The sequence below is a fragment of the Canis lupus genome, chromosome 22, assembly GCF_048164855.1.
Source record: "Canis lupus baileyi chromosome 22, mCanLup2.hap1, whole genome shotgun sequence".
Taxonomy (NCBI): Eukaryota; Metazoa; Chordata; class Mammalia; order Carnivora; family Canidae; genus Canis; species Canis lupus.
The window spans coordinates 3,912,641-4,032,777 of record NC_132859.1 but is presented as its reverse complement, the minus strand read 5'-3'; the positions used below and the strand labels follow the sequence as shown (position 1 = coordinate 4,032,777).

The window sequence follows — 120,137 nt, the reverse complement described above, 5'->3', positions numbered from 1 at the left end:
CCCGCTGAGCAGTAGCCAGAGGCAGGGCTCATCCCAGGACCCTGAGATCACGACCTGAGCCAAAGTCAGACGCTTAACCAACTGAGCCACCCAGGCGCCCTGGAGCACATTTTCTTTATCTAGTCATCTGCCAAGGCACATTTAGGTTGTTTCCACCTCTTGGCTGTCATGAATGTTGCTTCAATGAACATGGAAGTGCAGATGTCTCTTCAAAATGGCTAACAGCAATGTATTGTAAATAATGAACACATTGGATCCTAAGGAGTAAGAAAAATGGGATTGGGATATAGAAATAAAAGACAAAAAAGAAAAAGAATTTACTTCATTTGGGTTTTCAAATATATTTGCATAGAGTTGAGTAAATCATTCTCCAATGATTTTCATGATTTATGATTTTCTCATATCTTGGCTATTTCTCTCCAAGTTTCATTTTGAATATTTTTTGCTTTGGCACTTTGCTTTCTTGACTAGATTGTAGTAGGTAATCTATTTTATTGCTCTATTTAAATCCATTTAAAACAATGGATTTATTTACAAATTCACTGTTTTACTTCTTTTACTCATTAAATTAAAAAAATTTATTATTGTTTTTTAACTTCTTGGATTGCATAATTAATTAATTCCATTTGTTTTTGCATAGCAATGGGAATGCTTGAAAAAATATACATAATAAAATTATTTTTTAAAATCTATACTTTGTGATAGCTAAGTCTCAGGTTTTAGTTTGGAGTGAGAACAGAAGTATTAGTCTGTATGTACTGGAACCAGATGATATTTTCCAATTGTGAATATTTTGCTGTCTATGGGAGAATAATTCTAGAGTAAAGTAGCGTCTTCTCTTTGAAGCTCAAATTAATATTGTTCCTTAATTTCCAACCTATGGATATGTTTATTTTATTGAATGACCACCAAATTAAATTCTTATTCTGATTTCAACAAGAAGCCCTACTAATCACAATAGGATTTATCTGCTGATTGAAAACAAATAGCTTTCTATTTTGGGTTTTGACTGTTTCCTTGGGCTTTTCCTGGCTGTGGTGAACACTAGAGTCTTCTTCAATGCCTCCTCATTGAATGGGCAACAGATATGCATAGAATGAGCAGCACAGGAGAGGAGATGAAGGAGAATGTAGAGATTCATATTACTTTCATTATTATCATTTAAAAAATTATATGCAATTTGGGCTGTTTTTCACTTAGATCTAAAATTATTTGAAAGAGTTTTCATTTTAATTTCCAGATGGGAGAACTTAAAAAAATATTTTCTACATACTTCTAATAGAATTATATTGGATGAGAGACAAATGACCCACATTATTTATAAATTTTGGAATGAATTTAGATTTTCTTGGCTGTATAATATTTAGTTCATTTTTGTGAAAGATCCATGGGCACTTAAAAAGAAGATATATTCTCTGTTTTAAGATATAGCACTTGATAGACTTTTTGTATAACTCTGCTCTAGATTACAGTGTTCAAAGATAAACTGAGGTGTAATAAAATTTTTAAAACTTTTATTTTACCAAAAATTGATTGAATTGAGTAGCCCTTGACTAGAAGTGGTTAGAAGTACTTAACTGAGAGGAGCCAGGGGAACTACTCACAGGGAGACGGTGTGGAAGCAAAGAAAGGAAATGATCCACTCATTATAGCTTAAGCCTAGTTGGCTTTTAGTAACTGGCTGTCCTTAGGTTTCCATTTCCAAACCTGGAGGCATTTACAGGTTTAGATTTTGATTTGCTTATGTAGGCCACCATGGCACTAGAGCCACCTCCACCTAATGGCCTCCTCATGTGATTAGTTTAACAATGGAGACATGTGTTTGCTTTTGTCTTCTTCCCATCACCTTCCGTACGAAACTTACTGATTTGGACACCTTCATTAAAGATGGAGTTTTGTTCACTACTTTCCATTCTCCTTTTTTGCGGGGAGAGGTGTTTAGATTTTTTGGAGAGTTGAGTAGAAAAACGTTTTCACTATAATCTTTGTTTGGAAATCCCCCTAATAAATGTTTTAAAGTAAAATGTGATGATAATAATGATAATGAAGCCCAAATTAAATATATGGAACTCAAGAATTCATTTGCTTCAAGTGAAAACAGAGAACCTATGTTGCACCTATGATTGTTATTAAAAAGTCTTGAAAATATCTCAGAAGACTCCTCCAATTCTCTCTTTACACTAAAATTTTATTGTCTTGAAGATTCTGATTCTTGGAATCTTCTTAGAGGATTGTTAAATTGAGGACTAATGTCTTATTCATTCATTCATTCATTCATTCATTCATTCATTCATGTTTATAGCATTTGGTTATAATGGGATTTGACCAAATAAAAAAACCCAACATTGGCATTTTATAAATACTTAAAATATAATATTCATGTAAATATTATAGTCAAGTTTCTTACATAAAACCAGTTGGTAAAAGAACTGATTAATCTCGAATATAAAAATGGATTTTGGGATGCTTGGGTGGCTCAGTGGTTGAGCGTCTGCCTTCAGCCAAGGGTGTGATCCTGGAGTTCCAGGATCAAGTCTCACATTGGGCTCCCTGCGTGGAGCCTGCTTCTCCCTCGGCCTGTGTCTGCCTCTCTCTTTGTCTCATGAATAAATAAATATTTTTAAAAAATTGATTTTAACATATATTGGTAATGGGTAAACAGTTATATAAATAATAATTATGAAAGAGCAAAGAAAAACCTGCATGATGATTTCTCTTCTTTTAGAATCACCTGCTAGGAAAGACTTCAGATTGTATTGTTTCACTCATAAGAGTAAGCATTCAGTATTTGTCTTATTGAGGTGAACTAAACTGCCTTTGTAAACAAACGAAAAATAGTGAAGAAATAAAGATGAAGGTGGAGTCATAGCATTCCATTATTTTAGGTCAGGTTCTCAACCTCTGAAAAAAAAAAATTGGATGTCCTGAACATGGCTTGATGTTGAGTTTGAGTCTTTGAAATATTCCAAATAAAAGGCTCTTAAAGAAACTGGGTATGAAAAAGTCTGAGAAAGAAACATATTTAGGGTTTTGATGGTAAAAGTGATAATAGCTTGCATTTATTGATTGGATAATGCTTTACTTCCAAATGCTTTACTTATGATAGCCGTCTGAACATTTGTAGGGTTTTCATAAGGAAGTGAGATTAGATTTATTCTTTGATTCTCCATCTGAGGAAATTAAGACCACACTGTGGAAATTAGAAACAGGCAGATTTAAAGTGAGTATATGAATTTTAAAAAGAACCCACCAGAACTCTTTAAAATTGAAATGACGCTCTCCCAAAGTAGTGAGGTTACATGTCATGGGAAGTGTCCAAAAAAGCATCCAGGCCTGGGACATTTTAGAGATATTTCATAATTTTAATTGAAGGTAAGATTGAGTGACATAGAAAGCCTATCCCAGTTCTGAAAATCTGTGATTCTAGGACCTATTTGTCGGATCTCTTTAAAGAAAGTAATGCATTTTTAGAAATAAAAATACAAACTTTCGACATTAAGATGTAAGTTGTCAGTAAATTTAGACTTATCCTAGAAGATTTTGAGATACACATTAAAGTAGTAAATTGCAGGCTAGTTAGTATTTGATTAATAAAACCAACAAAACATACTTGTCTCTAAAACATTAGCCCCAGAAGACAGGTTTACTCTACTGTTAACATAGCCAATAACCAACATCCAGATCCAGTTAATTTGTTGAAAAGACAACAAGCATGCTATGAGACTGTGAAATATTCTTTTTATAGTTCCACTTATCCACAATTAAATACATGCAATATATTAATCTAGCTCTTTAGATTTTCTCTTCCTCCTTCCCTCTCTCTCTCTCTCTCTCAGTCTCTGTTTCTGTCTCTCTCTTCTTGTTTCTCATGTAGTTCTTCCAAACACAGAATTTTCTCTTAGGAACTTGTGGAAACAGAAATGGCATAGAGGCAAAATATAACTAGAACTTTTTGTTTTCTCAGAAGGAATACAGAAATGGACTCGGTAGCTTTTATTACAGTCTGGCATCCTTAAATGATGATGCATCTTGGTGCTTTTCTCTACATTACTTTTAATATTTTTATTTGCAAAGTACTTTATAGTTTACTGAGCAATTTCACCTACATGGTGATCGTCTTTACTCTTCCTATAGTGTAGTTGATTTAAAAAATATTTACCAAAGTTCATTATCATTTGCCTTTTGCATATAACAGACCTTTGACATTTACAGTAGCTATATTTCCAAATTTTCAGTGTATACAAGAAATTACTATGGCATATAATTTCCCTTACAGATTTTTTTCTTTTTTTCTAATCAAGAATGATCTCTTTTTGGGAAGCCTATGACTCTCTGCATTTTAGTCACCGTCATGAATATTTGACTGTCAGAGAACATTTTAAATTAAGAACAATGTTTCTGTGATTACAAATAAATTTCAGCAAGATTTGTAGAGTTTGAGATGCTGGGTGTTCAACTAGATTTACTCACTAGCTAAATGCCACGCTCTTACACAAAAGACTTGTCATGCACAAATTAGGCAGAACTATTGATAAATTAATACATGGCATGAACCTTTTGGATGCTTATAAATACTCAACATGATGAATGTTGCATGCCCCAGCTACGTGTCAAAGAAAGAATTGACTTCCAGTTGCTGGGAACTGCTTTCATGTTTGAAGTGTTTATCCGAAGTCGGTGTTGACAGGAACATCATATTTTATGGAGCTTTAGAGATTTTGATAACACGGAAAATATTCCTTGTGCAGTTAGCAGAATAAAGAACTGGTTTCTTCCTTAACTCTGGTTCTGAGAACATGCGTTTTATGGCTACAATAGTAGCTGGGTTGTGAGTAATTTTTGAAGGAGACTCTAGAGGTTTGTCTGTGCTTTGGAAGTATGGCTTGAGTGCTTTAGAATCTAATGAAGTAAGTGTTTTTCTGAAGCTATCAATATCCCTCGTGTAGTGAAATTTTTTTGCAAACCAAGATTTCATTTAAGAATAATCAGACATAGCACATTGGAGGCATAGTAGGTTTTGTGGTAAAAATCTCAAATAACTGATGACTTTCTACAAAGAGATCGATTCCCGAGAGGTACTGAAACTTTGTAATCTAAGTAAATAGATAAATCAGTTTCCACCATTTAAACTTGAGTTTGACACAAATCCCTAGATGTGCTATGTGCAATTTGTATCTAAGCCTAAATGTCATAGAATCATGACTCATACTTCTTACCTATCCAGAGTTACTGGTTGTAATTTTTTTTTCGTAAGTCTAGAGAGCAACTATAACCTAGATGATGGGTACAGCCTTTTCAGTTTTACCAATAAATTGTTCAAGAACTAAATTGGTATCATGATATTTTCAAGCTAGTTTTCACAAAGGCTCTTTAAAGACTGTTAAGATTTTCGTAGCATTTTGCTATTACAGAGTTGTGATGGGTGACTCAAAGTTAAAAATAAATTTGGTCTAGTGCATTAAGCACTATTTTTTGGTAATTATCTAAATTGGATGTCAGTCCATATCATTATATATAAAAGTCTAAAACACAGAATGAATATATTTTAATAGTAGACAGTATTATTATACCCAGAAAAGAGGTATAGGGTCCCTGCAATAGCCCGATGAATTAAAAAAAAAAAGCATATTATTTTTCCTTGGAAGAGCTTAAATTAGCAATCTGCTATTATAATCAAAGAATTATAGAGCTGAAAAGGACCTTTTGGATCATTAATCAATGCCTTAGTTTGGAGAGTTGGAAACTGAGGCTCAGAGAGGCAAGTGACTCACCCAAGGTCAGAAGCTAGCTAATGGTAGAGCTGGCTCTGATACTAAGTCCATCAAGAATTAAATAATGTTTTAATTTCTTTGGCAGCGTTTTTAAGACTATGAAATTTCCCAGTTCTGCTAGGCCAATGGAAACTGCTTCAGAAATGACTTTCTGGTGCTCTAAGTCTTTTCTTCTTCTTCTTCTTCCAGTCCTAGTGTCTGTCCACCTTCATTTCCTTGCCTCCACTCCTCCCAGCATCTCTAATAGATTTTTCTGCAGGCCCAGATCCACCTGATTTTCTGGCTAGATCTGAATGAGGTAAGATGTGTAAAGTTGTGCTATTTATCTTCTGCCTCCAGCTAGGGACACTTTGGCTTAAACCACCATCCCGAAGCTGTTTGTTTTTAGAAGATATCATTTGAGATCTTATTTTCTATATAAAGTAAAAATTAATGAATGAAATGAATAATCCTTCATTAATTCATTTATTCAACAATCACTTATTGAAAAATTACTGTAGGCCAGACATTGTGCTAGGAAGTGGAGATACAAAAAGGAATAATCCATGATGCATGTCTTCAAGAACTTGGTAGTCTAGTTACAGGGGTTATAATGTTGTATGTGTCTCCTGGAGGCACAGGTGAGGCTCACTTGATGAATTATTTCCCTCCTACTAGGAAGCCTCGAATGTCTCACAGTTCACACAAAATATTCCATACCCATTATTATTATTATTTTTTAATTTAACAAACACACAGCACTTACCCATGTGCCAGGCACTATTCCAGGAACTTCTCAATTGGTAATTCATTTAGTCTTCAGTCAACCCTAAGAGGTAGGTTCTATGGTTATTCCCACTTAAAGATGAGGAAATAGGCACAGAGAAATTAAGCAGATTGCCTAAGCCCACAGAGCTAGTAAGTGGTGAAATTAGGATTTGAACCCAGGTAGCCTGTGTGCTTAACCACTGCATTAAGAACATAGACTAAATGAAGAGGGAGCACTGATGAATTCTTTTTAGTAATAAAAGGGAGTGGAGAACAGAAGGACATTAGAACGTCTGGAAATTAGTTTAAGAAAAATTTCAGAGATTGAAAAGGGTGTTATGAGAACTTTTGAAGATTTGATGTGCTGGTCTGTTTGCCTACAGTAAATCATTAAAAAGCTAGTTGGATAAAGGCCTGGCATGCTTATTTTGAGATTCAACAGAAAACAGCCTGGAAAATGCCATCAGATTTTCATTTAAACCTCCTCCCTTTCCTTGGTGAGTATCAGCATTATCCACTCAGCCTCCCCAACCAGAACCAACAGTCTACCGTAATTGGGCACTCATTGAATTCAACTGGGGCGACCTTTTACAAACCCTGGTAGGTGGGTCAGGGTCTGGACCAATGAAACCAGAATCTCTGAGGTGGGAATTTCTTTTTCTAAGCTTCCCAGGCAATTCTAATGTGCAGCTATGTTTGGAAACCAATAGCTTCAAGTGCTTCTCGAACTTTAGCATTGGAATCCCCTAGAGGCCTTATTAAACATGGATGATGGGACCCCATATCCAGAGTTTCTGGTTTAGTTTCCGGAGTGAGGTCAGAGAATTTCTAGTTCTACAAAGTTCCTAGGAGATGCTTATGCTTCTGTTCCAGGTACCGTTTTAAGAACCACTGGCTTTACGCTTCTCTTATTCCATAACCCCCTTTCTGATCACTCCCAAAGTCTCCTGAATAATACTACCTTCCAAAGATCTTCACATCCAGCTTTCCTCTCCATTCTCTTTGTCCTAATTCTCCCCTCTTAAAATAGCTTTCTCCCAGTGTTCCTGTTTTCAGTCTCACCCGCTCCAATTCATCTCCACATTGCTGCCGGTGTAATCTTTCTAAAAATATGTATATTATGTGACCATGACTCTACAGGTTCAAATTATCTGAAGTGTGAAATCCAGTGACTCTTTTATAGTCAGCCATATTTCTACTACTTATTCTATCTTCTAGCCAACTTTCCTGACCCCCCAGGAAAATCTTAGCGCCTCTTTTCTTGTACAGCATTGATTCTGGACCACTGTCATACTGTTCATTACGTCATACAGTGATTATTTAGATAAAAGTCTTCCCTTCTTCACTGTGTACTGTAGGTGGGGACAGTATTGCATGTGATTCATCATTGTATACCAAGGAGTTAAAACAGTGCTTGGGGAAAGCAAGAGTCTGATAAATATCTGCTGAATTAGTGGGTTGCATTTGTAAACTAATTTACTCCAAGTTTCTCCTATACTTTTTGGACAATTCTTCAGGAAGGCTTTGAGTAAACAGAAATTTACACTTGATCATCGCCAATGTAATTATCACTGTGGTGGTGTTTTCTTTTTCTTTTTTTCAAGTTTATTTATTTTTAGTAATCTGTACACCCAACTTGGAGGTCAATCACGTCCCATTCCTCCGACTGAGCCAGCCCCTGTAGTGATGTTTTTTGATACAGGCTGCCTTCTGAAAGAAATTGAGAGCTTTTGAAATCTTCACCATCTAAAAAAATTAACATTTTTTTTCCCCAGAATGGAATGTCGTAAGTCATTGTATAAATATAATTTAAAATATTTAGGTTTTGGTTTTGTTTATTACAGTCAGATATGTGCAGATATTTTTGTATGTGCATAGCAAAATAAATTATGGCCTTTCAGTAATGGGATGTATTTATGATATTAAGTATACCATGTAAAACATTATCCTACAACTTTGGCAGTGAAATTTTATTCTGTTTATATAAATTGTGAGAAATTGACACCTTCTCAAATTGACATTAGAAGGAATATAATGATGTATATTTTTAAGAGCTCTACTTAAAACTCTAAATTGTGAGATCTGACTAAAATTAATCATAATTACATATACTCTACATCTTTGAGTAGAAATTTAAGGGTTTTTTTGCATGTTGATTTATATTTTATTCAAGTAATTTTCCAAGTTTTATGTGTACCAGAATCAACCAGAGAACTTTATAATAATTCACAAGTTGCTCCACACCCAAACACAACATATCAAAATCTCTTGGGAGTGGCGCACCTATCTATAACAGGTTCTCAGAGTGATTTTGATGCCTACAAAAAAAATTAAAATTGTAAACTTTTCAACTACTCCTAAAGGGGACTTATTCCCTGTAGTTTTTCAACACTTAAAAGAGAGGTAACTGTTTACTAGATCTTTGTTGCAATCTCCTCTGTATTATTGAATAATAATAAAAACCATACAGAAAGATAGGTTATCACTCTACTCTGGAATGAGATTGAAGAAGGCTGTTTGCTCAGATGTGAAGCCAAATGACACCTTTGACTATCATAATCTCAAGAAAATCAGCCACCAACAGGATGGTGGTCATTATAAAGACCAAATTTTGAAAATCTTTTTAATTAGTTTCTTGCTACTAAACTATTCCAGAGTCAGTCTAAATCTAGGTTCCCATACTTCAGGATCAGTAAATAAATTAATATTTAAGTTAATTTGTGACAGAAAGGTACATTTCTCTCTTCTTAAATACATGGATCATATTGAGATCAAAATGTTGGCTCAATATGTTCCTCTCTGTCAATACATAAATAATCCTTATAAACAAGTTTAGTGTAAAAGCCAAAAGGATAGTACTTGATTCAGTGTTCCTTTGGAGGTAGATTTTACACTGTTACAATCAAATCATACACATATATTTACAGGTGATAAAAAGAGAAAGTACGTGAGTGTCTAATTAATGCTTTGCTTTGCAATGCAAAAGACTAAGGCATGGGGGGCCACCTGGGTGGCTCAATGCTTGAGCATCTGCCTTTGGCTCAGGTTGTGATCTCAGGGTCTTGGGATCGAGTCTCACATCAGGATCCCCAGAGGGAGCCTGCTTGTCCCTCTGCCTATGTCTCTGCCTCTCTCTCTGTGTGTCTTTCATGAATAAATAAATAAAATCTTAAAAAAATAAAAGACTATGGCATGGGTAGAAATTTAGCTGTGATTTAGGATGTAACTGAAATTTATAAAGGGCAATGCTACTCTATCTGAATCTTAGTTCATGTAAAATTACATACTAGGCTTAAAAAAAAAGTTTCCTTCTTTCTCCATATAGTAGGATGTTGTTTTTTTACTACCCAGCATTTGTTCTCCTACCTGTGGTGAAACACTCCAATATTCCTTTTTTGAGGCATCACCTCTCTCTTGTGTGCAGTGATGATGCTTCTGGCATAATCTCAATTTACTCCATTTCCAAGAAGATTTTACTTTGTCTTTATAGTAGTGCTAATTTTGGATGCTTCCCAGGTCAAATATATAATAATGATGATGATAACCACTATTTATTGGACAACTCTGATTTGCAAACCATTGTAGATATTTTGGTATGTAACTCTCAAGAATAAAGACTACTTTTAAAAAGAGAGAGAGAGAGATTATTTATTTTAGAGAGAGAGAAAAAGAGTGAGAGAGAGCACAAGTGGGAGGGGCAGAGGGAGAGGGAGAGAGAATCTCAAGAGATTCCACACTGAGTGTGGAGCCGATATCGGGGCTCCATTTCATGACCCTGAGATTGTAACCCAAGCTAAAACCAAGACTCAGAGCCCAACTGACTTCACCACCCAGGTGCCCCTAAAGACTGATTTTTAAAACATAATCCCAGTAGTATTATCACATATAAAATAAGAAATATTAATAAGAAGTTTATTATATCAAGTACATAGACTGGATTTATGTTTTTCCAATTGCCTAATACTTTTTCTCCCCACCCCTACTTTTTCTTTCTTTTTAACAGATTGTTTAATCAGTGCCCAAATAAGATCTATGTATTTAGATTAGTTGCTATATCTCTTAAGTGTTTCTTGATCCATAGATTCTCCGTAAATGTCTTTTTTCTGTCCTTAAAGTCTACTTGTTGAAGAAACACATCATTTTTCTTGTAGATCTTCTTCATAGACTGGATTTTGTATATCAGATTGTCTCATATGCTCTTGATTAACAAGTTTCTCTGTCCTCTGTGAATTGATAGTTATTTAAAGGTTTGGTAAGATTCAGGTTCACCTTTATTCCCCCTAAATACCGCATAGTTGATGTGTATTTCCACCAGGCGATGCATAGTATCTGGGTGTCTCGCTTTTTGTAATACCATTAACCATTGATGTTAACTTCCCAGATCTGTTAATTCACTAGAGGTTACAAAAATCTGTCAGTTTATCTTCATTTATTAGCTGTGATAATTATAAACAGAAACTCTCTCATCAGCTATTGTGTTATCATGAGGAATCATATATTTTAAAGCAGCAGAAAAGGTTCTAGATTCTTTCCCTTTGTTTTCCAGTTTTCAAAATAATGAATTAATATCCTAAGATCTTCCAAACGTGACCAGTTGTTATCTTTGAAATATTACTATGAGTTTTTGGTTTGCATTTTTATTTTTTTTCTATCAATTATAGTTTTCTTTATTGATATTTGAATTTTCCCATCTTTGGCTAGTGAGAGCCTCTTAAAGTTGGCTCTTGAGTTCTTTTCACACAACTCTAGTAGTCTTTGAAAATTTCCTAGCATATTGGTATATGGATAAGAAGTAATATTCTAGGCTTATCTGATATGTGTTCGGCTCCAGATAGAGCAATGAATTATTATTATTTTTTAATAGAGGAAAGTTTTAGTGTCAACTTGAAGTGACTAATGAAGTCACTTAATAGATGATCCTGTCATATAAGTGATTAAGAATATTTGGTGAAGATAGAACTGAAGCCCCCCTTTTAAAACAACATTTGGGAAGTGTGCTTTTGAGGGAGTGATGGTCATTCCTGGTTGTATTCTTTGTTCTGATTTGGTGCCTTTAATGGCTCCATTCATGTGGAAAGATAAGACCACAGACAACTGGAAAGATTAAAAAAAAAAAAAAAGACCCCTGTTTTTACCTACTAGGTCTATATGTCAGGGTCATTTTTTTAATCTATTCTTTTTATATATTCAGCTCTATTTACAGACCTAGTACTCTGAAACCATTTTTTCATCTCTCTGCCTTGGTCCTTTGGGGTTGATTATCTCTGTGGTCTTGGCCACAGTTTATTTGGCCCTCCTCTCTTGCCTCCACTTCTGCCTACACTCCTTGCTATTCAGAGTAGGCTTGGCCCCACCTCATTCCTCATTTAAGCTGGCCCCTCAGAACCCCAGCCTAGTTAGGCTTCTGTTCTCTCTCGTTCTTACAGAGGAATTTTAATTTTTGTTGTCAACGTTATGATATGACAACAAATAGTACACCTGAAAAGATGATATTATATGGTTTTGCCACTTATTTTTTTGTGGGAGAAGAAAGATACTACTTTGGACCAAAAGCCTATAAATAGTTTTCTTTTTTTAAGGATATATTTTTTAAAGATTTTATTTGTTTATTTGAGAGAGAGAGAATGAGCAAGGGGGAGAGAATGGGGAGCAGACTCTACATTGAGTGCAGAGCCCAGCTTGGGGCTCGATCCCACCACCTGGAGATCACAACCTGAGCTGAAACCAAGAGTCAGATGCTCAACTGACTGAGCCACCCAAGTGCCCCAAGAATAATTTTTACTACAGAAAAAAGAAGGTAAATCTCCCAAACTTAAAACCTCTGACTTATTTATCTTTTTTAAAGGGGAGGTGCTACATTTGACTAAATCTGCTGTTGACACTTTGAACAGTATTCCAATGTTTGCATACTCTACTATATGGAAAGAGGTACACAACACTTATCATTGCCTCATATCAGGTAAAAGGAAAACATCTGTGGAAGCATTTCCTAAGTATGTTATTCTTTACTCATTATGGACTCCATTTTTTCCTCAGTGAGCTTGGTTGCCTAAAAGCATTAAGAAGCCCCATGATAATGATATAGTCAGTTATATAAGACATCTCAAAGTTGTGATTAATTCTCTGTAATACAACATATAAGCAATGAGGTGAATCTACAAAGAAATGGTTTCAGAATGTGAAAGATCTTAAGAAAAGGCATGATATCGTATCTAGGAAGATTCACAAATCATGCAATTGCCCCTTATAGCACTTCAAATCCTAAAGGTAGATTCAACAACAACAATGTCTCTCATGTAGTGATTATTTACTATCTGTCAGTCTCCATTGATACCTTATTCACTTACTGCATTTAATTTCCACAGTGGCCCAGAAAGTAAGGAATCTCCCATGATTCAGATAACAATAAAGTCTCATAGAGGTTAATTACTCTATGCTGTATCACTCAGCTAGTTAGTGGTAGTGCAGAAGTTGAAAATCATAGTTCCCTGAATAAAAAGTTCATAGTCTTTCCATTAACACTACATTATCTTGAAATTGCCTTAAGAGGTTAAAAATGTATTTATTTTTCATACACTAATCCCATCGCCTATTCCTTTTTACTTATGTTGCATTAAAATAAAATCTAATTTCTGATATTTTTCTCACTACTTGTTGGATATTAGTACAACATGACCAAATAAAATTAGTATATATATTAATAAATATAGTATATTAATGTAATATACCATGATATATTAATATAATGTACTAATAAAATTAGTATAATATGATTTCAAAATAAGTAATTTAATTTATGTTTGCCATTATGTGTGTGTTCTAGCAGAGAATACATCAATTTTAATATTATTTTTACTTGGCTTGAAGCTTTGTTAACTAAATTAATACATTCACATTTATTACTTGAAAATTTTCAGACTACAATGAATAATGTACTTTTAAAGTATAATGTAGCAAACTATAAAATAGGGCATAATTATGTTGAATGTGTAAAGTATTTAAAATCAAAATCTGTCATAATGTCAAATAGCAAAAAGGAACAAAGCCACATATATGATGCAAAATCATTTATCTTTTATGAATCTGGTGAAAAGAGTACTAATGAGGTCTCTAGAATACCTTGGAAAAGGTAATGTATTATCTTTGGTGCCTCATCAATGAAAATATATTGACAGAAAAAAGAAGTTGGGATAAACCTGAAAAATTAAATGCTAGAAATCTTGAGTTTGAGTCATTGGGAAAATTTTGGTTGAGGATCACTACTTACTACTTCTTAATTTGTGTCACCAACATACTTTCTAAAATAGTCAAAATAAGTCAGTTTTGCATGATGCTAGAATATCTCAATATTGTGGAATAAGATCATTTTTCTTTAAAATTTTTGATTAGATCTGATTTAAGAAGACACAGTGGGGGATCCCTGGCTGGCGCAGCGGTTTGGCACCTGCCTTTGGCCCAGGGCGCGATCCTGGAGACCCGGGATCGAATCCCACGTCGGGCTCCCGGTGCATGGAGCCTGCTTCTCCCTCTGCCTGTGTATCTGCCTCTCTCACTCTCTGTGTGACTATCATAAATAAATTTTAAAAAAATTTAAAAAAAAGAAGACACAGTGGATTATTCCTGTAAAGTACTAAGATATTTTTTAAAATATTCTACTTTTCTGGAAGCATTTGTTATTTATTATAATCAAAAACGTTAAATGAAAGCCATTGTTTTGATGGTTTATTATGAGGTTTTGCTACACCAGTGATAGATACTAAGTTTGAAGGATAAAAGCACCTTTGATTCTTAAATGTGCATAGTAAAGGTCCTTTAAATAGCAATAATCAAGAAGTTTTTATTTTAAAATGATTCATTTGATTAATGGAATTCCTTTTTCCTGGGAACAATTCTTTTAAAATGTGACCAAAAAAAAAAAATAAATAAATAACACAAAAACAAAAACCAAACAAAAATCACATTACCGTTTTGAACTAAATGTTTATATCTTCACAAAAATACCTATGTTGAAATCCTACTCCAAGTGTGACAGTATTGGGAAGTAGATAGAGCCTTTGGGAGGAAATAAGGTCATGAGGTTAGAGGCTGGATGGATGGGATTAGTGCCCTTATATTCCTCAAGGAGCTCTTTACTGTGTGTGCTATGTGAGAATACAAGGTGATATTGGCTGTCTTCAGTTACTGCCTTGGAAAGGGCTCTCACCAGAATCTGGCCATGCTGGCACCGTGATCTTAGACTTCCACCCTTCAGAACTTGAGAAAATAAGTTTCTGTTGTTGATAACCCACCTAGTTTTTGATATTTTTTTTATAGCAGCCCAAGCTATTAACTACATGAATTTCCTAAGGCTGCTATAACAAATTGCTACAAACTTGATTGTTTAAAGCAATTGAGATTTATTCTCACAGTTTTGGAGGCTAGAAATATGAACTCATAATGTTGGCTGGGCTAAAGTTCTAGGAGAGAATCTTTCCTCGTCTCTTCCTAGTGTCCCCAGGCACCTCTTGGTTGGTCACTGCATCACTCCAACTTCTGCCTCTGTCTGTCTTCACATGGCTGCTGCTTCTCCCGGTCTCTCTCCTCCTTGTGTTTCTTTTAAGAACAGTTGTCATTGGATTTGAGACCTACTGGATAATCCAGAATGTCCTCATTTTGAGATTCTTTTTTTTTTTTTTAATTTTATTTATTTATGATAGTCACACACAGAGAGAGAGAGAGAGGCAGAGACACAGGCAGAGGGAGAAGCAGGCTCCATGCACCGGGAGCCTGATGTGGGACTCGATCCCGGGTCTCCAGGATCGCGCCCTGGGCCAAAGGCAGGCGCCAAACCACTGCGCCACCCAGGGATCCCCATTTTGAGATTCTTAAGTACCTCTGCAAAGATGCTTTTTCCAAGTAAGGTAATATTCACAGGTGCCAAGGGTGAGGATGTAGACATCTTATTTTGGGAGCCACCATTACCATTTTAATAACTTTACCCAACCTTTATGTTTAGAGTTCAAAAATGGACTTTGGGATCTCAAAATTTTGGAATCAAGTGTTGTCTCCACTACCCACTAGCTGTGTGATATTTGGCAAGTTACTAGTCTAGTGCATACATTTGGAAACTAATAAAAATAGTGATCACTAATAAAAATAGTGATCATAGGGCACCTGAGTGGCTCAGTCAGTTAAGCATCTGACTCTTGATTTTGGCTCACGTCATGATCTCAGGGCCGTGAGATAGAGCCCTGCATTGAGAATAAATAAGTCTTTTAAAAAGATGATCATAGAGGGTTGATGAACATAAGAATTTTGGTGTGAATTGATCATTGATCTTTTTCTTCTCACCTACTGAGTGGATTTCTTTTGACCATCTGCATTTTACTTGGTCACTCTTATTTGACCTCGAGGTGTCATTTGACATTGTTGACTACTTTCCAATTTTTTAATATATTCACTTTCTTAACTTCTAAGGTGTCATGCTTTCTTGATTGTTCTTTAGCCCTCTGATTATTCTTTTTCTTTCTTGTGCTCCTATCTTGCATCTTAAATATTGTTTCCCTAAGATTCCTAGTACAGGCTTACTCTTTAGTTATTCTATAAATTTCCAGGTGACTTAATCTATTTCTAGGATTTCAATTAACACCTGATTTCTGATGATGCTGAAGTCTACCTCTCCAACTCAGGTATAGCCTCCTTCAGCCAGAAACCTGTATATGAGTGGCTCCTCGACTTCTACACTTAAACATCTCACCTATAAGTCTTCATATTTCACATTCAAAGCTAAACCATAATTCCTTCATCTTGAAAGAATTGTCATCTGGAAATCTATGTTTTCCTTGTTGACTTATTGTTACTCTCCATTCATATTGGCAACTAGTATTTCCCTAAATATGTTATGCTCTTTTACCCCTTCTTATCTTTATCCATACCTTTGTCTTGCCAAGAATGCTCTTTCCCAATTTTGTACACATTTATTTATTGTTCAAGAGTTAAGTTAAGCATCACTTCTTTCCTTAAGATGACCATTTACTCTTTTTTTTTTGGAGCCCCACTGAATTTTATATCTATTTCCATCACATTAATTGGGAGTTTTTCTCCCCCGTTAGACTATGAGCTCCTTGAAAGATTAAGTATCCATGCCTCTTTCATCTTTGTATCTTACTTTTAAAAATAGTGCACAATTTCATGTCTAATTCTGGGGAGATTAAGATATTTAATTTTGGAGTGAGACAAGTTTCTTAACTTTTTTTTTGTCTCTGTTATTTATAAAATGGAGATAGTCTTATTTACTTATTTCATATGATATTCTTAAGATTAAATGAAACGATGCCTATAAGATTCTTAACATAATGACTGGCATGTAAAAAGTTTTTATTTTATTTTATTTTATTTTATTTTATTTTATTTTATTTTATTTATTGTAATAAGTTTTTAAATACCATCAATATCATTATAATCATTACCATTTCTTCTGACCTAATTCTTATTTTACTCTAGATTCTTTTTTTATAAAAGTTCATGTTTTTATTTATTTATTTATTTTAAATTATTTTATTTATTTATTCATGAGAGACAGAGAGAGAGAGAGGCAGAGACATAGGCAGAGGGAGAGTCAGGCTCCATCCAGGGAGCCTGATATGGGACTTGATCCTGGGTCTCCAGGATCATGCCCTGAGCCAAAGGCAGATGCTCAACCACTGAGCCACCCAGGTGTCCCATACTCTAGATTCTTGTAGATTGATATGATACAAAGATTTCTTCTTGATGTCAGTAAGAAGGCAGAAATATTCAGAATAAGAATAATCAAATGGTTATTTACTAGCTGTGGTGACTTTGAATAAACCACTTAGCTTTCTCATCTATGAAATGGAGATAGCAATATGTATCACACAGTTTCTTTGATAAAGTGTGTAAAGGAACAGATACCCATGACATAATTTATATTCAATAGCTTAATTTATTCATCCTGAAAGCTCAGAATATTCCAAGGACCTTGTACACATACTTACAGTAAAAATCTTTATTAAGTGATCCATATTTCTATTCTAACTCAGAGTTTATGAAAATAAGTTTGTAAAAGATGAATTATACAGTTGAGAGTGATTTGAAAGGAATAAGAAAATGAGATGTTTTAAAGTAGTTTTTCTTTTTCATTCCAAACAAGATCTGTAAATCAGAATAGCTACGCAAAATTTTGTAGTTTCTATGTTTCTTAAGGATAACTTAAGTAAACATATATATACTGTTAAAAATAGTCATTTTCTGGGGCACCTGCTGGCTCAGCTGGTTAAGCATCAGACTCCTGATTTTGCTCAGGTCATGATTTCAGGGTTGTGAGATTGAACTCTGTGTCGGGCTCCATGCTGGGCATGGAGCTGGCTTGATTCTCCCTTCCTCTCTGCTCCCTGCCCCATCTAAAAAAATCAATTAGTTAAAAATAGTCACTTTCTTTAATAAATAACTTTTTCTCATTTTCCCTATAGATTTTTTTCTTTTTTTAAAAGATTTTATTTATTTATTAATGAGAGACACAAGAGAGGCAGAGACACAGGCAGAGGGAGAAGCAGGCTCCCAGTGGTGAGCCTGAACAGGACTCAATCCTAGGACCCTGAATCACAACCTGAGCCAAAGGCAGATGCTCAACCACTGAACCACCCAGGTGCCCCTCCCTATAGATTTCTATAGGGAATAAAACATTTTCATTCTGTTTAAAATGAGCTTCTTGGTTTAATATTCACCATGTCTATATCAATTAGTTGTTGTATTTTCAGCACATTCATCTTTATTTTTCATTGAACTTTGTCATATTCCAATCTCAAACATTCGTATAGAAACTCTGGGCTAAAATGCTGAAATGTTCTGTAAATCATTGCATGCTAATTAAATTCAGTATTGTTAGAATCTTAGTTTCTTTTTTTACAGAAAGATATCTAAAGATAATTGATGGAAGGACGTTCTATTTAGAAAAACATGTAGGCCTATCTGCCTTATAAACACAAAAATAAATCAACTTACAAGTTTCAGAACTAAGGCTGATTTTGTGAGAAAAAAGCTCATTGATATTTGGAAACTTTGTGAATTTAAAAGTATTTTATTTCAGTGAAACTATTCATAAAATAGGAATGTCTCAAACAATTTTTGGTACTGTTGATGATATTCTTTTTCATTAGGCAAGTGATCACCTAAGAAGGCAAGATTCTATAGGCTATTGAGTTACACAGTATGGTGGAGTGCCATTCTATGTGTTGGCTAAAAGCCGAGGGTCAGATTGGCTCTGTGTGAACCTGCCACTTGGTACCTCAGTTTCCTCATCCGTAAAATGGGGAGTATAATATCACTTAAAAGGCTTCTGTGAGAAAACAATGAGATCATCTGTATGGAGTGCTGAGGTTTAGTATATTGTAAGTGCTCAAAGTTAACTTTTATTCCATTACTATAATTTATGGTACCATCTTCATAGACAGTTTCTGAAATGCTAAACCATTGCTTTTCTAATGCCTCCCTAATGGCATTTCTTTGAAGAAAACCTTATAATATTTAGTCATTAAATTGAACTGGGGCTGCCAGATCTTAATTCTGATGGAACTTCTCTATGTGGCAATCCTCATTCTAGATGAGCATGAGGAAGGTCTTAGTTGGCCAGAAAAGGGATTTTAAAGCTGTTTCCCCAAAAAAATAAATAAATAAATAAAAAAGCTGTTTCCTTTTAAAAGTTAATGAATCTAAATCTTCCCAAAACCACTCATGAAAAAAATTTTAAAAATATTTTGATAATCATTATATGGAGGCAACTATTGGGTTAAATAGAGCATCTTCTCCATCTTCTACTCTATAGAACTAGATGAACTATATTCAACTTAGACCAAACTCCTATTGTTCCAAAATGCTGCACATCTGTAATAGCTTCTCTTCCACAAGAAAGATTTCTGGCACCCCATTAAGTCCTGTAGTTGTATTCCCATACCTCTGGGAATCACTCCTGGCTCTGCTTTCCACTCTTTGGTCATGTGTTTACTCTGCTATGTCGTTCTACGTTCTTCTGTAACTATCCAGATTTTTTGTACTGGACAGGATAGTCATTCTGATTCTGGTTTTACCCTTAGATAATCTCTCTTTCAGTTCTTTCTCTTGGGTTTTATGTTCTACAGCCTATAGACTGGCACTATTCTACTTCATCCCTAGTCCTGGCCCCCAGAATCTTGGTTCTGGTAAATTATTCTAGAAGGTAATCTTATCTGTCCAGATAGAAGGAGTTAGCAGGTACCCTAAGGGATTTTCCTGAAGAACTTAAAGTTCACGTTCCTTTTTATGTAGCATGAACCAGGGTTGTGAATGAGGGCTTCAGGGTCACCTTAGCCACCAACACCCCTTCACCAAATAAGAGAAAATGAGATGACCCTGAAATGCTGGATACCTTCGATTGATAGTTATAAGATTATAACAAATTCCATAAATGCCTCAAGTGAACGCAGCCACACTTTAGAGCCTTGATTTGGAATTGTACAGGCCTTTTTTTTTTTTATAGTGAAACAAAGTTTTGATTGCTATTTCTGAAGATCAGACTTTTAAGAGTTAAAGAAATATCCAAAAATAATGCCCTTGTTCCAAGTTGATTTTCTCCCGCCAAAACTTTTGATGAGTTTGTTCTGAATCTTATAATACCTCTGACCCAGCCATCTTGCAGCTTAGAGTACTCATGGCTTAGAGGTGTACTTTTTAGAGAATTTCCCAGCCCAATAATAGGAGGTTTCTGTGAAATATGAAACCATGCCCCCAAGACAACACCAGTGCTATACTTAACATCTCTGTGGCCCTAGTCTAAATTATCAACACCAATTACTAAACTAGCACATTCTTTTGGAATGCATTCTTTAACTCCATAAATTTTATTGTTAGATTTTGTAGGAAATGCACGGGTGGATATAGTTCTTATTCCTGAGCAGATTATGACCTATGAAAATGACCTATGAAAATTCACAGAAACACTTAAGTGGTAAAATGTGTTTTTGTGCTCTAAGATATCAGAGAAGGAAGTGATCATTTCAGGTTGGCTGCCCCTGGTTTTATAGAAGGTATAGATTCACACTGGGGTTTGAACAATAGATGATTTGCAGATATGGAAAATATTGGATGGGGAATATTCACATTGACCAAACCAAAGATTCACATTACAGCTAGAACAAAGCTGATTATATCATTTGTATGCTTAAAACCATTCAATGTTTACCAGTTGTGCTTCTCAAACTTAAATAAGCACATTAAATTAAATGATTCAGATTCAGTGGGTATACAGTGGAGTCGACAAGTTTCCTGCTGCTGCTGCTGCTGGACCTCAAATAAAACTTTGAGAAACAAAGTTCAGTATAGAGGGGATGGGGGTGAGGCAAACTACAGCCCATCGATCAAATCTAGCCTACCATTTGCTGTTTAATAAAGTTTTATTGGAACACAGGAACATCCATTGTTTACCCCTTATCTATGACTGCTTTTGTACTCCAGTGATGGCAGTGAATAGTTGAGAGACCATATGGCCCACAAAACTTAAAATTTTTACTCTTACACTTTACAGAAAAGGGTTTGCCAATCTCTTGCCTATATAATTGGATAAAATCTAAATCCTATAGGAAGGTATGCTAGGGCCAGCAAAATTTGCCTTCAACCTATTGCTGTGTACTTTGCCCACATAGAGTACATTACTGCCACATGATCAATTTGATGGTACCCAATTCAACATAGTCTTTCTCATTTCTTTGCATATGCCTTTTGCCTGCAATGTTTCCTGTTATCCCCACCTTGCTCGCTCACTCATCTTTCTTTATTTCTGATGATACTTCTTCTGAGAAGCTTTCTCAAGGCTGGGCTAGATGTTTGCCTATGCTTGCTGTAGAACCCACTATTTCCTTCCATCAGAGCCCCCCTTTTTAAATTTAAATTCAAGTTAGTTAACATATAGTGTAGTATTGGTTTCAGGAGTAGAATTTAGTGATTCATCATTTACATATAACATCCAGTGCTCATCCCAGCAAGTGCCTTCTTTAATCACCCATTTAGCCCAACCCCCTACCCACCTGCCCTCCAACAACCCTCTGTGTGTTCTCTTTGTTATAGAGTCTTTTATGGTTTGCTTCCCTCTCTGTTTTTATATTATTTTCCTTCCCTTACTCTTTATGTTTTGTTTCTTAAATTCCATATATGAGTGAATTATATATTTCTCTTTCTCCGATTGACTTATAATTCAATTAGCATAATACCTTCTAGTTCCATCCATGTTGTTGAAAATGGCAAGATTTCATTCTTTTTGATGGCTTCCAAATAATATTCCATTGTATACATATACCACATCTTCCTTATCCATTCATCAGTTGACAGACATTTGGACTCTTTCCATAATTTGGCTATTATTGGTAGTGCTGCTATAAACATTGGGATGCATGTGCCCCTTTGAATCTCCACTTTTGTGTCCTCTGTATAAATATCTAGTAATACAATTGCCAGGTCATAGAGTAGTTCTATTCTTACCTTTTTGAGGAACCTCCATCCTGTTTTCCAGAGTGGCTGTACCAGTTTGTATTCCCACCAACAGCAGAGCACTCATTTTTATGCACAAATCCTGCCTGTTTCCTTTCTCACTGGAAGGCAGGGATTGTGTTTCATGCTGCATAATATATAAAAGATGTTCAATAAATATTTAGTAAATGAATAAAGCAGTAATAAGTGTAGCACACATGGGATAGAGTAAAGAGGGAGGTTTAATGAAGGACTTATTAAGGAGAGTGTTGGGAAATAAGGCTGAACAAAAGAGAATGCAGCCAAACAATAATGACCTTGAAACCAGGCACAAGAACTTGCTTTTCTTATTTCAAGTAAGCCGTTTTTCAAATGACTTCTAAAGAATGCTGGGACTATGAGATGCTCTTTGATAACTGGTCTCCATTGTCAAACAAATTTCAGAAACTGCACAATATGTCCTCCTCTCATAGATTCATAATTAACAGACTTGACAGTAAAGGGACGAGTTTGACTTTATTTAATCCAGGATAATTCTAACTTTCTTGACTGGAATCTTTTTCTCTGTTGAAATAGCAAGTGCATTTTGAGGAGCTTATACTCCATAGAGTTCACTTTTAGAGATATTGATTTGCTAACACGGAGCCTGAAAGTCTATAATTGAAGTGATATTCTATACAAGATACTCCTGGTAGATACAGAGTGGATGCATTGGAGAGGAAGGGAATTGGGTACAAAGATGTGCTCTGACATTAGGTATGGGATGATGAAGGATGTAAATATATCCATATCATGCGTAACAAGGAGGGTCAACATTTTCTTGACTACTTCCTGTAATGGGTAGCTCTCTAATACAAATAGCAACTCATTTTACATACTGGAGGAAGTTTTGCTTTGATAAATCTTTTTCCACATTTTCCTCATTAGCAGTAATTCTCAGGTTAGAGTAATCTGATACACAATAGTAACATAGGGAATCCAAAAGTCTGTAAGTGCTAGATGAACAATTAGACTCATATCTTTAATTTCAGAAGTATCCCATCTGGAAATATGTTGAACATGATATTTGAAAATCAAACATTGGGGCAGTCCAGGTGGCTCAGCGGTTTAGCACCGCCTTCATTCAGCCCAGGGCGTGATCCTGGAGACCCAGGATGAAGTCCTGCATCCAGCTCTCTGCATGGAGTTTGCTTCTCCCTCTGCCTGTGTCTCTGTCTCTCTGTGTCTCTCATGAATAAATAAATAAACAAAATCTTAAAAAAGAAAAGAAAGTCAAACATTGTTTAACAGTAAGTTTGTCCTATGCTTCCTAATTTTGCAGACATCCTAGAGAGTATTATACATTCATAGGTCTAGCATGCTGGTAAATGGGACATGGGTGAACTAGGGATGATAGCTATAGGCAAAAAACTGTTGAAAAATTTCCATAGTTTTTTTTTTTTAATGGCAAATTTTGAATTGGATTTTAATACCTATCCTGAAGTATTGGGATATTGGTAAAAAAAAAAAATATGAGCGTTGTGTTTCCTAAACTATGTATCATGAGAAATTCACAAAGTGTTATAATGCGCACACACACGTACGTACATACTCACACACATTTGAAAAATTCTAGTTAAACAGAATTATTTGTTGCAGGAATTCTTTGGGCCTCCATATAATAATGTGCACTATAAATCTGCAAGAAGGGATTTTGATATGCAGGGTTTCTTAAGATAATTTGGCCATGGGATCTTTCTGATAAAGAATACCATTCGCCTTCACTAGTGTTTTGTAGGATACCAGTGCTGCACTAGTATATAAATGTGCCATATATGCTTAACAGAATTACTCTATAATTACAATAGGGACAGCTGCAAATCCAGGCTCCCCTGCATGGTATGCTGGCTCTACTACTCAATAAATATGTGGTCTTGGGCAAGTTGCTTAATCTTTTACGAATCATTTTTTCTTCATATATAAAATTGATACAGTAATTCTCTAAGTCTCTATGTTATGGAATTGTTGTTAGGACTAAATAAGATAAAGTAAACAAAGTGCTTAGCCTGGCACCTGATATACTGCAGCTGCTGGCACATACTGTCTTTTAATGTAATACTGTTATTATCATAACTTGCATTTCTGTTTGACTTTAACACTACCAATGTTTGTCATTATCCTTCTGTTTTCCTGCCGTGTGCTATGACTTTCAAACAGCCTATTATTATGTACTGATATAGATCACTGTGCTAAAATCAGTGATTAAAATCAGCTTTAATGTTAAATGAGATAACATTGTATCCTATAATTTCAAAATATTATGTTTCGGTAAATTTTAGAAATATTTCTCGTTTAATTACGGTGTGTAGTAGCTGAACTTACAATTGTAGTCCTCCAAACTCTGTGAGACAAAGAAAGAATTTCTCATCTCATGAAAAGATGACAAGGATATTTCTTAAATTTATTCCCTGAAATTTATCATTGTAAAATGACAAAGAGAACTACACATTTCTAGAATAGATAGAAAAAAATCTTCTTGTTATTTATACTGTTGATGTCAGAATCCTCAGGGAACAAGAGAATCCTCAGAAAAATAGTCTTCCCTGTGATATAGGCCTCTAGGAATTGAAGAAAGGTTTACCATCTTCAATGATAGAGTATAGTAGTTGATATGTTTCAAAACTTTTTTAAATTTCATGATCTCATTTGATCAGATATATTCTTGCCCTGATAACCCTAGATTTGGAAATTGTACATGGATTTATTCTGAAAATCCATACATGTAAGGAAAATATGTAAGGTCAAAATGTAGCCGAACTTTATGTAGATTATATCTTTGTTTTTTAAAATCTTATTAAATCTCTCAGTATCCAGTACATTATATTTAAAGTATCTATTGTTTAAATTAGAAGGAAGTGCGAATTAAGGTAGTTTTTTAAGATTTTATTTATTTATTTGCGAGAGAGTGAGAGAGAGAGAGCACACGCAGAGGGAGAGGAAGAAGCATACGCCCCTCTAAGCAAGGAGCCTGTTGTCGGGCTCTATCCCAGAAGCCTGTGATCATGACCTGAGCCCAAGGCAGTTGCTTAACCTACTGAGCTACCTGGGCACCCCAAAATTAAGGCAGTTTAAGAGAGAACTATCACCCCTCAAACCTAGATTACCAAAACTAAAACCCTTAAATGAAAAATAAAGAGCAATTAAAAACTATAGCTTAGAAATTACAGGTGAATTGCCTATCTTTCATCTTTTACAAATAACTGAAACCTAAATGTAATTTTGTTCTTGTTTCCTATCCTCTATGTGACATTGGTGTTACTCAGCTTGAGAATATTCATTTTCTCTGGAATCACAGTAGCAACAAACTGGGTCAGGAAGGAAAGCCTGCCAAGGACCATCTACTGATCCTGACTTTGGAAAGCCCTTAGACCTCTCTGAAACCTGGTTTCTCACCTGCAAAATAGGCCACATAATATCAACTGTAGATTGTCTACAGTATTATCGTGAGGATAAAAAAAACCAAATCAATGTAGGTGAAACAGAAGGGAAAGCCACAGCTCATAGTATAAATGTTTAGAATTATTGTGGATCAGAAACCATTCAAATTGTTCTTGGCCCTTAGATCTTTGCAAGACTGGGTTCTCATCCTTTAGGTTTTAACTTAAATGTCATCTCTTCAGAAAGGGCTTCCGTGACAAGTTTATCTAAGGTAGAAATCCACAGCCTCCACAAGTCACTCTTTGCTCTGTTTCCCTTTTCATACCACTCATGATCATCTGGAATTTGCCTGCTTCTGATTTACGTGTTGTTTTCTGCATCCCTGTCCTATAGCGTGAGATCCACATGGCTGGGACTGCTGTCTGTTGTGTTCATTGCTGACCCCCCAATGTATGGAACGTGTACAATGAAGGAATGTGCTGTTTACAATCATTCTTGTCTCTAGGTACATCTGTTCAAATGGATTTAGGTCTTAGAGATGTGTCAAGCTGAACATTTTCACATAACTCTCTATGTCCTGGGCAACAGAAGGTTTCAGAAAGTACCACATGCATCCTTCCAGCCTAATGATGAACCACCCCAAAGAGAATGGTTTTCTCTGGGAAGTCATTTTCGCCTCAGAAAGAGTCACTTTATTCAAAATGCTGTACAGATTTCATCTATTTCTGGACCACCAGAAGAGACTTATTTTTTGATTCTCCCTTTTAGAGTGGTCTAGACCCCTCTGTTGGTGTTACTCTCTCCAGAGCTAGCCAGCAATTATGATCGTAAAGCTGCCAGGTCAATCTGGCCTTCCCAAATGGCACAGACATACTGCACATGTTGGTTAACAAGTGAGGCAGTTCATTCCTATCAGCTAAAGAATCCTGAAGTTTATGTGACTGGAGAAATAAAATATCCATGCCTTACAAAACTAGTGAACGAACCCCAAATCTTTATAACCACTTGTAAACTCTTAAACCACCTGGCCTCCTGTTAGTCTTCCTGGCTTTCTGTCCACCGCTCCTCTCATCACCCGTTTAGCCCCAGCCATGCTGGCCTGGTGTTTGCTGGAATGTCACCTTAGAGATGCCTTCCTGTCCACCCTTTCTAAAAATCACAAAACCTGCTCTACCCTATCACCTTCCCTGCTGCTTCATTTTTTTCCCATAGCTTATCTGATCTATTTGTTTTATTTATCTGTTTATTTTCTCTTTCTTCTCCCCAAAATCTAAGTTCTATGAAGGCAAGAATTTTTGTACATTCACTGCTATGTACTGTCTAGCACATGGCAAGCAGTTAATAAATATTTACTGAATTAATTAATGAATGAAAGAAGAAATTAATATGCAAAAGAGTAGCAAATTTGAATAAAGCTCAAACAATTCATTAAAATTAATTATATACAGTTCTCCAACACTCGAAGCTGAGTGTTAATTAGATCGCTGCAAGGAACAAAAATTGCAGGGTTACTCTAGGATGCAGGATTTTATTTTAAAGGATTTAGGGAAAGTAAGGAAATGGAATGTCATTCGGACTACCATTCAGGGTATAGTGGCCGACCTAGTGCTGTGGTTCTTGAACTTTATGGTACAGCGGAAGCATCCGGGGTGCTTACTGAAGACACAGGTTGCTGGACCCCACCCCATTTTGGATTGAGTAAATCTGTGTGGGCCCTGAGAGTCTGCACTTCTAACCAGTTCTCAAGTGATTCTGATCCTGCTAGACTGGGTCTGCCCTTTAAGCACCCTGGCCTAGTAAGATAAAAGCCACCATGTTGACCATAGGGCAGTCTAGGACTAGTGACTTGGTTCCTTCAACTTCGCTTCCATAGTCTTATTTCATTTTATCCTGATACCAGTTCTTACTTTTATCTTGAGTCCTCGGCTTACTCAAGAGAGTCTAGTGCCTCAACACTTCTGCTTTTTCCATTTCCTCTGCATTTGTACCTGTCAGCTGAGTCTGTTTCTCTCATTTAAAGTCCCCTAAGATATTCCCATCACCCTTCAGTAGAGAGTAACCCTATAGGGCACAGCTCTCGTAATAAACACCTGACAGGCCCCTTTGGTCATGCAAAGATTCTGGACTTGCAAGGTCATGCAGAATAAGCCATAAGCACCTACGTGTAACGCATCTCATCTAACTTTGTTTAGAAGGGGTCTGTGAGAATGAAGACACTAAAGGATTTTCAGAAGAGGGCTCTGTACATGACAGGCAACTTGCATGGAGTGTCTAATTCAAAGTGATTAAGGAGATTTTGAGAGTGTAGAAAAGAATTCCTGTGTTTTTATTGTCAAGTAAACCATAAATTAGTCCTAGTAACACTGGGCAAATTTTTCTTTTTCTCTGGACCTCAGTTTCCCCAGTGATAAAGCGAGGGAATTTAATGTGATGCCTGCAAGTTGCTTTTCACATACGGCGTGCTGATTTGATTAATCTAGTTTCTAGTGTATCTACGTAGATGTACATACCTAGTATATATTCTAGGTCATCCTCAATCTCCAGGGTGTTATGATCCAATCTACTTTGGTTGAACTTTATATATTCTCTTTTTTTTTCCAGTTTTTGTTTTGTTTGGTTTTGTTTTAGAGACTAGATATAGAACCAACTTGTCTGCCAAGTGGTTCTGCCACTTACCAGCCATTTGGTAAATTTGCCTTGGGCAGATTTCTTTGTCTGAGCCCTAATTTCCCCATCCATAAAATATGGTTTATAATAGTCTCCTTATAGCATTGTTGGATTAAACGAGTTATTATGTGTAAAAATACTTATAATAGTTGGGGATGGGGGCGTCTGGGTGGCCCAGTTAGTGAAACAACCAACTCCTGATTTCAGCTCAGGTCATAATCTCAGGGTCCTGAGGTTGAGCCATGTGTTGGGCTCTGTGCCCAGCAGGGAGTCCACTTGGGATTCTCTCTCTCTCTTCCTCTTCTCCTCCCCCCAGCCCATGCTCACTCTCTCTCTCTCTAAAATACATAAATATGAGGCACCTGCGTGGCTCAGTGGTTGAGCATCTGCCTTTGGCTCAGGTCGTGATCCCAGAGTCCCGGGTTCGAGCCCCACATTAGGCTCCCCACAGGGAGCCTGCTTCTCCCTCTGCCTGTGTCTCTGCCTTTCTCTGTGTGTCTCTTGTGAATAAATAAATAAAATCTTTTTAAAACATAATAAATAAATCTTTAAAAAATAGTTGGGGATGAAATGGTTTAATACATGTTAAAGTATTTAGCAGAGTATCTGGCACATAAAAGAGATGATATGCATGCTCTTAAACTTATTTTCATATACAGTAGTCTCCACTTATCTGTGGTTTTGCTTTCCACAGTTTCAGTTACTAGCAGCCAACCATGATCTGGAAGCAGATGATCCTCCTTCTGATGAATCGAATTGTCAGAAGGTCAGTAGTAACCCAAGGCTACGTCACACTGCCTGCATTATTCACCTCTCTTCATCTCATCACATCGACATTTTATCATCTCACATCATCACAAGAAGGGTGAGTACAGAGTAATAAGATATTTTGAGAGAAAGACCACATTCACATAACTTTTATTACTATATTATTATAATTGTTCTATTTTATCAGTAGTTATTGCCGTTCATCTCTCATTACGTGTAATTCATAAATTAGACTTTATCATAGGTATGCATGCATAGGAAAAAACAGTATATATATATATATATATATATACGGTTTGGTATTATCTGGAGTTTCAGGCATCCACTTGGAACATACTCTCCACAGATAAGGGGGACTCTTGTATTTTCATCTGTATTTAGTATTTTTGTCTGTTTTATTATACATGGCTGTACTGTGCATAGGATTTTTACTTAAAATTTTGCTCAGAATATGAAGTTATACGAAATTTCTATAGCAAAATCCTATTGTAGCGAGAAAATTTCATAGTATTTCAGAAATACCTATATTCAAAAAAAGAAATACCTATATTCTTTAAAACCTTTTTTTTTTTTCATATATAGAGAGAGCCTGTACACACACTTGTACAAGATGGGGTAAGGGGAGAGGGAAACAGAGAAGGAGAATCTTAAGCAGACTCCATGCCCAGTGTGGGCTTCAGCTTGCTCTCACAATGCTGAGATCATGACCTGAGCTGAAATCAAGAGTTGGACGCCTAACCAACTGAGCCACCTAGGTGCCCCAATACCTGTACTCTTTTAAAAAATATTTCTGGAAGCAAAGAGGCATGTGACACTCTGTAAAAAGACAAAATTATGAGACGTAATAATCCTTGCCAAAGGCTAGGGAGGAGGGAGAGAAGTTGACCACATAGTGGCATAAGAGAATTTTGAGGGTGACAGCCATAGTTTCTACTTGGTTGTGGTCCTGGTTACATGACTGAACATGTTTGTCAAAACTCAGATACAAAAGAAGGAATCGATTTTACTGTGTCTTTGTTGTAGCTAAATAAACCTGACATTTGTTTTAAAAAATGCTTCTTTTGATCTGGGAGATTTTGTAGAATATGCAGCTGTGTATGATTCTGATCCTGCAAACTGATTTTCTAAACTTGAATTAATTTTTATTTCAAGTATTTAAAATGTAACATAAACTGTCAGTAGAAGCACTACCATAGCTCCTACCATCCTGCAGCACCTACAATCCTTTCTTATATTTGGTTAGACAGTCTGTGGCACTTTCTTATCAAAGAGCTCCAACCTCCCTTGCACTTCTGCCTTAAATGCCATCCCTACTCCACCTCCATCTACTCCTACTCACTTCTCTTTGGGTGCTTTAGGCTTCCCCTTGCCCAGAAAATGGGAACAAAGGTGCCGGTTTGATATGAGTTCATGCTATTTTGAGCAATAGTATTTTATCGAAGTTATTTTCTAAATTATTGCTGCTGGTACGCTGAAAAAAAATGTTTTAATGAATATTTTATATTCATTAACTTAGATAAATTTTATATTTGTAGATATCTTTGTTATCCATTTAAAAAATCATACTAAAGGAGGTCTTAGTTTGCTATTTTTAAATTATTAAAATAGATGTCAAATTTTATGAAACTTTTTTTCTGCATCTACTGAGATCACATTTTTTTCTCTTCATTTTGTTAATGTGGTGAATTATGCTACTTTTAAGTGTTAACACAAACTTGATTATTATTATCTCGACTATTATATTTTATTTTGTATTTATTGAATATGATTCGGTGATGTCTTGTTTAGGATTTTTGTGTCTATGTGTATGGGTGGGGTTGGACTTAATTTTCTTTCTTTGTGATTTCCTTGTCAGATTTTGATATGAAGATTATGGTAGCTTAACAAAACAAGTTAAATAGTTCTCACTTTCCCCTTATATTCTAAGGGCTTTTATAAGATTGAGGACAACTCTTCCTTAAGTGCTTGGAAAAATTTACCAGGGAAGCCATCTTGGTCTAGAGTTTCTTTAAGAGATTTTAAATTATGGATTTAATTTCTTTAATAATTACAAGACTAATCATGTTTTTGTATCTTCTTTGTTCATATTGGTGAATGTTCTTTATTAGAATCATGTCCATACCACTTACTTATTCACTATTTTATCAGTATAGAGTTGCTTATAACATGCTCATATATATTTTCAATGTTTATAGGATCTATAGTGATGTTCCTTGGGTGATATGTGTTGTCTTTTGTTTTTCTTGATTATTCTTCCAAGAGTTTTACCAAAGGTTGGTCTTTTCAAAAAACCAGTCTGTGGCTTTGTTGTTTCCCTCTAAATGTATATTTGTTTATTTCATTAATTTCTGCTCTTATCGTTCTTCTATTTTTTTTACTTTATTTTGTTTTTCTTACTTCATGAGATGGATAGTCAGTTCATTAATTTTCAGCCCTTCCTTTCCGATTTATACATTTAAATTTAAAAGCTATAAATGTCCTTTAACACTTCCTTGTCTATATCACAAAAATTTGGTTATTTCATCTTTTGTTATAATTTTATTATAATTTAGACTTAAACTTTTCTAATTTTTACTTTAATTCATTATTTAACACATGGGTCATTTAGTATTTCTTAATTTCCAAATATAGAGATATTTGTGAGTTGTTTTTTTATTATTGATTTCTAAGGTTTAGCTTCACTAAGGTCAGATTTTATTTAATCCCTTGAAATTTACTTTTCACCCAATATATTAGTCAATTTTTGTAAAAGTGAAATAGTTGGCTTTGTCTGGGATTTAAAATCTGATATCCACCAATTTTCAAGAAGCCCAATAATAAGAATTCAGGAAGTTTATGAACTCAAATGGGCAAAAAAACTACATCTTTATTTTTATTGATCTCTAGCTGAAATTTAATGTTTCCTTCAGTAATGAATCAACAAATCAGAATTGGCTACCAATATAGCTATTTTCAAATCGCAAAACAACTGTCGGAAATATCTTAAATATTTTTCTCCTCACAATATTATTATATGGTTGTTATTAGACTACCTGCTAGATCATCTTTGTATAATGCATTAATGAGGAAACACATGTATTGCTGTACCATAGGCTTTTTAACATTTTGATAGCTGAACTTTAATATAATTTGTTTCCTTTGTATTCCTAAGCATTGTGTTTTATGCATTTGAGAACATTACTCTGAAAAGAATCCCTAGGCTTCACTAGACCTGAAAGGCCTCATGGTGCATACATGTACACACACAAACACACGTGCATAGGCACACAGACAAGGTTAGGAATACTATTGCAACATGAAGGCAGGCAGAGTATGTAGATACAGAAGCAGGGAGTTGAACATATTTGGCACTGGAGAGGTTTTAGTGCTATTGCTTCTAATTTTCTGAGTGATATAGATGTCAAGGTCATCGAGACAGAGTGGGAAAGGAGGGAGGAGATAATAGAAATTTGAGTATAGGAAAGAAGGTGTGAATTAGTTTTCCAAGAGAAGAACGTTCATTTACTAGGAGAATGCAGCTAAGATTGCAGGCCAGTGCTCAATACCCACTTGTATTTTCAGACTTCAAGGGAGACCACAATGGTGTGTCTTTTTCTCCTGCTCTGCTCAACTGCACAGAACAGAGCAGTACCCAAATTTTTACTCACTCTCACAGCACTGCAGAGTGAGTAAAGAGTTGAATTAAACAGAATTAGGATTTTCCAAAAGAGATGGGTGGAGAGAGAGAGGAACAAGGGAAATGAATGATTAATATAAGAGTGATACCAGGGAAGGATTCCCAATACTGGATAAAGAGGGAAGTGAGAATATAAAGGAGTTAATGTTCCTTAAAGTCAGTGGGTAGGAGGTTTCCACAAGGCGGATGGATTTGTAGAGGGAGGGATGCTACAGTAAATAAACTAGAGAGAGAAGTAGATTAGAGAGAATTAAAAAATGTTTTTAAATACACTAAAAGAAATTATAGTTTAAGGGAGTGAGAAGCAAGTGAATATTTTAGGGTGGTTTGTAAGCTTACAACTGAAAATTTGACATTAAAATCAGGCCCTCTTTTCTTGACTGTCCACTTCCAAAGTTTCCATGCCTAGCCCTCCATGCACATTTGCATCATCTCTGCCTCTGATGTTTCCTGTTGACTTTCCTCTCAGTATTCCAGAGACCGATGCTGTTATGGAGTAGCAATTGCAAATTACTCAGACAATGCCCCAGTATTAGTATTTACTTTGTGTTTACTCTGTACTGTGTACTGTTAGGCACTTTTTGTTTGTCTTTCACACATAATCCTATGACATATAGTTGAAAAACTGTAGCTTGAAGAAGAAAAGTAATGATTAATGTAATACAGATATACCTGAAGGAAATGGAATTTTTAAAAGCATCTGTAAACCATTGATTTTTCCATGTTTGTTACCTTGTCAAGGACTCTTGTTTTACCACCGTTTGTAGGATCTGTTTATACATAAGCCTAACTACGGTCATTGTTCATGGTTCCCTTGAGAAATCCATTTATGCTTTTAAATAATATTGAAGCATAAATCTTACTTAATTTTGACATAGTTTATTAAATCAGCTAAGCCTTAACTTTTTTCTTTTTTTTCCTTCTTGTCTATCTTCTTTGAGCCAGCAATCTCAGTCTGGAGACTATATAAGTAAAATGTTCCCCCAAGTCCTTCTGCTTAAAAGTATTCAAAATTCATGTGTTGTTCTTTGTCTCTCTTATATTATTCTTAGTGTTATAATTTCTGTAAGTTGTGATTCAAGTTGTTCCTATACAATGTCAGAATGACCAATTTGTTATGTAATCCACTGAGGGAAAATCAAATTATCTGCTTAATATGTATATCTAGCATATTGTAGAGTGACTAAAATTTTAAACTGTCATTGGGTTGATTTTGTGCTGCCTAGATCTAACCCGTGTATTATGGAGATAAAGCACTTTAACACAAGACTTCTGATTCAGCTGAGCATATTCATTCGTTCACTTATGTATCCACCCTACACTAACTCCAATGTGTTGATAGGATGTGGTATGAGAGGTGATGCTGTTTCTAAAATTTCTCTTAGCTATGGGAAGTCCTTAGGAATCATCAGGAGATTTTTTAAAAAGATTTTATTTATTTATTTATTTATTTATTTATTTATTTATTTGAGAGAGAGAGAAAGAAAGAAAAAGAAAGAAAGAAAGAAAGAAAGAAAGAAAGAAAGAAAGAAAGAAAGAAAGAAAGAAAGAAAGGAGGGGCAGAAGGGGAAGGAGGGAAACTCAAGCGGACCCCTTGCTGAGCATGGAGCCCGGTGCGGCGCTTGATCTAATGATCCTGAGATCATGATCTGAGCTGAAATCAAGAGTTGGTTGCTTACCTGACTGAGCCACCCAGGTGCTCTCATCAGAATTTAAAAATAAAAAGTGATGGGAGGGTCAGCCACAGTCCTCCACTCTACCAGCTGAACTACTGAAGGGACTGAAGCAATCAGAGAGGGAGACAAACCATGAGAGACTCTTGACAATAAGAAACAGACTGAAGGTTGCTGAGGAGAGATGGATGGGGTGATGCAGTAACTGGGGGATGGGTATTAAGAAGGGCACGTGATATGATGAACACTGGGTTTTACATGCAATGATGAATTACTGAACTCTATATCTGAAACTAAAGATGTACTGTACGTTGGCTAATTGAGTTTAAATTTAAAACAGTGATGGGGGCCCACTCTGTATATTTTAATTCAGTAGTTCTAGTGCATTTCCTTTGTGGCAGTAGGAACAGACCCCCCTTTGAGGATGCTGCCATTTGGAGACATGACTTATCTATCAAAAGACACACTGAGGTAAGCAGTCCCAAGCCATGGTATGGGGCTGGGCAGTTAGAGCATGGGATGAATTTTAGCATTCTTTCCTCCTTGGTCAGACATTTGTGCAGGCCCTCCAAAAGTAGCCCTGTGTCTTAGCATCTCAAAAATGCTCTTTTTCTGTTATTGTTAGGGGTGCCATTCTACTAAAAACTCTTGTTAAGTGAATGTTGGCTGTAGGCCAGTGCCTCTCTGATCATTATGAACATTTGTATAGGGAAACTAGAATTTCTGAGTTATTTTTTCCATTGGATATGTTCTAGTGCTGTATAGAATTGACCCCCTTCTATTACCTGTGTTTATATGATGCTAAGTATTAAAACAAAATAAATATATTTTCTACATGTACCGTTTATGTGTTCCTAAGTTTCAGATTTACCTGAAGTTTTCATGGGTAAGTAAAATTAATAGCTTTAACTTTATAAAAATAATTACCAACTTAGCAATTTTATTGTCTATTCTGAATAGACCAGTATTTACTGAGTTCTGCTGGGATGATATTCTGTGGTCACAAACATAAGGGTACAAAAAAAAATCTTGCCTGGCCAAATTAGCACTCAGGAATAGAAAAGCTTGTGATTATAAACTTAAACATTATATATATATATATATATATATATATATATATATATATATAATAGAATTTGCCAAGCTGTTTCTAGGAGAGATGGGAGATAGTATAAATTTGTCAAATCTCAGAAACAAATAATGCCAGAAACAGCAAATTAGAATTGATCAGGGAGTTATTATCTAAAAGGGTTTTGGATAAAAATGGCTTTGAATTCTCAAGGAAAAAAAAAATCAAGGACAATTACTTTTTAGAGACTTAGACTATTCTGAGGTTACTCTGTCCATGACAAAGGTAATGATTTTGAAAAGTAAATGCAACAGCTCAGAATAGCTCTCCTTTAAAAAAGATCTAATGTAATTGTCATATTCAGGAAGTAAGATAGATTTTGCACTTTTAAAAATGAGATCAGAGTTCTAAAGAGAAGGAACAAAGTAGAGACAAAAGTGTATAAAATGGTTCAATAACTATGATGAAAGTTACTAGGATGATCTCAGGTCGTAATTAAAAATAAATCTATACCTGAAATAGATTCTAAGGTTTTAATATCAAGCTTACCATAAGTACACATCACTTTTTTGGAAGTTTCATATTGGTTATCATTTTTCTACTTTATAAAATCTTGTGCATTTTCCTGGTGATAAATGGAATATTACTCCTATCATACTGCCAATTCTCCAACTAAAAAAAAATTGTTTTTAAATGTCTAGTGTCATGGGCATTATATTTATATAATACTACCTACCATTCCTTTTTACTTCCTTATTTATATTTTTAAGGGATTAAAATGTTAAAACAAATTAGTGTTGTTTTTATGAAAATTTTCATGGAAGAAAACAATACTAATACTTATTTTTCAAATGTTAGAATTGTCCCCAGATTAATGATGAGCTTTTGAAGAATGAACTAGATTTCTGCTACCATAATTCTGTTCTTATGGAGGCTGGCAAATGAACAAGTGTCTATTTCAAGATGATTTAAAATTCAAAACCAAATGTGCAATTTGAAAAGCAGCCATTATTATTTCAGTGAATATTATTGACTATTTACTACATACCAGGTTGTAGGAATGTCAACAGAAAGCAGGCAGTCACCACTGGGGGAAGTTCTTGCTCATTAATGTGGCCCTCAAATGTCAGATAATGAATTATCTCAAAACTTAATCACAGAGGTCTCTACGGGTCATATGAATCATGGTTTAATTATGAGTTATTTAAATACTTGAAATAACAAAATATATTATTTCCTCCTACATCAGTAACATGTTATAGTGGATTTTTACAAAACCATTTTATTTAAAAGTAAAATGCAGTTATGGAAACTCTTCACAAACAGATGGATAATTTATTGATATATTTAAGGTTAACACCACGTAATCAGCAGCAAGTCAAGGAATAGAATTTTGTCACCTTCCCCAGAGGTTCCTCCAAGTATGCAGTCCCTCAACCTCAAAAGTTACCACGACTTCACTAGTCAAATGTCCTGAGTCTTTCACTACATAGGATGTAAGTGGGAGCTGGGGGGACATAAAGTGAAAAAACTGGAAATTAAAAGAGACTTTAAAAATATTTATCCCAATTCCTAAAATAACCACTTCCTTCTTTTCTTTATAGTTTTCTTACCCTAGTGTGAATTCCTTAGAGAGTATAGTGTAGTCTTGCTTCTTTAAAAATTTTACTTGAAATGTAAAATGTAATGTCAGCTTATGTATTTTTTGTGATGTTAGAAGATGCTCAATTCTCAATGATCAAGTAAGCTCCTGAGTCCTTTTTTCTTTTTTTCTTTTTTTTAAGAATTTATATATTTATTCATTGAGAGACACAGAGAGAGAGGCAGAGACACAGGCAGTGGGAGAAGCAGGCTCTCTGTGGGGAACCAGATGTAGGACTCCGTGCCAGGACCCCAGGATCACGACCTGAGCCAAAGGTAGATGCTCAACCACTGAGCCACCTGGGTGGCTCCTGAGTCCTTTTGACATAACCTTAGAAGTTTGTGATAGCTTCTTCACTGTATGGTTGGACAGGCTCATCTTTATTTATTTTTATTTTTTTAAAAGACTTTATTCATTTATATGACAGAAACAGAGAAAGCACAAGCAGGGAGAGCAGCAGGCAGAAGGAAAGGGAGAAGCGGGAAGCCTGAGGGGGACTCCATCCTAGAACCCTAGGATTATGACTTGAACCAAAGGCAGATGCTTAACTGACTGAGCCGCCCAGATGCCCTCATCATTCACATTTTAATGTGAAATTTGTGAAATTTGTCTCCCTGTGATTTTTGAAGGGATCTTTGCTCAAATAGCTTTTCTCCTTTCATAACACTCTCTCACTTCATTCATTATTGCATAGTATTCTAAAAGATGACGACTCACTTTCTGAGATTTCCTGGCTCTCTTCCTCTTCCCCACTTTTACCTAGACCTTTTATTTCCTTTATCTCTGTTTCACATACCATGCTTGATTTTGATTCTACTTCCAGAAGTTTCTCTTCAGTGTGGGCCCTCTCCTAAAAAAGAGCCATGGCAAGTTCGTTTCAAGAGTACCCAGGCTCTAGGGGCTAAAATTTTCCACCCTTTTAGACCCCCTCGTGGAATCCTTTTATTTATCCAATATTGAATTGAGCAAAATCTCTCCAGATTTTAGCTCTTGTTTCCAAATCAGCTTGATGTGCTTTCCAATGATTAGCTCTTGGCCCTTTTGGGATTTTCTTATTCTTAGATCCATCAGATTCCCTGTTTCTTTCCTCTGCTCTCCCTTGCTCACGTGCTAATACCATAAACTCTTGTGGCTATAGTTTGTCTTCATCTGCTTTGTATTTTGAGGTTCATGAGTATAGTCTGTCACCTAATGTTTTCCATGACTTATTTAGTATGGTTCTTCTGTCTGTTTTTATGTTACTATTCATGGCTTGATGTTGTCTTCATCATTCCAGAATCTTCTGACGCTAGATTTTGGTATAGATAATTTGTAGCAGGTCTTTAATTTTAATAAACATGTATGGAAGAGAATTAAGATTGAGAAGATTCTTTCATTACTTAGTAGTAGTAGTAGTAGTGTTTTTAAAAACTTCAGAAAATTGCGTTTTATTTTATTTGTAACAACAGAGCACTTTTTGTTAGTGGATACTTGTTTCAGAAAATCTCTACGAAGCTAGACAGTAACATAGGGAAAATAATCGTAGAAAATCAAATAATACTTTAAGATAGCCATGGTAAATAATCTACCTATAGCCAGAAAATAGACTCCATGATATTTTTTGCCACGTACATATCATAAGAATATGATGATTTCATTATCTGATGAGGACCTATTTCTGAATGTTTATTCCTTTTGAAGCAAATATCTATTTCTAACATAGTTGTGGAATACTTTTAAGGGGAAAGGTAGGAAAACTATTTCAAGGTTGTTCTTTTTAAAAATAAGATCGCTGTAAAGACATAAAGCTCTGGGAGACTGAAATTGCCTCGCAGGATGAGCGGATTGAATAGCTTGGAAGGCAGTATCATCTCTTTCAGGTCATCAGAACATCATTTAGTAATCACTGATAATATTGCTAAAGATAGTATCCCTGTGGTTCTTAAGAGTTAATGCAGCTTCCAGGGAACAGAGGCAGAGTGCAGTAAGCAATGGTGTTAGAAACATAAGATCTTGCTGCAGTCCTGATGTTGCCATTTATGATGTATGTGATCACGGACGAGTCATTTAATTTCTTTAAGCCCTGAATTTTTAACCTGTAAAATGTATATTACATGTGATTGGTGGCAAAGTAAAGGACCTTGAGGTAATTTAAAAAAGAATTATAAATGTTATTATAAAAATACCAATTTCTAAGGAGTGGCTAAAACACATAATAACCACTTCTTTTTCTCAGTTTTCAGTCTTCAGTACATGGCACAGCACCTATTCAGTTGTCCAAGCCAGAAATTCTGATTATTCCTTGCCCTTTCTACTGGCATCTGAACCATCACCAGGGCCTACAAAGTCTACTTCTTAAATATCTCTCAAATCTATTTCTCACTGTACTTACTATCACTACTGTAGTTCAGGCCACCACTGCCCTTTGTCTGAGTTATTGCCAGAGGATCTTTATGAATCTTCCTGCCTTATAGGTCTTACGTTTTCTTTTTTTTCCTTTTTTTCTTTTTTTGTCTTGCATTTTCTAAGAATAGTCTCCATGGTACAGCTGGGGCAACCTTTCAAAAATACACGAGATTACAATACTTTCTTTTTTAAGCCTTCTTAAGTAATTATTATATTTAGATAAATTTCCAACTCTTTAACATGACCTACAAGGCCCTGCCTGACTAGCTCCATTTGTCATTAATTTACAGCCCTTGCCCATTGCCATGCAGTTCAATGGAACTAGCCATGGTTTCCCAAAGTGCTGTACTTTCTTTTGCCTCTGCAGCAGTGTTTTCGCCTGATGTATTCTTTTATCTTCTCCATGTCCCCCAACGCGAACTGTTAGCCTGCCCTAAATCCCCAAGACTGGGTTGACTATGCCTCCTCTATTCCCAGCACCCTAATTTGTACTTATGTTACATTATACTTTTTTATTCAGTTAACTGCCTTCCACATATGAACTCAGCTCCATGACGTCAAAGACTATGAGGTTTTTACCTTTATATCCCTTGTGCCTATCAACAATATTTGTTGGATAAATGATGTACCATGTTGTTCCCCAAAGAACTCATGCTTTGTAGCTATTCATGCTCTGTAACTGCCACTCTCCAGGCATTCTTCGTTAGGAGATTATTCTGAATCAAACCACAAAAAACAACTTCAACTTTGAAGGATAGGAACATTCACATTCTTCTGATTCTTATGTAGAGGTTCAGATTATGTTCTAAAGTTTTAAGAAAAATCTCTGATAGATATAATAACCATTTTCTAAAAATTGTTTTATTTCCTTTCTAGAAATTAAGCAAAAGCTTTGTACATTAATATATGTGCCTCATAGCTCTCTGTGGTACTTGTCTTTCCTCAGATGCATCATGATTGAAGCTCTTGAAAATACATAGCCACCCATGAATCATTCTCTTGAGTTCTATTCTTACTAAATAACTATCAATCATCATTATATTGGCTTAAGTGGAATACCAAAAAAGAAATCAAATGTTTACAGCCAGAAAGCCAATGTGAGCCCTTCTACTCCCTAAGGTAGAAAACACCAAAAAGCCAAGAATAGAAAATAAAAACCAAGACACTAGAAGGAGAAGAAATGAAGATATCATTCACCCAAAGCTTCTGTGCTGACTTCTTACACAGGAAAACTTTTATTCATAAGGGAAATTTTTGCTGACTACAGCAGGGTTATGTTCTGGGCCTCTCCCTCCATTTTTCACATCTCTGAATTCCCCTTTTCAGGAATATAAGAAAATGCCTGATCAAGAGAAAGCTCACCTAAAGTGCTCACTCTTGCATGGCTCTGAATTTAGACAGTATTTTTCCAACTGTTTCATGATGGTATTTCTTCCCACTATTGGAATATCTGGGATCATAGAAAAAAAAAGTTTATTACCTTTTATATTTCCAAAGAGGGCTCTAAAACCCATTCTGAAAGTGTTATGCATCTTGTTGGTCCTGCCTGCATACTTTGAAGAAACTTAGTATACAACTCATCTGAGTAGGTGGATCCCCCAATTCATCCTAACATGTCTGAGATTGTATGGGTGTATTGTTTTAGTAGAGATATCATCAAGTGAACATCAGTTTGACAAAGAATCCATATCATCATATTCAAGGCAATAGCAGTATATTGATGTTAATGTGGTCAGAATGTCCACGGGCTCTGAAGAATTTTAAAGATTAAATGTCAAGGAAGGGCCCAGGAGGTTCATAGTTCTAAAGAGAACTGATTTGAGAATTAGGAGTCTTGGATATTAAGTTAAACTGCCGCTAGCTCTGACTCCTTAAAAACTCATGAATGTAATACTCAGTTTCCTCTCCAACTGAAATGTTATTCCGTATGTAGAAGGAAGTTAAATGAAATAAAGAAATCAATGGATATGGAAAAGTTAAAAATGCTTAATTGGTGTAGTTGAAGCACTACTAGAATATAGGAGACGTGGACTCCTGCTCAGTTACTGGGTAAGACCTTTAGTAGGACTCTAATCAACTACCCGAGGGCCTTCTCTCTTGCCTCAGAGTCAACTTTGTGACTTCTGTGTCCCCTGAGGAAGGCTCCAGTGTCAGGATAATAACACTATCACCCTTCTCCAAGTAGCCTTAGCAAATTCCTGACTAGAGTTGGTGTATACATACCCCAGCTCCCTTGACCCTCAGGGAAAACTCTCAGGTATATGTTTGACTCTGACTCTGAATTTCCCTAGGAGGATTAACCTCTTGTTACTCTCCCTTCCCTTTCTTTCTCCCCCTCTCTCTTACCCAATACTTCCTGTACTTCTAAAATAAATGACTTCTGTATTTGAATTCTTATCTCAAGATTTTCTTTCTAGGAGAACCCAAATTAAGAAAATAAAATTGTACAGTATATTTCTAGTTGTGTTATGAGTAATGCTCCTGGACTCCTCTTATTTTGCTTTGGGAAGGGAAAGAAGACCCCCTCCATTTCTACCACCATGGGATGGTTGGGATGAGATGATGGGAATAATCTTTTTAAGAACTCTACACTACTCAAAAGGGCAGCTTCTCTCTCGTAGATACCTTCTTAAAATGTCTTGTGCTGAGGGTACAGTCCTGGTTGGTGTTAGGACATAGTCTTTGAACTAGACACTTCTAAGCAGTTCCTACAATGAAGTGGATAACATGGGCTTTGGTGGTTCTCTCAACTCAGAATATAACAGGAATATCCCACTGAGCCTCCTATATCAGATGCCTGGGTTAGGTCCTCTCTAGCTGCAATCAAGAGGTTCTCAGAGAAATTCATAGAGATGTGGGAAGAGCTTGTTCAGACTAAGACAATGATCTTGGGAGAAGGGTGAACAAGGACAGCTGGGGAATGGAAACACAGGCAAGTTCTTGGGCAGCATGCAGGCTGTATGGCCTGAAGGAGGTGTAGAACAGTTTCTGCCAGCTGGGCAGAGGTGAATTAGCTTCTAGATAACCCAAAGGAGAGGAGACTACTGGACCTGGTTCTTAAATGTACTTCACTGGCCACTGACAAAATAGGAAGTTGCTGTGGGGAGAAAGAGGAGGACTCTAGGTAGACAAACTGAACTTGCAAAGCACAGAAGCTTACGACGGTTCATGTATTCACTCTGGGAAAAGTGTTTCCATGGTTCTTGTTTAATGCCACTACTGTTATCACCTATGGCATTGTGTATTTTCACTGTTATTTAATAAGTTGAGAAAAATGGCTTTAGATACCAATAGTGATAGGAGTTTTAACTTTCTTTAAAATTTAGGAAGCAAAACATCCTCCTACCTAAAAAGTTTTTTAAGCTTTAAAAATGATGGAGCTCAAAACCTGCCATCTGATGCCTATTTAAGTGACAGCTTCTTGGCTGGTTTTCCTGACCTTTGACAAGCCTTGTGATGTCAGTGCTTGTCATCTTCATCATCACTCATATCTTCTCTGCAGGCCATTCATGCTTTAGGTGTCAAGGCAGGTCACCTGCCTCACAGTTTTGGATGGCTTTCATTCTGTTGTCAATGAGGAAGAATTGCCATATTTGAAATGACTCATCACCTTCTATAGTCTTCCTGCTGACAAACCTTAAATTTCGTAAGCATTTTGAATCAGATATGTTAAAAGTATCATTTAAAAATAGATTGTATTTTTACTTATTTTTGCTTTTGTTTTCCAGCAAGACACCAGAAGTCACATTCCCCAGCCAGCTGGCACACTGGTGTTAGTTCTCAAGGACACATTAGTAAATCTTCCAGCTCTATTGAACCCTGTTCTTGTGGCAAATGCCCATTTTGCAAGACTCCAAAAGGAATTATCACTCTAGGGTTGAAAATCCTTCTGTGAGAAAGTTAATGTCCTCTTTCTGCCTGGCTTCCTAAATTAGGATTATATTTTAATTTCTACTTTAAATAATTCCATCTCTATGCTAAGTTGGAATTAAATATCAAATGGAGAGAAAATTATTAAACTATACCATATCACTCAATTGTGCAATGGGAACCTGTGTGTAAACTTTCTAAAAGAAAACTTAAATTCTAATTATTATGTTAGGTAAAATCTCTCTTCAAAATTGCACAATTGTCAATTAATTATTTGTAAATCAATAGAAAAATATCTAAAACAGAAAGACAAAAATATGCCAGACGTTTAGCAGTAGAATCATCACAGAGAGTTGAAAAATACCTGCTTATGTGGGGCAAGAAATGGGGAAAGACAAGCTCCCTTCCCACCCCACAGGCCTTATGAAACCATTTGACTCCAAGTTATATATATGTCTTACTTTATTGAAGTTAAAAAAGGGGTCATAAAGAAATTTAGAAGTCCAAAAGAAAACATTTTTAGTATGTATTTGTTTTTAAATTAAAATTATATAAGAATTTAGCTCTATTTAATTTGAAGAGAATTGGTTATTGATTATTAAGTAATTATTAAATAACAAATTAATAATTGCCATAAGTGTCTTTCAAAGATTAATATAAGAAAGTAGGAAAATATCTTTTGTTCCCTTTATTGTTTTGGTTTAATTCTTTAAAACTTTTTTTTGTTATTTTAGTTATTATACAATGTTGTATTAGAGTCAGATGCATAACATAGTGATTGGATAATTCTATATGTCACACAATGCTCACTACAAGTGTAGTGACCGTCTGTCACCATACAAAGTTATTATAGTATTATTGACTATATTCCCTATGCTTTAATTTTCATCCCCATCACTTATTTATTTCACTTAAGTGCCACTGGACTACACAGCTTCTAGGAGTTGTCCCCAGCCCTGAATAGAAGTATCCATAGTGGATGGGGCTATGTCTCAGCTCCCTTGCTTGGGTGGGATGAAAAGGGGCCACTTCAGGCTACTCTGTTTCCATAAGAGGCTCTCTGGTTGGAAGGGGCCAGGAGCTACCCTCAACCTTGGCTAAGATTTAACCCCCCTGTATGTGCATAACACAGGAATGTTCCATGCTTGGGGCTGGCTTTCTATTCTATAGAGGATCAGCTCTGTCCACCTGCTTCTTAAGTATTGCGGGGCTTCACAGCTTCCAGGAGTTGTTGCCAGCCCTTTTGTTCAGATAGGACCAGAAAACACTCTTCAGAGTGGGTGGGGCTGTGATTTCTGTCATAGATGAGCAATACATACATGTTAGGAGAGGCAGATGTCATTTCTTCTAGATATTTTTGGTACTTGGCTCTTCCTGTGCTGGAGGCTGTTTCAGAGGTTCTCTTAACAGAGGGAAAAATTCCTTAATTCTGTTAGATACCAGCCAGATGTCCATGTTGTTGAGAAAAAATGGCAAAGAAGCAAAGATGGAAATGACTATGATATAAGATGTTCAATATAGAAATTATATCCCATAGTGACTTGGAATGTGGATCAATTGCATTGTCTACAAAAACAGTAGAAGAGTAGAAATATTTGTTGTCCTTATTATGTGTATCAGCTGATCATCTCTCTTTGCATGATGAGTTGCAAAAGTGAGGTGTTGAAATAGTACCCTATAAAACCAAGATGCAAAATGTGCACTGGGGCTAAAGGCCAGGTAATTGGACAGCCTAACGAGCCAAGATCTTCTCAATGAACAAAAGGGTAGTGACTGGTGTAAATGGGACTAAATGATAGCTTTGTAAATGGTTCAGATGAGTGTGAATTGTAGATAAAAACTTTTAGGTTTAACTGGTCAAAAAAACTGATAGAACTGGTGACTGGTGCTGGAATTTGATGCCAAGGAAATTTATCAAATCTCCAACCACAAATATTATATATTAATAATAATAAGAGAAGTTATTGATTCATTGCCATGTGCTAACCACTGTCATTTTTAAAAAAAGATTTTATTTATTCATTTGAGAATTGAATAAATAAAATTGGAGAATTTATTCATGACCTGAACCAAAGGTGGATGCTTAACCAACTGAGCCACTCAGGAGCCCCATTTTTTCAAAAAGACTTTATTTATTCATTTGAAAGAAAGAGAGAGAGGCACTAACTAACCACTGTCATAAATAGTTTAAGTGCACTATTTCATTATATATGAATAGGTAATATTAGTATTATCCCACTTTTACAAATGAGCAAAATGAGGCACAAGTATGTCATTACATCCTTAATTAGTAAGCAGTGAAGTTGGATACAGAGAGTTCTGTGGTGGAGGACTGACTATGCAGGCTTAGGGGAGTTTTAGCTCTGGCATTTCTGTTTCACATACCTAGGGAGAAATAAATAAATCAATACTCATTTCTTTTTCCATTGGCAAGCACCACCAATATACTTTCTGTTCCTGTGTATTTCCATTTACTTTTCTGCCATTTTTCCCTTTAAAATATTAAATGAATAAAAATTACGTTTCATTTTTAAGCAGCTCTTCCAGCTGTTTGTGTCAGGGTGCTCACTCTCATTAATAAAGTGAGATGGGGAAAAAAATAAAAAAATAAAGTGAGATGGGTTAGTTTAAAACGTTAATGTTAAATGATGAGTACTAGGGACTGTTCTTGTGAGATACTGAGATACAGGGTCTGCTCCAGGAGCAATGACTAATGGTGTTCTTGGAAGAATCAAGGCCTCTGAAAATTGTAGGAATGATTAATGAGTACTTCATCTTCTGTTTACATGGCAGAGTTTGAACCCTATTATTTCTGGCTTTTTCAGTATAAGCTATATTTAGCCAAACTATTTCCCATTTTTAAAATGATGCTTTTTTGATACTAATTTATTTTCTCACAAATACACATTGCCTACTATGTGCTGGGTATTATACTAGATTCTGGGAATAAAGATTGCATAAGTTGATAAACTCCTTACATTCTTAGATGAATGTGAGTCTGAAGGAGACAAATATAAAACATAACTTTACACATGTTTCTTTAAGTAAAATGATGATGAACTGTCAAGGGAAAGTGCAGGTTTATGAGATACCAAGGATACTAATTGTTATATGAAGGTTGGAAAAGAGAAGTGAATGTTCAATCAAATAAAGTCCTTTGGGCTTTCAGTGGATTTTATTCTGAGTGCAATGAAAAGTCACCAAATAGGGAGACTGAAAGATTAACACCTCCAACATAAGGCCACTGGAATAGCAAAATGATCAGATTGTAGGGTCTTGTTTTAGTGTGGGTAGTCTCTGAGAGGAAATGATCAGACAAGTTATAAAGTTAAGTATATGTCAGAGTGGCTTGGTCATTGATAAGCTAATGCAATCTTGAAGTTAGAAAGAACAAGAAATTTGGATGAAAGGGCTAATTTTGATTTTTTTTGACCTATAAAGTCCCACATGATGTAGGAGTATTCATATGAATACTTTATAGATAATCCAGGCTTGGTATTTTGGCTAGAAGTGTAGAATTGGGACCCATACACAGGACTTCTATGTATGGTATACCTGGCTGAGTTCAGGGAAGGTGCAGAGCTTTCAAATTTGTACAAAAGTGGCTTATAGTCACAATCTGTGCATCTACAGAGCTGTGTGTGCCCAGAAAGTCTGATTTTTTTTTCATTCACACTGGCATTTTATGAGGTGGTAGCAGACCTGATCCATAAAATCAATTTAAATTGGAAATTGGAAGAACTCTTAAGAAATGCATGTAAAAGAAAAGAACTAGGTCAATATAAGTAGAGAAAAAGATAAGGAACAGGATAATATGTTGGAAACATAATGTGAAAATAAAGAAGAGATTAAAGCAAGCATAAGACAAAGATATGAAGAAGGAGGAAGATGTCGGTGGTACCAAGTGCAGTGAAAATGTTCAGCAAGGGTTAGGTTGAAAAACTTATTGAATTGTTAATATTAGTTAGGGAATTTAGGGAAAGTTGAGAATATAACCCAGATTTATTTCATTTTTATGTCTATTCATTTACTCATTCATTTAAAATATTCATCCAAAAAATAAAAAAAATAAAATCTTCATCCAGACCCCTTCTATGTTCTGGGCATGTACTAATATGCAAAGTTTGTACCTGATGAAGACACTCAAGGAGATGAGCCAAGAGAAAAAGATGATGTGGGCCAGAGGAAGCCACTTTTATGAAGGTTCACTCAACAAAAGAAAAATCTAGTTACCTTTTAAATAAAAGTAAGATAACCATTGTATGGTGAGACATTAAGAATAATAAAAATCCCTTAGGGAAAAAAAGAAAACGTATGGGAACAAGAAATTTAGAGATTTGAGAAGGAGGAGAAGATAGTCACAGGATTTAAGAGATGTTGAAGTGGCAGTGTGTGAATTTTGTATCACTAACACTAGATTTATTAATCAGTTTTTATGCCTTACAATTATATTTTTGACTAGCTTAAAATGCCTTTTATAAACTTCTAGTGTGAATTTGACCACGGATTAACTACTAGATTAAAAGAATATATTAAGTTAAAATTTACTACATTAAAGTTTCATGGGTAGGCCAAGGACAGAGAACTTAGAAACTGAGACATTTAATTAAATTCTTTAAGAGTCTTTATTTCTGGTGCCATCTGTCACATTTTCCTTAATAGTTTTATCATGGATGAAGAGCCAATCAACTTAGGAAAATATTACTGGGAAATAAATTCTGAACAATCAATCCTATGTGAAAATAAACTGCACTTGGTTTATATTTCTCATAGTTAAATTTATTGTTTTTCTTTTTAATTAAATTTTTTTCATGTGAAAATATTAGTGTTTCTCCATATTAGCAACAAACATTTGAGAATGAAACTTTAAAATAGTAATGCTTTATAATAGTATTAAAAACATTTTAGAGGTGCCTGGGTGGCATAGTCAGTCAAGTATCAGAGCTGCAAGATCAACCTGAATGCAGAGCCTGAAATTCTCTTTCCTTCTCCCTCTGTCCCTCCAGCTCAGGCTTACTCTTTCTCTTTCTAAAATAAGTAAATAAGTCTTTAAACAAAATTTGTGTTTATGAATAAATTTAATAAAAGTGTACACAACTTCTATACAGTAAATGAAAAATATTTCTGAGATAAAAAAATCTAAACAAATGGAGGATTATTTTTATGGATGATATCATCTAATATTTTTAAGATGTCAAGTTCTCAAATTGACATAGAAATTCAGTGCAATCCCACTTAAAACAGCAATAGGTCTGTATTTATTTATTTGCAAATATAAATAAAGTGATTCTATAATTATTTTGAAATAAAATAACTTAGAATAAATAAAACAATCTTGAAAAAGAATTAGGTTGGAGACTTCCATTACTTGATTTCAAGACTTACTATATAGCTATAGTAATTAAGCCTGTGATGTTAGAATAAGAATAGAAAGATAAGTTAATGGAACAGAATAGAGCTCAGAAATAGATCCACTGGGATACATGGGTGGCTCAGCGGTTGGGTGTCTGCCTTCGGCTAAGGGTGTGATCCCGGGGTCATGGGATCAAGTCCTGCATTGGGCTCCTTGTGGAAAGCTTGCTTTTCCCTCTGCCCGTCTCTGCCTCTCTGTTTCTCATGAATAAATGAGTAAAATATTTAAAAAGAAAGAAAGAAAGAAAGAAAGAAAGAAAGAAAGAAAGAAAGAAGAAAGAAAGAAAGAAAGAAAGAAAGAAAGAAAGAAAGAAAGAAAGAAAGAAAGAGAAAGAAAGAAAAGAAAGAAAGAAATAGATCCACCATTTATGGTCAATAGATTTTTAATGAAGGGCTTAAGAATTTCAATGGAGAAAGGAAATTTTTTCAACAAATAGTACCATAACAACCAGAAAAATATATGAAAAATAATTAACCTTGATCTCTACTTCATATCATTCACAAACATTCTTTTGAGATGGATTATAGACTTAAACATAAAAGCTAAAAATATAAATATTCTGGGAGAAAAAGGATAAATTGAACTTAGAGATTTTAAAACTCTGCTATTTAAAAGACTCCACTAAGAAAATGAAAGCTGAGCCATTAGACAGGGTGATAATATTTGTGACACATACATCAGGCAAAGAACTTATAGTCAGTAAAATAAAGATTTGTACTTTTTTTAAAAAAGTAAATTTATCTGAAAGGAGAAGGAGACTTCAGTACATTTACTTCAGAGTCTGAAGTACTCAAACAGTAGAAATAAATACTTCTTCAAAGAAAGTGACAGGAAATACTAATGATTTACTGTATTTGTATCACACTTTGTGTTTTTCAAGACACTTTCAAACTGATAAAAATGTGGGCCTGTGCCTTGGTGAACAATATTCAAGTGTATTGTGCTACCCAACAGTATTTCTCATCTAAGACGTATTTTCAAAAATTTACTTGCCAATACGTTCTATCAGAGCAAAAGTCTAACTACTTTATAGTGTCAAGGTTGGAAGAGCCGGTGAAAGTCACCTACTGTCTAGACTGCTGACTTGCTAATAAAATTTGGTTACATTACACCCAAGTGTACTTTTGGCCAAAAAGATCAAACTGTCAAGACCAGGATTAGTGAAAGGTTAAATATGGTGAGGAGAGAAGAGGGTAGGAGACTTGGAAGGAGTGCAGGGAGCAGACGCAGCTTATCTCAAGAGAACACAGGAACCCTAGAGTGGATGGACGCAAAGAAGAGAGAGGGAGGGGATGTTTGTCAGGCAGACAGCCAAAGCCCTGCCTCAAGTAGCCGTGGTGAAGATGAAAGCCTAGAAACATGGAGCTTCCAGCACCAGCTGGGAAATTTGCTTTTTCTTTTTCCCGTTCATTTCTGACTAGATTCGGAGAGGCTTTGCCTCACCCTCTTAGAATAACCAGATGACTTAAAACTTAGTGTCATCTGACAGGGCTCCTACAGTAAGAAAGTGTGTATAACAGCTCCCATTCTGGCCAGGCTGTCACACTGATTATTTTTATGGTTCTTGTGTCATTAGTCATGTATGTTCTTATGAATTATAGTGTTTCAGAACATTATAGCTAGAAGGGACTTCCTACATTCTTTTTTTTTACATTTGTTTTTATTTAAGTTCGATTTGCCAACACATAGTGTAACCCCCAATGCTCATCCCATCCCTCAGTGCCCATCACCCAGTTACCCTATCCCCTCACCCACCTCCCCTTCTGCAGCCCTTTGTGTGTTTCCCAGAGTTAGGAGTAGCTCATGGTTTGTCCCCCTCTCTAATTTTCCCCACTCAGTTCCCCTCCTTTCCCTTATAATCCTTTTCACTATTTCTTATAGTCTATGTATGAGTGAAACCATATGATGATTGTCCTTCTCTGATTGACTTACCTCACTCAGCATCATACCCTCCAGTTCCATCCATGTCGAAGCAAATGGTGGGTATTCGTCCTTTTTGATGGCTGAGTGATATTCCATTGTATATAGAGACCACATCTTCTTTATGGTGTGACTTGCTACATTCTGTACATTCTGTACATTCATTAGAGGGCATTTTGTGAAACGATAAAAAGGTTATGCCATCAAGTGAGTTAGCTACTATCACAGCTACACAATTACGTGACTTTTCCCAGCTCCCAATATGCTTAAGATGCATGGTCAGTTTCCAAGAAGGGGAGTATAGTGCACAAGGATTCTTAAAATCACTTGATCATAGATCTTGCTTATTTATTGATTTTTGTCTACAGATGATCTCATAGGACTGGTCCACCAGAGAATACATGTCAGGAATGCCAATCTGTTAGAACTCACTTGACAGAGTCAGTGTCAAGTCATTTGACTTTGTATGAAATAATGTGAAAATTTTAGCTTTAACAACCAACATCATATGGATTCCTCTTAAAGTAGATTTAGAAACCTTGGGTATGGAAAATAAGACTCCCAAGAACAAGGGTGTCAGTAGGAGCTTAAGAAACAACTATAATAAAAATGGTTAAGTTATACTGTATGACAAAGCAAAAGGTTATCTGTTTTCCTCTTGACGGGTAAAGAGACTCGGGAGAAAGGGAGCAGCGAGGTGATGTAAAGAAGGGAAACCAGATGAGGTGAAGAACCTCAGAAATTTCCCAGAAGTCAGTACCAAAGGACAAAGGTTGCATAGTATGTAGTTTGAAATGATTCCTCCTGCTATCATGCAAACCTCCTCTGTCATCCTCAGATCTTCAGGAAAGTCTTCCTTCCCCACAAATGTGGTGGAAAATCAAATATTTTTGGGTGGAAATTGATGAAAGATTTGGATTTCATATCTGGATCAAAGCAGTGAGGAATAGAGAAGACTGTAAGCGTCTAAGAACTCTGGGAATTTGCAGACCTCTCTGGGGGTATGAAACTGGGGCAGGTCTTGCCTGGAACTCAGTGGGAAGAGGAATCTTAGTTGACATCTCAATATACACATACACACATTGCCATCGTCACCAGATTTTAGTGGGCTGGAGGGGCCCCATCTGACATCTGGGAATATTGCACACATGCATTACTATCATCCGGGCCAGGGGGTAATGGTGAGCAGCAGGAAGATGCGTTGCTTCCAAGAATAATAAAATCATCAATTAAGAGAAATAATCTATGACAGAGACTAACCGAGTCACCAAAACCATTTCTTCCTCCCGGGCACCAGCTTAATTACATTTCCTAGCTGACCTCGGCAGTTAGAGGTGAGCATACAACTGTGTTCTTGTCAATGACACGTAAGTAGAAACGAGACATGCCACTTCCAGACCTCGCCCTTAGAAACCTTTCTCACGAAATCCTTCATGATCCTTCTCCTTTGACTGATTCGATATAAGCAAGTGCTATGGGCATTGAGCACTGCATGGAGAAGATAGAAAAATAACACAGTAGAAAAAGACAAATTCAACTCTTTTATATTACTCTGTGAAAACGGGTTTGGGCCCCCAAGTATTTTTTTCATTGCCGCCAGGCACTGAGGCTTTGCAAGGAGAAGATGGAGAGCTATGGAAGGAGAGAACGGCTCTGCTTCCTGGCTCCAGTGTGTGCTCACTCAGCAGGCTCCTAGCGCACTTGCAGCTTCTCCATCCTCTGCCTCCTGCGGCAGCTGGTGGTCAGCAGAATTCAGGGGCCAACAGCTTCCCTTGGTGATACTCTCACAGAATGCCTCTGGGGAGATATTTCCCTGTGGGTTGCTTTCTCTGACACCCTAGACAGCAGGTTTCTGGAAGGTTTTGCTGACACAGGACCACAGTGACTTTTCTGCTATTCAGTTAGATGCAAGCCATGTCCTTCCTCTCCACCAAGGTTGAGAACTCAGCCTTTTAAAATGTTCTCATTCATTTGGGGAATATAAATAATAGTGAAAGGGAATATAAGGGAAGGGGGAAGAAATGTGTGGGAAATATCAGAAAGGGAGACAGAACGTAAAGACTGCTAACTCTGGGAAATGAACTAGGGGTGGTGGAAGGGGAGGAGGGCGGGGAGTGGGAGTGAATGGGTGACGGGCACTGGGGGTTATTCTGTATGTTAGTAAATTGAACACCAATAAAAAATAAATTAAAAAAAATAAAGGTAAAAGTTGGTAAAAGAAAAAAAATAAATAAAATGTTTATTCTAAAGAATTTTAGAACTATTTATTTAAAAATCTTTATGGGAACCAGGCAAATGTTTATTTATAGCATGTCTCAATCTTGATGATAACACTGTCTTATTTATTTATTTTTTTGAGCATAGTTGACATACAGTGTGACACTAGTTTCTGGTGTATGACATAGTGATTCAACTTCTTCTGTGCTTTGTGTCATGCTTGCCACAAGTGCAAATCACCATCTGCCACCATCTGATACTATTACACTATCATTGACTACATTCCTTATTCTATACCCTTCATTCTGGTGACCCATTTGTTCCACAATTGGAAGCCTGGGTCTCCCACTCCTGCTCACCCATGTTGCCCATCCCCCTGCCCCTCTCTCCTCTAGTAATCATCAATTTGTTCTCTACATTTATAGGTCTGGTTCTGCTTTTTGTTTGTTTGTATATTCATTTGTTTTTTTATTTTTAAATTAATTTACTAATTTTTAAAAAAGATTTTATTTATTCATTCATGAGAGATACAGAGAGAGAGTGAGGCAGAGACATAGGCAACGGGAGAAGCAGGCTCCATACAGGGAGCCTGATGTGGGACTCGATCATGGGACTCCAGGACCACGCCCTGGGCTGAAGGCAGGCACTAAACCACTGAGCCACCCAGGGATCCCTCATTTGTTTTTTTTTTTGTTTTGTTTTTTTTTTAGATTCCACATAAAAATGAAATTGTATGGTATTTGTCTTTCAACTATTTGACTTATTTCCCTTAGCATAATACCCTCTAGATCCTTCCATGTTGTCATAAATGGCAAAATCTCATCCTTTTTTGTGGATGAGATTTTGATCTGGAGTGTATAATTTTATCCCTAAACTATTTAAGCAATTTTTCTACTATGAAGCATGGATATTGGTATTTAAGAACCAATAATGAATGCATGGGCATATTATACATTTAAATATACTGTTCCCAAAAACAATGGTTTAAATTTAGGTAATAAAAGATTTTATATATATATATATATATATATATATATATATCAATGAAGCGTATACAATTTTTGTATATTTATATATATGTATATATATACTTAATTATCCATATGATTCTAACATTTTCATGAGTCATTTATCTGGCTTCAGTATAACAGAAACAGAAGTTTCTAGCTTTTATTAGAAATATTCAGATATTATAAATGAATATGATAGGCCAATTAAGAAAAAAATTAATAAAACTATAGTCAACCAAGCTTTTAGTTATTTAATATAAACTGTGTACCACCTGTCATTAAAGTGGTACAGAAATCTAAGTACATCTACCAGACTTATTAGAAAGTGTTTGTTGTTTGTACTCATTAAAGGAATCTTGGGTTATGTTCAAAATTATTTAAAACAAGCCGAAGTAAAAGTCTAAATCCAGTGTTAATGGGGAAGTTATTGAGCTTCTGTTCCAGCCAGTAGCAATCTGCCTGCATATGCACAGCCAAAAAATTGTATCCTGCTCTGCAGCTTGCACATTATAGAGAAATAGCCTTCTGGTCTCTGAAGAAGCAACAACCTCACTAGTATCAAGTTCCTAATTCCAAACTCAACCATCTCCCCTACCTATATTTCTCTAAATGCATACTCACTAGCAAACTATTGTCTAAGTAAAGCTGAGGTTTGTCACATGTTTGGTCACCCTGTTCATCCAGGGACCTGAGACATGTGTTTATGCAATTTTATGCAATATTGTGAATACTAGAACGTCCCTATGCAAGTCTCTTGCATTCATGTAATAGTAAAACAATGCTCAAGTTAATTGCTTTCTATTGAGTTGGACTTGAATTACATGCAGACATAAAAAAGGTTCCCTAGCATATGTGATTCCAGGAGCTTGGGGAAACCCATTTCCCAGAAAAAAAAACAGCACTACAATGACGAAGATGCAACTACCTGTTCTGATGTTTTAATATTTGGAAAATACATACAGATATAGATTCAACAAGTAGGTAATTAGATATCTCTGAGAGTCATAAGCTGCTTTAAATTACATTAAATACTGGGACGTCTGGGTGGCTCAGCGGTTGAGCATCTGCCTTCGGCCCAGGGCATGATCTCGGAATCTGGGCTCGGGTCCTGCATCTGCCTTCCCACAAGGAGCCCACTTCTCCCTCTGCCTCTGTCTCTGCCTCTCTCTGTGTGTCTCTCATGAATAAATAAATAAAATCTTTTAAAAAAATTCCACTAAATACCAATAGCAGATATCGGATTGTTTTCGGAGAGTTGGTATAGGGAAGAAGAGAGTAGTACTGCGTGCCTCCCAGGAAATTGAGAGCACACAGGACAAAAGGAATTCAGAAAAGAGCTTTTGAGAGACAATATAAATATAAATTTAAATTTAAAACTTTGACTAAGAGTTATAGAAAACTGTGCATATTTCCAGAATTTTAAAGCATATTGACAGTTTGTCATATTTATTTTAGATCTCATTTTAAATGGTGAAGATGAAAGTTGAGGTTTCCATCTTTCCCTTTCTAGTATGTGTACTGCTGGTTCTCTCTGCAGATGATCCCTGTGATGTTACTATGTATCCAGTGCATATTTTCTTTTTTTAAAAAAAATTTTAAATTTTATTTATTCATGAGAGACAGAGGGAGAGAGAGAAAGAGAGGGAGAGGCAGAGACACAGGCAAAGGGAGAAGCAGGCTCCATGCAGGGAGCCTGATGTGGGACTCGATCCCAGGACTCCAGGATCATGCCCTGGGCTGAAGGCAGCTACTAAACCGCTGAGCCACTCAGGGATCCCCAGTGCATATTTTCATGCTTTCATTGCATACATATGTGTCTGAAACAAACAGCATATTCATTGTCCTGTTTATTTTAAAGATTTACATAACCGGTTTCATATACAAATAGTTTTCTACAACCTGCTTTCTTCACTCAACATATTTTTGAGGTATATCCATTTTAACTACTGCATAAAGTCACTCATCACAATGTGTTCATCCATCCCCCTCCCATGGACATTTAGATTATTTTCAGAAGTTCACCATTATAAGTCAATATTCATGATCAAGGCTGTTTACGCTCTTGTGGGAAAGCCTCTCTAAGGAGTTGCTAGGTATTAGAGAATGCCCATTAGCTACTTTTCTGGACACTAGGAAAGTTTTTCTTCTTGGCAGTTCTAACTGTTTTATGGAGGGATGCCTACTTACATAGACACAAACATAAAAGTGTTTTACAGATTTTCAAATCAATGCTTACAACTATGCTCTTTTGAATCTCCTCCTGGGAATTGCATTTCTAATAATTCAAGTGTGTTTTTTCACCTTTATAGTTTCCTTAGTGTAATATATTTATTCAAATTTTCAATTTCTTCTTGAGGTCAAATTTAATAGTTTTCTCTTTTGCCAGGAAATCATCTTTCTCTAGAGGTTTATATATTTAAAGTTATAGAGTTACATAATATTTTCTGGTAATTATTTTTATTTTCCTTTGTCTATGGTTCCATTCTCATTTCTAAACTCATTTGTGTGTTTCCCCCCTTTTTTAAAAGATTTATTTATTTATTTTAGAGAGAATGTGAGTATGGGGAGGGGCAGAGAGAGAGGGAGAGAAAAAATCCTAAATAGATTCCCTGCTGAGAGCCCATCGTAGGATGGATCTCATGACCATGAGATCATGACTAGCTAAAACCAAGAGTCCACACTCAGCTCACTGAGCCACCCAGTTACCCCTCTTTTGTTTTTCTTGATCAGATTAATCACTAACCTTCCTATTTTCAAGAACCAGCCTTGGATTTTTTTTTTTTCATTAAAAACTAATTTGGGGATTCTTCTTATTAATTTCATCTTTATAATTTTTTTTGACTTGCTATTCCTTGTGTAATTTTGATGGTGAGTACCAAATATTTTTAGTTTTTATCTGAATAATGTTTCTGTTGTGTCTCATTAGTTTTGGCATGTATTCAGTAAATATTTATTGAACATTTACTATGTTCACTGATTTAGGAACACATTAACACAAAATTCTTGCCGTAAATGTGCTTACATTCTAGTAAAGTTTGCATACTATTTTTTCTGCTATAAAGTGTTCTCTTTTCATTGCTTCCTATATAGCTTATTGTTTCACATTTATATTATCTTTGATGCAAGTGCTCTCAAGGAGAGTGTTTCCTAATATCTGGATACTTGAGGGTTTTTTTTTCCTCTAGGCCACCTGAGTGGCTCAGGGCATGAGACAGAACCCCAAGTTGGGCTCCGTGCTTCAGCATAGAGTCTGCTTGGAGTTTCTCTCTCCCTCTCCCTGTCTCCCTCACCCCCTAGATAATAAATTAAAAAAAAAAAAAAAAAAAAAAAATAAATAAATAAATAAAATAACACCTGTCACTAACTTAATTGAATTTTATTCTGACAAGGGGTTTTCTTTATAGTCAGACAAATCATCAATTTGGTAAATATATGCTGTAAACTTTTTGTTGTCTAGATCTACCTCATTCCGAAATACACCTATTGTAGGTTCTTATTTTAATAGTATACATATCAAATTCTGATTCCATTTTGAATGTTTTTGCTTTATATAATTCATTACTTGATAGTTTTGTACATATTGATTTATAATTGCTGTATTTTCTTCATAAGCTGTAGAAGAACTTCTATTTGGATTTAGTATCTATTTTTATGTATTTATTGCTTTTAATTTCACATTTCACCCTGTTGATACTCTGCTCCTACTTCCTTCTTGTTTTCCTTTGCCTGTTCTTTTTTCTTTTATTTTCTCAACTTGTTATTTTCCACCATAATTTTGTTATAAATGTATTTCTTTGAAGCAACAGATAGCCTTTTTTTTTCTATTGAGAGATAATTGATCTACTATGTACATTTAAGGTGTATTACATGATGGTTTGTGAAATGATTACCACAAGTTTAGAATTTAGTTGACATCCATTATCTATCTTCTATGAATACAATAAAAAGAAAAGAAAAAAAATTCTCCTAGTGAAGAGAACTATTAAGATCTTCTCTCTTAATGTTTTTTGTTGTTGTTACTGTTTCAACTTGTCTGATTAATAATAGATTTTAGTGTTCACATTTAGTGTAATGCCTGATTTGCTTGGTTTGTTCCCTCTGCCTTTATGTTTGTGACTTATATTTTTTGTTAAGTTCTTCTTATTCTCTTTTTTCTGGGCGGGGGGGCTGGGTCAAGGAAGTTGCAATCTATTTCCTTTATTCCCTCCTCCAACATTATATGGATTCTCTCTTTCTTTGTCCATATTTCCCTGTCTTGTTCAGTTTATATCATACTAAAAGTAATTTTTTCTACAGTGTAAGGCTTTGGCTTGAAAGATAGTTTTGATTTATTAGTGTCAGGAGTTTATAAGACCCAGACGGCTCTAGCCCCTTCACTCACCGTGAATCAAAAGTTTCCTTGTGACTCTTAGATTGGTCCACTGTACTTTCCAGAAGGTACTTATTCATGATTTTAGGGGGCTTCTATGCTCAGGGCTCACTAAAGCCTAAGTGCCTTCTCTCTGCTTCCTCTCGTACAGTGCTGATACCACATGGATCTGAGTGGCTTTTACCACCTCCTTATTTGTGGGGATGTCTTATCACCTGGTTTTGGTATTGATGTTATCCATGGCTTTTGTTTTTGCTCTCCTAGTTGCTCCCTGTTTTTATGAAAGGTCTTGAGAGATTCATAAACCCAGTCCTTGCTGCCAAAAATCTTCCACAGAGCCTCCTCTTTGACTCTCTTTTTCGATAGAAAAATCTGGCTTCCGTGTGAAGAGACAATAAAGAGAGCGATAGGAGGTGACACTGACAAGAGACAATGGTGGCATGGAACAGAGTAGCTGTGGTGGTGGAGAAGTGGTTACATTCTGACATCCCTTTCGGTGTTGTTCTTATGTTTTATTTCAAGGCTGCATTTTCTCCTACAGCTGTTCCATTTCTTTTTTTTTTTTTAAGATTTTATTTATTTATTCATGACAGACAGACAGAGAGAGAGAGAGAGAGAGGCAGAGACACAGACAGAGGGAGAAGCAGGCTCCATGCAGGGAGCCCGACGTGGGACTCGATCCTGGGACTCCAGGATCACACCCCAGGCTGAAGGCGGCACTAAGCCACTGGGCCACCGGGGCTGCCCCTGCCATTCTATTTCATTGAAAATTTGTTTTGTGATTCTTTTGGTTGATGGCTTCTTTTAGATGTGACCTTTTTCCTTGTTGGCTCATCACAGCTCAGGTCTGGTGTATGAGTATTTGAAACTGTGGGAGTTCCAGAGGTGGTAGGATGTGGAAGAGGGATTTCTATCTCTGTGGCCTTCTGTTGTAGAGGCAGGCATGCTGCCAGTTGCCTATTGAGGCATCTGGCAAATCTACTTTGATTGTTTTGTTCCTTTGCTCTCCAAACATTAACTGCAGGAAAAACTTTGTTCTCCCCCTTCATCCTTTATTGGTCTTTTCCGGCTCAGGAACACTCTACACATTCATAGAATGCATAGTTGCCTTCGGAACTCTGAGAGACAAGGTCTTCTCAGTTCTTGTTGCTTTCCATTCTTTGTTCTTGGCCTGTCACTTGGATAGAGTCCCACACTAATTCCTTATGCCAGAAAGGGTTCAAATTCTACAAACCTATAGATTCCAGGAGGCATTTGGCCAGGAAAGATAGTGTAATAGCTTAAAGTTGATAATGGATGGGGAGAGGGAAGGAACTATTTAGGTCACATGCTACAAGAATTTGCTCTTGAAAATCCTCTTACTATCCCAAATATCTTTAAAATTATCAGAACTTGATTAGTCTTACCTTAATATACATGTGAATTCAGTACATTTTTGTTAACAGATTGCCCTCATTACATGTTGTCATATAGATTGATAAAACTGTAAAAATCATAAAAGAATAAGTATACATCCAGAAGAAAATAAAACTTTTTTTTTAATCTGTATTTTTCTTGAACTTTTTGCTTTATAAGATTGTTTGGAAATAGAAAGTAACATATGAAAGGGTTCTTGCTCTCTGGGTGTTTACCGCCTATTTAAAGAATGTCATATATCAAATTATAAAAGAAAGAGAAGAAAAGAAAGAAAAAAAGTATCATCTTATAGACAGTACAAGTATCCTATAAGACAGTACAGTTCCATCTGTGCTTTCCAGACAAGTGTCCTAGCCATTCAGAGGAAGGACAGAAAACTGGCAGCAGTAACCTTCAGTTTAGAGCCTGAGATATTCTCCATATTTCATATTGTTATGGCTAATCAGTGGTTAGGTGAATTTTATTCTACAAACATCTCTTCATCAAAACTATGTGCCAGGCACTGAGGATTCAACAAAGAAGGCAACATTGATCCTTCTTGCCAGGAATTCATGATTTAGGAGACTCCACTCAGAAGGACATCCATCCTGAATTGTTCCTTTTTTCTAGCTTTGTGATAGATTTAGTTCATGACCAACAACATACATATTGATATGGTTTGACCAATCTATTGAAAACAGTATCTCTAATGGCTGGTGCTTCTAAGGAAATCAGCAGATGCAAAAGCCCAGATTTGACAGTGACTCTGCAGTTAAGATTTGGCAAGTTCCTATGAACATGATGACATAAAACCTGAATTTCTTGGTGTTTGTCAGCACTGGGTATGGAGATAGAACTTGCACTCATTCGTTTCTAATGCTGATCTTATTAGAGAATATGTGAAAAATGTAAAACCATATATTTTTTACTTAAAAGTTCTGATTCATGCTCCATTGGCACTGAAACATTTTGTTTAGATGCAGCCTCAAATTGTCTTTCAACTGAGTCATTTTTGAAACTTATTTTAAGCAATTGATTTTTAGTAATGATACATTAATCTTTGTGATGTCAAAATCATTAATAATAATAAAGTCTTTGTACAGAGTGGTCTCTGAGCAATGTATAATTTCATTATGGAGCTAAATCACATGCATACAGTTTGGCTGTTCATGATAAGAAAACATAAAGACAAATACATATTTTTCTTTTATTTTTTAAAGATAAATGAATTCTGTCTTTTTATTCTGTTTAAGGATTCACTCTTATTCTCCTTCAGTTGTGAATAAATATAACAAGAAAGGTCACTGAACTAATATTAGACACTGTGGTATTAAATCCTAGAGAAAAGTTGTACAAAAAGGAAATTTATTTCATTTTTTAGTTTCAATCATGAAAACATAATACTGACGCTTCTAAATAGATTAGTGAGGTGTTTTTTTGTAAGTCATGGAGCTGTTTTGAGGCCATTGGCCATGGTCTATAAAAATTAAAGTCTGAAAAATCCAGATATTATTTTCAGTGACGTAAAAATCTATTCACTAATGTAGTGATTTGTCTTACTCATGGTTCATATTAAGGTATGGAATAAAATCCACAAAAGCCCATGACATTACTCAATGTCTGAATGGCTAATGGTTTCATGCAAGGTATTGCAAAAACTTTCAAGATGACAAAGCATTAGAAAATTCCTATTCAACTTGAAATTATTCAGTGAATCCTTGACAACTAGGCCTTTGGCTACTTCAGATTCATAATGTCTCAAGTATAATATTAAGTATGTGCAAATCCAGAAACCTAAAATTTTTTTTAGGTATGTCAAGAATTCAAAACTTTTATTTCTACAATTGTTTCATGGTTGCCATGGCTTCAAAAGTAGTTCTAAAGTATTCAAAATCTCTTTTCAGTGTTCTGTGGCTTTTCTATATTGTTACTATCATGGAACCAGGGGCTCTCAGTGGCTATAGGAGCTTTGTTCCTCTTGCCAGAGCACAAACCAGATGAAGGTCATGCCTGAATTTACTTATAAAATCCTATCTGAAACAGATTAACCGCTGAATATTTGTAGACAGAAAATTTTAGGAATTCAGAAAAGGCTTCTTTGTGGCTTACCTTACAATTCATGTTTTCTTTAATTTGCTCAGTTTTAAGAATCCCAAAGTATAATTCATAGATATTTGCTTCAGGAAGACTATTCTGACTGCCTTCTTTCTTGGGCCTCCCTGTGTCATAACTCCTGTGCCACTAGATGAACGTCCATTACCACTGAGTCATCGGAAAGCTCCTTCAGGCGGGCAGCCATGCACATTTGTCTTTCTACTTTCACTGACTGGTCAGTGCCTGCATCATGGTGAGGGAAAACATGTCTATGGAATAAATCAATCGCAGGTTTAAATTCAGGGGAGACAACAAATTGATGAGAAAGGCAAGTAAGATAATCTTTTGCATAATTATGTAGTGTATCAACTTACTCATATGTACCAGTTACTTGTCATCCATTTGCTCTTACAACTATTTTCATTCCCTTTATAGGCTACGGTTTTCTACCAAAGTTCACCTAAAAACACAGAATGAACAAAGATCCCCAGAGGCTGGAAGCTTAGTCTGAAGGGATTGTTATAGTTGTAATATGTTTATGTTTCATATTTTTAAAATGTGGAATTTCCTATTATCCATGAATATTTTATTATAAACCATATACAAAACATATAATACATATAAAAATATCTCTCCATATTTATTATAAACATGATTTTTTTCTCTAAACCTTCAATTAAATTAGATAGTCCAAGAATATTCATTTTATGTATCCTGAGGATTTTTATAACTTCTGACGGATAATGGATAAATGTGGCACTAAGATACATCTCTTCAACAACAGGCTATCTCTGGAAACAAAGCTCGCTTTTCAACTATGAGCATCTTGATTGCTTCCCCACATAACACATTTATAAGCTTGAATTCTGAAATATTATATTAAAATAAAATTTAAATGATAAAAAATTCAGATTTCTTGAATGATCAATTAGGATTAGAAATATTATCCTATTTAAAGGGCACAGAAAATATGAAAAATATTACACAATAGAAGGAAAAATGATATTCTTTCATTGCCATTTAAAAAAAATCATTCCTTCATTCTTTATACTTCATCCATTTATCACGTTATCAACCCTCTAAGGAGCTTATGACTTCTTAGGAAAGACAGACAAGGGATCCCTGGGTGGCGCAGCGGTTTGGCGCCTGCCTTTGGCCCAGGGCGCGATCCTGGAGACCCGGGATCGAATCCCACGTCGGGCCCCCGGTGCATGGAGCCTGCTTCTCCCTCTGCCTGTGTCTCTGCCTCTCTCTCTCTGTGTGTGTGTGACTATCATAAACAAATAAAAAAAAAAAAAAAAAAAAAAAAAAAGGAAAGACAGACAAGAAAATGGCTTACCACGGTGTAAGACAGATGCCTGTGCTGTAACAGAGATAAAAATCCTGGTGTGGGGGAGAGGTGAACATAGAGGTGTAGAATGGGGAAACCATATGGAGGAAGGTGTAGATACATGTGGCTAATTGGAGCACCAGGATTTAAAGCTTGGTGTAAGAAAATCACCCCCAATCTGCTAGTAAAAGTCTACCAAACTGATTTATTGCAGCCCATAAAAAATAAGAGATTAGAAAGAAGTATCTACCACATGTGGGTCCTAATATGAAAAATGGAATATTGTGGAGCTTGAGCAGCCTTCAACAGAGCAGTCCAAGATTTATCTGCCTAGGCTCTTTTTATTTATTCACATATTTTTATTTTTTAAGTAGGTTCCATACTTAGTATGGAGCCCAACATAGGGTCTGAACTCATGACCCTGAGATCAAGACGTGAGCTGAGGTCAAGACTCAGACGCTCAATTGACTGAGCCACCCAGGTGCTCCTGGGCTCCTTTTAAAGCAGAAGTTTTATTATTCCATACCTCAGACTTGTGTACTTAATCTTAAATATGTAGACCTTGGCTAGAAGAACTCAGAAACTGAGATATATGTATCAGCACAACGTGTAATGTTCCATCAAGATTTTGAAATAAGCTTGTAATTATCTAATAGACATTGTTCCCTACTGATGCTGTAGTTATGCCTGACCTTACTGACATGACCATCCATCTACTCCTCATGACATTCAAGGACAGCAACATCAGTAAACTGTTCTGTGTTGTTCAAGGTGGAGCCTCAGAGACACACCTTTGGTCATTTTTCAGACAGGAAAGAAAACTGATAACCAGAGATAAATATAAACAGAATAGGCTGACTGGTGAAATAATAAAGAATTAAATTATAATAGCATGTTTTGTAGTATTTTAGAGGTTCTAAAGAATTTTTTACATAAAATCTTTGTAAATGGGCATTAGTTTATATTTCATTGACAGCCAAGTAATTATTTCATAGTCATCCAATCAGCAGACTATGACCTAGATTTTGCTCCTTCACTCCTTCTGTTTCTTCTGAGACAAGGTGGCTGTCAGGGATGCTCTACTCTACAGGGAATTTCTACCCTGGGTTGATTTAGATGCCATTTCATGTCCTTGAGGATCTAAGATTCCTTGATTCCGTGATAAAAGTTTCCATTCAGACAGAGACCTGTGAGTTGTGCAGGAAAGGTTGGTAAATTTGGAGAAAGCTCCATCTGCAAAGCAGTAGAACTTGGACAGAAGCTGTCTACACAAAGTAGATGAGGAAAATAATGTCACTTAGGAATTTGTTCCTTGGTAAATTAGTATAGTAGTGGAGTTAAAGATAATTCACATTTTAAATCTCAGTTGATGATAGAAATAAAGCCCAAAGCCTCATTTGTCAACATTATAAAATATGCCTCATTTTAATTTCATGCTGTTGTCCCATTATAACTCTCCCTTTTGATTCCAAACTTCTGGAATGATCTTTTTTTTTCTGTTTTCATATGTATATACTCACACATAAGCACACATACATGTTTTGATAACTGTGCAAAACTCAGATTCTACCCTTGACCTATTATGAATTTTTCATTCAAATATAGAAAAAGTATTGTAACTATTGTACCATAATTGCTGAGAAATCGTCTACTTCTATTAATTTTTCAGAGCTTGCTTTTGCAGGCTTTTCTAACCAGTGACTACAAGGACAATGACTCCAAGGACAATTGCCAGCTGCTATTTGAATGAGTTTAGCACTGTCCTTAATCAAATGACTAAAAGGCACAGTCTTAACCAATAAACACTATGAATCTCAAGGGCTTCTTCAGTCTTCTAAAACTCACAGTTTACATGGCAACCATTTGAAGGAGAGGCTATGGAAGACAAAAATATAAATTTTTATATAGTAATTTAAATACTATTAGTTATAAACGATTAACATTTCTATCTTCTTAGTCTCTCGTTCATGCCTTTCCCCATGTGTTCACATGCATTTTCTAATCCACTGTGATAGAATAACTAGTGCTATGGTCTGAATGCTTGTATCCCCCCTCCAATACACACAAAATCCATATGTTGAAATCCTAACCCCTAAAGGAGGTGGTAGTATTAGAAGGTGGAGTATTTGGGAGGTAATTAGGTCATGAAGGGTAAATCCTCACAAATGGAATTAGTATTCTTATAATAGATCTCCCCCAAAGAACTCCGTGGTCTTTTCCACTGTGTGATTTTACAGAGAAAGTTTGGCACTCTACAACCCACAAGAGGTTACCATGCTGGCTAGCTCCTCTGGTCTTGGGCTTCCAGCATCCAGAGCTGTGAGAAATAAATTTCTGCAGTTTATAAGCTACCTGGTCCATAGTAGTTTATTACAACAACCTGAATGAACTAAGAAAACCAGTAATCATTAATTCTGGAAGCAGTTGGGATGGGGAAGGTCATAAGAAATGTTACTCATTTGTAGTTTTTTTTTTATTAAAACAGAAATTTAAGGCATTTGTGAAACACTTTGTAGGAAAATTAGATAAGCCCATATAGCCACTATTTCTGGAGCTCCAGAAGAAAAACTCTTACTGGTAAAACCAATTTATCCTTTTGCTGTATTCCTGTTAAGTCTCTTTGGCAATTCATTCAACCCATGGCCAGAACACTGGCAGCCTAATCACAACCAAAGCAAAATTCCTATGCCTCTCTTGTTTTTAGCCTCTGCAATGCTGCTGCTCCCCCAAATAACCCCCAAAGTCTAAATAAAAGTTGGATAATAGGGTACCAGGCCTGAAAGCTTCCTCAGAAATTATTTGGAAAACCAATGTGCTGGCAAATGCATCTGTCTATATCTATTTCTAAAGTACTAAATCCAATTTTGGAGCCTCCAAATGAAAATGCTCTATTTCTGGTACTGGCTGAGAACATCTCTGATGAAAGCTTACTCCAAAGGAACATCGTATTGAATGCTAGATAACAATATCTAGCTAGATAATAGATGAAATTATTTCCCCAACCCATTCATCCAAAGTTTCTTTCAAAAATTAGTTTCCTAGGCTGTGGACACAAAACTTTGTGATGCTTTGTAATAATTAGGATAGTACCTTTACCTTCTCCAAGATAAACCAAGGATAGTACCTTGTTCATGTAAGGGGCTTTTTTTTTAAGATTTTATTTATTTATTCATCAGAGAGAGAGAGAGAGAGAGAGAGAGAGAGGGGCAGAGGCACAGGCAGAGGGAGAAGCAAGCTCCATGCAGGGAGCCTGATGTGGGACTTGATCTCGGGTATCCAGGATCACACCCTGGGCTGAAGGCAGCGCTAAACTGCTGAGCCACCCAGGCTGCCCGTAAGGTTATTTTTTTTTTTAAGATTTTAATTTTTTATTTGACATAGAGAGAACACAAGCACGGGCAGTGGCAGAGGGAGAGGGAGAGGGAGAAGCAGGCTCTCTGCCGATTTGGGAGGATGGAAATCTAGTGTTGTTAAACCCAATTTTTATGTTGAGATTGGAAAAGGGGAACTAGATGTGACTGGCAAAGTGACATGTCCACTATAAAAAGACTTTAATATATTTTAGATTTTTTTTCAGTATAGATTTTTCCTTAGAAACTTAAACTTTACAGTCAACACAAAAGCTAAAAAAAATGCAAAAAAAAAAAAAAAAAAAAAAAGCACTTTCCATTTCCCTGACAAAAATTAAATAGTTTTTAATCCGCGAAACATGGTCTCACTGAAAGGTATGTTTTTCTCCTTATTTCCTAAAGGAAACACCCCAAAGAATCCATGTATCCTCTTGAGGAAAAAAATTAAGTCCCCTAAAATCTTTGTGACTGAGAGCAGTGGTTGTAACATGAGTATTTAAATTAGGGAAGCTTTCTCAGAAAGTTGTCTTGATATAAAACATCTTGTCAGGAAGCAAATACCTGGCACTATACATCTGGCTCAGGAGGCTGAGATATTGTATTATCCAGCTTAGATACCTGAGGAAATTTTATTCTTTAATGACTCATCTGATTACAATACACTTTAATATATCTAAGGCTATTTAAAATACAGAGATCAGGGATCCCCGGGTGGCTCAGTGGTTTGGCACCTGCCTTGGGCCCGGGGTGTGATCCTGGGGTCCCGGGATCGAGTCCCACGAGGCAGTCCTGCTTCTCCCTCTGCCTGTGTCTCTGCCTCTCTCTCTCTCTCTCTCCCTCTCTCTGGGTCTCTCATGAATAAACAAAATCTTAAAAATAAAATAAAAATACAGGGATCTGAAATCCCACAAAGAGAGATGTGTTTAACATGTTGGAGATTGCATCCTGAAAGGCTGGCTTTTGTGCCAAAAGAGGTTTGACTTAGAGAAAATTGAGACAGCTCACTCAAAGTTGAAGACGAGTGAAAAAAATTCCAATGGCTAGGGAGGTAACTGGTCTTCCTCTCTTCCTCTCCCTTTCTTTCTTCTCTGCTTTCCCCATTGTTCCTGACTGCCCTGCCTTGTTCCAGAAAAGATTGAAATATTTGACAGTGATCATAGAGTACATGGAAAAATGTAGTCCACATACTTTCAACAGACCCTTTTTGGAGGGTTACATCACACAGAGATCTGGTGGGAAAGGACACACTCCAAAGGGCAATTGAAAAAACTTGAGTGAAGAAGCTATATACGAAGTGTAGGTAGGGCTGCAGGAATTACTCACGAATAGTGAAATACTCAAGAACTGGCTGGCAGAGAGCAGGAAGCCTTTATCTTCCTTACGCTTGAAAGGGCAAGGAAAGGCATTCTGGGAGCCAGTGGGTGACCATATATGACAAGGTCTCAGCAGGACCTGAGATCTTAGGAACAAGAGAAAACTACTACCAAACCTTGGCCCATCAGGCAAAATGCAGAGAATAACTACCCTGACTTCTCAGCCTCCTTCTACTGTCTCTTCTTCTACTGGTGTCTCCCATCCGCTAACCCAACCAGAAAGCTGAATGTTAACAGACCCTGGCTGGAGCCAGAGCACAGAGCAGGTTATTGAAGGCTGCAGAATTGATCCAAAAAGGCAAAGAATATCTAATGCACGGATATGCCAGACAATATATATTACACTTAGCATCTTATTTTTCTAGATAGTCTATGTAATGTAGCCGATGAAGACATTATAAAGAGAATAGGTTCCTAGTTTCAGGAAATAATTTATAAAATTTCCCCACAGAGGTATCTTCATTTCCATGGTCTGTTCCACCTATTATTTTTTAAGATTTTATTTGAGAGACAGACAGAGCAAGAATGACCAGGGAGAGGGCAGAGGGAGAAGGAGAAGCAGACTCCCCACTGAGCAGGAGTCCAAGGTGGGACTCAAACCCAGGACCCCAGGATCATGGCCTGCGCTGAAGGCAGATGCTTAACTGACTGAGCCACTCAGGTGCCCCAGTTCCCCCTCTTTTAAATGGGCTTGAGTCTGCCTCACTCCCTACCCCAGTCAGTCAAGATTACCAGTAACTCCCATCCTATCAGACCCAATAGCCGTTTCTCTATTTTCTTCTTGGTACTGGACACAACTGACCATTTCCACCTTCCTGAAACACTCTCCTTTCTTATCTTTTGTGACACTTCATACTTTTAGTTTTCTTCATACTTAACATCCATTTCTTCCCATGCCCTTTGGTTAATGGCCTCCCTTCTCATTGATTTCTAAAGCCTGTAAGAAGCAGAGCTTTGTTTTTGGTCGTCTTCTCTTCTCTAGATGAAAATTTCTGGTTTGATGCTTTAAATACTCTAATTCATATCTTTATCCAAGAACTTTTCCCTGAGAATTCTAATGCCTGACACCCACACTTGGATGTCTGATAGACGTATCTCACACACACACACACACACACACACACACACACACACATTTAAAAAGCATATTTAATACCAGAGTGTTGATTTTATTCTCTAAACTTGTACCACCCTCAATTTTCTCATCTCAGTAAAAGATACCACCACTGCTCAAGCCAAATTCTTAAGAATCTTAATTTTTCACTTTCTTTCTTTATGCATTGGCAAGTCCTGTCAATTTTACCTCTAGAGCAATTTGAATTTAGGTCTCTTAGACTGCATTTGCCCCCAACCTAGACCAAACTGCCGTCCTTTCCAGCTGTATAACTGCATTATCCTCTAACTGATCTCCCTACTTCCATGCATTCCCTTGAAGTCTATGTTCTACACAGCTGCCAGAATGCCTATTTAAAAATGTTCATCAGAAAACCACTTTTCCCCCATTCAGTGCCATCATAGATGAAGATGCAAATTCTTTGCTCCAGCCCCAAAGCCCCAATGATCTGGCTTTTTTTTTCTCCTATCACTTAAACCTAGTCTTTAACCATTCTTTTTGTTGATGACTTCCCAGGCACAATAGTTTCTGTTCTACAAATAAGTGTTTGTGCTTGATGCCGTGTCTGCTAGAAAAGCTTTTTAATAAAGCATCAGCTAAAATTTCACCTTGATGATGAAACTCTTTTGGTTCCGTCTGAGTCAGGGTTTGCTACTCCATCTTTTGTACTCCCACTACACCCTGACCTGGCAGCAAAGGGCATATTTAGTCATTCTTTCATACAATGATTTTCTACTCTAGAGTGTAAGTGATTGAACAATAACTTCCTTATTTGTCTTTGTTTCTTCAATGCCTAGAGCACAGAATATACTCACCAAACAGGTACTGTATTTATGAGAGAACCTTAAAGATATTTTGTGTGAAGAAAAAAGCTAAAGTGAAATACCCAAGATAGTAATTTTCAATGACTACATACCATTATATAGAAGAGATAAACATTTGTTTCCTTTGAGAATATGCCTGGGTTAACTGTAGACATTGGGAAAGGGAGGTTTTCTTCAATTTAAGAAACTTCTAAAAATTAGAACTCTACAGCTAGAATTGAAAGAGTATGTGAAATAAATAGGACTGACTCACCAAAAATACACAGGAGATTGGGCTAACTGGCTGCAAATATTCCTAGGGAAGAGATCCCTGCATGGGCTGTGAGGGGTTTTGTTGTTTTTGTTTTGTATTTGCTTATTTCGTTTTGTTTGTTTGTTTACCACTAGATACTTTATGGCTTGTATCACCCCCCCCCCCACCATTTCTGTGTTTTCATAAATTACAAAAGTTACTTTCAACTTCTTAAGTCTACTATTACTTTAATTTCCAAGCCTACTTCCTATATACTCATCTATATACTCATGTAGCAGCTTTTTTTTCTCTTGATTATTCTTATTTATTTATTTATTTATTTATTTATTTATTTATAGAACAGGGGAGGGACAGAGGGAGAGGGAGAGAGAGAATCCTGAGCAGTCTCTATGCCCAGTTGAGCCCAATGTAGGGCTTGATCTCCCGACCCTTGAGAGCATGACCTGAGCCTAAGTCAAGAGTCGGACACTTAACCGACTGAGCCACCCAAACACCCCAATAATTCTCAATTCTTACCTAGTATGATTGTAGGTGCATGATATTATTTCCTACTAAACGGTTTGAATATTTTTATTTGCAGAAAAGCAGCGTGCACAGCAAACAGTTCAGTATTTAGTCTCCAGAACCAAACTGCCTAGGTTTGAATGATGCCTCTATCACTCACCAGATTTATAGGCTATTACTACTTCTGCTACTACAGCACAGTTTATGATACTTCTATTCATTAATTACATCTATGATATTGAGCTCTAAATCTGTTCATTCACTGTTATTTCATGTGATTCTACGTACTTCATTGAATATTAACCTTGGCCTATTTCTTTCATTGTACATTTTTAAAAAGTTGATTATTTCTTTGAGTTAGTCATATTGATTGTAGAAAGTATACTTTGAATAAATAAATGTACACTTTGGAGTAACTTTTAATGATAGAATAACATTACATTATGTATATATAGTATAATTTGTTGCATAAATCATCTATTGGAAGTATAGTTTCAGTTTCCATCATTATAAATGGTGAATACCCTTTTTCAAACACATTTGCATATTTTACCCCAAATCTAATCAGGATCAACTCCTAGATGTGAATTCCTATGTTCAGAGGCATGTACTTTGTAAGGCAATATATGTTTTAGCAACTCTCCAGAAACTTTCATGGCTTCCAATAGCATTTTTTTTTTCTTATTTTATTCCTTTTTCATTGTAACTAAAAGTAGTTTCCTTTTTTATATGTCACTCTATTTGTATAGTAAATTAATATTCAATCTTCCATGTCAATTCCAGGATATGTTAACCTACTTCAAGAGACTTCAGCCATTTCTATAATTTTCCATCATACATTTCTTTAGGTACATGATTTTTCTATGATAATTACTTAGTGCATCTTTAATTTTTTCTAACATATTAAAAATGTTTAAGCATTGGTTTTTATTTCCTAATCTACAAGGAATAATTTAATTAGGAATCTTATTACTTATCCACATATTTGAGAAGGAAGAAGTATATAATTTACTCTTTAGTACTATACTGATCTTTTTCTCTGTGGAAATAGCTTTGAGCTATTCTGTAGATCAAAGGACTTACATTAATAGCTATCACTGAAGTATATTCATAATTACAAATTGTGTGCCTGTTTTGGGTATTCAGATCTCATCTAAAACATTAAAATCAATATATAATGTACATTGTTTGTAAGAAAACCAAACAATGAAATTCCCCTTATTTACGTATAGGTCTTATTATTTTATATCATATTTTCAGTGTGAATCTCTAGGTTTCCTGCCTGTTATTGTCCCAAATCACTGTTGGATTTGGCAGTCCTCAACATAATATCTAAAAGGTGATATTCATTTTTAACGTGAAAGTGAATTTCTAGTTTAGATTTTTTTTTAATCTTATGGCATCCCTTGAGATTAAGTACAACTGAGATGATATATAACCTTAGCTAGGAGACACATTTTCAGACGTTTCTATTTGTTGATGCTTGTGGAAAATGAAATAGAAATTACTAATGCTGTTGAAATTCAGATATATTGAATTTCTTGCTCTGTTTTGTCTGACTGGACCATACAAACTTTGGAGGAAAATTTTGTTATATATAAGTCTTTGAAAATCCTCATTGATTTTTGCAAATCTAGAAGGCTGTAAAATGGTTGTTGGGTGGAATAGGTGACACTTGTGCCTGTTCTTGCCTTGAGCATGCCAGATCTTATGCTCTTAACATTTTAGATTCAAATATAAAATCAAATATCACCTCTAGGCATAAGCCAGTTAAACTATTTAAAAGCATCTTTAGAATTAAAAATTATTCTCAAAGACTGTGTAATTCATCATTTTGGTTTACAGTATCATTCGATTTTTCTCTTGACTTTCACTTTGACCTTTTTATTATTCTTCCACTATGATTATTCAAACTTCTGAATTAATTTGAATTGGCAACAGAAGTTGTTTGTTAAGCTATATTTTTCAGTAAAGAATGGGTATTGAATATACTAAGAAGAGACATTTTTATATTTTCACAATTATAATCAGACACACGCTCAACAAAGACTTGTTGAATTCTTATTATATACCAGGTGTTGGGGAGTCCAGAAATGAAATAAATTTCTTCCTTTTAAAGGACTGAGAATGAAGGGAAAAATAATTATGGTACCACATAATGACTCCTCTATAGTTATTTGGCTAAGGTGTGATTGCAGCCCTGCAGAGTATAATTCAGCACTGGGACTCAGAGTGAGCTTGAGCTCGGCCACAAAAGGTGCATATGGTAGTGAAGGTTTGTAGAGTGATACAACTGCACAAAAGAGAATATTTCATTCCTGAAAGATCTTATATGATACTACATTTTTTTGCTCCTGAAGTTGAATGGTAACCATTAAAGATGCTAAGCAGTGGAATGAGGTAATCCAGTTTGTGCATTTGGATGTCATTCTGGAGAAGTATAAAGGATTGATGGAGAGAGAGTTAGGACACTGTGTAGAGAGTCCATCAAGGGCTGACAATGGCTGAACTCGCATAGCGAGCTGTAGAAATGGAGCTTTGAGAGCAAGTTTGAGAAGTATTAAGGAAATAGTAAAGTTACGACTCAGTGACTAATTGGTTGTAGGGTCATGGCAAGAAAGGACATAAAGGTAATGTTCACATTTCTTGCTTGGGCAACTGAATACATGATGAGCCCTATTCTGAAATAGGGAACAAAGAAAAAATAGAGACGATTAACAGGGATGATAAGTTCAGATTGAACATGCTGAGATACCAGTGATACATTCAGTTGGAGGTGTTCTGTAGGAAGTTGGGAACATGGATTTGACAATCCAAAGAAAATTTGAAGTAAAAGATTAGATTCTGAAGATATAGGTGACATTATGATCAATATTTTGGTGGTATTTGAAACCACACATGGGGATGAAATGGCAAAGGAAGAGAGAGGGTAGGGTATGAAGAAAAGAATGCTGAGAAGGAAGGCTGGATAATACCAGTACTTAGGAGTTGGGTAAACGAATAGAAGTTTGCAAAGCAGGCTATAAAGGAGTCACTAAAGAGATAGGAAGGCTATTATGAGAGAGTGATTTCATAGAATTAAAAACTGAGAATATAAATAATCCATTGATTAGATATATTGGAGGTAATGGCTAGGTTGGTAAGAACTGCAGTGGAATAGTGGGGATTGGATACTGAGTAGATTGGACTTCAGAGGTGAGGTAGAAGAAACAACTCATAATGAACAATTTCTTCAAGATATCTGTATACTATTGAAGGTTTTTGGTAGCCTGAAGATCACAGACTTACCAGTATTACCATATTACTGAACTGCGGACCTAAAAGATTTTTTTAGAATAATGATTCTCATTCTCTAAGGTTAGGAGTAGAGAAATGTGGTAGGGAATTTGTGACATACACCCATCAAAAAGATGACTATAAATAAGTTGAGGACATTGATATTTTAGGTTCTAAATAAAAAGAAACAAAACAATAACCTGATTTTGGAATAAATACCTCTATCCTCAAATTAGGCTAGGACAGGATGAAATCACATTATTTGAGTTCCAGATCTAAAGAACAGGAAGGTGGTTCTTTAATTTTACACACAGCCTTCAATAAATGCACAGATTCTAAGAAGGTCATGAGACCCTTTGTGTTTTGAGGACACTAGTACAGTTGACAGCAGAAAAGATCCATGGTTTGCTTGCTGAATGATTCAAATATGTTCTTCTTTACTCTTGTGTTTTATGCAGAGAAGCGAACCACTCAATGTAACTTGGGGGGTTTTGCCTTATTGTTAAATGGGAAGCCCCCATCGGTTAGCCCATAAATGTCAAGGCAAGCATGTCAGATATCTGTGTGTGTATAAGAGGAGTCAGTCTCTATAAATTATATGACTCTGGGGCTTTTGTCAAAACAGAAGACTGAGATTTAACAGCAGGCACAGCTTTCAACATATTAGCATTTTATTGAGAGAGGAAGAATGAGATCTTCATGAGACACACCAATAATCCAATACTGCATTCAGACTGGTGAAAATATCCTATAGGGATACAGACAAGCAGCCAATATACAACGTAAGAATGGGGAACCAATCTGAATAACTGAAGGTAGCTAGCGGAAGAACGCAGAAATGCCATTTCAGCAGGACGACACTGATAAGATAGAAGAGATCTTGCTGCTACATAAGATAGATACGGCCAAAACTAGATTAGAGATAAATATCTTCTTCATCTTTTTCTTTATATTCTTTTTCAATGTAAATAAAAATCCTGGTAGCTTTCTTTACCCCAGAGTTCTGTTGTGACAAGCTTTGTTATAGCTTGTTAAGTAACTCCAGGGCAAAGGGCAAAGGGAGCATTCATTAGTGATGAAAAAAAAATCTATATATTTAAGAGAAAACGTGTGATAAATTGAAAGCCAAGTGATTTAAATATATACATCCTACATATAATACATCATAATCTATAAGTTATGTCATAACTATAACAGCTCTTTTAGTCACTTGGGACAATTATAGAAGTAATCTGATACTTATACTTCTGGGTTTTTTGAAGTTCATAAATTATAGATAACATAGATAACTTGTCTGGTTAAAATTATTGAGTACCCTTAATAACATATCAATAGTAGTTGTTACCAGTTAAGCCTTTTATGGTTCAAGAGATGAGAAATTTTATAGCACAGACTAAATTAGTAAAGAATTATAGATCTTATGAAATACATAAAAATTGTAAACAAACAACAAAGAATATAGCTGTGGTTATGTGTAGGATGTACATTTGGCATCCATGACCATACAGAAAATAGTTAGAGGTGAAGAGGAAACTAAAAGAAAATCTCTTCAGGGACCTAATAGAAAATTCAGAAGTCAAAACATTAACAGCTAACATAGTGATCCCAGATAAAAGCACTGATCTTATTTGTACATGATTGTATATCTTTTCTCAATCAGCAGGAAAATTAAAAGTACTAAATGCAAAGCAAAGATGTCTATTGAGGAGGCTTTAAATTTTAGTAGGAAAATAGGGAACAAGCATGGTTGGGAGTGGGGGTTGGAGAAGAATAATTCACACAAATCTAGTTTGTAAGAATTCTTGACATTTAAAGGAGTTAAGCATAATGTTCATCTCCTGAATACCAGATAAGGGATCTGAAATAGTATTTTATGAGACCCAGGTTTAAGCCCTGGCTTGCTGACTTACTGGCAGTGTGATTTTATGGGAAATGAGAGATTTAAGCATCCTGCTTTCCTAGCCATAAAATGATGGAACCACAGCTATATTTCATTGATTACAAGGAGCATGTTTGTTTATGTTTTACCATCCCTGAAATAGAGAATGTGTGTCACAATTGATGACATCTTGTCATTGGAGCGAGCCAGGTGGGTTTTGTGACATAGTTAACTGTCCGCCTATGCACAAACTAGGCTCCCGCTGTCATGGTTAGACCACTGCAAGCCATTGGTGATTCAGTGAACAATTTAAGGATCAAATAAGGAAGAGACATGTATCCTGGTTGTTGTCCAAAACCTTTTATTGACATCTTCTCAGAAGATCAAAAAAATGCCCCAGCATCAAAACTTGCAAAATGGGTGTCAGTGTCTAGGAAGAATTTTTTTTTAAGATTCTATTTATTGATTGAGAGACACAGACAGAGAGGCAGAGACAAAGGCAGAAGGAGAAGCAGGTTGCCTGTGGGGAACCTGATGTAGGACTTGATCCCAGGACTCCAGGATCATGCGCTGAGTCGAAGGCAGCCGCTCAACCACTGAGCCACCCATGTGCCCTTAAGAAGAAAATTCTTAAGGCAGAAGAAAGGCACTCCTTTGTCTGCATCACCCATGCTCATGGTGGCACAGAGGATGTACTGGATAGCAGAACAGGGGCATCTATCATTCTGAGTTGAAAAGTGATTCAGAAGAGTCAAGTCAATCATGAAGATAATTGAAAGAATACTGTAGACTAATCACTTTTTATCCTTTTTGAGTATGCTCCAGAGTATTTATATGATAAAAATTTATACCTAAATAAATCTAAAGAAAACTTTGAATAAAAATTGTAAGAGATAAATTCATTGTTAGTTTAATTGGGAGCTTTTTCTTTCTTAGGGCTACATGAAATAATGATGTCTCAATCAGTGCCATCTTATACTTCAGAAGTATGGTATTTGAGGCAGTTGAAGAGATTAGAAGAAAAGTGAAAGTGGTTTGTAGGACTAGAAAACAATGAAAATATTCTGGGCAATTGCAGTGAAAAGAAAAACTTGGCTGGGTAAAAGATATAAAAAATGGGCTCTAAGTGGGGCGCTGAGGTGGCTCAGTTGGTTGGGCATTCCACTCTTGCTTTTGGGTCAGGTTGTGATCTCAGGGCCATGGGATCCAGCTTCTCATCAGATTCCACACTCAGCTCAGAGTCTGCTTGAGATTCTCTCTCCCTCTCCCTCTGCCCCTTACCCACTCCCTCAAATAAATAAATAAATAAATAAATCTTTTTTAAAAAATGGTCTTTAAATTTAGATACATCTGTACTGAAACACCCAAAATTCGATCCTGGCCCTTATTTACATTGTCAGGTACCTTACCAACTGCTGCTGACATACAAAAAGAAACAAAATTTATGTGCCTCTACAGAATTGATATTTATTTTCATGACTTCCATATGAAAAGAAGTGCAAATCACTGTTTGTGTTTTACCTTAAGTGAATATACATCTGAATATTAATATTCACTTAGTTTACAAGTGCCATTGGGTTCAACCCAAAAATATAAAAATCAATTTACTTTTGTTAAAAGTAAATATCATTTGTAAACACAGAATTTAGGGATCCCTGGGTGGCACAGCGGTTTAGCGCCTGCCTTCTGCCCAGGGTGTGATCCTGGAGTCCCGGGATCGAGTCCCACATCGGGCTCCCTGAATGGAGCCTGATTCTCCCTCTGCCTGTGTCTCTGCCTCTCTCTCTATCTCTGTGTCTCTCGTGGATACATAATAAAATCTTAAAAAAAAAAAACCCACAGAATTTAGTAAATCACAGAGTGTTTATATTTTGTTCATAGCATATACAAAGACCCTTAGTTTCTAGCTTAATTTTCTTGGTGAACTTTAGGCTACATTTATAAACATATACTTATGTAATTATATATAAATAGACACTATTTTGCAGTCTGTTTTTTGAACATAATATATCTTGGCTATTGTACCATGTTAGTATGAGTTCAGTTATCTATCCCTTTTTAATGACTGCTTTGTAAGTATATCTTTTCCAGTTCTTCATTCATATTCATTTGTTAATTTATTCAATATCTATTTGTTGAGCACTTATGTGCAAGCAACGTTTTACATGTTGAGTACATTACAGTGAAAAATAAAGATCACTATCATTTTAATTAATTAAAAAAAGACTTTATTTATTTGTTCATGAGAGACATGAATAGATGTCCTTCTTTATAACTTTAGGGAGACTTCTCTATTTGTTAATTTCTTAAGTGCTTTTTCTAGAATAAACATGACATGATAGACTATGGTCTAACTAGTGCAGCTGCAGTGTAGTGTAGAGCAACGTGTTCTTTGTTCACAAATAATTTTCCAATGAAATTAATTACATTTCAGTAATTAGATTAAATTCAAATATAGTAGCAAGATTGGCTTGCTACATGAAAAAATGTTGATTATACTTCATACTGTTCAAGAGTTTGCCTAGGAAAAGAGTTCAAGACCAGAAGTTAATAATACTAATACTAATACCAGAGAGGCAGTTATACTATAGAACTTTTTTGGAATACTTTTTAACAAACCAGTTTGTAACAGAAGTCACCTCTAAATCTTCAAGTACATACATAAAGACCAGGACTATTCCTGGAGGAGACTTGTCAATTCAATGACTTCTTACTTCATGGTTGACCTGTTTCCTATCTATGTTCTATGTCCCATTTATATAACATCATGTTGTTTGAGGTTGTATCCTTTGCGTTTGAATAATTCACACAGGAAGAATAGTACCTCATGAGTTTACCTATTAAAATTTAAAGTGACAATGATTGAGAAATTATGAATGTGAACTGTGTCTTCAATGACCTGGATATGAATGGTTATCAATAAATAAATGATGAATAGTTGTAGTATGAATAAAATTTGCCACTCCATATTCCCACTAGGGCTACAGCTACATATGGAATTGGCCAATTTTCTTACCTTTTTTAATCTCCTGTTATAATATCAAAAATAAAGTCATTAGTTTAGAGTGAGTTAAAATCAGAGGGTTACTGGATAAGAATATGATTGCCGACTGCCTTCTCTGAAAAGGAAAATAGAGGGCAGTTAACTTAGGCAATAGATTTTTCATAATAAGAAACTTTCCTGAGAAACAAATGAAAACTCTCACACATCCATACAGATTCATGAAATGCTTATGGGATCTGTTCGTGTTTCTATAGAACTGTGGTATAATAGAGTAGTCAGTACTTAGTATTCCATCAAGAGGCTGTTTTTCATCTCTTGAGCCAGTAACTTCTTCAAATTTCTTATGAAGCAAGCAATTTTTTTCCTCTGTAAAACTGAATAGGCAGCGGGTTTCTTCAACTATGCAGTTTTATAAATGTCAGTAACACACATTTTGTATTTTAGGTGCCAAAATAAGTTAAGTTGTCCTGAAATCATTTAAGCTTATTTTACAGAGAATAAAATTGCAGATTCTCTTTGTAATAGATTGATAAGAATATATTGCTATTTTTTATATTTTATTTTTATTTTATTTTCTTTTTTATTTATTTATTTTATTTATTTATGATAGTCACAGAGAGAGAGAGAGAGGCAGAGAGACAGGCAGAGGGAGAAGCAGGCTCCATGCACCGGGAGCCCGATGTGGGATTCGATCCCGGGTCTCCAGGATCGCGCCCTGGGCCAAAGGCAGGCGCTAAACCGCTGCGCCACCCAGGGATCCCTATTTTTTATATTTTAAACCTATTTAAAAATATGACGTTAGTATGATCATTTTATTTATCTGTTTTAATTTTTATTTTTTTAGGTTCTATGCCCAATGTGGGGCTTGAACTCATGACCCTAAGATCAAGAGTTGCATACTCTACCCCTAGGATGATGTCATAATGTTTAATGTTTATTTCCCTTTCTTTATTACTGTAAAGTCATACTGTCCAATTATTTATTTTTGTATATTTAGATTTAAGCTGTTAATTTTTGCAATGACTTGCCTTCTTTGTAAAGATAATCATTTTCATTCACTCATTCATTCACTTAACAATGAGTTATTGAACACTTATGTCCCTAGAGCAGTGTTAGGCACCATAAATGCAATACAACTCTCCAGTTCAGGAGAAATAAAAGAGAAAAGAAAAATATGCATGATTGTAGGATGTATTGGTAACAGATGGAGTGGTTAAGATCTGGAAATGGAGAGCTTAATAGATTAAGAGGAGTAGATCATGAAGGTGACAACTAAGACTTTGTGCTCAATCTTAAGGGCAGTGGGAAACTCTTAAGGCTTAACCAGAGGATTAACATTAATACATTAGTATTGTAGAAAGATCACTTTTGGCTGCCGTGCAGAGAGTAGATTGCAGAGAAACTGCAAGTATAGCAACTGGTTAGGAAGCTATTATGATAACTCAAGCAAAGATGATGGTGTCCATAGTAAGTAGAGGCAGTTTATAGACAAGACTACTCACCAGAACGTATAGTATTTGAGGGGAAGAGAACCTGAAATTCTTTGGAAAATAGCATTTAAGAGATAAGTTGAAGAAAGAGAATCCACAATGAAGTGGTGGGAGTATAACCAGGAGATATTTTGGAAGGGGAGTCCAAAGCTAAATGTTACACTGCATTACTTATGTGCCTGAGGAGGAAAGTGTTTTGATACTTGTATTAGGTTACAATAAAGTAGTGGTTTTCTTTTTAAAACAAAGCAAAGACATAGCATTCCCTAAGTTATCACTATTGCTTGGTCAGTTGTCAATAGTTCAATAGTAATTCCGGGAAAGGGAATTGGAGCAAACTTCCTTAAGGGGAGACTTTTTAAGAGATGTCTTGAAGTTTGTATGGGTAATGAGGCTAATCGATCAGCATCATCCTGTTATTTCAGGAATGTAGAGATGATAAATGTGAATATGTCTTAGTTCCAGAGACTCTGTAATTAATTACCACCTTACAATTATCTTCAGACACATATTAATAACATTTAAATTTAGTTTTAACAATCTATCATAGTCCTTTTAAGTAGGAGGCTTCTAAATCCCAGCAGTTGTTTTCATTAGCTGCCAAATAGAAATATGACCATGTGCTCTGTGCAAGTCAGAAAAGCTAGCAGCACTTTTGCTTTCCCAAATGTTCATTTAACTGCAGGGAAAAACAGCAATAATAAAATTTAAAAAGGACTACATTTCATTCAGATCTATATTTCACAGAGCATTTTAAATACGACTTTTACATTTTCCATTAGTAACATCTAATTGGTATGAACAGAGTATGATTTTACATTAAATATAAACAAAATTCTTATAACAGTCCTAGGAAGTCAGTATTTGTGGTGTCTCCAATTAACCAATAAAGGACCAGAGGCTCCAAGTGGTTCAGTTTACACATCTACAAGTGGAAGGAAGAACTGATATATTCAAACACAGGCTTCAGATGCTAAATTCTTTGTTCATTTGACTTGTTCAATGGCTTTAAAATGTACTTATTTGTCTTTTGAGTCCGGATCCCTCTCTATAAAGAAGCCTAATCTGTAAAAGCACCTGTTTCAATGCCAAGGGCCTTCTCAGGATTTTTATGGCCCCAGAAAGCTAATTTAAACATGCATCAGCCACAAGGCTGCCTCCTATTTAGATGAATTTGAGCTCCAGTGCAGAGAAAGATCAACAGAAAAAAAACAAAAACTAAAACTGAAACTAACTCAATATATTGATGAATTTTTTTAAAGAAAGGTTTATATTGGATACAGTTCATTATTGTCTGAAATTTTTTTTGAAAAATATATTTCTGCCATCACTTTTTAAAAATATATTAACTTTAAAATAATTTTAAAGCTCCTTTATTTCCTCACCCATGTTAACATGTCACATGACCATAGCACATTGATTGAAATCAGTAAATTAATATTGCTGATTACTATTAAGTAAACTTAAGGCTTCAGTTATGCACCAGTTTTACCCCAACATTCCATTTCTGTTTCATAATCCAGTCCTGCTTCCTACATTGCATTTAGTTTTGGGTTTCCTCAGTTTCCTCCAATCTGTGGCAATTCCTGTGTTACCTTGTCTTTCATTATTTTGAGATTACAGAGGAGTACTGGTCAGTTGTTTTGTAGGATATCCCTCAATGTGGGCTCGTGTAATGTTTATTCATAGTTAGATTGATGTATCCTTGGCAAGAATACCACCAAAGTGATGATGGTGCCCTTCTCGGTGAATCACATCACTATCTTAATGGTGATGTTGACTTTTTTCTTTTTAAGATTTTATTTGTTTATTCATGAGAGACACAGAGAGAAAGAGAGAGGTAGAGACACAGGCAGAGGGAGAAGCAGGCTCCATGCAGGGAGCCTGATGTGGGACTCAGTCCCGGGACTCCAGGATCACACCCTGGGCCCAAGGCAGGCGCTAAACCGCTGAGCCACCCAGAGATCCCTTGGTAATATTGACTTTGATCACTTAGTTGAGATGATGTCTGCCAGCTTCCTCCACTTTAAAGTTGCTGCTTTTCGCTGCTTTTTGATTTTTTAATAAATATCTTAGAGGGGAGAACACTGAGATCCTGTTTTCTTTTTTTTCTGAAATTTTTATCTACTAATTTTAGTATCCATTGGTAGATGTTGCTTGAAACAATTATTACTGTGGTGTTGGCTTCATGGTGACTTTTGTATTTCCCCCTTCCTTCCATAAATTAATTCGAATTCTGTATGGAAGAGGTGGCCCTATCTCAGATTTATTTTCTTACTCAATTATTTCTATTTACCGGTATGGACTCATGGATATTTATTTTATTCTATGAGTTATAATCCAATATCATCATTATTTTATTTCTCCTATCATTGCAGCTTTGGTCATTGGGAACTTCTTCAGGTTAGCTCCTGTGTCCTTTTGATGTGCCCTCACTGGAGCACATTTCTTTACTTCCTGGAACCACTAGATCCTCCAGGCTTATTTTGTGTTTTTTTCCTGCCTCACTTTTAAAGAGCCCTGATTTCTTTTTCAGAGAATGGTATTCAGAAATCAAGATCTGGATGATAGGTGTGTGTCCTTGCTCCTAGGCCCTCTCAGTGGACAAACTTGGTAATATATATATGTGTACCAACCTGTGCAACCTATTTCTTCTTTTCTGTATCTGTTAAATAAACACAAGTTCATACTGATACCTCAACCTAATTGGGCTTAATTGTCATATAAGCTGTTCTAACTGAAATCCTTGAAAAATGAAATTTTCAAGTTTTCCAGCTCTCATTACAGTAGACTCTAAATGAAGAATGTGTTATGCTTCCAGATTTGCTAGAAACCAGTTGTTTCTACCTCCTGACCTATAAAAGTGGTATAATAATGCCTGTCCTATCTAGGTCACCAGGTGGTTTCAGGGATTAATAATTAATTGATTAATCAAAGTCTTGATTCTATCTCTCTCTGTCAGTGTCTCTCTGTTCTTCATAGCTAATCTTCTTCCCTGCCTCTAGTTCTTATTCCCCTGAAAGCTTACCTCCACCCTGCAGAGATCAAACAGAAATGAAATTTATTTTCCTGTTTAAACTTCCCATGACATTTTATCTGCTAAAAAAATCATATCTGAGGACATGACATGATAAACAAAACCCTCTATGGTCTGACTCTTTCCTACTCATAGGTCTCATCTTGCATTATTTTCTATTCTCATATTCTATGTGCTACTGTTACAAGATTTCTTGAAATTGTCTTCCTTTGTAAACAGAATCCTTTCTTCCAACACTTTATTTTTGCGATACTATTTGGCCAAATTTAAACTGGGATACCCTTAACAGCTTCTTCTAGCTAACACATACTTAAATTTCAAGGATCAGTTTGGTGTCATGTACCCACTTATTTTGTCATATGCTGGTAACTGGTACCTACCTGGTCAATTCAATAAAAATTTGATAACTTGATGAGTTGTTTCTACTTTTCTGATACCACTTCCTTGTTACTCCTGATGCCTGATACCTGAAGGCACTGTATTTTGCTTTCTGCCTCCATTAATAATCTAAAATTGCTCTGGGTAATGTAAACTGCCAAATTCATGGACAATTTTTAGTTCTTATCTAACTTAACACTTAAAGTATATGGGATGATAGAGGTAATTCATTGTGGTTGTCATGTAGAGGGTTCTAATAGCAATGCATGAGTGGAAGTGGCCTCGTTGGGAAGAGAGCAGTGCTGAGACAGAGCTGGAGCCGTATACTAGGGCCACCTCTTATAGAAATCAGTAGGCCATATTAAGGAGATCAAACTTATCCTAAAAGCAATTGAGAGTGTATAAACAGTCTAAATAGGAAAAGTCATATTTTAAGAACATAATTCTGAATGAACTTGGCAAGACTGGATAGCATGTCAAAATGAAATAGGGCAATACTGGAAGGAAGGGAAATTAGATTGTTGCATAATTCTAGAATAAGAACGTGATTTATGTAAACTAAGGTAGACAAGGTATAGAGAAATATGGGAATATTGTAAAGGTATAGTAGATAGAATTAACGTGATATGATGATGAAGTGGAAATAGAACATGAATGGGAAGAAGAAATAATAGATTTTTGGTTACTTTTTAAATGATAAAGGAATTCCTAAGATCAGGATGCAGGAGGATGAGTGGCTTTGGGAGAAGATGGTGAGTTTATTTGAAAAGGTTGAGCTTGAGACTCCTGTGGAACATCTAAATGGAGCTGTCCCTTAGCAGACTTTCTATGTGTCAAAAAAGCATTAAATACAAATGTGGGCAAAAGATGCAGGTTTTGAAATCAATAGCAGGTAAGTGAATCTATGATTGTAGATAAGACATCCCAGGATCTGCGGAGAACACCTTCTGTTGCATTCCCCTTCTCATCTTAGTGAACAGAACCACCACTTGCTACTTGGAAACCTCGGAGTCATGCTCAACTACATCCTCTCTTATCACCTGTCCAACCCACGTGTAAAAAACTTCCCTGCTTCAATCTTCCTTGTTCTGACTATCTCTGCCTAAGCTCAGGCACTTGGAATTTCTTCCATGCACCAATTATTGTTCTTACTGGTCTTCAAGCTGTCAACTTAACTTTTCCCAAACCATCAGTCTTATGCATTTTATACCCCCAGAATCTACACATTATTTACAAAAATACTTATTGAGTGAATGTTTCTCTTTGAAATTCATAAAGTGCTAAAAAAATAGCCAATAAACTTTGACCAAGGTTGAAATCTCAATTCTCCTTAGAATTGTTCTATAGAAATGTATAGGTGAGACTAGATAAATATTATTTTTATATTTGAGATTTCAATTGAGATTTGAATTGAGATTTCAACTCTCCTTAGAACTGTTCTATAGAAATGTATAGGTGAGACTAGATAAAAATAATATTAATGTTTATTCTCTTTATGGGTACTTAATACCATCTATCATGGGGAGAAGGAAAACTCACAATAATCTTAAAGAAAAACATAACTATTATGTGGGGGTGTAATATGAAAGGTGGTCTAGATAAGAGAATACAAGCTGTTGTCTTAAGGCAAGAGGAAGAAAGGAAAAACATCAAAGAAGTCCTATCAGAGTAATTTGCATATCTTACCCCAGATTCCTGGCATGATCTGAGAGGTTCTAAGACAAGGAGTTGTGATGGCAAGCAGCCAGATTGTGTCCCCTTTAGCTAGTAGCATCCATTGCAGGCTGGTGGGGAGCTTCTGATGACAAACCACTTTGCCACAAGCCAACACCTGTGATGACACATACAATAGTCTTTTGATGACTACTAATGGCTGATGGTTTTAAGAGAATAGATTAAGGGATGCCTGGGTGGCTCAGCAGTTGAGCATCTGCCTTTGGCTCAGGGCGTGATCCTGGGGTCCTAGGATTGAGTCCCATATTGGGCTCTCAGCATGGAGCCTGCTTTTCCTCCCTCTTCCTGTGTCTCTGCATCTATCTGTGTCTCTCATGAATAAATAAATAAAATCTTTTTAAAAAGAGAGATAATAGATTAAACAATATATGTGACATTTTAGGTACTTAATATTAGGCATAAGCAAGGACAGAGAAGAGAAGATCAACTCTAAAATGGTATGCCTGGATCCTTTCAAGAGTTTGTTGAAAAGCAACATCAAGACAAAGGTAAGAGCAAGAAAAGTATCAAAACTGATCTTAATTTAAAAACAAATTGGTCATCGGTAACATTTCTTAACTAATTGAATAGATTTTTATTTTTTCTTGCTGTTTTACAAGCTCCTTTTCTTTGTGTAAAATGCCCGGAGATAATTTGATTTTTTATACTGAGAGTTTTGTTTTCACACCAACACAGAGAACTCTCCGAAAAGCAATAGAAGACAGATGTTTAATTCAGTCTCTAAATGTTTAAAAATATGGTGGGTTTTAGAATGCTTAGATTGGTAAACCAGCATAGTAGAGTAGTGAATTTAGGGTAAGGAAACATAGTGATTTCCATACAATTACTATTTGTTCATTCATTGATTAGCATATATTTATTCAGAAATAAATATGCATCAGATACTATTATTGATGGAAGCATACAGCAGTGAATAAAGTCAAGTCCCTGGCTCAATATGCTCACATTCCAGAAAGGGAGATTGACAATAAAGAAATAAGTAAATATATATATATTTATATTATACCGTCAGATAGTTACGGGTGTCATGATGAAAAATAAAGTGGGTTCTGAGATAAAAAGTAAAAGGGGAAGTATTTGAAATGGAGTTGACCTAATTCCCAATGGGACGTCTAAGACCATTTAAAAGTCTCAAGTATTTTAATCTACATATGTAAAAGGGGTATCATTTGGACAGTGGAGCTGTACATTGGAATCTATATAAAAATAGGACAACTAACATGCATTCTTTTTTATTCCAGTATAATTATGTACAGTGTTATATTAATTTAAGGTGTACAACATAGAGATTCAACAACTCTGTATGTTACCCAGTGCTCATCATGATAAATGTACTCTTAATCACCTGCACCTACTTCACCCATTCCCCCTTCACATCCCCTCTGGATAACTATCAGTTTGTTCTCTATCTTTAAGAGTCTGGGTTTTTTTTGTTTGTTTGTTTGTTTGTTTGTCTCTTTTTTTCCTCTGTTCATTTGTTTTGTTTCTTAAATTCCACATATGAGTGAGATCGAATGGCATTTGTCTTTCTTTGATTGTACTTACTTAACTTGGCATTATACCCTATACACCCAACCATCTTACAAATGACAAGGTTTCATTTTTTGTGACTAAGTGATATTCCATTGTATATATATCACCTCTTTTGTATTGGTTATCTATCGATGGACACTTAAGCTGCTTCCATATCTTGGGTAATGTAAATAATGCTGCAATAAACACAGCATGTAAAAAATGCTGCACATATCTTTTTGAATAAGTGTTTTTGTATTCCTTGGGTAAATACCCAGTAGTAGAATGGACCATATGGTAATTCTATCTTTAATATTGTGATGAACCTTCATACTGTATTCCACAGTGGCTGCTGCATTCCCCACAATAGTGCAGGAGAGTTCCTTTTTCTCCACATCCTCACCAACACTTGCTGTTTCTTATGTTTCTGATTTTAGTCATTCTGACAGGTGTAAGGTGATGTCTCATTGTGGTTGTGATTTGCATTTCCCTGATGATGAGTTATATTGAGCATCTTTTCATGTGTCTGTTGGCCATCTGGATGTCTTCTGTGAAAAAAATGACTATTCATATCTTCAGCCCATTTTAATTGAATTATTAGAGTCTTTTGGTGTTTAGTTGTATAAATCCTCTATACATTTTGGATACTAACCCCTTATTCAGATATACCATTTGCAAATATTTTCTCCCATTCGGTAGGTTTTTCTTTTGTGTTGTTGATTGATTGTTTCCTTGGCTGTGCAGAAGATTTTAATCTTGATGTAGTCCCAATATTTTATTTTTGCTTTGGTTTCCCTTGCCCAGGAGATATATCTAGAAAAATGTTGCTACAGCTGATGTCAGAGAAATTGCTGCCTGTGCGCCTTTCTAGGATTTTTATGGTTTTTCATATATTATTATTTATGTTGAGGTATGTTCCCTCTAAACTTACTTTGAGGGTTTTTTAACATGAATGAATGTAAAATGCTTCTTTTTTTTTTTTTTTGCATCTATTGAAATGATCATATTGTTTTCACCCTTCTTTTATTGATGTAAGGTATCACACTGGTTGTTTTGCAAATACTGGGCCACGCTTGCATCTGAGGAATGAAAACCATTTGATAGTGGTGAGTGATTTTTTAAATGTATTATTGGATCCGATTTGCTAATATTTTGTCAAGGATTTTTTTCATTCATGTTCATCAGAGATATTGGTCTGTAGTTCTCTTTTGTTGTAGCGTCTTTAACTGATTTTGGTATCAGGATAATAATGCTGACTTCATAGAATGTCTTTGGAGAAGAATAGGTATTAACTATTCCTTAAATATTTGGTAAAATTCTCTGATGAAGCCATCTGGTCCTGACTTTTGTTTGTTGGGAGTTTTTTTATTACTGATTCAATTTTATTGCTGGTAATCAGTCTGTTCAAAATTTCTATTTCTTCCTGATTCATTTTTGAGAGGTTTCTAGGAATGTTTCCAGGAATTTATCCATTTTTATGTCAATTTGTTGGCATATAGTTTTTCAAGTACTCTCTTATAATCCTTTGTATTTCTGTGGTGTCCATTGTTATTTCTTTTCTTTCATTTCTGATTTTGTTTATTGGAGTTCTCTTTCTCTCTCTCTCTTTCTCTCTCTCTTGTTTTGATGAGTTTGGCTAAAGGTTTATCTATTTTGTTGATCTTTTCAAAGAACCAGCTCCTGGTTTTATAGATCTGTTCTATTGGTTTTGCTTTGTTTCTTTTTTTTTTTTATTTCTACTCTAATCTTTAGTATTTTTTTTCTTTCTACTTGTCTTGGCTTTTCTTTGTTCTTCTTTTTCTATCTACTGTAGGTGTAAGGTTAGGTTGTTTACCTGAGATTTTGCTTGCTTCTTGAGGTAGGCCTTTATTGCTATAAGCTTCCCTCTTAGCACAGCATCTGCTGCATCCCAAAGATTTTTGACTGTTGTGTTTTCCTTTTCAATTGTCTCCATGTTATTTTTGATTTCCTCTTTGATTTCTTGGTTGACCCATTCATGCTAATAACATGTAACATGCTTTTTTAACCTCCACATATTTGTGTTCTTTCCAGATTTTTTCTTGTGATTATTTTCTAGTTTCATAACATTGTGTTTAGAAAAGATGCATGGTACCACTTCAATCTTTTTGGATTTGTTGAGACTTATTTTATGACCTAAAATGTGATCTCTTCTGGAGAATGTTCCATGTGCACTTGAAAATAATGTGTATTTGTCTGTTTTAGGATGGAATGTTCTAAATATATCTGTCAGATTCATCTGGTCCAATGTGTCATTCAAAACCACTGTTTCCTTGTTGATTTTCTGTTTGAATAATCTATACACTGTTGTAATTAGAGTGTTAAAGTCCTCTATAATTATTGTATTACTATTGATTTCTTTCTTTATGTTTGTGATTAGCTGCTTTATGTATTTGGGTGCTCCCATGTGGTGTGCATAAATATTTACAACTGTGATATTTTCTTGTTGGATTGTCCCCTTTATTATTATATAGTGTCCTACCTTGTCTTTTATTACAGTCTTTGTTTTAAAATCTTTTTTTTCTGGTATAAATATTGCTACTTCAGCTTTCTTTTGACAACCATTTGCATGATAAATGTTTCTCCATCCCCTCACTTTCAATCTGTTGATTTCTTTCAGTCTGAAGTTAATCTCTCTAGGCGACATATAGACCGGTGTTGTTTTTAAATTCACTCTGTCCCCCTATGTCTTTTGATTGGAGCATTCAGTCCATTTACATTCAAAACTATTATTGATAAGTGTGTACTTATTGCCGTTTTAAAAATTTGTTTTATGATTGTTTCTGTAGTACCTCTCTGTTCCTTTCTTCTCTTGCTCTCTTGTCTCATGGTTTGCTGGTTTTCTTAGTGATATAGATAGATTCCTTTCTCTTTATTTTTTTCATATCTATTACCAGTTATTAATTTATGGTTATCATTAGGTTTATATTTAAAATCTTATGCTTATAACAGTCTATTTAGTTGATGGTAGCTTAAGTTTGAACCCATTCTAAAAACACTACATTTTTTTTTAAAGCACTACATTTTTAATCCTCTTCCCTCCAAAGTTTAGTATATAGTGTCATACTTTACATCCTTTTGTTTTGTAAATCCCTTGACTGATTTTTATAGATACATTTAATTTTATTGATTTTATGCTTCCATTTTTCTTACTCCTGATTATGGTGTTTCCTTTCCATTCAGAGTCTTCCTTTAATATTTATTGTAGGACTAGTTTAGTGGTAATGGATTCTTTTAACTTTTGTTTGGGGAACTATCTATCTTTCCTTATGATAGCCTTGCTTGATAAAGTAGTCTTGGTTGTGGGTTTTGTTTTTCTTTTTTTTCTTTCAGCTCTGAATATATTATGCCACTCTCTTCTAGCCTGCAAAGTTTCTGCTAAAAAATCAGCAAATGGCCTTATGGGGTTTCCCTTGTACATAGCTGTTTTCTTTTGTCTTACTGCTTTTAAAATTCTCTATGTATTTTTGCCATTTAATTACTATGTGTCTTGAGATGGACTTCCTTGGGTTGATTTTACTGAGGCTTTCTGTGCCTCCTGGATCTGAATTTCTGTTTCCTTCCTCAGATTAGGAAAGTTTTCAGATATTTTTTCCTAAAAAAAAAAAAAAAAAAAAAAAAAAAAAAAAAAAAATTCTGCCCTATTTCCTCTCTCTTCTCCTTCTGGGATCTCTATAATGTGAATTTTTTTTTTTTTTTTAATGTGAATGTTGTTATGCTTGAAGAGTTTCCTTAATCTATTATCATTTTTATTAATCTTTTTTCTTTTTCCTGTTCAGCTTAAATGCTCTCTTATAATTATATAATGTGCATTTTAAGGTTTTTGGTCCTCGATTTTTCAGAGACCTCATTGTTATACTTTCTTACCTAAACATAACATAAAAACAGTTAAATTTATTCTCTGTATCTTGGAAAAGCCCTCAAAGAGCTCATGACAGCTATGTAAATCATTCAGATTTATGTCTTTTTTATGTCTAGCAGTCTTAAGATTAAAATGCTAAATCCATCTTTTGGGGGCAGAAGGCCTGAGACAGGAAGGATAATTGTCCCCACATTGATTACTTCAAAATGAGGGTCATCTGAATAAAACATTCTAAATTCAGCATGCATATTCAGCCTGGCTATATTTTGTAGCATTTTACATTTGTAATCATTTATTAAATGTAGCTATACTGAGGAAGCCATGGGACTCCCTATGAACTCAGTGAACTCAAAGTCATCCATTTTCCCTCTAATGAATAGGATTATATCCTCCACAGAGTCCAGAGGCTGTGTTATTCAGTAGAAATATAATGTGAGCCTTATGTTTAATTTAAAATTTTCTAGTTAGCCACATTTTAAAAAGTAAGCAAAAAGATAAAATTAATTTTAATAGCATATTTTATGTACCCAACATATCCAAAATATTATCATTTCAGTATGAAATCAATATAAAATCATTGGGATTTTTTTTCATAATAAGTCTTTGAAACCTGGTATGTATTTTATACTAGCAGTGTATCTCAATTTGAATTAGCCACATTTCGAGTGCTCAATAGCCATATTTAACAGCACAGAGTTAGAAATTCTTTATGTTTTGAAGCAACACTCATTTTATTTTCTTTCATTTTATTTCCTGAATCTATTTTGGGCCTCAGAAGATTTTACATCTTTTCATGCATGAACTTACAACAGATATTTTTTGATTGTAGAGAACATGGAGTATTACACTACTTATGTCATTTCCTTCACATTCCTTCAACTTTTGCCTGAAAGAAGCTTATCGGTCCTGTGAATAATGGAACAATAATAATATTGATCAGAAGAATGTACTTTGCATATCTAATTCATTTGGGGATCTCAAATACATGAGACCCAAATCTTAGCTTTGACTTATTATACTCAGTTTCTCTGAAGATGTTGGACATTTCAGAATAATTCAAGTGGCAACACCATTTAAAAACAGTCACAGGGGGATCCCTGGGTGGCGCAGCGGTTTGACACCTGCCTTTGGCCCAGGGCGCGATCCTGGAGACCCAGGATCGAATCCCACATTAGGCTCCCTGCATGGAGCCTGCTTCTCCCTCTGCCTGTGTCTCTGCTTCTCTCACTCTCTGTCTCTCATGAATAAATAAATAAAATTTAAAAAAATAAAATAAAAAATAAAAATAAAAACAGTCACAGAGCCAAGGAACTGGTATAGGTAAAGAAACAATAAAAATCTCAGGCTGTAACAAATGAAAGATTTGAAAGACTATAGAAGCAATACAGATTAAGAATGACTGATTCTATAAAAAACAGATGCTTGATATACATTGGAGTATATTCTTACTTCCTCTTATCCTGCTAAATATTTCCAGTAGCAGTTATGCAACCTGACTTTAAAGTTATATTAATCTAGGGGATCTCTGGGTGGCTCAGCGGTTTGGTGCCTGCCTTTGGCCCAGGGCGTGATCCTGGAGTCCCGGGATCAAGTCCCGCGTTGGGCTCCCAGCATGGAGCCTGCTTCTTCCTCCTCCTGTGTCTCTGCCTCTCTCTCTCTCTCTATGTCTATCATAAAATAAATAAATAAATATTTTTTTAAAAGAAGTTATATTAATCTGTGTATATTTGTCTATTGTCTTCCTACTCCACTTAACACTTAAACCCTATGACAGAACCTGCTGCTTATTGCCATAATCTCTGTGCCTAGAACATTGCCTGGCACATAGTAACAGGCACTAAATTATAAAGGTTTGTTGCATGAATTTGTTGGTGAATGACAGCATTAAACTTTCTGACTACTTTCTTGTTGCCAAGAACAAATAAAAATATGTGGAAATTTAGAACTGAAAATGACATTGGGGATTATTTCAATTTTCTTAGCTTACAGCTGAAATAATTGAGGCCCTTGTAAATATACACTTGACCTAGAAGACTACAACAAAAAATATGAGGTCAAACACAGAAAGTCACCTACAACTAGATTTCTTTTTTGAGAATATGACTGTACTATGCTAATGTCAAGTGAATCATAAAGCATCTATTCATTGGCAAGAAAATTGTATAACCACTATTTCTCTGGCTTCAATGCCCTGCCAAGCACAGTTCTGTTCCCAAACCCTCTGGAGTACTGAATATAAATATAAAACATAAATACAAAATGTTGATTAAAAAATTAGAATTTGAAGCATCTGAAATACACTCTACAGGGATTCCAAGTGTATATTAAAATATTAAATATACACATCAGTATTTTATATACCTGTTTTGTTCAATCTAACTTACATGAAATTTCCAGAAGATCAAGATATTGTATCATGGATCTTGAGCATTGAGCCCATCTGAATAATCCAGGCTAATCTTCACATTTCAAGATGCTTCACTTCACATCTTCAAAGTCTCTTTTACTATAACATAATATATCCACAGTTTTCAGGAATTAGGATGTGGCCATCTTTGGTGGGGGACATTATCTTGTAATTCTTCAACTCTACTGGACAAAAGTCCATAAGTTAACCTCTTCCTCTACAGATCTGGCTCAGTCAAGAGAAAGTCAAGGCTAATACTGTATTTAAAGTACACTTAGTAATCTCTCTTTCATCAGTTTCCAAGTTTCAATTATTTTTTCCAACCATTTAGATTCTAGTTATATTTTAGAATGCTGTGAAGGCAAAGTTCACTGAAAACAACAGAAGAGAAATACATTTATTTATTTATTTGAGAGAGAACATGCACATGTGGTGGAGGGGTGGGGCAGGGCGGGGAATAGTAGACTCTTGCCCTGAGCAGGGAACCCAGTGTGGGGCTCCATCCCCAGGATCATGGACCGCAGGATAATGACCTGAGCTGAAGGCAGATGCTTAGCCAACTGAGCCACCCAGGTGCCCCAAGACAAATGCATTTTAGAGGGTAAAACTATCACTTTGAAGAGGAGCTCTTGCTTTAATTTGCTAAGTAATTTTGTTGAAAATGCCTCACGTGATTCTGCTGTAGAGGTTCTGTAGCTACCTCTGTCTTATTACAATTTCAAAAGATAAGTTAATTGAGCAAGAGGAGTAAGCTGTGCCTATGCAATCCCATGCCCCATGCCATCTGAAAAATTATCAGCGTATTACAGAGAATGCTCATAATAATATCTCAAAGTCATAAAGAGAGTAAATCATGGCAGGTATTTTAAGAATACTTTTTATTTTTGAATGATTTCTTTTAAAAAAGATAAAAAAGCTGTTAAGCAATTATAATATGAAGCTCCAGCATTAATTAAAGAGTTCATTAATATTCAATGCTGGGGGAAAATATGGTGATATTTTGGAAAACTGCTATTAAATTTCTAGGAAGACTTTGTAACCTGGCTTGGAATATCAGCCTTAATTTAAAATTTTGTTTATTAATTAACTTTAATTAATTTTTGTTTTATTAATTAACTTTTAAAGTTCCATTTGTTAGATGGAAACTATTTTTGTTAAATGGAGAACAGTATGGAGGTTCCTTGAAAAGCTGAAAATGGAACTACACTATAACCCAACAATTGCCCTACTAGGCATTTACCCAAAGGATACAAAAGTACTGATTTGAAAGGACACATTGCACCTGTACTATATGGTTGGAGGTATCTGTGATTTGTCGTGAATAACTGACCACCCCGACCTGAACTACCTGAACGTAGGCAGGCAGGTTGAGGGATGTTGTTTGTGAGACTGGTGCTGCATAAATGGCCTTGGGAGCCTAGTTAGTTGACATTAGCTGGCCCCCAGGTCAGAATTGGCTCTTCTGCTCTGGATGCCAAGAGCTGTAAATTTTGCCTACATCCTCTCTGATTCCAATCTGGGCTTGTCCCCTGGAATGGAATCTGGGACAGGAGGCAAGCACACCTAGCCCAGTCCCCTTTAATATGTAAAGGCCTGATAATATATAAATACAGCTCGCTCCATACTGCACATAGGTGAACAAATGTTTAACATCAGACCCTTTCACTTGCCCTTTAAATATGGCCCTTATAGGGATGGTCTGTTGGAAGTCTCACCAGAGGGAAGGATGCTCCACCCAGACCTCTGAATCAGAACTGCCTTCCACCTGTCCTCATGGGGCTTCCCCAGCTAAAGAGGTTGGATGTTTTAAGTATCTGATTTTACTTAACTTTGCCTTATTCTCCTTTACTGCTTACTATAGTCCTAATCTATGTGTAGATTTCCCTTTTCTTCTTTATGTCTATAAACATAAACATAAAAATCTAAGTTTCTATAATATCAATAAAGTGTTTTTTCCCCTTTGAAACTGAGAGTATGGCTGCCATGAATCTTTAGAACAACATTATGATGTTTATAGCAGCATTTATCAACAATAGACAAAGAATGGAAAGAGCACAAGTATCCATCAACTGATGAATGGATAAAGGGGTAGTGTGTGTGTGTGTGTGTGTGTGTGTGTGTATGAATATTACTCAGATTTTGCAGGCCCTTGAATAAAAACTCAGGTTTTGCAGGCCCTTAAATAGAGTGTGAGAGTTGAGTCATCACACATGGTAGTATAGAATTGCCAGACTGTAAGAATATCATATTCTTATATCAATTGGATGTATTTGAGGGATTTTTTTCTTAATTTTAGTAAGATACAAACAAAAAATAATGAAATCTTGCCATTTGCAATGATGTGGTTGGAGCTAGAGAGTATTGTCATAGGAGAAATAAGTCATTCAGAGAAAGACAAATACCCTATGTTTTCACTCATATGTGAAATTTAAGAAACAAAACAGATGAAGATAGGGGAAAGGAAAAAAAAGATGCAAACCATAAAATAGACTCTTAGCTATTGAGAACAGTATTGCTGGAGAGGAGATGGACAGTATATGGGCTAAATGAGTGATGGGTATTAAGGAGGGCACTTGTGATGAGAACCGAGTGTTGTATGTGAGTGATGATTCACTGAATTCTACTTCTGAAACTAATACTTTAGGTTAACTAACTAGAATTGAATAAAAGCTTGAAACAAAAATAAAATAAAATAATTCTGTAATGCAAAAAAACCACCTATTTTGTATTTATACATATAAATATTTTTAAATTGAGATTATGTGATTATGAAAAAATGGGTATTTTATAGTGAGTTTTTGTGGATGATAACAATAAAACTTCACAGAATAGCAGTGTATCCCATTACTTTTTATGTATGTTGTTGGTTTACTCCATTCATTGTTAAAGCCAATATTGTGGATCCTGTTACATGCTTCATCTACTTATTTATTAATGATGTTTAGCTGATGCTTGTTCTAGTGGTCTCAAGTCAGAGCTTTGCTGCTTTCACTGATTCTGCTGGAAATGAGAAGTAGGCAGCAGCATAGGTTGGATAGTGCAAGGATAACACAAGGAGTCAATGGAGCAAGTCTCTTTCTTTTTATGATTTTACTTAATCCAGAATACAGCATCAGGTGCCCAGACTTAAAGCATGCTGCTGGAGCTCTCATTAATGGCTGCTGAGTATTAGACACTTCAAATCCCACTAACCTCCATACAATAAAGTACACAGGGCACTGGGTTTACAGGCATTTCTTGGTTTCAGCTGATGAATATTTAATCTTATTGAGCACTCGGAAAAAATGGAAAAGCTTTGCTAAAAATCCAATTTTAACAATTAGGGCTTCTTGTACATTCTTGTTCTGAAAATCTTTGAATTTATCATGTAGAATGGCTAAGGAGGGAAAATAGGTTTTAAGTCTCTTACCGGAAATTACTTGGGATTTTTTTTGGAGAATGGTGAACAATAGTGTAATTGCCCTTATCTCCCTGTGGAAACAAGAGCCTCTTGGGTCTGCTATTGGCAACTGGAAGAAAGCACTCTAATGTTCTTATTTTATTCCCAAAGCTCTGGTAGTGATGATAATGGACTTTGTTATAAACAGACTAAATGACATCTCTTTTAATCATCACAGTTCTTCTTACCAGAATCTTATATATCTATTAGTCAGAATTACCAAAATGGTGGACATATAATTGTAAAGATGTTTTATAGAGTGAGGAGGGAAGGAAGTGCTTTCATTTTCTGTCCTCCAAAATATCCCTGACCATTTTGTCATGAATGTGTGTGTAGTAGTTTTCCCCTTCTCTGTTTTACATTTCATTCCTCTTCAAGTAGTCATTTCCAAATTTCCTGTCTTTTTCAATGACACTTGGAATAATCTTACCCATTTAGTTCTTTATGTCATACTCTGTTCTCCTTTAAAGAATAAATAACCTCAAAGATGAAATAAACGGTTTTTCAAAAATTTTAAGAAATGAAAAAGAGATTGAAAGAAATTTCAAGGGAATGACAACCTAGCTGATCTGATACTTACCTGTCACATTAACATTCAATCTGATTATTTCTCTTGTTTTATAAAAGCATTGAAGGTTAGGGGAGTACATGAAAAAGCACAGGGAACTATTGGAGATCCTGAAAGCACTGACTGGACAGTGATCTTTTTTTTTTTTTAAGATTTTTTTTTTTTTATTTATTCATGAGAGACACAGAGAGCGAGAGAGGCAGAGACACAGGCAGAGGGAGAAGCAGGCTCCATGCACCGGGAGCCCGATGTGGGATTTGATCCTGAGTCTCCAGGATCGCGCCCTGGACTGAAGGTGGTACTAAACTGCTGAGCCACCCGGGCTGCCCCTGGACAGTGATCTTGATCTTGTTCTGAATTTGCACACTTGCACTCTACTTCTAAATCTTTTCTCAAATGTCAAGGAATGAAAGTCTTAGAGCTTCCAAATGGGAGAGCAAAAGGAAAGCTGAAGCCTCTCTGGTTACAATCTTCATAGATCACTATTATTTTTTGCTGTATTAGACATTTCCCCTTCCCATTCAATTGATCTTTTCTCAGAAAAAGTATTGTGGAACAGATGGCATCAGATTTTGGACAAGATTTGCTAGAAACCAGTAGGGACTTCAAGGGAGAATTCACCCCAAACAAGTATTTTTCCTTGAAATCATTTCTGGAGACAAAAAGGAATATGTGATGCAAAGAAAATATGATGGATTTTCTCAGCTCTGTTCACATCAGTATTGTTCCTGCATAGGAAGATAAAACTGTAAGTAAAGATTTTTTTTTCATTTTTATTTCTCATTGTTTAAGACCCACAACCTTTTGTAGCTTGAGATAAATCAAGACCTATATAATAGTGACATAAAGCCAATAAAATCAGAGTGATCTAATAGAGGCATTTCTCAGGACTTCCTTGCCAAACTTATGGTCAATTATTATTCATTGAAGTAAAACTTGCAACTTGCTAAATCAATTTCTGTGAGAAGAGAACTAAAAAAAAAAAAAAGAAAAGAAAAGAAAAGAAAAACAAAATTATAGATGATGCTTATAATTGTTAGTAAAAAAAAATCTCACTTTAACTTAATTTTTTTTAAAAAGAATAATCTCAATAGACACAGAAAAAAAAGCATTCAACAAATCTAACATCTTTTCATGATAAAAAAAAAAAGCATTAAAAAGTTGGAATTGAAGGGAATTCCCTCAACAAGATAAAGGTATTTATGAAAAACTCACAATTTAACATCATATCCAATGGTGAAAGACTGAAAGCTTTTTTTCATGGATCGAGAACAAGACAAGGATGCTCATTTTTGCTACTGTTATTCAATGTCATTCTGGAAGTCCTAGCCAGAGCAATTGGGAAAAAAAAAAAAAAAATAGATGTAACTAAATCGAAAAGGAAGAAGTAAAATTACCTCTATTCACAGGGAGCATGATTCTCTATATAGGACATCCCAAAGAACCGAACAAAAAATTATTGGAGCTAATAAACAGATTTAACAAAGCGGAAAGACATAAGATAAACATATGGAACTCATTTGTGTTTTATATACCAAAAAAAAAATCTAAAGAAAATTAAGAAAACAATTCCATATATAGAGCATCCAAAAGAATAAAATACCTAAGAATAAATTTAAACCAAGGAGGTGAAAGTCTTGTACCTTGAAAACTACAAAGCATTGCTAAAAGAACTTAAAGAAGACCTAATTAAATTGAAAGATATTTCATGTTTATGGATTGGAAGAGAGTATTGTTAATATGGCAATACTTTCCCAAATGAAATAAAGGTTCAATGCAATCTTTACCAAAATCCCAATGATCTTTTTAGCAGAAATGGAAAAGCTGATCCTCAAACTGATATTAAATTTCAGGGGATCCAAAATAGCAAAAATAATACTGAAAAATAAAAACAAAGTTAGAGGGCTCATGCCTCCTTATTTTGAAACTTACTAAAAGACTGTAGTAATCAAAATAGTATGGTGCTGGCATAAGGTAGACATGTGGATCAAAGAGTAAAACTAAGAGTCCAGAAGGAAACCCAAACAGAGGGTCAATTGATTTTCAACAAAGGTGACACCACCATTCAATGGGGCAAGAATAGTTTCTTTAATAAATGATACTGGACAGACAACTGAATAACTACATGAAAAAGAATGAGAGTGGGCTCCTACTTTGTTCCACATATAAATGTTACTTTAAATGTATCAAGAACCTAAATTTAAGAGATATAACTATAAAACTATTACAATGAAACAAAGGAATAAATCCTCATGACCTCAGATTTGGTATAGATTTTTTTGATATTAAAAGTAGAGACAACAAAAATATATACATTGAACTTCATACATTTTATAAACTTTTGTTCCTTAAATAATACTATCAAGAAAACTTATGTTATTTAATTTTTTTGAGAGAGAGAGTGAGCAGGAGGAGGTGGAGGGGCAGTGGGAGAGGGAGAGAATTTAAAACAGGCTCCATGCCCTACAAAGAGCCTAATGCAGGGCTCAGTTTTACAACCCTAAGATCATGACCTGAGCCGAAATCAAGAGTCACATGCTTAACTGACTGAGCCATCCAGGAGCCCGAAGAAGAAAACTTAAAGATAACCTACAAAACTCAGAAAATATTTGCAAATTATATCTCTGGGATGAGTTTAGTATCTAGAATATATAAAGAACTCCTGTAACTCAACAACAAAAAGACAAATGAACCATTTAACAAGTGAGCACTGGGCTTGATATTTCTTCAAAGATATACAAATGGCCCACAAGCACATGAATCTCTTTAATTTCACTTGTCATTAAGGAAATGCCAATCAAAACCACAATGAAGTATAAATTTGCACCACTAGGATGGCTATAATAAATTTTCAAAAATCAGACAACAAAATCAACAAGTGTTGATGAGGATGTGGAGAAATAGGAACTGTTGGATGCTACTGATGAGGGCATAAAATAGTGCAGCAACTGTAGAAAACAGTTTGGTGGTTCCTGAAATATTAAATATAGGATTACAATGCGACACAGCAGTTCCACTCTTAGGTATGTACCCAGGGGAAATGACAATATATGTCTACACAGAAACTATGTAAATATCTATGGCAGCATTATTCATAAAAACCAAAAGATAGGAACAATTCAAATGTCTACCCACGGATGAATGGATAAATAATGTCATGTATACATGTCATGGAATATTATTCTAATATAAAAAGGAATGAAGAACTGATAACCTGATACAACTTGGTTGAACCTCAAAAACATTATGCTAAGTGACAGAAACCAGACACAAAAGGGCACATGTGATTCACTTTATACCAAATATAGGCAAATTCATAGAAACAGAAAGCAGATTAGTGGTTGCCAGGGGATGGGGGAGTGGGAGGAATAGGAAATGATCACTTAAAGCATATGAGATATTCTTCAGGGGTTTGTTAGAGCTCTGCAGAGAAACAGAAGAATAATGTGTGTATATATACAGAAAGGTATTTATTTTAAGAAACTAGCTGATGTGATTATAGAGGCTGGCAAGTATAAAATCTGCAAGGTGGGTCAGCAGGCCCCAAACCCTGGGATATGGCAATGCTATAGTTTAAGTCCGAAGGCTGTCTGCTGGCAGGACTCCCTCTTGTGCAGGGAGGACAGTCTTTTGTTTTATTCAGGACAACAAATGATTAGATGAAGTCCCCCACCATGGAAGGCAATCTGCTTAAAGGGCTGTCTTAAATGTTAATCTTACCCAAAAATACCTTTAGAGAAACATCCGGAATAATATATGACCAAATATCTGGGCACCATGGCCCAGCCAAGTTGATACATAAAATTATCCGTCATGTCGGGGTGATAAACAGGTTTTGAAACTAGAGAGAAGTGATAGTTGTACAGCACTGTGAATGCACTAAACACCACCGAAGTGTACACTTTAAAATGGTTGTTACTTGCATGTTGTATGTACTTTCACTTTCAAAACAAGACAAAACAGTAAAAGAGCACATCGCGTCACCTTTCCCTAATGGCTGATGTTACCTATCAGCTATGTCTCCTCTTCATGGTATTTAATTTCCCCCATTTCTAATGGGAGTTTTAGGAGTTCTTCCTACAGTCTCGATACAAGGCCTTTGTCAGATATATGGGTTGCAAATATTTTCTCCAGCCTGAAGCTTGTCGTTTCATTCTCTTTACACAATCTTTCACGGAGCAGAAGTTGTTCGTGTTGATGGGGTTCAGATGATCAGATGGTTTTTCCTTTTATGTGTTTGTTACATTTTTGGTGTCGTGAAGTACTTTCTAATGTCAGGTGTATAACTGAAAATCTTCTGACAAATGGAAAATTCCATATGAGACACAGATAGACACTGAAGAGTAGCAACGTAACCAGAACTACTCCCTCATTATCTTGAATAGGTGGGAGCACATTGAAGCAATATTTCAAATTACAGAAGTTTAGTATGGCATTGTACTCATTATTAACTGCACCAGTCAGGAGCACAACACAAGAAGAATTTAGATGCTCTTAAATAATGTCTGCAAAATTATGCCAATTCACTGGCAAAAATGGCAAAGAACTATTTTATAGGCGCTAAGAATTGTCTATTTTCGAACAATTACAGTAAACTTTAGGTTGAAAATGTAGTTAGGGTGCTTGATAAAATATAGGACTCTGAGCTAAATTTGAGTTAAGATATTGCATGGAACATACTTATGCTAAAAAGTTATTCACTGTTTATCTGAAATTCAGACTGAACTGAGTGTTCTGTATTTTTATTTACTAAATTTGGCAACCTTAAATGAAGCACAAGTGCTTTCATAAAAGGGGTGCCCTGGGCTATTTAATGAAGCTCTCACAAAACAGATATGTTGAACAAATACCTGTTTTTATAATTTAAGCCTTTTTATTATTACAGTTTGTGTTTACTCAATTTAAGTGGCATCTAAAAGCCATTGTCATTAGAATCAAAGACTAGGGGATCCCTGGGTGGCTCAGCGGTTTAGCGCCTGCCTTCGGCCCAGGGCGTGGTCCTGAAGACCCAGGATCGAGTCCCACATCAGGCTCCCCGCAGGGAGCCTGCTTCTCCCTCTGCCTGTGTCTCTGCCTCATGAATAAATAAATAAAATCTTAAAAAAAATCAAAGATTAATAAAACTAGAATGAACCATAGAGATCACCCAGTTTCAGGCCTGTCGATTTCAAGATGAGAAAGCTGAGGCCTATGGTGCCAACTGTGGTTCTAGACAGAAGTGGGGATCAGTGCCCCTTCTTCACCCCACTGGAGTTTCAGAAATCCCCCATAGTCTTAGAATATATGAAAAGTACAAGCTTTTATGGCCCAAGCCACTGAGGAACTTAATAATTTGGAGCCAAAGGAAATGTTCCAGGATTTGATAGAACTCATTATTATGTCTTTACATCTACATTAAAATATTAAGTAGAAAAAAATGAAATATAAATACTAGTCTATATGAAGGTAATATTTGCTTTGGGAAGGAGATACATATTTAATTTAGAAGAGTTGAAAAAATTACTGGGGGATTCCAAATGTGAGGGCAGAAAACTAAAGCCTCTCTAGGTAGTTTTCACTTATTACTATCACTAAGTGAGAGCCCAAAGTCATCAGAAACAAGGATTCAAAGAAGAAAAAATACGAAAGACATTTTCCATAGCCAGGGATATTCTGGGCAGCACATCTACATCATGCCGAGTTAATGGCCATATCTCTTATGTTCTCTCTCAGTTTAATGTCTTTCTTTTTCCTGCTTAAGTATTTTCTAAAAAAAAAAAAAAAAAAGAAAAAAAAAAACCTCTCCATTCCATGAGAAACATATTACCAGAAGACTTTAGAGACACACACAAAACCTCTAAGAAGCACACATATTCTTTTAGTAGGTGCTATAATTAATAAGTCAGCCAACGCTCAGTTCATGAAATATTCTTGAAAACATGCATCGATTCACAGCTGTGTAGATGGTAGGATAAAGGATTAATGATTTGCAAAAAGAGTTCAGTTTGGTGGGATGTTGAACTGTGAAATAAAGGCAGCCAGACATGGGAGAGTAAGGGATGATAGAAGAAGCAAAGCTTATAAAGGTCAGATCAGATTGTGAGATGGAGTAATGATGGGTTATGGAGCCTGTGTAAATCTGCAGAAGGAAAGCTCTGGCTGCCTAGCGTGGGAGGCAATGTTTTCTGCACCCATCACTCGAAAGACATGTAAATGTTTACATCGGGACAAATGCTGAACTCATTCGTATTTATTCACATGATCCTCCCCTGTGCATTTCTACTTTCTAAATACGTATATTCTTTGGGAAGAAAATACAGAACCATGTTCCCTCTGTATCATTAAGCATCACTTCTTTTCCTGTCTTCTTTAAGACGGGAATTTGGCTTTTCCCAGTACTTTGTGGAATGACTACTGTCCTTGCAGAGGGACACATAGGTAACTGCAGGAACAATCAGGGTTTTTTTTCCCCCCTTTGACTGATAAAAGGACAGGTAAGACTCAGCAATTACCCTTCTGTCTCTGGGGAGCTGCCTTCCGTTACAATCCATCCACTTCCTCTGTGTTTTGATTTCTTAATTGAGGGTTCAGGGGGGACAGGAAAACAAAGTTGTTAGGCTTCCTGGCCCTATAGTGGTTCGGCCGTCTGGCCCGTCAACATCTGGATTCTTAATTCCAAAAATGGGACTGCAGAGGATCCTTAAAAGGTCACCTTTCAAATTTGCATATCATCTCTGTCTTATCTCTTCTTCAGTTCATGGGAAGCCTGGGGCAAAGCCGTTTTTATTGACATTAGTGGTAAGAAAGAAAGGATGGGAACTTTTTTGTTTTTAAAAAGATTTTATTTATTCATGAGAGACACAGAATGAGAGAGAGAGAGAGAGAGAGACAGGCAGAGGGAAAAACAGGCTCCCTGCGGGAAGCCCAATGCGGGACTTGATCCCAGGATCATGCCCTGAACCCAAGGCAGATGCTCAACCATTAAGCCGCCCAGGCATCCCAGGATGGGAACTTTAGACTTTAACTCTGTCACTGATTTTTTTCTGTCCCATTGAAAGACACTGGATGCTTTAAAATGCGTGGGCCATAAATGAAAAGAAAACAGGAAAAAAAAATATGCTCTGATTATTTTCCCTTCTCCTTTAACCTTCAACGTCATGTTTACTGTGCTCACTGTTGCTAAATTGAGAGTAAAAATACCAGGAGGGAAGGGAAAAGATTATGCAAGTAAAAGTTATTTTTCTTTAAAATGATTTTATATTTGAAACTTTATTTATTGACCCTAAAACTAATTAAGCAGAATATAAACATGATTTAGCAATAGAAACCACTGGCATACCTACTTTTCAAAATCTAAAATATGTATTTTTAAACATCCAAAAATCATACAACAGTGAGTGATATATCTGGAAGTAGTACATGATTATATTGAAAAGAGCGTAAACGTAAATGGTGAAGAATAAGGGTCAAGAATTCTCTGAAGTATTTTTGTCTATATTTTTGTCCACTTACATTGAAATACTGATTATATACCAGCTTAAGTCATCAATTTTGTCATTTAAAAGCATGTAAACGTATTATATGACTTAGCTGATGCTCAAAGTGCTTATCACCAAAACAGTGTTCTTCTACTGGCTGTAGCCAATTATTTGTTATTTTCAAATGGATGGGAAATTAAAAATAAAAGCATTATTAGCATAAAAATGTGAACATTTTTTATATGGGCAGGAAAAAAGTTGCATTATACTAATTTAGAGTGGGTAGCGGGAGAGAAGCTTTCATCTAACATACTCTGTCTCAATCTTTACTGTGAATACAAATTGCTGGAGATGTTAAAGTGAAGATTCTGATTTGGTGGTGGTCTGGGGTGGAATTTGTGACAGATCCCAGCTGATGCCAACTTCTGGTCCCTAGACCATGCTTTGGGTATCAGGGATTGAAAACAAAGATATTTATGTAAAACCACACAGATGAAGAAGAGCCATTAATACAGATAGGCTAATAATGTCACTTGTTTTGCTTTATAGTAATGCAGATAGAGTGGTTTAGAAATTCTTTTGTTATAAAGACATTAAAATTATTACTTAGGGAGCTATTTGTTTGTACTAATTTTATAGTGATTGCTCTTTTAACACCTAGAATATTTTGTTTCTTTAAGAACGTGGACAATAAGGGGCAAGCAGCCTTCTGGATATCTGAATCTAATTCACATGTATGTTAATTATTGAGTGAATAAATTTGACTGAATTATCTAAAACTGACTAAAACTTCTACTCCAGACTATTGGAAATTATATAGAGCAGTGGTTCTTAACTAGGAGTGATTCTGTCCTCCAAGGGACATTGGGCAATGTCTAGAGATATTTTTGGTGGCCACAACTTGGGGGGATGGATATAGGGCGGGGAGGTTTGCTCCTGGTGCCTAATAGGGAAAGGCCAGAGATTCTGCTAAACATCCTGCAATACACAGGACAGCCCTAGCGCAACAAAGAATCCTCTAGCCAAAATGTCAAATGTAGTGTGTGAGAGAGAGATATGTTGTCTCCTGTTGAGGGTTGTTCAGATATTTGAGGATATAAGATGAACCTAAATGAAATGATTAATAAATAGGTCTCAAACAGCACTGTATGTAGGGCAGTGGGAACAGAATAGTAGAAGACATCCATGTGCCTGTACAACTGTCAAAACAATTTGTGGAAGAGGCATCTCTGGAAGAAAAATGGGCAGGATTTAGTTTGAGAAAGACTAGTGGAACGAAAGAATTATACCTTTCCTCTTTCTAAGAAAGACACTTCTCATCTTCAAAATGGAAATTGTCCACTTTCTTGATAGGAAGTTTTGAGAATGAGTTTTTACAGAGTTTTTTTTTTTTCTTGAAGGCAATTGAAATCCCAATTTAATGGGTAGAATGGCTATTGACTATACACGTGAATTAGAAACACATCCAAAGCCCTACCTATCCTTTTCCTAACAATATTGCAACTTTCCAAAGGGTGTTATTCTGAGCAGAAACACTAAACAAAGTAAAATATTCATGGAAGAGAAAGATTGAATTTTTGAAACTATACATACAATTGGCTGTTTTTTATTCTATTTTTAATACTTCTGTGGAGCTATAAAGATCCCAAGAGGAAAAACGAAAACAAAAACCTGATCATAGCAAGTGGGTAGGATGGTAAAGTTGTATTTTATATTTATGAACATTATAAGTACATAATTAATATTATGAATATAGAAATAAAAAATCCGTTTGTTTTTTTTTTTAAATCAGTTTTTAACAACAGAACCATATTGTGATACCATGCCTTTAGTTTCTAAGATCTTTCTAAAACGTGGTATGAACTAAGGAAGTACATTCAAAGAAATACAGTTGATTTTCATTAATTGAAGAGTTCGTATTTGCTAATTCACCTACACATTAAAATTAATCAGCACTCGCAGTTGTGGTCATTTGTGGGTCCTCTCAGAGCTGCAGTAAATTTGGGTTGCCCACTGCACATGTTTTCCGCTGAGGTTGAACAAGGTAATGCCCGTCTTCTTATTTCAGTGTTCGTATTGTAAACAGAGGTATACTTTTCAGTCTTTTTTTTGTGTCGTGTTTCTTGATTTTTTTTTTCTTTTTGTTGACTTTGCTATTTCGAGTGCCCCCCCCCACCCCCCCATGCATAGTGCTTGAGGTGCTGGGTAGGTTCCTAAGCATAAGGACAGGATTTGCCTTCTGGATGAAATACATGTTAGATAAGCTGTGTTCAGGCATGAGTTCTAGTGCTCTTGACCATGACTTCATTGCTAATGAATCAACAACATATATTAAATAAAGACACAGAAACACACATAAAAAAAACAAGGTTATGTATTTATCAGCTGATGCAGATGTTGTGACCAGAAAGAAGCTCATAGGAACCTAAGCCCTGTTTTTCCCCCAGAAGCAATGCTTGAGTACCTGTTAATACAGTTCTCATTAGTGTTTGCGTAGACTTACTAGAACATAAGTAACCACAAATAGCAATGATTGACTGTAATAGCATCGGCAAGTTGAATTTTTTTCTTTGATGTGTTTCTTTTTGTGGAGGAAATGATCAACGTCATCACTCCATCATAGAGCAGATGGTATCATCTTTTGACCCGTTTATTAAGTAGCTTCTCACTGATCTTGTTCCCGGCTTGGTTCCCTAGGCCTGTTCTCTGCACAGCAGGTTGTAAGTCAGATACATTACTCCTTGGTCCAGAGCCTTGTGACAGTTCTTTCTTTTCACTCAGAGTAAAACCCAAGGTCCTTAGAATGAACCCTGAGGCCACACATTATTCCCCAACCCCCATCAGCACTTCACTTATCTGACTTTATCTTCTACATGATCCCCCTTGCTGAACTCACTCTGCTCTAGCCTCTGATTTCCTTGATTTTTCTTCCCTCTAGAAACCTGATATCTACCTGACTTACTCTCTCCATTACATGGATTCTTTGCTTAAGTTTTCCCATGAGGCCTTTCCTGATCACCCTATTCAAAATTGCTACACCACTCACACCCCATATTTCCATTCTCCTTCTTTACTTTTTTTTTCTGTAACATTTACCATTCTTTAATGTGTTATAAACTTTGTTTGTGTTTACTATCTGTGGATAAAATCTAGGTAGAAGATACTTCTAAGAGGAAAATAATTTTCAGTGTTTTAAATTTTTGGTATTCTCAGTTTTTCTTGCATTTTGATAATCTAAGAAAAATTAGGCTCTCTAACATTCACCAGTTTTAGTTACAGCAACAGCAACCCCAAATAATCATTACAATATTCAAATAGCAAATATTTATCATTCAAATTATACCTTTGCATTTACTAATTAGAACATATTATTATAATGCGCAAACCACATGTGTAGTAGATTTTTACATTCCTAAAATAGTCCCATAATTTTAGAGTGGTGAATAATCACCATGGGTATAATAAAGACTCCCAAATCCTCATCTCCAGTTTAGTGACCTCGATTGAACACGAGACCTACATCTTAAGCTGTTTGGTGGAAGTTGTCATTTGGAAATATCATGGATCCTCAAGCTCCACATCCCTCTCCTAACCACTCTGTTTTTCCCTCTTGCCACAGCAAACTTCTTTCAGAACCTAGAACAAGTTACAGTTTTTCTTGATTGCAGACCTTTATACACACATTTTCCTTTGCTTGGAAAACAATCCAGAAATCCCTCAACAGATATTAATTACTCTCCTATTTATCCTGTATATCTCAGTTTAATTGCAGCCTGATTTCCCTAGACTAGGTTAGGTGATCCACTGTGTTTCCATTAGCATCCTATAGCATCATCACGCTTTATTGGCCTTGTTTGTTGAATGTAAGCTCTGCAAGAGCAAGAACTCCATGAGTCTGTCTCTTGTGCTTAATGTATTATCAGGCACATGGTAGGTGCTCAGTATATATTTGATCAACTGAAAAAATAGTAAATTGGTAACACCAATGTAGTAAAACCTGTCTTCAAAAACATTTAATGATGTGGGACAATGATCAGATATAATGATAAGTAAAGAATGCATGTTATGGGATTATGTATACTGTGATTTTAGTTCTATAAAATAAGAAAATATAAATTTTTACATTGAAAAAAGATGAGAGGTATACCAAAATGTTAATAGAAAAAGTATTTTTGTTGCCAAAAGACTATGTGATTTAGTTTTATGATCAGAAAAGAAATGAATTATTCTAAAAGGAAAATCAATATCCTTTTCTAGATTCCTGTTAGGACATAAATAAGGATTACAAACCATTATTTTCCAATTCATCCTTTTAGTCATTTTTGATGGAAGGTTTTGGCATTTTTATACTCTTTGGGTCCCATGAAACATTTTTCAAAATAGACTCAACAAGTCTATGATCATATAGCTTCTCCTATGCTTAGAGGCACCCTGAGCACTAATATAAGTCTATACATTCATATATTATTTGCAATTCTGTAATGTAACTACATTCATTTAGTCTGTGGGTTTTTTTTAAAAAACTCTTTCTTTCCTGACTAATTACTACTGAAAACATTATCATCTTTCTTACCAGTTAGGATTTTGAAGGGTTTAGGATTCTTTCCTCAGTAGCCAAATTTAAAGAATGTAAAATTTTTTATACTTTTGTAGAAAATATGTGATACTATTAAAGAACCACAGATCACCATTAAATGTGAATTACTTCACAGTGGGATAAGGCACAAAATACATAGTTTTTTTTCTATCTCACAGTTCAGTAATTCTGGCTGGCTTATTAATATTGAAACTTCTTTTATATATAATATATTTTCTGCCTCTCAAGTACATTTAAAAAAATTATCCCCAAGTCAAAAACCCAATATTGTTTTATTGTAATTAATTTTAACTCGGTTATTCAACAAATGTATATAGAGTACTTTCATATGCTTGGCAGAGTGCTACGCTTTGAAAGTACAAAATTAGTAAGATATGGTCCCTGTCTTTGAGGTGTTCACAGCCTATTGAGGAAGAAATATTATAAAAAGATATATGACAATACAACACACTAAATCCTGTTATATAGGGAGAACAAAGTACTTGAGGCAAAGAGATTGAAGTTGAGAGTCATTGAAGCCTGTCCCTCTTACATCTTGCTGCATCAAGCTACTGTCACCTCTTACCTTGCTTGGCACAATAGCCTCCAACTGGTCCCCCTGTTTCAATCTCTGCTTCCTGTAATCTATTCTCAACACAGCAGCCAGAAGATACCTTCAGAAATGTGTTGAATATGTCCCTCCTTTGCTCACCTCACCCCCTACACCTGTTGGCCACTTGTTTCACTGAGTGAAAAACTAGAGCCCTTTCCAAATCCTTCATGATTGTGTCCTCCCACCATAAATTGCCTCTTTGTCTTCTTCTCTTCCTATGTTCCCCTTTGCTGAATCTGCTGTTAGCCACATTAATCCTTTGATGATGTTCAAACTTATTAGCATGTTTACACTTTGGGGACCTCACATTTGCCTTCCCTCTGCCAGAAAACTCTTGACCCAGCATGATTCCCTCCTTACTTAAAATCCTGATTGCATATTACCTACTGTATGAGGCCTAGTCTGGCCAGGTCATCTCAAATTACAATTTGAACTTTCAAACACTCCCAATTCCCCTATCCTTTTTTTTTTCTTTTTTTTTCAAAGATTTTATTTATTTATTCATAGAGACACAGAGAGAGAGAGAGGCAGAGACACAGGCAGAGGGAGAAGCAGGCCCCACGCAGGGAGCCCAACGTGGGACTCGATTCCGGGTCTCCAGGATCACACCCCGGGCTGTAGGTGGTGCTAAACTGCTGCGCCACCAGGGCTGCCCTCAATTCCCCTATCCTATCCTTATTTTTTTTTTCTTTAAATTTGTTTTGTGCTTAGCACTAACCAACATTATTATTGTTTATCTGTCTCCCTCATTCACAGATTATTTTTTTCCACTAATGTATTGACTACATTTACAGAAAAAGCTTTCATATGTGTTCAATATTCAATAAATGATGAAAAGATGATTAAACCTGGTTTTTATTATAGTAAAATCTAAGTTTTTACTAATTCAGAATTTGTGGTAATTCTTCTTGGATTCAGATGAGATTCATCTTTACATTTTCTATTAACATATTGTTTTTTTTTTGTTGTTGTTTTGGTAACTATCTTTTAAGTTGGAATGGGAGAAAAAGAATAGCCTCTTTAAGACAACTATTTTCAATCAATTTTTACCTACTCTATATAGAGAATAAATGCAAAACTGATTTCTAGTTGGAAACCTCTTCCTAAGATTTTAATTATTATTTGTTGTTGTAATTATATGTTACTAAAGTATAATACAATTGCCTTTCCTTTAAATTGGTGGATTCTTCAGACTTGAACTAATTTTGGACTAGCCTTCTTAGCTAATTGTCTGCATTAAAGAACAATTGCAATATTAAAAGAAGTCAGTTACAGATAGATATAAAATGGAATGTTGCAAGGTATGGTCTTTATAAATCTCTGACATTTGAAGACACTCTGGTTCCTGATAGAAGGCACTAATAAGAGCCTTTAATCAAGCTAATGGCTAAATCTTGTTCTATTGGAAAGACACATTAGAAATATATTAATTATTTGAGGCAACTGGAGTACCATTATTTCACTGCAACATTTTGGTGATTGTAAAAAAAGAAAATGGAAACAATGGACTGTGACATTAAATGATTTCTTCACGGCCTGGAAGACTTAGTGACTGCCGTGAGTGTTCAGCACTCCTCGAAATGTAGTCGTTTTTCCGATTAAGTCCGTGTGTTGCCTCCACTAAGCAATCAAGACAGTAGGGATCTTGAATTGACTTTTGTGTGTTCTGTGGTTTGAGCGCTTACTTACCCTGAGCTCTTCACACTTCGGACAATTCTCCATTACACATAATGCTATGTATTTGCCAAGTAGTTGCTCAGAAATCTGGTTTAGTTTCTGGCCATGGACCTATAATCCTGAGTTCACCACCATGGAATCAGCATTCATTTTCAAAAGGACCTTAGCTCTCTCTCAGTGGCACTTAAAGAAGTTAACTTTGTTAAGGAAAAAAGACATGATGACAATAATGAACTATTTGGCATTTTAAAAGACCCAGGGCTCCTCCCACTCTTCTCTGGAGAAATTACCTAACTGCTAATTTGCTATGCAGAAAAGCCTTCCAAACTGCCTGCTGCCTAATTAGCTTTATTATGAACACACATCAAACTTGCTTGGAGTGGTGGGCTCATTGTGTGGAAAAGGATGCAAATAAGAGATTACTGACTGAAAACAAGTAAACAGGTGCTCACTTATCATCAAGATGTTAGAATTAACAAAAAGAGCGTATTAGTAAGTTGGTCTTTTTTTCAAATTGCCAAGCAGGTGGGAGGTTTGAATTGGTATCTTTTGTGAGCTCTTGGTTTGAAATGAAGAGAGTGTGAGTTTCCCTCCACCCCCGATTATCTGATGTTCATTTTAATTTGAAGTTCTCAAAGATATTTCAAAGTGAGATACTGTTCTTTCCCTTCCTCTTCCAAAGTTTAATCAATTAGCATTTGACATGTGTATGAAATGATAAGCATTAGCTAACATAATAAGGAAGCAGGAACGCAATTTGCCTTCTCCAGCTATATATTTGAAAAATTAATCAGTGCTTATAAATCCCCCTCAACTCCTTTTTTCCCCCCTAACAAATGAGTTTGTATTCTGAAATTATGAGATTAAAGAGTAATTGCAGTATAAACGGAAAATGATGAGTATGGGAGGGTTTGACTGAAGTGATTCTATTTAGCATTTGGCTTTCTGTATTTATCATTGCAAATTAAATGAACTCGGTTTAGATCGGAGATGAGCCAATGTATGCAACGTTGCTATGAAATCTTTAAGATGCTCTAAACCGAGAGACTTTGCGTAATAGAAAAATCCCCTGTGGATAGACTGGGGATCAAATCCTGATTCTGTCACATTTTGTGTGGCCTTGGATGAATAGCTTATCTTTTCTGAATCTCAATTTTCTCATCATAGACAGCATGGATTCTAGACTGTGAGGATTATGGAACGTCCTTGTGTGATGCTCCATAAACTTAGAACCTCATCTTGATATTCTCCTCTTCTACATCTATTTTGGCATCCAAAGATTAACGTTGACCTTTTGATGCAGAGATCAAGGATGTATAATAGTTACTCTATAATGTAATTGTCATAGAAAGTATAAACTGTGGTGTCTAAGTGTGGCAAAGTATACAGTTTTTAATGCCATTCTATCTTTGAAAACTCTATATTTTTCTCTATGAGATTATTCTTGCATAAATCTGAGTGCACTTGAGGGGAGGTTCCAAGGAGCAGCTGGGTTATTTCTGGGTTGAAGGTATTCAAAACTCTGACTAAATCTTAAAAACAGAATAATTTTCTTCCCTCAGAGAACGGTATGATAAGAAAGGTGGTTGGACTATTTGGATGAGTATATAAAAGCTTAAGTGAAAATAAGAGAGAGAATACTTCTATATATTTGTTTTCTAGTTTACCTATAACATGTTAGTCTTCCCTAGCTTCATAAAAAATCCTCTAGACTGAGATTAAATTAGTACAAAATCCAAACAACCAACACCACTGGTTTGTTAATGTCACACTTCTCCCATTCTTCTTGCATTTTCAAATGTTATACGGCCCTCAAGTAAGGCAAAGAAAAATGTTATAAAAAAAAACCCAAACTGACCTCCAAGGAAAATAATGAAAAAAAAAATCACCAATACCATCACCGACTGCAACAAAAAGCCAAGCCCAAGCTGTAACTAACAGACACTCAGAAGTAATTTAGGTGTGGTTTTCAATAGCTTAGAGACTCCTTATGTAATTCATTTATATGTTCTTAGGCAATGTGTAGAATGATAAGAATAGAGATTCTAAATGCCAAATATTTAAACTTCTAACACACTTCTGTAGTGCGACGGTAATATACCACTGGAAGTTTTGAGGGCTCCAGCATTCATTTCTTACCTGAAGATTGCATTTATCCAGAATCATTACTTTAAATTCCTGAGGCCACTAGATGGTTCAGTCCGTTAAGTGTCCAACTCTTGATTTTGGCTGGAGTCATGATCTTGGGGTCATGAGATTGAGCTCTGTGTCTGGCTTGTGCTGCTCGGGATACTCTCTCTTCCTCTCCCTCTCTCCCTCCCTTTCTAGGTGGTGCACTCAGTCTCTTTCTCTCTCTCATTGAAAAAATAAATGCCTACGTGAAATAATAAAATAATAAAAATAAAATAAAATTCCTCAGTACCTTTTGTAAGACACATTTTGAAGAATATCTTTACATTCCTACTACAACAACCTATTTAAAAAAAGCTACACTTTATTTAATCAATGAAAAAAACCTAGTTTCAGAGAATTTAAAAGTTATATATACCCAAGGATTAACATAGTTCTATTGGTAAGACCAGGTTTTGAACTCCATTTTCAAAACTGATGTTCATTTCATTCCATCATGGGTTTTTCCCATGTGTGGGATGGGCTTCTCCCTACTGTATAGGATTTTTGTAAATATCAAATAAAATAATGTGTTTGAGGGGATCCCTGGGTGGCTCAGTGGTTTAGCGCTGCCTTCGGCCCAGGGCCTGATCCTGGGGACCCGGGATCAAGTCCCACATTGGGCTCCCTGCATGGAGCCTGCTTCTCCCTCTGCCTGTGTCTCTGCCTCTCTCTCCCTCTCTCTGTGTATCTCATGAATAAATAAATAAAATCTTTTAAAAAAATGTGTTTGAAGGCACTTTACAAAACTAAAATTATGTGCATATATGTTAAATGTATAGGTGATCTCTCCCTTTTGGGAAGACTTCATGAGAAACTAAGCCACATGTAAACGATGTGGTATAATGAAAGAAACGGAGTTTTAGGATCAAATGGAGGTTAAAAGAAGGTCCTTCTGGGATGCTATTTTATACTTTATATCAAAGTTCAGAGAGATCAATGGCTTTGCCCTTGACATTTACCTCATTCACAACACTTTATCACATCTGACTCCTCTTCATGATTCATATCCCAGCCCTGAATTCTCAGAGATACCTTCCTTGAATACCATATTTAAAATCCTCATTTCCACTAGGGTGCTGTTTACCATTTCCTCCACTTTTTAACATTTTAACAACATTTATTATTACTTAAATTACTGATTTTCATTGTTGTTGTTATTTGCTTGTTTACTATCTTCTTCAGGGGAAATCTTTCTTTCTTTACTGTCTCTGTGCCCTTTGGTATACAGTTGATGTTTAATAAATATTTGTCAGAAGAGCATCATATTTTAGTTAGGAGACCTCAGTTCCATTTTGAGGCTGGCCACTAACTACCTATGTGACATAGCAATTTACTTAAGTCTTCTGGACTTAAGAATCCTCATAGTTTAAAATGATAGCAAAACTATAGAATCCACAGAGTTTCCAGATCCATTATTTTTAAAATAAAGAAGTGAGAGAATCAGACTAAAAGAACACATGTATCATTTTCAGTTCTAAAGTTTGATGTATCTAAGTCTTTGATGTATAGCTTACTTTTAATTGTTCTCTAAGTAATCACATAGAAATATTTACATATATACCCAAAAACATACTGGGATTTGGGATCCTTGTAACATTATTTCTTTTCTTCTACTGACTATTTATGATGTAAGTATTCTGTGACATTATATCTGTATTTGTTAGACAGTGAAAGTTTTTAAAGTTGATAAAACATGATATTTTTTTTAAGTATTTTCTTTAGAATTTTAGTCAAGACCTTGTTTGGAATTATGGTCAATGCTCAATAGAGATAGTATCTGAAGAAATTTGCCCTTTGGCTGCCTTTGTCATTGCATTCCATATTGATTGTGATTTGGAATCTATCCAGATGATTCCCTACTCACCATTTCTTTCTATCAGAAGCATTATTTGCATATCACTTTTTTTTTTTCTAAAATAGGATTTTTTTTCTAAATAGGGCTTGTGTACAAATAATGCTTTGCTTAAAACTAAATAAAAGGAAGAACATGAGATTTTTGGTGATGACCCTACTGAAATGATTGCTAGAGTGCATTTCATTATTGAATCAAAGAATCATGCCTGGAAGAATGAAAAGACCAGAAAGAAAACTCAATGAATCTAATTTAATTCAATATTTATTTTTTAAGTTTCCACTATTAAACTATTTTAGGATTTAGACTGTTATCAAATAGCTTTTGGAGTGAACTCCTTTTAAGTTTTTCTTATTTAATAGGTGCTGCAATTATTTGTCTAAAAGAGGTTTTTGGAGTTAAACTGCAAATTGTATTTATATTTTCAGTAGTTTCCCAATTTAAAATTTTCTTTAAAATTTTTACCTCTTCAAAAAATATTTTTCTACCTGAAGTGCATAAAATTAGGATAATCATAATTCCTTTTTTAAAAAAAGATTTTATTTATTTATTCATGAGAGACAGAGAGGGAGAGAGAGAGGGAGAGAGAGGCAGAGACACAGGCAGAGGGAGAATCAGGCTCCCTGCAAGGAGCCCGATGTGGGACTTGATCCCGGGACTCCAGGATCAAACCCTGAGCCAAAGGCAGACACTCAACCACTGAGCCACCCAGGCATCCCCATAATTCCTTTTTTAAAATATTTTATTTATTTATTTATTTGAGAGAGAAAGAGTGAATAAAGAATCTGAAACAGACTGCACACTGAGTATAGAGTCCAACGTGGGGCTCAATCCCACAATTGCGAGATCATGACCTGAGTTAAAACCAAGAGTCGGAAACAAAACAAAACAAAACAAAACAAAACAAAAAACAAAACCAAGAGTCGGACACTTGACTGACTGAGCCATTCGGGCACCCCAAGATAATTATGTCTTATTTAAGAGATAAATAAATAAGATAATTATATCTTAATAAGACATAAATATGTCTTATTTCATGATGTATTTACATCATTAGTTTATGTAAAGTCCTTATTTGTTTTGTTTATTATAAAATAAGCACCCCAAAACTCCTCACCCAACACACAGACTAGAATATCAATAAGAACTAACATCCACCTAGTTTTCTTTTTTTTTAAAGATTTTATTTATTTATTCATGAGAGACACAGAGAGGCAGAAATATAGGCAGAGGGAGAAGCAGGCTTCCTGTGGAGGCTGATGTGGGACTCGATCCAGGACCCCGGGATCATGCCCTGAGCCAAAGGCAGGTGCTCAACCACTGAGCCACCCAGGTGCTGCTCCATCTAGTCTTGTACTAGCCTGTTCCAAATGATCTCAGACCTCCTGTATCATATACTGACTTGTTACCTCCTCCACTCACCTTTTCTTTGTTACCCTCATTTTCATCCTTACCATAACCCTATATCATCCACTGCCCTTAGTCTACAAGCTTTGTCTTGCTAAAAGAGGATGTGAAGAAAGGGAAACCCTCTTGCACTTTTGGTGGGAATGTGGGTGCAGCCACTCTGGAAAATAGTAAAGAGGTTCCTCAAAAAGTTAAAAATGGAACTATACTATGATCTAGCAATTGTGCTACTAGGTATTTACCCGAAGGATGCAACAAATATTAATTCAAAGGGACACTTCCACCCTGATGTATATGGCAGCATTACCTACAATAGCCAAATTATGGAAAGAACCCAAATATCCATTGACTGATGAATGGATAAAGAAGATGTGACATAGGTATGCAATGGAATATTACTTAACCACAAAAAGGAACAAAATCTTGCCATTTGCAATGATGTAGTTGGAGCTAGAGAGTACTATGCTAAGGGAAATAAGCTAGTCAGAGAATGACAAATACCATGTGAGCTCACTCATGTAGAATTTAAGGAACAAAACGAATGAACAAAAGGGGAAAAAAAGAAAGAGAGGAAATAAACCAAGAAATAGACTCTTACCAATAGAGAACAAACTGATAATTCCCGGAGGGGAGGTCAGTGGGGGAATGGATAAAATAGGTGATGGGGGTTAAGGAATGCACTTGTGATGAACACCAGATATTGCATGGAATTGTTGAATCACTATACCTGAAACCAATAGTACACTGTATGTTGACTGGAATTTAAATAAAAACTTGAGGGATCCCTGGGTGGTGCAGCGGTTTGGCGCCTGCCTTTGGCCCAGGGCGCGATCCTGGAGACCTGGGATCGAATCCCACGTCGGGCTCCCGGTGCATGGAGCCTGCTTCTCCCTCTGCCTGTGTCTCTGCCTCTCTCTCTCTCTCTCTCTCTCTGTGACTATCATAAATAAATAAATAAATAAAAACTTTAAAAATGGTGACATATATAAATAAACAAGTAAATAAATAAATAAAATCTGTTAAGATACTTTGGTTGCAAGCAACAGAAAGTGATTCTTGTTCATCAGAATTAACTAGAATTAAACTTATTTAATAGAAGGAAACAGAATTAACTAGAATTAAGCTGATTCAAATCAATCAGAAAAAAATGTTCTGCTTATGAGAGAGCTTATGCAGTAGGAGAGGTTAAGAACTAAGCTTCAAAAGGATAGGAACTAGAGTAACTACAGCGGAAACATGTAGACAGTTTTGTTTGTTTTTGTTTTGGCTGGGGGAGAGGGGCAAAATCAACTTCAGTGCTATCAAATGCATGGTTGGTGTAGCTCAAAATCATGTACCATAAGACTGTATCCAACAGAAGAACTGTTTTCCCAAAGCAAACGTGAGTTTGCTATTTCATAAAGAAAGGGAGAGATGTTGTGGCCAAAGCAACACCAGTGAAGAAATACTTTCCTCACTCCAGACACTTGGGCTAACTGAATTTAACATCAGTTCTCCTTACTTCATGTCCTATTAATATTGAGCTACCAGTTATTTATTTGTGATCTAAATAAATGGCCATTTCACATGATTTAACTAAATACAGCTTTATAAGGAGAAGTGACTCACCACAGAATGTACTTTCCTCTTTATAGTTGCTATAAGAAGAGCTCACTATTAATTTTTTTATTCTCTGAATTTGTAACTTCTGTAGTTATTCTTTCCACTGTGCTGTACAGCAAACAACCTCAGATAGTTTTCTAATGGATAATAGGATAGCATGGACTAATAGAGAGATTTGGGTCCAAGTGCTCATACAAGAGTGTAAATCAGGGAAATCATTTAAGTCTAAGACTTGGATCCTTTATCTATTAAATGGGTATTGCAAAAGTTTCCTCTCTCACATTGCCCAGAGTTGAGTGAAACTATGATCTAAAGTGCTTAGCACAGAGCCTGACAAAAAGGAAACCCAGAATCCATGTTAGTCATTGCCATTGAGTAATGACACTTAATAATTGTTTTAATTTGAAAATTCTTATGTTAAAACTTTAATCATTTGACTAACCTAGGAGAGAAAATTGAATTCACTGGAGGACAGGCGTTCTCTTTATTCATGTGAATCCATTTTGGTTGAAAATAAAAACGATATACACAGCTTTGGGGAATCCTCCTTCAGGCTGACAGTGTTTTCTAGTTGAGAGTCTACAAAGGACAAGCTCTGAACAATCGCCTTTGGTTGGGAGCCATATATGTACTTTATCCAGGTGATGCCCTGAGGAAATTAGGACTAGAGATCCCATTACTTTACTAATCCTATATATCCTTAATTTTTCCTTCACATGTGGAATATTTTTTCTTGCTTTGCTTATCCAAAAAGGAAAGCCTTAAAAAATCCTTACATGTAACACAGGAATAACATGATTATGTGCAACTTACAGAGTAGTTGTAAGTCTATAATAAAGTAATGAAAGCAGAGTGACATATTGTGTGTCATAAATCACTTTAAACAGCTAATGTACTATTAGTATTTTAATTATGTTTGTATTGTTTAGGCTAAAGGCAATGTAAAGTAGCAGTAGTAGGTAAAAGCGTGAGCTCAAGAACCACGTGGCTAAATTCAAATTTCAACTACCCTACTTTGGGCAAATGACTTGAACTTTAAGTGGCTCGTTTTCCTTGCTTTGAGTTGAGGATAACAATTTCTCAATGTAATCACTTTTAGAATTAACTGAGTTCATATATGAAAAGCACTTAGAACAATGCCTGACACAAAATAAATGATATAAAATTATTCCTGTTATTATTACTGTATTCCTTGTAAAAGCTAATACTTTGAGTTCTACTTTTAATATTTATTTCAAGATTTTCAAATACAACTATACCACACTGCTAAGTCTTATTTATAAGTTGTCCTAGAATTATATTGTTGGGTGAGTTATTCATATCTCTGAGTCTTGCTTTTGCATCTGGATTTGTCCTTTGGGTTAGGTCATGTTGGCCACATTTTATTATTTCCCAAAAGAACCAATAATTCTCTCACATGAATTAAAAATCTCTCTTTCATTCTTTTTCACTTGCATACTGGTTTCTCTTAATCATATTTCAAATTTTATTTTGACAGAAGGGCATCAAAATCTACTGGATTATAGTGAAAGTATTTTCAGTATCAGTTCCCAGTTCAGTTTCCTTGCACAATGAATAATAGCTAAGGCTGTTGGGCCAACGTGAAAAGTTACTCCAAATTTGGTTCTATTAGGACCAAATTGGTACTGCTTTTATGGATGAGATTATCAGAACATTTCAAAAAGCCCACACTTCACATTCTCACTTTGAGGAAAATTGTCAGTTCTTGGCAAAAATGAACAACACAGTCTCTTCTCCCTTTCCTCCTTCTACCACCCCCCCCCCCACACACACACACTCCAAAACAAAAGCAAAAAAAAAACACGGAATTTTC

At 35.7% G+C, this 120,137-nt stretch overlaps 1 long non-coding RNA gene across 1 annotated transcript; it reads right to left on the bottom strand.

Annotated features, from left to right (window-relative positions):
- Positions 1–8,129: 8,129 nt before the first annotated feature.
- Positions 8,130–85,209, bottom strand: LOC140613804 (uncharacterized). The gene is made up of 3 exons (XR_012014692.1): positions 85,094–85,209; positions 22,023–22,158; positions 8,130–8,228 (listed from the first exon to the last, which is right to left on the bottom strand). It is a non-coding gene; the product is annotated as an uncharacterized lncRNA (long non-coding RNA).
- Between the last annotated feature and the right edge of the window lie 34,928 nt (positions 85,210–120,137).